The sequence below is a fragment of the Cricetulus griseus genome, chromosome 2, assembly GCF_003668045.3.
Source record: "Cricetulus griseus strain 17A/GY chromosome 2, alternate assembly CriGri-PICRH-1.0, whole genome shotgun sequence".
In the NCBI taxonomy this organism is placed as follows: Eukaryota; Metazoa; Chordata; class Mammalia; order Rodentia; family Cricetidae; genus Cricetulus; species Cricetulus griseus.
In genome coordinates, this window is record NC_048595.1 from 440591958 (window position 1) to 440703973 (window position 112016).

General features: G+C 48.5%; 1 protein-coding gene across 2 annotated transcripts; it reads left to right on the forward strand.

The window, feature by feature from the left end:
* Positions 1-30475: 30475 nt before the first annotated feature.
* On the forward strand, positions 30476-109095 carry Sh3bp4 (SH3 domain binding protein 4). Of its 2 annotated transcripts, XM_027397504.2 has the most exons (6): positions 30476-30739; positions 61654-61732; positions 91115-91363; positions 97441-99794; positions 106412-106600; positions 107271-109095. In XM_027397504.2, exons 3-6 carry the CDS (start codon positions 91246-91248, stop codon positions 107493-107495), a joined length of 2886 nt encoding a protein of 961 aa, XP_027253305.1. In that variant the 5' UTR covers positions 30476-30739; positions 61654-61732; positions 91115-91245; the 3' UTR covers positions 107496-109095. The 2 variants fall into 2 exon arrangements, with proteins under 2 accessions (XP_027253305.1, XP_027253306.1); XM_027397505.2 differs by lacking the exon at positions 61654-61732.
* The last annotated feature ends 2921 nt before the right edge of the window (positions 109096-112016 follow it).

The window sequence follows — 112016 nt, forward strand, 5'->3', positions numbered from 1 at the left end:
AATTGATAGGATCTAGAATCACCATGGAAACAAGTATCCGGACACGTCTGTGAAGGATTTTCTAGATTAGGCTCAGGGAGGTGGGTAACACCATCTTAAGTGTGGGTAACACCATCCCTTAGTCTGGGGTCCTGGATGGAATAAAATGAGGGAAGTGAGCTGTGCACCTGTATTCATTCTGCTTCTCGGTTGCAGAGGCAATGTGACCAGCTGCCTCACACTCCTGCCACCATGCCTTCCTTGCAATGGTAGATGAACTGTCAAACTATGGGCCAATTATTCTATCCCTAAGTTGCTCTTAACAAGTATTTTCCACAGCAATTAGAAAAGTGACCATTTATGGTCCAAAGAAACATCCGGGACCACCGGTCTGCCCTAGTGGGCACACCTGTGAGAGCTGCTGCCATCCTCCCCTGATCTCCAACTTCAGCTTCTTCAGCTTCCCCATGGGGTTTGAATGACAGCAGTTCTCCCACCGCCAGGTTTGCAGCACTGGATTGGGACTTCTGAGGCATCTCCAGCATGTTGGGCTCCCCAACCCATATCAGGTCAACATCCTTTTATCAAATACACACATTACATACATTCTGCCGGTTCTGCAGCGTGGGTGTGCCGTGGGGTGCTGTTGACTCCTACTTTCAGGTGAGTCCCTAAGTTGACAAGGAGGAGTCACTTGGGTCCTCCCATTGCAGGGGCCACTGCCCAGAAAGCCAGCTAAGCACTCAGAAGTGGCTGCACACAGATGAGTCCCAGCCATCTTCAAATACACTTTCACCCTGGCTTCACTCTGTCTTCCGTTTCTGTTTCCCTGGAGGACAGTGTTTAACCATTTACATAGTCATTATTCAAACTCCGTGTTTCTTATTACTTTCACTTCACACATGAGTCACCATGAACTATGCTTTGAAACAACTCCTTTCTGGAGGCGACATTTTCTGCATCTCCCCTAACCAAAGAAAGATCACATTTTATCTAGGAAAGTTCAGACATCGTTTAAGTTGTTCCTGGAGCCATTAAACCCCTGGTCCTAGAAGCTCTATATATTTTATGACCCACTGCCTGCTAACAGGCCCTAAATCCTCTGTGAAAGGGTGGTCATTAACCAGAGGAATGCTTTGCAGCCAATGGGGCCCTTTCTCACAGTCTTGCAGAGCTCACGTCTCTCCTGGGATTGACACATTCAGCTCCCTGTTCCAGCTGTCAACAGGAGTTTCCAACCGAGGCCAGGAGAACCTGTCCTCAACTTTATTTCCTCCCTACTTCTTCAGTGTGAGATCGTTCTGTAATTCAGATGTCACCTATAATAGCACGTCTCACATTCAAAACGCATGTTGAAAACCAAAGGACAGCTTCCTAGGACGTGTTCCTTTCAACCTGCATGAGATATGAACAGAGTTTTGTACCCAGAAATCCTTCTGCTGGGAGAAGGTAGATAGATAATGATGGTGATGAGGATGATAGATAGATAATAATGATGATAGCAGGTGACAAATAATATGCAGATGATAGGTGTGTAGCAGACAGGTGATAAATAAGACAGGCGACTGATAAATGATAGATAATAGATGATTGATAAAATGTTAGAAAAATAGATGATAGATTGTCTTTGTATCTTTGTAACGGAATATCATTCAATCTTTACAGAAGAGACCTTGCATCCAACATAGATGAAAATAGTAGACAGTATGTTAAGTAAAATAAGACAGAAAAAAAAGAAAAATAGCACATATTCTCACTTACGTGTACTAGTAAGCAAAATCTAGTATGTAAAGAGTAAGGCTATGGTTATCTGGGTTCAGTGAAAAGGCATTTGTCACCAAGACTCACAACTGAGTTTGATCCCTGGAAGGAGAGAACCAACTCCTACAAGGTAGTCTCTGGACTCCACCCACAAAAATAAATAGACAAACAAACAATAAATTGTTTAAAATGTGACTACCAGGAGCAAGGAAAGGAAAGACTGAAAGAGGGAGATATGGGGTAGAACTGACTATAGTAGCAGGAATTAGTATGGGCATCCCAGGTTCAGCTCAAGGACCATGTTACAGTCATATATGGATACTGGAAATCCACTGAGAGACCTGAACCTAAATGCTCTTACAATATATGTGAGCAAAGTCCTTTACACATGGAGAAAGCATGTTAACCTGCCTGGCAACAGTAACCATTTCTCTGAATATATCCAACATTGTGCTATTTGTTTTGTAGATATCTGACCCAAAACACCAATAATAAAGAGGAAAACACTTTGCTTTTAAGAACTGTACATGGCAAAGCTTGTAACGCTTAAGAACTGTAGAGGGAATGGTTTGGATGGTCTCGCTCTGGAAATGAAACTATGAGCATGGTAGTGCTTCACTGATCTCTTTGTTTTGCTGTGACCACCATCTGCAAGAGAGCAAGCTTCCTCCCACACTCCTTGTCCCCAGCCACAGCTGGGAATTCCCCAGGGAAGCCAGTGAGATCATGTACAGTTTCCAGCTTCCTGTGGTGATTTGGGATTTAGTGTCCAGACAGGATGGACAAAGCTCAAATCCCAGCTGAGACTCCACCCTTGCCCCCTTCCAAGTAAAACCGTGAAGGCTTCCTGTACTTCTTTCTCCTCTAGATCTCGGCTCTGGGAGCAAAGAACCTCAACCTTGGAGTAGGTTGTATCAAACTCGAGTGGCCAGTAGGTCTGAGACTCCCTGGAAGGGGACTAAGCTTCAGGAAGATTGGGAGATTTGGACCTCCATTTGCGTCTGCACACAGTGTGAGCCGCTTGTCCTGATTTGTCTGTGATGTGTTTGAAAACCAACTTGTACCTAAGAGAACTAGAATACTGGTTACATTTCTGGGTTGGGCACTCTGTCCATATGTTCTCTGTCCTTTGTTCTCAGCCCCCAAGAGCTCTGAGTTGAGGGTGAGAGATGTCACTACGTCTTCTCCCAAAGACATCTGAGTAGTCCAGGGAGGAAACACTTCCTTCTTAAAACAGCCCCACTCCTCCATTCAGAAATCTGTGTGGAGCTGGTGTCATAGTTCAGTGGTAGAGCATGAATGCCACATGAATGACCCTGGGTTCGGCTCCCAGCAGCAAAATATGAAGGAAAATTTAAATCAGCATGGACATGTCTACCACCATGAAAGACTTTTAACCAGCCACTGGATCTTCCTCCTTCTGACTGTTTTGAGAGTCTGCAGTAACCAAGCCATGCCACCCCTTGGTGGGAGAACTCTTCGAGTTGAGTATAGCCAATGATCTATATCCCCAAAGCCCATCTCCAAATACAGGCCAATGGAACAAGGCAACATCTGTCCAAACACTATAAGGAAAATCAGACTTACTTCCTGGTTCCTCCACCTGACTAGGCAATACCCCCCAACACACCCGTGTCCCCTGCAGCAGCTGTGTTCTGTCTGAAGTGGTTTCTCACCCTTCAAATGTTTACATTGTTCCTAAAGGGGGAGCTCCCTAGAGAGAGCATCTTCCTCGAGGGATGCGTTGAAAGGACCCATCTCCATTGCTCCCCAGCCCCATTCTGATACATTTTAGCTTTATTATTAGAATCTCTACTTCATACAATGGGGAGGGCGGTGTCCTTTTAACATGTTAGTAGATGCTCCACAAAAGAGGAGACAGGAGCAAAGAAATGTATAAAACACTGCTCTAGGTCATGAGTCACCACTCCACACCTAGTACAAAGACTGGAGATAGCGCTGTTGGGGAGGAAGTGAAGCCCTGGAAGAATTGTGAGGCCATCTTATTTCCTTGACAAGTTGTTTAGGAGTTTCTTTCTTAGTAGTTTAGGTCTACTCCTAGCTAAGTCTACCCACGGTAAACAGAAGAATCATATTCACAAAAGGACACATAGAAAAGCGTTCATAACACCTTCATCATATCAGCCCAAACAGGAAAATAGAAAACAAGTCAACTATCCATTATTGGAAGGCTTGAGAGAAGAAAAAAAATCAGCAATGTCGCCATACAGTGACTGGAAGTGTTGAGGCAATTCCTATGGAAACTGCCTAAACCTCGGAGCTTGGGGCTGGAGGGGTGGCTCAAAGGCTAAAAGCAGTTATGCTTGCAGAAGACTTTGTCTCCATTCCCAGCAACCACATAGCAATTCATAACTATCCATAACTTCAGTTCCAGAGGATCCAAGACCCTCTTCTGACCTCTGTGGGCACCAGGCACACATGTGGTGCACAGACATACATGCAAGTAAAACACCCATATGCACATAAACATAAAAATAGAATAAATACATTGAAAATAAAAAAAAAATCTCTGGACATATCATAAGCCAAGTCAATAAGGGGTTCTACACTATATAGTTTCTTCTGACCCAACCAGGGAGATGACCATGTGATATTCACACGCTGCTCGCCCACTCAGGGCATAGCTGCCCATCTCTAACTTCTGTTTCAGTAGCTGCTGACATTAACTATCTGCTGGCTATTAACCCTGACCAGGATCTGCTCTCCAGCCTTGCAAGTAAGTGTTGCTGACTCCAACTCTCTCTAATGGATGTCTTTCTGGAAAGGCTCTCTGTGTGGCCAGTCTGTAATCTCTACTGTGGGTCTGTCCCATTACCACATACAGGAAGATAACTCCTACTCAGCATCAGTCTATAGTTGCCCTGTCTCCTCAGGTATCAGAAGAGTCATTGCAAGATTAACCCACTGCAGTTAGACAATGGCAGACAATTCCAAAGTTACAGAAGTCAGAGCTGCGCTAATGTCCATCTGGAGGAGACTGACCAAAGGAAGGTGAGAAGGAACATTCAGGAATGATTGAGATATTTTACATAGTCATAGGGTGATAGATTTCTATTTGTCAAAACCCACCAAACTGAATGTTAATTATTTGAGCTTATATACGCAAAAATATTTCTAGGGACAGTGAGGTAGCTCAGCATGACCACCTGAGTTTGATGGTCAGGACAGTGTGAAAAGAGAGAAATGACTCCCGAAAGTGCAATGACCTGAACAAGTGCACTGTGGTTCACACTCCCCAAGTTGTAAGTAAATAACATGATAAAGACTAGAGAGAGAGCTAAGTGGTTAAGAGCACTTGGCTGCTCTTATAGAGAACCTGGGTGTAGTTCCCAGCACCCACATCAAATGGCTCACAGCACTGTAACTCCAGTTCTAAGGGATCCAACACCTTGTTCTGGCCTCCAGAGGTACCAGCACACACATGGTGCCCACAGTCAAGTCCACACAGATACACATAAAATAAAATAAGAAGTCTGTTTTTAAATTAAGTAATAAAATATTTAAAGAAAAGAAAGAACCTTTGCTTTAACAACATTCTATAAGATTCTACACTATGGTTTTAAAAAGTAATAGTCAAAACAACCAGAATAACTTCTATAAAATAAGGACAATCGCATGTTACAAAGGGGGTAGATTTGTGACTGGAAAATGACACACGTGTGCTTCCAGCCCGGAACACTCTCAGCAAGACTGCTGGTTCAGATTTACTTCTTAAAATATGCATTCACGCTTCTATGCACATCAGTGTCAACATGTAAAAATAAATTTTAAGAGCCAGGCGGTGGTAACACACACTTTTAATCTCAGCACTCAGGAGGCAGAGGCAGGAGGATCTCTGTGAGTTTGAGGTCAACGTTGTCTAAAAAGCAAGTTCCAGGGCAGCCAGGGTTACGCAGAGAAACCCTGTCTTGAAAAAAAAAAAAGTAATAATAATAGTAGTAATAGTAATTGTTATTATTATTATTATTATTATTATTAAAATACAGCAACAGCATCCCACACTAAGAAGGCCTTCTGCTTGACTCCAGAACACGGCTCCACACCCCATCTTCCTCATTCTTTTCACCTGTTTCCCCATGAGTTTATTTGCAATGAAGCAGATGAGTTCTCTTTTCGGGTTTCTTTTTTGTATTCCCTTCCAATAGCCTTAAGGTTTTAGGTTTTATCAAATAACTTATTACAGTATTTTCAAATGTATGCTTTCTTATTTATATAGAAGATAAGCTGAGAGTAGATAATAGGTAGAAAGACTGGCAGATATTAGATGATTGGTAGACAGATGAGATGGGTAGGTGATTGATAGATGACTGATGGACAGCTATGTGCGTTAGAGATGATAGATGACAGACAGACAGACAGACAGACAGACAGACAGACAGACAGACAGATTTCTGTGAACACTTTATTTTCAGGATTCTGGGATATGGGATAATAGGATCCTAATTATTTTACTTTCTGTGGTTCAGAGGCTTCCAGTTTCAATGGTAATGTACCACTCCCAGCCACACCTGATGTTCTGAGATCCCTCATAATTGGACTGTGACATTCAATTTCAAATCCCCAGTACGAAGCTGAGTGAACGTCTCATCGTTTTGACAGTGCGTTTCACGGTGAAGCGCAAACAGCTATGCATTCGGACTGCACGCCAAGCACGTTTGGAGTATGCTAAGCATTCTGAAAGGTGTGGCAGTGCTATCATCTGGCAGAGCCACCCACGGCATGAGTGAGTGGGTATGGGTAGCATCTATCTGCAAGTCCACACAGAGGGCAGCAACCTGGAAATACCAGAGGGACTCACATTTAAAACCGGCTTTTAAGCATGATCTCTGACCATCATACAGAACAGCGGGACTCCAGTGGGTGAACATAGCTGCACACTCAGCCTGTTTTGAGAAACAGGGAATGAGGAATCACAAGTACTTCGTAATTTGCTCTTGATTTGCCTTCTGTGTCTCCAGGGAATGTGCTTGTCTGAGATTTTTTTTTTTTTTTTTTTTTTTTTTTTTGCCACCAGAAGACTGAAAAGAAGAAAAAGAAACACAGATTGTCCCACCCGTCTGAAGCACCACCAAGAAGCCTCTCCAGTTCTCAGGCTAGTCCTCCAGGGCAGAGCCGAAGAGATAGAAGAATGTGATCAGAAGCCCCAACCAGACCAGGGAAGCCAATGGCGCAAAAGACCTGCCCAGGATTCCCTGCTGTTCTGCAGAATTTCTCTGTAGCTATTTCCCATAGAAGCATCCCCTCCTGAAGATTCTCAGAGTCAACATATACACAGGAAACATGCAAGACCCACCAGGCCACCACATGAGGTCTGTAGCAGTGAACAATTACTAACGAGGAGGTTGGGGAAAGAGCCTGCAGGGACCTCTGGGGTGTGGTTTGTATGAGTTTTCACTTGTCCTGGGGTGAGCTTCTTTCAGAGCTGCAACTGCCTCAGTGAACCATGCTTCTGGAAGCCATCCCCCGAAAGCTCTTTGCATCACCAAGCTGGACTTGTGGGCAATCTCTCCTTAGCCTGGGTGAAGAGGAGTTTCTGTGCAGTTTCCCAAGATAGGTAACACAGCAATAAGAACCAGCTTCAGAGATGCCAGCCTTCCCATTGGCATCTGCCCCAGGCACCTGAATGAATAGTCCATTTCAAGTCCTAGACACACAGTGTATTCGCTGCTTTTCTGTTGTGATAAAACACTATGACCAAGGCAACTTATGGAAAGAAGAGTTTTACTTTGGCTCCTAGTCCCTGAGGGATAAGAGTCCATTGTAGCAGGCATAACAGGGGGATCAGGGGATTAAAAGTTCCCATCATCAAATACAAGCACAAAGCAGAGAAAGAAAACATGCAGACTGAAGTAGATCCAGGATTTAAGCTCTCAAGGCCTGATTCCAGGGACACAAGCCCTCCAAAAGGTCACCCCTCCTGATCCTCCCCCAAACAGTGCTACCCCACTGGGAGCTGAACGCTGGAATACTGGAGCCTACAGAGAAATACTCCTCATTCAAATGGCACACACAACCATCTTTTCGGTAACACATTTGACAATGAAGACTCGACGGCCCCATTATGTTCAGCAATGGCTCCACAGAGGACACTATGCTACCTCACCTCACTCTTCGTGACAAGCCAATGAGGAACCAAGCTTGAGGACAAAGCAAAGGAGGGCAGCCACGCTAGTGTCCATCCTTCCACTATGGGTGAGATCCGGCCCACTAACACAAACGTGCTTATGTAATGGCATCAAGGAAACAAACGACAATCACATCAACACATTCCCACCACCCAGGCACAGCCCTGCAGCCATGATAAGGCACATGGAAGACACTTACCACAACCTTTTCCCCAGGACCGAGTCTGACCTATATCGAGAATAGCGACAACGCTTAAGCTGACTGGAGGCTTCAGTGTGCCAGATACAGCATCGTGCTCTCCATTTGTTGTGACATTTGCTATGAATGAAATTTTTGTCCCCTGAAAATTCCTAGCTTCCAGTTCTTTAGAACAATATAACTGTGTTGGGAGACAGGCCCTTTAAAATTGTCAATGAGTCAAATGAAGTCCTCTGACTCTAAACCAATAGAATCAAAGACCTTGCAAGACAAGATTAGAGGAAGGACGCAGGGAAGGGAATGGAGAAGACCAAGGCAGGAAAAATACCTGAAAGCCTTTCAGAAACACCTAAACATAAACCAGGCCTGCCAGCATCTTGATTTCAGATTCCCAGCCTCAAAAATTGTAACAATACAAATCTCTGTTGTATAATCCACCTGTGCCCTGGTCATTTGTTAAGACATTCCAAACAAATACAAGATATAATTGTTGAACAAACTGACTTAGGTAATGGAAATTTCTATGGAGCCAGGACCACCCTGTGATGCTGTTTTCCAGAAAGGCAGCTGATAGCTGAGGTCACATAGGTGAAGAGCTAGGAGATGAGACATCTCAAAATCTGATGAATGCCCAAATTAAGCTTTAAAGCAAAATGCCTATGCATGCACTATGCTGTGTATCACCAGCCAAATTCTTGGCCACCACCAACAGAAGCTGTCTTCGCTTGCTTTAAGCGGAACAGACATTTGAGATGCAGTGTGCAGAACCACTGAGAGAGATGTGGAAGCAAGGCTGGTGGCCACACACCTGGGATGGATGAGAAGGCTGCCATCACCCCTTGTCCTAGGTCTCTCCTACCTGCAATGATCCCTATTCTCACTGCTGAGAGGATCTTCCAGTTGGTCCTCAGGTAGATCTCAGCTCAGCACCCAGACTGGTCCAGCTGGAGAAGGAGCTGCCATCACGTGCCCAGGCACTGTTGCAGGGAGGAGAGAAGGTAGGATAGAGAGTGAGCATCTGCTTAGGTGGTTGGGAGCTGCCCCATTGGTCTGGATACAACTTCTGGAGTGGGATATGGGCTGATCCTCCCAACACGCTCAGAAGATGTAATAGTCCCTGAATACCAGGCAGCGATTCCAGTGCCAATTTCTTTATTTCCAGTTAATGGAAATAAAAATTCCCATTAACTAAGTCAATTTGCTAAATAATTGTATCTTGTATTTGTTTCTTTGCTTGAAATGGCTTAACAAAGAGGAAACCATCTTTGGAAATTCTCCTGCACGATGTAGCCATAGAGCACATGGGATTGATGCAGGAATTTTGGGTGCTGTGGCATCTTTCACAGCCCAGTTCTGCATGATCCGAGGACCCAGGACTTGCAGACATTGTCCTAGTTCACCATCTATTTCTGTAATAAAGACCATGCCTGAAAGCAGCTTGGGAAGAAAAGGTTTCTTTCATCTTTTAACTTATAGTCCATCATAAAGGAAACTGGGGGCAGGAACTCAAGGTAGGAACCTAGAGGCAGAAATTGAACCAGAGGCCATGAAGAAGTGCTGTTTACTGGTTTGTTCTCTATGGCTCACTTAACCCTTTTTCTTATAGAACCCAGGATTGATTACTTAGGGGTGGCAATGCCCACTGTGGGCTGGACCCTCCTGCATCAATTATTAATCAAGAAAATGTCCCACAGTCTTGCCTACATGGCAATCTGATGGACGCATTTTCTCAATTGAAGTTCTTTGTTCCCAGATGACATTAGCTTATGTCAAGTTGAAAAACAAACACAAAAACAAAACAAAAAACTACCCAGCACAGTCACCAAAGGTCATGCCAGAACAATGACTTGGAGTTTACACCTCATGCCAGTAGACTAAGAACGCAGACTCTTTCGGGAGTGAGCAAAGCAGAATCAGGCTTTCTTGGGAATAATTAGAGAAAAATGAGAAATTAGGGGAAAGCATGAGAAACTCTGGAGTGTGGGAGGGGTTTCCAAGCCATCGCCATCCTTGTATAGAGTTTTTATGGGGGTAATGGCAGGACCTGGACAAAGGATAAGGTTATTGTTGTGGTACTGGTTGGTTCCCTGGAGCTACCATGGGAGAGAGAGTAACTCATACACCACGAATCTACCGTTTTAACCCCAGCTTCAGTTCTCACTGCCATAAGTGAGCATCTTGTAGTTTTCACCACAACCCCCTTCTCTTACTACCTACAGAGAGCTTGTAGCAGCCTGATCTTAAACAGGGTGGGAAAGAAGATGTGGTCTCTGGTGAGCCCAAGACACAGATGACTTGGAGAAGGAATGAGTGCTCCCTTTGAATCTAAAAGGCCCTCCCTTCAAGGCAGCAGAGAACCAAAGCCTCCTCCACTCTGCCAAGGCCTTCCAAGGAGCCCATGCACCTTCAGTGAGGAAGAACCGGTCTGGGAGGAAGGAAAAGGGACTTTGTGCCAGATGACATTGACTCTGGGATGACCTTGACATTTCTCTGAACGTGTGACCCTACAATTTATTTTGTGGCTCTTTTGGAAAGAAATGCAGCGAATCGAGCTTTCTTCTGTCTACTCCACTTTTGGCGCACCAGAAAAATTCTAGTAGTGAAAGGGCCCATCCCTATAATTGAAAATATGTGTGCCAAAAGACATGAATAATGAAACTTCTCAATAACCATTGAAAGGTGACAATTGGGTAGGTGGATACCAGATGGCCACTTAAGAATAATTGCTAGGCGAGTTTTAAAGGTGCAAATTGCTATTCCAAGAAGCCTGGATTTTAGACAAACTCCCACAGACATCTTGAGAACATAGCCTCCAGCTGGATGAGTAATGAGGGCCAATTCGTCAGAGGTCAGTCTATGTGGTAGGGGAGCATCCCTCATTATTAGTCGCTTAATGGCTTTTGTGTTCTAAGTGGCTGTGTTGGTTCTTTGCTTTTCATTCTTGACCAGCACTTAATGAAGGGCATGTAGATTATCCAAGTCATAGCCTTCAACAATAAATATCAAGGGCCAGGCTTTCTTCTCAGGAACTTGGGAATACATCCAGTGATGGGCTGAGGCTTGCTAGCCATATACAAGGCATGTGTGCTGGCTGTAATTACATCAAGTAGCTAATATGGGCAGGGCAGGTGGTTAGAGACAGAGAGATCCACTCTACGGCTTAAAGTGAAGGCCATCGGGTTTTGGTCCATTAGCACAAATCAGTCAGTTTTATGAAGTTCAATGAGAATATTATGTATACAGGCATCACATAAGAAAAAACTTTTCTTCAGGTCTGCCAAGCTTGACACATGTTCAGGCCTTGCCCAGAACTGCCTTACAGAGAAGAAAAGAGCAGAAAGCTTTTCTGGAAAACAAGTGACGTAAGGCAGGTAGAGTTGAGTTGGATTCCCTGGAGTCACTTGTGACCAGAGGACATCCACAGGTGCGCCAGTCCCTGGGGGTTCACCAGGGCCTGGGAGCAAACTGTGCCTACTGGGTGTCACTCCATCCCCAAATTGCTTTCTGTGCTATGTATTGCAACTGAAAATAATTGGCCTATAGCATCTAAGAAAATAACCTCATGACTTTTAAGTACTAGGCTTACCAGATACAATAATAATAAAATAACAAATGGCATTTGTTTTGCTCACCAACAATATAACCAAAATTTAAGTCCTAACTCTCCAAAGAAATTTGTGCGAAGCTCACTCCAGCAAATCCATTTTCCCCTGGCAAAGGAAGTGCTGGATGATACCCAGTTATGTTGGATCTCAGTTTTTCAGTGGAAACTGGTTTAAGTTAGCTATCTGAAGTCAAAAACGGGCTGCATATTTAAATTCTAGACGAATTGCCTAGTGGAAGTAAAAGGGTGGGGCTACACTTGCAGTGCACAGGTTGTATGTTCTTCAGCCAAACTGGGGACCAGAGTAGACAATAGGAATAGACAAACCTCTCAGACACCAGGAAGGCGCCCATGGGGTTGTCTGATGAAGCGTGAGTGCATGGTTGTGTATCCCAGTGTCAGTTACGTGTGCGCTGGGTGTGCCCATCATCTCTCGCTTGCTATGAACCAAGAAATAAGAACTCTCACTTCGTATCCTCGAGTCTCAAACTTCTGTCTTGGGCTCTTCTAGCTGGATCCCCTCTTGCAGATAATCTGTGTGGATCTATTCTTAAATAACTACTGTACTCATCAGAGCCACACAAGACACGACAGAACCGAATCCATCATTTTGCAGGAAAGCCCAAACCCAAATAACCTTGCACCACTGCTCTTAAAATCACTCCAGTCCTATGAGGTCAGAGTAGCTCTCATTTTCTCTGAGTGGTTTTATAAACAAAACTTTATAAGAGGATGTCTATGAAGTAAATGTTTAAAGGCATATCTGGCTATAAAAATAGTCCATTAATAAATATTTAGGGAAAGTAAAATGTTTCTGAATATAGCATCACAATGAGTGAGGCCCAGAGTAAGGGAGAAAAGGAGGGTTCGGGTTGGGGCTCAGCTGTGGGGTGCTTGCTTGGCATGTGTGAGTCCTGAGCCCATCCCCCAAAGTTCAAAACAAACAAACAAAATCTCTCTGATTAGCATGGCATTGGTGGCTCACGCCTTTAATCCCAGCACTAGGGAGGCAGAGGCAGGCCGATCTCTGTGAGTTCGAGGCCAGCCTGGTCTCCAGAGCAAGTGCCAGGTTGGGTTCCAAAGCTATCCAGAGAAACCCTGTCTCGAAAAACCAAAAAACCAAAAAAAAAAAAAAAAAAAGCTCTGATTATGAATGTTGAATAAACATTTATCAACAAGGGTAGTAATAAGCTATCAACAGCTGAATCTATTTTAATCTGATGTTTCAACGTGATAGCTGCTAATCAAGGTTGTCAATCTGACTCCATCTGGAATCAACTAAAACCCAAACTGCTGGGCACTCCTTTGAGGGAGTTTCTTGATCAGATTATGTGCAGCAGGAAGCCCCACCCTAAACGTGTATGGTGTCTTCTGCTGACAGTCCACAGAAAGGACGTGGACGAAGGGAACTCTGCTTTCTGCCTGCTTGCCCTCACTCTCGCTGGCAAGTTCATCTATCCTGCTGCTGCAGCATCCCTTCAGACGTCAGAATCAACTTCTTCAGGATTCCAATGCAGACTGAAGATCAGCAACTCTCCAGGAATCCTTCCAGCCTCCAGGGCCAGACTGGGACTGCTGAGATATCCAGCCTTGTGGACTGACAATTAGATTCCCAGCCTCTCCAGTGAGAGACGGCCATTGCTGAACTGTGTAGACCACATTCTGTGAGCCAATCTAACAAATGCCCTCTAAATATAGATTCATCCTATCAGTCCTGTTCCTTTAGAGAACTTTGCCTAATATATTCAGGAATCTAAACTTATTCAAAGAAGGTGAGGGAATTCTAAACTCCTAGAAAACTGAAACGTACTGCAACTAAAACGGATGGAAATAGGCAACTGAAAGGTAAAGGGAGGGGTGTGAGGAGGTGAGGGCATTTTTGAGTCAGGATAGAAAGAGAAATTTCCAGCACCTGGGAAGGAAAAGTAGCTCCTTACCCTAGAGTCTAATTGAAGCCTCTTGCCAGCTGATGAGCAATCCCAACGCTCTTAACATTTGCTATGATGGTTGCAAGCATAGCGTAAGTACTCCTTTCATATAAGATACTTATGCTAAAAAAACAAACAACAACAAAAAGTGGCCCAGGCTTATGGCCTGGATATATATGGCCTGGGATATTGTCTCGTTCTTTCTTCAAGACATCTGGAAATCTCAAACACAGTGTTAAGGTGAAAAGAGCCTTCCTTGCTGTGCCTCTGGCAGCTAATCCATCCAGGACTTCATTCGCGCTTTCTTAGCAACTTTTTGATGACAGTAGCTACAAACCCCATGACTATTGCAAAAACAAAACAGCAACATGCTGTGAGCTGTGACTTCCTGGAGAGTTTGTACCCACACTTGGGAATGACTCACTTTCTGGGACTCTTCTTTGAGAAGCCGGCAGCCACCCTCTCAGGTGTGTCCTCTGAGCGCCTTCTCTCTGGCCTCATGCTTAAGCCTATATTCCATTATCTTCTTCAAATCCCAATTCCACTTCACTCCACCTAGTCCTGAAATTCCTTTCTGCATCCAAGTCACAAATAGGGACTGGCCTGAGCTGAGGTCCCTAAAACTCGAAGGGCAGCTGAGGGTGACGGGAGGGCGCTGTGCCTGTACCCCGATAAGCTGTTGTTCCATTACAACTGACTGTTATAGAAAGAATGACCTGATTGAAAAACACAATGGCATTTGTGAGTTGTTATTTTAAGTTGCTTTTGAAAAAATATGTTTAAACGAATCAAATACTTGGAAGTTGCTTTACATACATCGAGCCACAGGCAGGTGCCAGACACACCGGAAGTGCAGAGGTAGAGGGCCCCCAAGCCCCGGTTTTCTCTCCTTGTGCTCTGAAGCAGAGGTCACTGAGGTGGGGTGAAATTCCAGTCTGTGCTGTATGGATGTTCTCTTGTCTCAGACACTGGAGCTCATGCTAAGATTACTGGTTTTCCTGGAACTGTCTCGATTATCCCTGGGATCCCCGGGATCCCCGGGATCCCCACTTACCTCAAAACACCTCAGTCTTGGGCCAATAGGAACAGCTTGAAGGGAGGGGTGACTAACAGATAGTGGTAACAAGGATCTAGTAAAGGCAGACTTCGTCTGGCCTGATGTGTAAACAGGAGTTCATTAGCATAAAGATGGTAAGGATAAGCAGGGGGATCCCCACTGAGAAGGCGCTGATAGCCTCCATGTCAGTCAAAGTGGGCGGGACCTCCTTTCCAGGTGGCATTTCACCTAAATCCCCAAGGCTCAGGTAGTCTCCCTCACTTCCGGTGACCTTTCCCTTGCTGGTCACCCAGGAGGTCTGACTTGTGGGCTATCTGATTTTGATTTTGTTAACTCAACCTTTCTCCTTTGTCTTCTCCACCCTCATCCCCTGCTCTATTTTCTATTCCAGCAGTATTCTCACCCCCTTTTTTCTTTCCTTGTCTGGACTTCAGTCTTTTAATGCTAATAGTGGCTACAGGGAAGATTTAAAGGGCCATCCTTAAAGGAGATTTACCATCGTAGTCAACAAGAAATACACTTAGTGATAAATCGCCTTCTGTAAGGAAAGGAGTGCATTTGGAGAGTCCTTCTCTGCCTCCCATGTGCTCAAGATAATCTAATCTACAGCCACCAGCATGTGTGTGCGACCATGAGACTGATCCTTCCAGCACTACATATTTTCTTTTTATTTAATCCAGCACCCCAGTTAGGATAGGTCTTCCTACCTCAGTCAACCCCAACCTGAAATTCCCTCACAGACATGCCCAGGGGCTTAAACAATTGACAGACTGTACACTCTAAGCCCGAGACACAGCAAGAAGGAGCTGACAGCCTGCAGCAGTGGACATGAGCCTAAGAAGCTGCGGTGAGCAGGGGAGATGGTTTTCAGAATATAAATGCCATAGGTTAGCCAAACCTGTGAGTACTGGGGAGTGAAATATGTGCATAGGTCCTGAAGCACCAAAGCAGATGACTGTAATCAAGGGGCATTTTCAAGGTGGTGGGAGAGGACACATAGAACAAGGCGAAAGCCAAGGTGCCCAGGGACAAATGACGGCTTTCTTCTGTCCTGAATGATGCAAGCCTATAAATTCAACCCAGGCTACTCTTTTTAAGAATCAGATCCTGAAAGGGTCATGATGGCCTTGCATCACAGCATGAAGAGACAGGTGTGTGTCTCTGAGTTCCAGGCCAGTGTGGTGTACGGAACAAGTTCCAGGCCAGCCAAGGCTACATGAGACCCTACCTTGAAAAGAATCAAGACTCTGTAGGGAGCACACTGGCTTTGGCTAGTGTCTGAGATAGGGTCTTATTGCTCTGAAGAGACAACATGACCATGGCAAAAGGAAAATGTTTGAGTGGGGATGGATTACATGGTAGAAAGCATGGCAGCATGCAGGCAGACATGGTGCTGGACAGGTAGCTGAGAGTCCTACAGCTGGATCTTCAGGAGGCAGAAACTGACTGTCACACAGGGCCTGGCTTGAGCATTTGAGATCTCAAAGCCCACCCCAGTGATGTTCTTCCTCTAACAAAGCCCCACTACTCCTAGGGGGCCATTGTCTTTCAAATCACAGCAGCTAGATATCACACAAATATTTCAGACTCAAGTGTCTAGACTTGACCTTATTGTTCTTATTGTGTGGCAAAACTTTTCCTGGGGAGACCCTACTCACCCCAGAGAAGGATCCTGCAACAGACCAAAATGTGGATACTACCAAATGTGATGAACCAATGAGTTTTTTTGGGGGGTGACTTACAGGAGCAAAAATGACTCAAAGACAGCTGAATCACCAAAGCCCACCCCAGAATGGGTGGCAGCTCACAAAGCTGGGAATTTGGAGCACATTGCACATCATAAAGGCAGCTCAACAGGTTGAGGCTGTCCTTTCCAAGTATCTGACTTGGCCTAAACCTCTTCTAGGCAGTTTGTTGGTCCCAGAGTCGTCTTTTTTTGTTTGTTTGTTTGTTTGTTTGTTTTTTCGAGACAGGGTTTCCCTGTGGCTTTGGAGGCTGTCCTGGAACTCGCTCTTGTAGACCAGGCTGGTCTCGAACTCACAGAGATCCGCCTGCCTCTGCCTCCCAAGTGTTGGGATTAAAGGCGTGCTCCACCACCGCCCGGCTCAGAGTCATCTTTCCAAGTTGTTTTTTTCTGAATCTTTTTTGAAACTTTTATTGCTTACTCTGGCAAGGAGAGGCCAGCGATCAGGGACTTCCTGAAGCTGTTCTGAGCTGTCTACCTTCAAGTTATAGGAACTTCCCTGCTGGATGGAATCTTGGAGGAAACTGCTGCACAGCGTTTCCCTGGTTCTGGTTCCATCCTGAGAAGGAGCCGTCATCACCCCTTAGTTCATCCACAGCCAAGCTGGAGCCTTGTTATAGACTTCTCACTTGTCCCCTCACAGACTCCAAAATGGGCAGTTTCTGCCTCAGTGAAATTAACATTGCTAAATGTGTCCTTTGCTTGAACCCATGGCCACAGGCCTCATCTTGCGCCTGTGTCAGCAAGAAGCACCTCAATGTCCCCTGGTACGTCTTGGCTCCTTCTGGCCTTAAGGGACTTTTGAATGATAGATCTTGCTGTATTTTGTTTTCTTTCTGTTCTTTAAGTCTAGAGACTCAAGGCCACAAACATAGGAACAAAGAAATTTCTAAGAACACAAAGAGAAAGGTATTATCTCCACAAGATGGACTCTGTCCTCTGGATGAAGTGAATAAATTCATATTCCTACACAGGATTCATAATTCCTACTGATCCTACTGATTCATAATTCACCATGCATCTTTTTGTCTGGAATTGCCAGTGATCTCAAGGTAAAAAAGAGTGGACATTCTTCTCAGTGAGATATTGTTGGGATACAAATCACACTTTGTTATTTCAAGGTTTTTAAAGATTTGAGCTTTTTAAAATGGCTTTATGACCTAGTGTTAATAGTGGATAACCAAACACATGCACCTAAAATGAGTTAAAGGGATAATTTTTTTCCTTCTTTTTAAAAAAGGCTTAGTGGCTAATAGCACCTGGTACCTTTTCTGATGACCAGGGTTGTACATCTGTATCCACAGGGTAGAAGGAGAGAATGGATTCCTGAAACTTGTCCTCTGACCTCCACCCCAGTGCTGTGGCACACACACACACACACACACACACACACACACACACACACACACACAAATAAACTAATGTAATAAAAGAATTTAATGAGCTGAAAGAAGAGTGTCCCTTCATTCTACCCTCACATCCAGCTGTGTGCAGCACTGAGCCCTGTGCAGTGAGTGTCACAGAGGCAGGGCAGCCACCCAGGGCAATCTCTGGAAAATTGAGAATGATGTGGTCAATGTATGTGCACAACCACAGCTCATTAGAAGTCCCATGGAGCTGAGGGTGAGACTGGCCATGAGGTTTGCAGAGAACGTGCAGTTATGTGGCGCTAGTGGCCTCGCAAAGCTTTCAATTCCCCAGAGATTTGTTCTTGGTGAGAAAACACTTTTGTCCAAGATCACAATAGCTAGGAAGTGCTATTCTGAAAAGTCCTAAAGACAATGGAGTGGGGGCTGGAGAGTTGGCTCCTGCAGAGAATTGGAGTTTGATTCCCAGTTGCCTCAGTAGGCAGCTCATGACCATCTGTAACTCCAGCTCCAGGGGATCTGAGGCCTCCAGTCTCCCCAGGCATCAGCACCCAAGTGCACACACTCTCTCTCTCTCACAGAGATACATTTAACAAAAAGAATAAAATAAATCTTTTTAAAAGTCATTTTTTAAAAAAATGGGGACAGCCTGCACATAATGATTATAATGACTGCCCACAGGGGCCAGAGAAACTAGATCCAGAGTAAACAAACAGCCAGGTAGCTCAGGCTGAGTGGCCCAGCCTCAAGGTACTGGGTATAGTGTCAGGAAGAGGTTTCTGTGGGAACCACAAATGAAGACTTGGAATGCAGAGGTACCAAGCATTTGAAACAAGAGACTAAACAGAGTAACTGCCTGTCAGCGGGACCATGTGAGCTCTCAGCTGAGAGATGCAGGTTACCCAAGAGAAGGTGCCCAGAAACTAGCTTTCTACAGTTCCACCCCACTGCCTCTGCCATGGGGAGAGGCAGACATTTAACCTTTTGCTAGGCATAGTAATACATGCTTGTAATCTCATCTCTGAAATGCCAAAACAAGAGAATGGTGAATTTGAGGCAAGCCTGAACTTCGTAGCAAGTTCGATGCCAGCTCATGCTACATTGAAACTGCCAAAAAGAAGGCAAGAAAGATTAACATTTAAAAATACTCGGTTTGCCAGGCGGTGGTGGCGCACGCCTTTAGTCCCAGCACTCTGGAAGCAGAGGCAGGCAGAGCTCTGTGAATTTGAGAGCAGCCTGGTCTACAAGAGCTAGTTCCAGGACAGCCTCCAAAGCTACAGAAAAACCCGGTCTTGAAAAACAAAACAAAACAAAAAGAAAACAACAACAGCAACAACAATGCAGTATGTAATTACATGCTTTTAATTCAGTCATTGTTCATACTTTGGAAATACAGATTTCTATAGGTGTCTAAAGGATCCTCTCACGTGTTAGCTGCACCCACCCCTACACTATGCAAGTCTAAGTTTTGGAATGTCTATCCCCTTGCCTAGAGCTTGGGTGCTGTCAACCTCTCAGAAGCACACCCACCAGAGTGCTTAATGGTAATGGGAGTAATAACATTAAAAAAAAAAAAAGGTTTCTATCAAGGGTGGGACACCCATACACATCAGAAACTAGGAGTGCACAGCACCCTTAACATTTTAGATGTGAAAAACCACACGAGGAGCCGTTTGTGTGATGGCTATAATCCTAACACTTGGGAAACGGAGGCAGGAGGGTCATTAATTCAAGGCCCTCTTTGGATGCATAGAGTTGGAGACCTGTCTCAAATACACAGATTTCTAAACATTTGCTAGCAGGCACGCACTCACACATGCACACATGCACACATGCACACATGCACACACACACACACACACACACACACATCAAACCAAAGCAACAACAACCACTTCCACCTGTGGTCCAGAATCACCATCAAGAAATGGTCCATTTAACACTAATCTCAAGTCTGTCTCTCTGGGGCTCCACCCAGAATGGGCAATGAAAATATAAATGAGGTTTAGGTGGCTGAAAGGTAGAGAGAGCAGAGAGCAAAAGAGGAAGGGAGGCAGGACTGAAGACAGCGGGAAGGAGAGAGGGAGCCAGGAATTATGAATATGCCCTTTACAGCATTTTGAGCAGCACGCTCGGAGAGAAGAGCTCCGCCCACCAGGAGGTGGAACAGCAAAACAGAAGAAAAACCTACAGATGGTGTTGTGCAGCTATTTCCTCTGAATTGAAGCATTCTCTCCTGGGGGAGGAGGGAGGTTCTTAAGACTGGAGAAGTAAAGGAAATGCAAGGCTAGGGAAGCCTACAAAGCCTCAAAGTTCCCAGGCTCCTCTGGGAATGTGAGCAACCAACAGTGGCTGCGAGCACACATCTTCGGTGCAGCTGTCTGAAGCTGGGCAGGGAGCTCGAGGGACGAAGCTTTTGGGAGGGGTCACTCCTACTGGGGGGCTTTTCAGTGATGAGCTGCCTTTGCGTCGCCCGTGCTCCTGGATATAATCCGTAAATTCTTTGGTTCACCAAGCTAGACTTCATTGAATCATTTCTTTGGCCTGTAACTGATGCTCTATCGAGGGTGAGCAAACATTTATTTCCCCTTGGGAAAAGTAATTCAACGAGTGAGGGCTGGAGAGATGGCTCAGTGATTATGAGCGCTCCTGCAGAAGACTGAAGTTCAATTCCCAGCACCCACATTGGAAAGTTCACAACCACATGTAACTTCCAAGGGATCTAACGCCCTCCACTGGTCTCTGCAGGTACTGCATCCACATTAATATACCCACACATAGATACACACATACATACGTACACTTTTTTTTTTTTTTTAATTTGCAGGGGGAAAAAATAATGCACCAAGTGAATTTCCTAAAGAAATTGCATCCATAGATAGTACTTAAAAATACAAATTGGTTGTCTTCTAGTTATAGATAATTACCATTTTAATATAAATTGACAAATTAATTATATGTATTGCTGGTGTGATATATGAATACATATGTAATTAAATCAAGCTAGTTATCATGTCCATCCCAAATGCTCCTCTAGTGTGTGTGTGTGTGTGTGTGTGTGTGTGTGTGGTGAGAATATTTGAAATTTGAATATACCTAGTGATTTTGAAATGTATTATACGGTGTTATTTACCATCTCTTAGTCACTTTTCCTGTCGCATTAATGAAATACCTGGCAAAGGCAACTCAAGGGAGGAAGGGTTTTTATTGGCTCACACTTTCAGGTACAGTCCAGCATGGTGGGAAAATCCTGGAGGCAGGAGCTTGAGGAGGCAGCTGGTCCACATGAAACCTACACTAAGGAAACAAAGAGAATCAAACACTTCCTGTTCAGCTAATTTTCTCCTCTTTTCACAGAACAAGATCCCAGGCTAGGGAATGGTGCTGTCTACTTTTAGAGTGTGTCTTTTCACCTCTAACTTAATGAAGATAAATCCAAAAGGGCATGGCCAGAGGCTAACCTAATTAAGAGGATAATTAATTAATTATCTCCTGGGTAAGATTCAGGACCCTTCTGAGTTGACCATCAGCACTAGCCATCACGGAGCGGGGGGCGCTATATTTGCCACACTGTGCAACAGAGCTTGGGAAAGAAAAGCAGCTCAATGTATCCCTCCAGTCTGAGGAGAGGTTTTCTGTCCTGGGATCCACATCTCCCCACCCCTACTCCAATTCCCTAACTTCCATTTTCATCTCAATGTCTGTCGTTTGAAATTCCATAGATGAGTGAGCACATGTGGTATTTGTCTTTCTGTGCCTGCTTTCTTTCAGTTAGCATAATCGCTCTCCAGTTTCATCCAGACTGCCAGAAATAACAGAATTTCCTTCTCTGCTACCTGCCAATGAGAACGTAGGCTTCCAGCACATTGCTTGGCACATAGTAAGTGCTTCAGACACAGTCATTGCATTGGTAGGTGAATAAAGGAGAGATGCAATGAATATTTAAAGTCATTTCCGGAACCCTCCTTAAAGCCTTCATCTTTAAGGCTGCAAGGACCTTCTGGATTGTTTGTTTCCATGCCTGAGTGTGGGGGTGGGGGGTGGGAGGGATGTGGTGTGGTGTGTTTGTGTGGTGTGTGTCATATGTGTCATATGTGCTTGTATGTGTGATCTGTGTGTGTGTGTGTGTGTGTCATATGTGTCATATGTGCTTGTATGTGTGATCTCTGTGTGTGTGTGTGTGTGTGTGTGTGTATGTGTGATCGTGTGTGTGTGTGTGTGTGTGTGTGTGTGTGTGTGTGTGTGTGTGTGTTTAAGGACAGCCACCAGGAAGGATGGGATAAACATTTCCCAGAATGGCAAACAGGTCACCCATTGTTTTCTGACTAAATCAGGTGTTCCTTCCTATAGGAGTATCCTATTACATTCTTGGTGAAACAGTGTTCTCTGAGCTTGTAAGGAAATGACAAAGAATAAAATAGTGTCTGGAGGCCCCGGGACTCTTGGTTCCCTACATGGTCCCCTTAGACCCTCTCCAACTTCACCTCATCCACTCCCTCCTGGCTGGTTTCTTGTTAGCTCTATAACATGCACAGGTCAAGTTCTTGCCAGCCTCTGGGGCTCTGCACTTGCCGCCCTTGGCCGCCACCTCTCCCCTTACCCACTGTATCTGACCTCACTTCTCTAGGACCTGCTCCAGCCCCAATGCCCAGAGCAGTCTCTGTTCTTGACAGGTCCTTGGGTTTTCTTTAAGGCACCCATCATGGGCTTGTGGCTCTTTCCTAAAACCCCAGTGGCATGAGCAGGCCTATCTGTCTCTCTGGGGCTTGTCCTCTCTCAGGGCCATGACCAGTGGTCAGCATGGTAGGGGATAAATAAATACTTCCTCAGTAGCCCTTGGTGCTCTTTGGAGGGTAGTATTCTGTAGCCCAAGTAGACATTTCTGGTTTTGTGGAATTTTTTTAGAAAGGAAGATATATTTACTTGATTCTAAAATACACATTTTCCCCTTGCATACCTGGGATGAAATGTAAATGAGGAAATGCTAAAATCTAAATTATGGATCAGTGTCTCACCGTTTAATATGACAGTGAATGTACAAAGAAGAGTTCTGGACATAGCTCAGTGGTAGAGGGATTTCTTAGCATATTAGAGGTCACGGGTTTGATCCCCAGCACACACACATAAAGTGACAGTGAGAGATTTAAGAAATAAACATGTAGTCATCACAGCTTACTGCAAACAGTATGTCCTAGTCTTTCATCCCATGACAATAAAATAGGTAGCATTTTAAGCTGAATTTCATATTGGATTCATGCTTAAAATATTTATAGAATTTGTTTTCAAAGCAAGAAAGGTTAAAGAGTGTGGGGTGGTTCAGCCTCAGTTCTGAATTCTGAGACCTCAGCTGTGTCCCTTGGAGTCACATGTACAGTTAACCTTACTGCCATGGCTAGTGCTTTTTCAGGATTACAGCTGACTTTCATTGTTGTATTTTTGGAAGTGAAGTTGGAGTTTATTAAGAAAAAGTTTAACACAGATTTAAGTGTGGGTGTTCAGAGAGAGAACTGCTTTATAAAGGTTTTTCTTTTTTTTCTTTTTGTTCTTTGAGATAGGATTTCTCTGTGTATGTGTATGTAGCCCTGTCTATCCTGGACCTTGTTCTGTAAACCAGGCTGGCCTCAGAGATTCTCCTGCCTCTGCGTCATGAGTGCTGCAATTAAAAGCAGAAGTTACTATGCCCAGCTTAAAATAGTAACGTTTTAATTTTGCCATTCACTTATCCCTGCCTGAGATTGCAGGCACCTAGTTTATGTGGTACTGGGAATTGAACCTATGGCTTTGGGCGTGCCAGTACTTTACCAGCTGAGCTATGTCACCTAGTGTGTTTACTTGCTTATTTTGCTGTTGAACTTTTGTTTTTATTTTTTTGAAGATTTCTTTATTTATTATGTATGTGGTGTTCTATGTGCACATATGCCTGCAGACCAGAAGAGGGCATAGGATCCTACTAGGGATGGTTGTGAGCTGCCATGTGGTTGCTGGGAATTGAACTCAGGACCTCTGGAAGAGCAGTCAGTGCTCTTAACCCCTGAGCCATCTCTCCAGCCCTTGCTGTTGATTTTTTTTTTCCCCAGACAGGGTTTCTTTCTCTGTGTAGCTTTGGAGCCTATCCTGGCACTCGCTCTGGAGACCAGGCTGGCCTCAAACTCACAGAGATCCGCCTGCCTCTGCCTCCCGAGTGCTGGGATTAAAGGCGTGCGCCACCAATGCCTGGCTGCTGTTGAATTTTTAAGGCAAGGGCTTGCTTTGTAGCCCAGGCTAGCCTCAAACTTGAGGTTCTCCTGCCTCAGCCCCTGAGTGTTAGGATTATATATGCGCTCCAACACACCTAGCTCACAGCTGGCTCTTTAAACAGTAACTAATAAAGGATAAACTATAATATTAGGCTGTTATTAATCTAACTTTCTACTTAAAATATTAGCCTAAGAATTATGTAGATACATTTTCAGTTTAAAACTAACAGTTTTAAATAGACAGTCTCTTAATGTGGATTTTAGGCAGAGGGCTATTTGTTACCGAAGGAAAGCCGGAGTTTTTAAGAAGAAAACAACTTTGTCTTCAGTCTTCTTTCCCCATGCTGGCTGGGGAACGGATGTAGGGCTGTGCCTGGCATTCTGGGAGTTTGAGGGCAGACAATCTCTCTTAACACTTGAAGCTGTAAATTTCTTTCTTTAAAATAAATAAATAAAAACATTTCTTTTTGTTTTTAATTGTGTGTGTTTGTGCGCACGCACACACGCGTGAGTGTTTGTGGAGGCGCCTGTGGAGGCCACAGGTGTTATATCCCTTTGGAGCTGGAGTTACAGAAGTTGTGATCTGCCTGATGTGGGTACTGGGACCTGAACTCTAGTCTTCTGGGAGAGCAGTACATGCTCATAACTGTTGAGCTCTCTCTCCAGCCTCCAATTTGCAGTTCTTTTCATTCACTGGGTGAAGCAATTTCTTTTATATAATGGATAACAACTGTAGGCTGTTATACGTATAACTTTCTCCCTAGATATTATTCTATGACTCGTTTTTTCCTGCTGGAAATGTATCAGATCTTATATGCCTTCAGACCTTCTTTAGCTAGGCTACATATGCATTGTTATTTATTCTTTGAGAACCTAATACATGCATACAAGGAAATATGATCATATCCATATTCCATCCCCCTGTTAACTCTCCCCAGGTCTCCCTCCTCACTCAATATCCTCTGCTTTAGCGCTTTCACTAACTCACTAAACCAGTGAGCATTGTCTATCTATCTGTTCATGGGTGGGGACCATCCAGTGAGAAAGGGGCAACCCACCAGCGGTGAGGTAACACCCCCAAAGAAGAATGGCTCTTCCTTCCTAGCAGCTCTTAACCTACCCTGTTTTGCCCTCCGCACCACTGTTTTGGTCCTTATTGATTTCATTCCTGTAGAGAAATATTATCCTTTTTATTTCATGGCTGAGCACATCTTCTAGTAGATGGAGAGATGCTTTATTGATGGGCTGCTTCTGATTCCTGAGTAGTCATTCCCTTGTGTGAAGTGTGTTTTTCAGGGGGCCGGAGTGTGATGGCATAGCAGAGAGTATCTGCAGAGCTCAGGACAGTTAAGAGCCACTTGGCATTGCTCTTGTCTGAGCTGACGTTCCTGGGAGTGCATTAGTTAGTGGCTCAGCTGATGGCTGAGTACTCATCATGGACCACAGGCAGCAGTGTTTGGAGCAGATGGGACACTACTGTGTTAGTAATAGGCATTCTATGTTGAGTGTTCTTTTTTCTGCATCTCACTTTCCTGGACCCAAAAGTCAGAAGCCAGTTACTTCCGCATCCATGTAACAAACTACATAATGGGGGCGGGGGCTGGAGAGATGGCTCGGTGGTTAAGAGCAATGGCTGTTCTTCCAGAGGTCCTGAGTTCAATTCCCATCAACCACATGGTGGCTCACAACCATCTATACAGTGGGATCTGATGCCCTCTGGCATAAAGTCATACACGCAACATAAAATAAATACATAAATCTTAGAAAAACAAAGACAAAAACCAAAAATACCTACTAGGGTACTTTGAGTAGAAGGGGAGAGGTTAATTTTGACTCACTGTTTCAGATCAGAAAGCTGGTGCAGCTTAGCTCCTGGTGCAGGGAATGCAGGAGAGGCTGGTTAACATTGTGGGTGGTCAGGAAGCAGAGCAGAAGTCAAGAACCTGGGGCCAGGCTCTCACAGGGAAAGCCCTATCCTTACTGACCAACTTCTGCCAGCTAGGCCGTATTCTCAAAGGTTCCGTAGCTTTCCAAAAAACAGCACCACTAAGCTGGAGAACAAGGGTTCAAAATGTGATTCTTTGGTGTTAAATTTCAGACTCGAGATGTAACAACATATGAGGCATCCCCCAAGGGCAGATTCGCAGCACACAGAGTGTGCTACGCAGAGCTCACTCACTGTCTTGGACAGTGTCGCTAACTTGTTTCCTAAAAGCAAAATAGACCTCCCTTTGAAAAGGAGATTTCTACTTGGAGTTTATTGGAGAACCCAACTCATTCACTTAGATTTAATGTGAACCAAAGTATCATTTGTCAGAATATGTGCATGCAAACGATAGGTTGCATCTGAAAGTGGTGTGCTGTGTGCCCAGCACTCCGCTAAGCGATATCCACACATTATCTCAATTAATCCTTGCAAGCGTGACATCTATCTCTATTTTTTTACATTTACTTATTTATGGGAAGAGGGCTATGCCTGTGTCATAGCATAGGTATAGAGGTCAGAGGTCAACTCCTTCCACTATGTGGGTTCCTGGGATTGAACTCATGCTGTCAGTGCTTTTACCTACTGAGCCATTTCACACTTGCCCAACGGCGGCGCCTATCCTAAGATGAGAAAACAGGCACAGGATGGCATGGCTTCATGTTACCCAGCCACCAGGTGCTAAGTTGGCATTTGAGCCAGGACAATCAAACTTTCCAGCCCACCACTCTTTCATTACATGTTTTATGTGTACATCTGTGGAATATTCTTTTACACTGCGTGAATATATGTCACCGATTGGTTTAATATAGAAACTGACTGGCCAATAACTAGACAGGATACAGTTAGGTAGAAGAAGCAGACTGAGGACACTGGGAAGAAGAGGGCAGAGTCAGAAGAGTCACCAGCAAGACACAGAGAGGAAACAGGAAGTGTGAGATAAAAGAGAGGTAATGCCTTGTAGCAAAATGTAGATCAATTAGATAGGTTAATTCAAGTTGTAAGAGCTAGCTAGTAACAAGCCTAAGCTATCAGTCAAGCACTTATAATTAATGTTAAGTCTATGTTCATTTATTTTGGAGCCAGTGGTTCTGACAAAAACTATGCCTACATAATATATATATATATATATATATATATATATAATCAAATTAATATATGTGTATGTATTTGAGTCTACATAGCCTTACAACGAGTTTCTACAGATAAGCAATCCACCGTCATCATGAGACTTTAAGAGAAGGTTTCATGTAGGATCAATGTTTACATTTACACCACACTTCTCTCTAATGTTTTTGTTTTTGTTTGTGTTTTAAGACAAGGTCTCATGGATCTAGGCTGGCCTGGAGCACACTCTTTAAGAGAAGCTGACCTTGACCTCCTGATCCTCCTGCCTCTATCTCCCAACTGATGGGATTACAGGTCTTGGAATTCTTTAGTCCTTCAGACAAATGCACTATTCTTAAACTGAGAAACCCAAGTTTTGACTTTTGCTGTCATATTTGCACCAGTAACATTCAAAGAATACTTGAACATAGTAACTGCTTGGGTAGCTCATTTTCCTCTTCCTTGTTTCTTAAAGAGTTTTAAAATAAGGGCAAGTCAGAAAAGCTGGCGGATTCACAAAGCACGAGTTCAGCAGGAAGCATATCTAGAGACTTCATTCCTTCCAGAACACACAATGCTTCACAGATGGCTTAACCTAAACACGGTGTTCTCTCTCCCTGGTTTAGTTCTCCCGAAGTCAAATCTGACTTAAGGCAGAAAGAAGCTGACTTCTCTTCCTCTTCCTTTTGCTTCAAGACCCTGGATTTGGACCATTCCTCGCCCAGGAGGCCGGCAGAGGAATGTACCACATACTTGGTTTGGCCAGCTGGATACCACAGCCCATGTGCCTCTACAGTGTTTAGTTCATTCATGTTGCTGTCTGAATTTCTGCCCAGCTCCAGCCTCTGATTTGTGGTGTGTCTCCGACCTTTGCTTCCCAGCAGCCAGGGCAGTGCCTAGATCACACTTGGGCTTTCTTCCTTCACAGCTCTTTTGTATCCCCTGAGCTTTTCATCAGTGCAGCTGAGGAGCTTTTCATGTGCTGGCCCATTCGCAGTGTTTCAGGACTCCATCTTTTTGTTCTTTTGATCATTTACAACTCGCCTGTGGTTTTCAATGTTTCATACGTATTTCTTCTTCCCAAACAGAATCAGTCTTGCTGTAGATACTAAACTGTCCTTGAATTCACAATCCTCCTGCCTTATGTTATCAAATACTGGGATTACCGTATGTGACACCTAACCCAAAAGGTCTCTCCCCACCCCACCCCCTAGACAGTATCTTTTTTTAGGTGGTGGTAGCACACGCCTTTAATCCCAGCACATGGGAGGCAGAGGCAGGCAGATCTCTGTGAGTTCAAGGCCAGTCTGGTCTACAGAACTAGTTCCAGGATAGCTAGAGCTGTTACACAAAGAAACCCTGTCTCTAAAAAAACAATTTTTTAAAAAAAGTTTTATTCATTTTATGTAAATGAGTGTTTTGCCTGAGTGTATGTCTGTGTACCACTCCTATGCCTGGTGCCCATGGGAACCAGAAGAGGGCATCAGATCCCCTGGAACTCCAGTTAGATATAAGGTTGTAAGCTGCCAAGAGGGAGCTGGGAATTGAAGCTCAGCCCTCTGGAGGAGCAACCCATGCTCTTAAACCACTGATCTATCTTTCCAGTCCCCAAGACAGGGACTGACCTGAGTTTACTATGCTGTGGAGCATGACCTCAAACTTTTGACCATCCTGCCTCCACCTACCTTCCTTGACTTCAACCTTGAGTGAAGACTTCTTCCACCACATCGTCCCATTTGTTTAGTGCTGAGGATGAACGCAGGCTTTATGCATGTTGGGCAAGCACTGGAACTGAGCTTTGTCCCAAGCCCACACTCATTTCTATTTTCCCTCTCTCTGCTAGATGCTAGTCTTTTGGAGCAGCAGTAATACAACTGGCTAATATTTAGTGACGGCTGCTTTGTGCTAGGCACTCTGCTGAGACTTATGCTCTGCGTTTAATTTTCATACTCATATAGGTTAGCCAGTCACAGAGAGGCCAAGCCTTTCCAGTACAGTAGGCTGGTTCCTGACGTACCCTCCAGTCTGGATGCTTTTGTCCCCTCCCCTTCCACTCAGGCTAAGCAAGGCTTTACCTGAACCTTCAGGACACTGCTTCCTTTCCGGTTTACAGCTACATTTTAGGAGTAATTGTAATCATTTCCATGTTCTAAGAGAATATTAAATCCCTAGATTGACCCGTTTGTCTACCCAAATCCACCAGGATTGTACCTGGAGTGGAAAATATATAATTCCTCTCAAGAGAGGCTCCCAGATCCGAGTGTAAGGGTTGTCAAGAGGAGGATATGGAACATGGATAAGACTCAAAACTACTGGCTGGAATATCAACGGCAATGCACCCCATGTGATCTTGACAGATACGACAATCTGTGTTAACGTCTGAAGTCACTTTGAAAATAAAAACGGTATCTGTCTCCGGCGGTGACAGTGAGGATGGACTCAATGGGTTGCTGGATTTGGATCTGTGACATTAAAGATGCGCTTGTTCTGGTCTCCAAGTTGCAGCTTCCATTCCCTGCCACTCATCACCGCGGCCAAAGGCTGGTTCGACCTCTCTGAGGCAATCAACCCTACAAAACCTCTGTCCACTCCGGTGAGATGACTCAAGAGAGCAGCCAAGCGTGGGCTTTTTGCTCCATTGCCTCGCAGTGCGTTCATTCACTGAGCTCGCACCGTGCGTCTACTTCTGTGCCAGTGGAGCCTGGGCAGAGGAAGTGTAAAAATGCTGACACGAATTGAGTTTCCAGTCTGCCTAGCGGGCAGCTCTGCTTCCTTTGTAGTTGTTCCCTAGCAGAGTTTTTTCTCCGTCTAACTGCTTAACCACTGCCTTCAATAAGCATGATTCTGGGCGGGAGAACTGGAGGCTCCCCCAAAACCTAGCATAGGACTCTCCATTAGACAGTCGTTGGCGCATCCTCTGGGTCCAGGGGCAAAGTCCCGAAAGGCCCCAACCCTGCTTCCTCAGCCGGCGTGGTTAAGGAGGAAGACAAGGAAGAGCGTTGGCGGGAATCGCACCCGGCGATCTCAAAGATCAGCGGCTCGCTTGGCTCCGCCCCACCAGGACGCCCCACTCCCTGCAGCCAGGCCCCGCCTTTGCTAAGCACTGCCCTCCCGCAGCTCCAGGCTCAGCCCCTACTGGCTCCAGCCTCTCATTGACCACGCCCCTCCGAGCACGCCCCGCCCACGTTAGCCCCGGCCTCACCTAGACCCCGCCTCTCCGCCCGAGACTCGCCCCTAGCGTGAAGTTCCGCCCCGGGTCTTCTGCGCCCCAGCCTGGGCTTGACCCCGCCTCTCGCTCCCGCTCCGCCCCAGCCTTGGCCCCGACCCGCCCGCGGTGTCGGCTTGCGCTCCGCCCTCCTCGCGCCCGCTGTCTGAGCCCGGGACCCGCCCTCACTCGCGTCCTGCCCGGGCCCAGACCACCTCTGTGCCCGCGGGCAGGGACCAAGCGCTCCGGGCTGTCGCGGCGTCCGGGCGCCTCACCACCTCCGCCCCTCGATCTCCGCCGCCGCCCCGCCGCCGCCGCCGCCGCCGCCGCCCGCCGTGGTTCCCGGAGGTGCGCGCGCCCCGGCCGGGCGAGACCCGCACGACGAGGGAGCCTCAGGACCGGCTGGGCGCCATGCGAACCAGGTAGGCGCGGCGAGAAGCCCGGGGCCGGACGGCTCACCCTACCCCCGCGCGCGGTGTGGCTTCGGGCTGCATCCCAGGCGCAGGGGCGCGGCCAGCTCGGAGCAGCTCCGAACCCCTAGCGCTCCGTGTGCCCTGCCCTCTGTGGTCCTGGCGCGGCCCGGGCTGCCGATCGTGGTCTCTAGGGCCTGGGGCGCAGGGAAGGCTGAGAGGGGTCGCGGCGCCGCCCGCTCTCAGTTCTGGGGTGGAGCAAAGGGCGCGCGGCTCGGTTAAACTTGGTGACAATGCACATTTCAACTTCTTCGGAAAGCCATCCCGGAGGATGAAATTGAAAACTCCGGTTTCTGTCTTGGAGATCGAGTGACCAAGCACCCTCGAGGTGACAGCGCCAGGGTGCGCGGGTGGGAGCGGCTGGGATAGAGGAGCGTTGTTCTGCAAGTACTGTTTACCAGGAAGCCGCCCTGAGCCCCCGAATTTGTCTTGTTAGAGGGTCCCAGTTTGGGGGGCGGGAGGCTCCTAGCTGGGATCTGGAGGTGCAGTGTGCAGGTTTGGGGGTCTTCGCGGTGCGGACTAGGAGCTGGCTGCCTGGCGCTGGTCCTTCCCGGGTATGGGATGCAGCACGGGAGGAACAGTGGAGAGCTGCCTGGCCGCTCTGCCTAAACAGAAGGTTGTGGAGCCTCGTGGATCAATGAGATTTGAAAGGGAATAGCGTGCTGGGTTTTATTCATGTTTATTCTTCTCTTGTTAGCTCGGCTAGCTGATTGGTGTTCTGTGGTGTTCTGTAATTTAGCAGCAGAAATAAGTTCGCATAACTTTTGCTCTGATTATAAAAGCAATGAGTGTCCAGAGCAGAAATAAACAATACAAGAGACCCACGCTGATCCCACAATTGTCGGGGCGGGAGGGGGGCGTCACAGCCTTGTAGATTTAATCGTTGAATTATACCTGGCACCTTTTTGCATAATTCCGAAAAAAACCTTTGCATGAAACCATCCCCTCCCCACTCCTCTGGTTGTCTCCAGTGTCCAAAGTTTGTTTTTTGGGTTTTTGTTTGTTTGTTTGTTTGTTTGTTTGGCGTTCCTTACCACAAAGGCTGTTTCTGATACTCACGAGTGCTGGGGTTTTCCATGAGATGGTGGGTCCAGATGGAGAGGAGAGACCCTGTACCTCAGCCCTGTCGGTGGTTTTGCCCGAGCCTTGTAAAAATGACAGTAATGATTCTCAATCTGCTTCCTAGGCCACCATAAAAAAATAATGGGTGGTTTGTGGAGCGTTTTGGCATCCTTGGATGGACAGCGGCTGTATTTCAGTGTGCTGGGGAGCATTTAGCTGTTCTACTGTGTCATTCAGTAAAACAGGCTACCTGGAGCTTTGTTTGCTACCCTGTCCTGGAAGCAAGATCCAGGCAGGCCCCAGGGATCCCAGAACACACTCCTATTTCCCTGTTGGTGCAGGCCAAGTCCTTCAAAGCTTGGGAGTAGCTGAGGTTCTCAAGGCTGCTTCCTTCCAGCACCTTCTGGACTTGGGTGGGGGTGTCATGGGGCATTGGTGCCTGGTACATGCAAAGCTGTAGGATGTCCTGTAAAATGCTGCCCGGAACATCCTCCAAGAGAGAACAGTTGGTTCTGGGAGGACGAATGAAGTGAACAACCTGGTTTCCCAGAGATTTGTTTTATGTCTCACGTGTTTACCAACTGAACAATGACTGTCTCCGAAGCCGGCCGCAGCAACGCCAGCAAGGTCTCTGTGGACTTTCCTTTCTTTCCTGTTGTCCCCAGGTCCTGGCACCAGGCTTTAATGTTCTTAAAGAACAATTAACAGGGACCCAGACAGAGAGGTGAGGCCCACAGGCTGCCTTTTGTCCTCATCCTGTCTCCCCGCCAAGAGCAAGGCTGGAAGATTCTCTTCATGTCACTGGTGACCCTCTGATAGTTTCGTTTTTACTAGTACTTTGATGTGGCCTGGGTCTGGTTGCAGATGTGAGCACAGGCGCAGGGGCTTGGAAGGGTCCAGAAATCTGCCTGGATAAATTGTTGATAAGGGATCCTTCATTCCTGCCATTGTTAATAGAAGTTATGCTGCTAATTTTCTGGGTGGAGGTAGAAGTGTGGTGGGGTTGTCTTCCTGAAATTTCTCCTTTGCTGTTTTCTAATCCAGCAGCAGGCTGGAATTATTCCCCTCTGGGCTGTTTGCATAGACTTTCTTTTTATTCTCGTGTTGGTTTCTAGTCTGATAATGAGATAGGAGAATGAATGATGAATGGGGTTTACGCCCTCGAATCCTGGGAGGCCTCCTGGGTTTGAGTCCTCTGTTCCCAGCCAATTAAGAGCCCTTGGCTCTCTGAAACCTTGTGGGAGGGGTGTGTGTGTGTGTGTGTGGTGTGTGTGTGTGTGTGTGTGTGTGTGTGTGTGTGTGTGTGTGTGTGTGCACACCTCCTGGAGGATAAGGCCATTGGTGTTTCTCTGACCAGAAGGAGGTCAGAGCCATTGTGTTCCTAACTTTCAGTCCTGGCTCAGGGCACAGCATCGTAACTCACTGTTGGAATCAGCAAGTGGATGGCCTTCCCATTGCTTTGTTATTTTCAGGTTTGACACCTGTATGGGGTTGTATTACCATCTTTCTCCTGAGACTTGGAATCAGATCCATGGGACATTTCCCAGGGCCCTAGAGATAAGCACCAAATTTTCTTTGTCCCAAGGTTACAATCTGACAACCACGGATGGGGATAACCAGCAGATAGCCATGCTCACCACACATGCACTGGCTCCCGCAGCCCTGGGCTAACCCCATTTCCAACACAGCTTCTAGTGGCTTCACATAGGTCCTGGCTCCATAGAAACTTGCACAACACAAGCTCTACAGCTGCCCCTCTTTGAGCAGTGACAGGAAAATTATTGGCCAAACCCCAAGACACCCAGGGAACAATGCATGTACATTCCATGTCCTCCAAGAAGCCTTGGCCAGCTATTTAGCAGGCCCCAGGGCATGTGTGTTGCATAACTCCACACCCCAGGCATGGAAGCCAGCTCCCGGGAGGAGATGTGAGCCTCTAGAGGGCAGAGATTGCCCAGTATTTCAGAAATGGAGCATTTGGGGTTGAGTTTAAGAAGGGAGAGGTGACATCCTGTATAGACAGACCATCTAGTCTCTTGCCCACTTGCCAGGTACTCTACACTTTCAACTGTCAGCAAGCTATGACGCCACTCACAAGAACTAGACATCTGTTGTGTAACAGTTTCACCTCTCTTGCATCCTGTAGGGAAGCTTCTTAAACAGGAAGGTAAGAAACTCAAAGTAGCTTCAGGAAGTCCCTGAAACTGACCAGATTCACTAGGCCCTTTTCCAGAGTAAGCAATAAAGCCTAGGGTCCCTCTGCCCAGAGTCGCTGTCAGACAAGCCCAGCTGCAAAGAAGACTCTGCAATCAGAACAGCTGCCTGGAAGAAGCAGAAGCCATCCTTGCTGCCTGGAAGAGGTTTAGACCAACTGATTTACTTAGAAAGGACTCCCTTCAACATGTTGAGCTGCCTGCAGGCTGTGCAGTGTCCTCCAGATCCCCAGCTTTTGTGAGCTGCCACCCATGCTGGGGTGGCCCTTGGTGTTGCAGCTGTCTTTGAGTCATTTCTGCTCACCCATGCTCCTGTAAGTAACCCCAATGAGACTCATTGGCTCACCAAGATGGGCTTTGGTGGTATTTATACTTTGTTCTGTCATGGGCTCCCTATCTGGGGTGAGTAGACATATGTAGTGTCTCCCTAGGAAAAGCCTTGCACAACAACATCACACTGAGGTCTCCAGTGATGCTTTCTGTCTTTTGGAGTCTTCCTGTATGCACTTTGGGGAGTTCACAGTATTAACTGTTGTTGACAGGAAGGCTGGCAGAATCTTGCTAACGCTTCCAGGATGCCTCAGCTGGGATTTGAACCGGGATCCGTGTATTCCAGAGGCCTCCATCACTCCTCACAGAGTACTGAAATTAAATTAGCAAAGCGCTCCCAGTCATGCATTTGGGGGGTGTTAGGAAACAGGCATGGAAATAGCTGGATGCCGTCTTTCTTACAGTTATAAACTAGCTCACACGCTGAAGGTGACGAAACCTCAGCCTTGTGGAAGACAGCCAGTGTGCACCTTCACTCCTGCAGTGTCCTTACCCTGCCTGCCTGCAGGGCAGAGTGGAAGATGTGAGGTTCTGCAGTGGGGAAAAGTCAGGCAGAGTCAACCAGAAGCCTGCCCTTGTACCACTGAGAGAGGTGTTCTGGGCTGATGACATCACAAGAATTAAGATTATAGGAAGGCTGTTAAGTACACGTAAGATAAGGATTCCACCTTCCTTTTTACAGCCAAGTAAATGACACACTAATGAGATTATTCTTATCTACTCAGTGGAGACTTGTCCCAGGAGAACTTGGTGGATGCCTGTTAGCCCAGCTCTTCTGAGCACATTGAAAAAAAATTTTTTTTATGCCTCAAAATTCTTTCAGTCTCCTGGCCACCGTGAAGATCTTAGATCTCAGGACCCTCCTGAAATCTGAGGGCCTGTTTACCCAGCCTCTGGTGTAGAGGCTAGGAGCCAGGTGTGTGCTGGGAACCTGCTTCAGGGGAGAACAAAGAGCCTGGTTGGCACCATCTGCCAATTTCTGTGGTGTAAACACTCCCACCCTGGCTGATTTTAAGCTCCCAGCGTGGGCTGGCAAAATTCCTGCACGTTTAACCATATGTGGGAGCCAGTGGGGCTGGGGGGGGAGCGGGGGTGGGGGGAGAAAAACCTGATTCCAGCTTACCTGGCATGTGCTGAGCCTCTCCACTAACCCTTTCAGTGAGTGACATAGTTGCCTACCTTGGGCAGGGTCTGCCTGGAAGCAAATGTTGCAAAGGGTTTTGGGGATACTGTGCAACCTAATTTGACCAGCAAGGGGTCTTCAAAACCCAGACTGCTTTAAAGTCACTAGGGAGCTTAAAATGTGCTTTCCACTCCCACAGCTAAATCCATTAGTAATCTCTCTGGGTGTGGGCCTCCAGGTCTACAGTGTGTGTGTGTGTGTGTGTGTGTGTGTGTGTGTGTGTGTGTGTGTGTTTATAATCTAAGAAGTTACTCACTTAAAAAAAAAAATCTATTTATTTATTTTGTCTGCATGTATGTGTGTGCACCACATGTGTGCCTGCTCCCAAGGGTGTCAGAAGAGGGTGACCAGTTGGTCCTTTTAAGATTGGAACTACAGGTGGTACCACCATGTCTGTTCTGGGAACCCAGGCCCTGTGCAAGAGCAACAAGTGTAAACACTGAGCCATCTCTCCAGTTCTCTGCCTTACCTTTTAAGACCTGGGCTGGTTGGCCAGTGAGCCTCCCTGGCCTTGGAATTCCAAGCATGCACTACCATGATGAGCTTTTTTAGTGGGTTGTGGCCATTGAATTCAGGTCCTCCTGTTTTCCCAGGCAAGCACTTTACCTACTGAGTGGTCTCCCCAGCCCATCTGGAACTTTCAAAAGTGCCCAGGTGATGTTCACATGAACCCAGGCTGTATACCACTGATATATACAATGAGGAATTTGCATGAGAAAAGAATTGAGCAGGCAGCTTGGGGTGAGACAAGGCCAAAATCCTGAATTTGTATTGTGTGTGTGTGTGTGTGGGGGGGGGCATTGATGTTTTCCCTGGTGAAATTGATTATTCAGGGACGTGCTACGTTCTTGGGGGAGGCAGGCAGAGATCAGTTTTCCCAGCTGCCTCTTGACGTCTTGTGTGGCCCTGATCCTCCTGCCTCTACCTCCCCAACACAGGGATTATAGCTAAGATTATAACTACACCTGGCTGTAGTTAACAGTGTTTGATCACAGGGTAATGGTTCAGTTTTGGTTGCTTTTTCTGGTTTGGATCTTGCATGATAAAGCAGAGGAAGGGAGGCCCAGCAGCCTTCCTGGGGCCCATGTTGGTCAGGAAGACATCTTCAGCCCCAACCAGTTGTGGTTAGCAAGACATTGTTAGCTCCAGCCAGCTATGGTTAACAAGACTTCTTCAGCCCCAGCCAACTATGGTTAGCAGGTCGGGTTGGGAAGAGGCATTGGAGTCCCCTGGGTATAGTAGTGAAGGAGACACCAGGTCACAGGCGGGGGAGAGAAGGACCACAGGAGAGGGGACAGACCTGGGTTCTTCTCTGCTTTGGGGGAGGAAGGGCTCAGGAGACTTACTGTAAGTCACTGGTGACTTGGGTCACAGATGAAGGTAAACAGGCTAAGCGTGTGCCAATGCAGAAGCAGGTAGGGATCAGGTGCTGTGTGGGAAAAGGGGACTGAGAGCCCCAGGACGAAGGCCTGGAAGCATCTGGGTTAGGCCTGAAGGAGCTGTGCTAGTGAGATAGAGGGGAAAGTTCTAGGACAAAGGAGAACAATCACTGGTAATAAAATAAGCAGGGCCGGGCAGTGGTGGCACACGTCTTTAAAATTCCATTACTTGGGAGGCAGAGGCAGGTGGATCTCTGTGAGTTCAAGGCCAGTCTGGTCTACAAAGCAAGTTCCAGGGCAGCTAAGACTGTCTGTTACACAGAGAAACCTTGTCTTGAAAAATTTAAAGAGAGAGAGAGAGAGAGAGAGAGAGAGAGAGAGAGAGAGAGAGAGAGAGAGAGGACCATCACTTGAGGGTGAGTGGAAGGACAGAATGGCAGGAGCCAGGTGTGGGCCAAAGGACTCTCAGAAGTTCTGGCATCACAGGGGCAATAGGATTGAGGGTCCTGGGGAAGGAGTGAGAGAGGCTCTTCAGGACCAGTGGGCTAAGAACAACTCCCAGGCACCTAACCAGGTATTTTACATTTGTAGGTTTTTGTGTAACTTTTGGGGAGACCTGGCGGGGACTCTTGTTTGAAGGACATCATTCATGGATACCTTTGTCCCCCAGGTCTAATCAAGCCTCTCTGAACAGAGCTCCCCTAGCTTTCCAGGGTCAAGAGCTGCCCTGTAGCCTTTATCTGTCTATCCAGTGTCCTTTGCCTTTATGTGTATGTGTGTGGTGGGGGGAGGAGTAACATACCTATGTGTGGACGCACATATCTGTACAGGTGACCATGCACTGTATGTGCATGTATTTGTGGAAGCCAGAGGACAGCCTTGGGTATTATTCCTCAACATCATCTCCTTGGTTTTAGTTTTCCGAGACATTACCTCTCTGTCTCTGACTGCCTAGTACTTCAATTTTAAGTGTGTGTTGAGCTTTTAAGTCTTATTGGGAATCGAACTTAGGTTGTTTACTGACTGAGCTTCTTCCCTGCCATCCTTATACTTTACAATCCATGCATCTTCCATGTACAGTAGGCTTTCAGCCACAGCATGCTAGATGTGTGTGTGTGTGTGTGTGTGTGTGTGTGTGTGTGTGTGTGTGTGTGTGTGGTGTATACCAGCCAAGTAAAACACAGTAGTGATTTTGTCCCACCATAAAGTGATAAGCCTAATTTTCTCTTCTTAGGCATCTTGGCACTCTAACAAACACTTAGAATATATGACCAGAGTGATTTCTGACTTTAGTATTCTAGCTTATGAATAATAGTCAGCTTACTTGTAAATGCTGTCAAGTAGCCATCCCAGAGTTGTATGCAATTTAATTTTTAATCCAGACAGACATACCCTGCCTTTGTTTACCCGTGTTAGGTTATTGTTCTTTGTAAAGTGGCTTGACTATTCAGTCAGTCGCTTTAGGATACCAAGTGGTCCATGGAATACCTTAAAAAAAATTCAAGTGCATTTGAGCATTTGAAATTCACCTAGAATTATGGCTCTGACAGGCAGCAATGTCAAGAGTTTACCTGTGGCCCATGCATAAATAGAGTCAAGGTACCATGTAACGGTTGAGCAGGAAGCAATTGGTGGGTGCCGATGTAGAACATATAAAAATTTCATGTATTGTGCTGGCCCACAGCGTGCCTGTGTGCTCAGAGGGCGAGCAGAGCACAGCCCATAGTCCTGGCTGCTACAGCTTGCCCTTAGCCTCATTTCCCTCAGGGCATCCTCTCACAAAACTAGTGTTTTCTGGTTGTCGTGTTTCTTTTCAGAGATCTGTCCCTAAGGCCTTTGCAAGACCAGTTCTATTCCTAGCAGGTACTGGGGAGTCATACCTTTATGGGGGTGGTGCCAAGAAATGGCATTTGAATTTCGTCCATAGTGGAGGCAAAACTGTGGGCCACATCAGGACCTGACAGCCACCAGTCACTTCAGATCATTGATGCTTACAACTGCACACCTAGTTTCTCTCATGTTTCTAGCAGAATTGTTTGGATAAAGACAGAGGATATGCCACTGTTTGGCAACACCCATGACACCCACTTGAAATAACTGTGTGTTTTAACATAAGAGTTTTTATGTGGTTTCAGATTCTTCTGAATTTATTGGGTTTTTCCCTCTAGCAGGCATTGCGACATATCAGTCAGTAGCTGTTTCCCTGTGGTCAGTCAAATCTGAAACAGGCTAGTTTGCACAACCCGGAGTCATCCAGGAAGATCCTGACTGGGAATTAAATAACTGGCTAGCTATCAGTTTCCGTATGCACACTGCATTTGCACCAGGCCGTTGTGGCAAACAATAGCTGAAAGGAGACATTGGTGAGCTAGAATTTGAGAAGTTCCCTTTCCCGAGGGGCCTCTCCAGTGGCCTTTTGCTGGGCCTGTTTCATTTTGAAGAGAGGAGTGTCACGGTGCAGAAGAACCTGGGCTTCACTGGTCACAAACCTGCAGGCTTCTTTTTGGATGTTGGGTCTGTAAGTGGTGACCTCAGTGCTGACCTCCTGCTGTTGGGATTTTCAAATGAGATCATGAGAAATGTCACACCCTGTCTGTCTGAGGTGGCTTTGGGGTTCCTTCTGGCTTGGGGGGGGCGGTCTCTCATGAGTCTTGTGTGCACACCGGAATGTGTTCATAGTATTTGAGTGAATAGAGCGTTTTTATGGCCTGAGAAGTGACCTGGTCCAGGGATGACTTGGGGATGTCTCAACATCAGAACAGAGTGCTGGGTTTTGATTCTTTGGACATTCCACTGACCTTTAAAGAGCAAGTGAGTTTACCTTGCCCTTTGTTCAGTGTTCTGAGAGGAGGAGGAAGAGGAGGAGCATGGTGGAGGTAGCAGAGGTGGCTAAGAAGAGGGATGAGATACTGCAGTTTGCTCTCCAGGCCCCAGACATAGGTTGCTCTGCTCTGTATAGAAACAACCTGGGAAGATGGAAGCGTGTTGCTATTGTCTTCTGTGCCTTGCTTGGCTGGGGGGTTGGGAAGCCTCCCTTGGCCACTGTGAATATAGATGCAGGAGTTGTTGACAAAATAGATGCTTTTCTTTTCTAAAAATTATCACAAAAAGCCAAAACCTGTTTCTGCATTGAATTTACGTGCTCCTTTTAGACTAAAGGAAAAGTGTTAAAGGGGAGGAAGTTCACGCCAGCAGAGGTCCACACACCCCAAGAGGGGATTTAAAAAAAAACAAAAACAAAAACAAAACAAAACAAAAACCCAAATACATTAAAAAAAAAAAAAAAAAGAGGGCTGGAGAGATGGCTCAGTGGTTAAGAGCACTGCTTGTTCTTCCAAAGGTCCTGAGTTCAATTCTCAGCAACCACATGGTGGTTCACAACCATCTGTAATGAGATCTGGTGCCCTCCTCTGGCCTGCAGGCAACATGCAGACAGAACACTGTACACATAATAAATAAATGAATCATAAATCTTTAAGAAAAAAAGAAGAACTGCTTGTTCGAAGTTGCTGTTTTCAAGTTGATAAACAGGATTTGTGTTCCTGCTTTTGACATCAGGTTTGTGTTGGGGTTTACCATGTACATTTTATTTTATTTTACTTTATTGAGACAGGGCTAGCCCAAATTTTGCTGAATAGACGAAGTTGGTCTTGAATTCATGGGAGATCCTCTTGCCACTGTCTCTAGAGTGCTGAGTGCTGGTATTAAAGGCATGTTTCCCATGTGACCACACAGTTCATAGTTGGCCTGATTTGTAAGCTGCATTTCAGGGAACATCTCATAAACACAAGCATGTGTCTTTCAGTATAAAGTTCTCTTAGGACGAATTTTCCTTTTATGTTGTTCAAAATCTATAAAGCACTGCTCAATCATATTGACTATTAGTGACCGTCACCCCTGTACAGTTAAGCTCTTCAGCAGGCAAGGCCACTGGGGGCAGTTTCTGGTTGCTCTAAAAGCAGCCTCCCTTCCTCACCCCTCTTAGGGACTAATTCCCCAAGGTGCATTGCTCTGAATGCTGTGCTTCAGGTGGGACCCTTGGGATGGACTGTACCTAGGAAGGGGACAGGTGGTGACTTTCATGTGTTCAGCTTCAAGAGCTGAGGCCCTGAGCTCTTCAGATCATGCCATGGTGAATGGGGTTGACATGGCTTTGGGAACCTCTGAGTTCACTGAGACAAGTTCCTAGTCTAGGCCGCTGATGGTCAAACCACAGTTCTGCCTCCAGACTGCAGTCTGGTGTCACAGGATTGCTCCAGTCTGGCAAGAGAGGAAAACCAATTTATAGGTGGAATATTTTTTTGGCCTGTCTCCGGAGAGCGGTTTTGGCACTGCCTGCCTGTGTGACTCATCTACCCATTGGTAACATGAAGCAGCATTTTGGGGGCCTTGTAAAACCCTAAGGAGGGTCACGGACTGACTTGGCTGGCAGTCCGGAACGCTCAGGGCTCATTAGCTTTGTTATTTGGTTCGGAGTGCCAGGTGCCACCACCCCTGCTGGGTTTGACATTAACTCACTCACTGCCTGACTATGTAGGTAGAGGAGATGTTCGGACCCCAGAGACAGCTCTTACTGGGTGTCCACCCATCACTGGAGAGATGTTAAAGTATACAGGGGAGGATGGTAGGGGTCACAGGTTAAAGTTGGGGTAGGAGAAGATTTCCAAAGAACATTTATGACATGAAGGAATGAATAGGCCAGGAGGGTATAGTAGGAGTTTGGGGGGACGGGCAGTGGATAGTCAGTTTCCAGATTTGGGGAATCTAAAGAACCAAAAGGGATACAGTGGTGACAGAATTTGGGGTGGGGGTGTCCCCATCTACAATACCTAGGAAGGATGCCAGAGGAAAGTACCTGGTCGTACAGGCCCTTTTGGGCTTCCATCCACTTTGAACTTCAGGACACAGGGGACATTTAATTAGATGTGTGAGCATGATTTGAAAGGCCAGAGGGCAAAGTGCCCAGGGGGTGAGCAGTCCAGGGGGTGACATAGCTTGGGAGGTGACCTAGCAAAGGACTGAACCCCTGGGTCCCTTCATCATAGTGTCAGTGTACAGAGGATTTTGGCTCCCTGCCTGCAACCTCTCATGGACGCCACACAAATGGTACATTTCCCCTCAGTCCTGTTGTTCAATTTTCATAAAATTACCCTCTGTTGAAGGGCCTTTCCCTACAGTTCTACATTTTATAGCCTGATTGCCTCTGCTGATGGGAATAACTGTGTTGAGTCTGCATGCATACTGGCTTATCTGAAGTTGATCAGGTGGGTGGCCATCCTTTCTGCACCCAATATTCCTTGTAGTTCACCAACCACCAGAGCAATGTCTGTTTAACATACATACATACACCTAGATACTCTTGAGTCTTGTTTGGGAATCTTGAATACAGCCTGCTCCAAGAAGAAAGCTGTGGTCCTAAGCATCCCTGGGGTAAGATCGTAACGTCCCTAGGGTTCTGAGATGCGGTCATGAAACAGAAGAAAGATGTCATAAATGCCTTTTTAAGAACTTATCTGGAAATTGACTGCTTGCTAAGTGTGAGTTTGATTCTTACAATGGAGAGAAGAAATGATTTCCTCTGAGCTGGAAGAGAGAGAATGGCAGCGATTATTTCTACAGTCAATGCTATGCCTGGAGGCCTAGTAACAGGTGGCTTACACATAGCAAAATACCTTTCTACTGCTTAGCAGATGATGGGAAGCTAGGCATCATGGGAGAATCTTGGGTGCCTGAGACTTTGAAATTGTTCATTTGTTTGTGGTTGTCTTTTGCCTTCAGTTGGTGCTGCTTAAATCATTCCACTGATCTTGCAAATATGACCTGGAAAGGAACATGCTTTGACATGGAGACACTGGGCCATTCCTGCTATTTAAGGAAACAAAGCCAAGTGTGCCTTTGAAATGGGAGCAAAGAGGGTGAGAGAAGTGGTCAGAGAAGCGGTGGCTGGTATTTGCAAGGTCTTCCCAGGCAGTTACTACAGCAGGATCTTTTGATTTATTCAGTCTCCAGGGACACTCACAGGGTTAACCGGTCCTGACCCTGGTTTATTGAGAAAAAACTGAAGCTAGACGATGATGCAGGATCCTAGAGCACTGTGCCTGAAAACACCAGGCAGACATAGCTAACCTAGGCGCCTGCGTCTTGTCCCTAATGCCCTGCGGCTCTCTGCCTCTCACACCCTGCTGCTACTGTTCGAGTTTCTTGTCTTCCTTTGAATTTCAAGGTTCAATAGAAAGCTCAGAAGTTAAGTCATTCTTATGGATGGCAGATTCTTTGATACCGTCCAATGTGAGTCCTGCCCATCCAGCAAAGAATAGGAAGCTTTGCTTCATTAAGGTTTGCTTCATTGCTTTATACTTGAGAGTGGAACCATTGGAAACTGTGCTCCCAATGTGCCGAGAGGCCAAGTTTGTATATTTTCTCCTCCCAATTCTTGGATGCCCTACCCATCTCTATTGTGTCAGGACAACTGTAGTGATAGACAGGGCTTCTAACATTTCTGACAGGCTGTCCAGTGTCTTCAGTATTTTGCCTGGAAACTATTTTTTTCTGACCCAGTTGAGGGAGTGGGGACTCTGTGCATTTGTGTAACAGAGAAAGTAAGTGATGGGGTTGAGGGCTGCAGAAGCCAGCCCTGAAGCCTGTCTTCATCTTGTTGTTCTGCCCAGTCTGGGCACCAGCCCTCCATGTTCCAGGGTGAACAGGCCAATGTTGGAACCAATCTGAGAAGCACTGTTTCAGTTAGGGTTACTATTGCTATGAAGAGACACCATGACCACAGTAACTCTTTATACAGGAAACCTTTAATTGCGGTGGCTCACTTACAGTTCAAAGGTTCCGTCCATTACCATCAAATGGAGGAGAGCATGGCTGCATGCAGAAAGGCTTGTTGTTGGAGCAATAGCCAAGTGTCCTTCATCTTGTAGGCAACAGAAAGCCAACTGGCTGTCACACTGAATGAAGCTTGAGAAAAAGAGACCTGAAAGCCTACCCCCACAGTGACATACTTCCTCCAACAAGACCACACCTCCTAATAGTGCTACTCCTTTTGGGGGTCATTTTCTTTCAAACCACTACAAACACTGTGGGAGGCAGGAAACTAGGGTCTCATGTGAGATGTGAGTGACCAGAAAAATGTCATCCTGTGTGATCTGAGGATCATAGTCCAAAGGCAGGAGGGAAGGCTTGACTGGGTGAGAGATCCTGATGCTGAGAGGGTATGGAGGTATTAGAGGGACCTCCATCTTCACCTTGGTGCTTGGCTTTGTCATTTCTCACCTCTCTGCTGCCCCCCAGGCTACCTGTGTTCTTGGCCTCTTGGGCGGTCTGTGTACAGCAGTTACCACCCTCCACTCTGCTCAGTGTCCGTCTCTGCATCGGAAGATTAGGGCAGTGGCATTGACCTTGTAGGGACAGTCTTCAAACTCTGCTCAGAGAGGGCACTTGGGTTGGCAATGTTTGTGGTTATTCTTGGGCACATGCAAAGCAGTTGTGTTTCCTCTGTGATGGGGAACTTGGCGTAGAGCGCTTCATGTTGTGTGCTGGGAATCCTTATCAGCCTTCGCCCCCCAGTATTTACCGAGGGGTCTGTATGTGGCCGGTGGCTATATTTCACACCTTGGTGGTAGCTTCCTCCCTTTATTCTTTTGAAAGGTAGACCAGCTGCCTTGGATCTAGTCTGTGTAGTCCAGGAATACTGTTGTTGTGTTGCTGTGGTAAACACTGTGACCAAATGCAACACAGGAGAAGAAAGAGCTATTTCTTTTTCTATTTTCAGATCACAGTCCATCTTTGAGGGAAGCTAGGACAGGAGCTCAAAGTAGGAACCTGAAGCAGAGACTGTGGAAGATGATGTTTGTTGGCTTGCTCTCTGCCTTATGCTCAGCCAGTTTTCTTATATAGCCCAGACCTCCTCTTCATAGGGATTGTGATGCTCACAGTGGGCTGGGCCTTCCCATGTCAATCAATCATCAAGACAATCTCTCCCAAACAAGGCCACAGTCCTATCCGATCTGAGTAATTGAGGTTTCATCTTGCCAGGTGACCCTAGGTTGTATCAGACTGACAATAAAAACAACCAAGACAGGCCGTGAAGATTATTTGCAGCCCAGGGTTACACCCTGGACCCTTTCTTCTTTTCCCAGTGGCCCCTGAGGGTAGTTTTCCTTTGATATTATTGTGTCTGCTAGTGTTGTGAGGTGTTTTCTTGTTTCTAATACCTCGTTTGTTGGTGTTTACAGTGTTTTGTAAGTTGTTTTCATTTTGTGTGTCTCATCTTGATCTGTGAGTGGCTTTGGAGTATGACAGGGCTCTCTACTCCAATGCGCACCTCTGTCTTCACTGAAGCTTGGAGCTGGTGTGTTAGCACGAATCTGATGTGTTTCCTGAGGCTTTGCAGCCCTGCTACAACCTGTGAGCCACAGTGTGGCCAGTGAGTTAGTCGGGCGTCTTTGAGCCTCACCTCCAGCTGTTCTTCCTGCTTTTACTTCCTGGATTCACCCAGCAGACACACTCGGTACCCTCACATGTGGACACTCCATTGCAGTCTTGGCCCTTTTCAAGAACCCAGAATATGGATCTCATACCTCCTCCTCCCAGCCTGAGGGCAGCTGAGGACCTCTTAGTGACCCAGACTTCTAAGACGGCGTGCAGAGTCTACAGCTGGCTTTTCAGCATTTCGCCTCTAGCCTGCCTTCCCGCAGCCTCCACAGAGACACGACCTTCCTTTCACCATTGCTGCCTGAAGCCACCTGGAACCCTTGCAATTTGGGCTTTTGTTGTTTGTTTTTGCTTGTTTGTTGACACAGGATCGCATGTAGCCCAACTCACCATGTAGCCGAGGATGTCTTTGAACTCTTGGTCCTTCTGCATCTACTTCCCAAGTGGTGGGATTTCAGGCCTGAGCCATTGTTTAGGGCCAACATGAATGATGTGATGGTGGACAGTGTGTAGACCATGTAGACATGGACTCAGACCTGAGATGAGAACATAAGGCCCTCAGTGGTGTGAAGCACAGAGAGACTGCTGTGTTTGTTTGAGTGATCTATAGAAGATTCAGAAAACGTAAGTTGGCAGAAGAAATTGAAAATCTATAACTATTGCTGCAAGATAAGTCACACAGGCATTATTTTCAAATGGAGTCCTTTGTGGTCAGTTTTACAACCTGCTATTTTTTTCTGGCCAGAGTACAAGGACAACATCCACTAGTGGACACTCGGGTCACCTGCAGGCCATCCAGCTGTGCAGCTGTTCTGGGGGACTCATTTTCTGAGCATCTGCAAAACTCTTCATTGACTTAGAACACGGGGTTGCCTGCCCCTGTGCACTCTGTGTAGTGACAGCCTCAACCCATCCTCCCTCTTCAAGGTTGGAATAGCCACAGGGCTGCACCATCCACTCTGCCTGGCCATTTTCACAGAGTCAGAACCATGGCCTAAGCCATTGCATTTCTAGGGAAGATGGACAACCCCTGCCCTTGACAAGGCTCTTCATACCTTCTTGCTGCCTTGCCCTCCTTTCTCCAGCCTGGGGTCTGGGTACCATATTGCAGACAGGGACTGCATCCCTGAGTGGTTTCCCAGGCCAGCTGGGGCTTCACATTTCATCAGCTTCTCATCAGCCCCAGAACATAGCCATAGGATGAAGAAGAGCATTCAAGGTCCTATCCCCGGTTGTGTGGGACCCTTGTGGAAGCCTAGGGAACTATGTGGGAGATTTAGCTTCTACCTTAGAGATGGGCTAGTGCAGCCCCACAGGGGGTGATCTGGGGTGAGGGTGGGGGGCTCTATTCCTTGCTGTATTTTAGTGTTACTTAACTACTGCCCACAGACCTGTCAGGTGGCAAGCTTCATGACATGGGGTCATTCCTTCCTTAGACTGTTCTCTGGCTAGTACTGAGGAGAGGGAAGAATCTGAATCTGTCTACATCTCACACTGAGGTTGAGTTTTATGACTACAGGCCCTGCCTTTTCATGACATAGGGCAATTTGTAATGGGGATGGTGATTTGTAATGGGGATCATAAGAAAACACCCTGATTAGAAGCGGTGTGGAGTATGCCTGGCACGCGCCGTGGTCCTGCCCTTGGAGCCGGCTGTGCCCAGTCCTGCAAACAGCTGCCTCTTTTTCAGGGGGTTCAGGAAACTGGCAAGAGAAGGTGGTGGGCAGTGAGCCTTAGGAGTCATTCATGTGCGGGAATGGAGTATTCCTGAAGGTGAGTGTGTGCACTCGAGAGCTCCTTCCTTGGAAGGCAGGTGTTACCGTGGGTTGGATTGTTATCACAAAATGGAATTGGCTCCTTGCCTTGAAGGTCTCTGGACTCTGCCTCACTGCTGCTATCCCCCTTCTGCAAGTCCCAGGGCCTTTCAGCCCTCACTGAGGTCACAGCAGTGGGACATGAGCCCAGAACCTTGGCTGCAACTGAGTGTGGTGTCCTTTACCTCCCCACCTGGAAACTGTTGTCACTGGTCTTTCATTGACTGCCTGGGGACTCGCCTAATTCTAACATCTGACCTGCAAGGCAGTCGAGTCACTCAGCATGTGGAGAAACTGAGACACTGGGCAGTTTGCCCAAGCCTTGAAAGTCAGCCGCTGGGCACAGGTAGTTTCCCCTGGAGCTGGGAGAGCCTGCTTCCTCGGTTTTCCTAGCTTCTGTGTGTGAGAGAGCGTGCGGGTTTCTTCTGCTTCTTCACCTTGTCATCTTCATCTCCAGCACACAGTCCATCCCCAGAGAAGCTGGTCTCTGAACCCTGAGCCTTGTTCCTGCGGCCCAGGAGCCTACAGTAGAGTCCAGGCCCTGAGATGCTCTGTGTCTTCTAGTGGTTAGGGTCCCAGTCTATCCCTGTATGGATACCCACAGACTTAAAGCACCACTGGGGATGAGTGTCCCAGGCTGAGCATACATACAGCAGGGAATGGCTGGTTTTCATTGTCAGTGTGCTACACAGTCATCAGAGAAGAGAATCTCAGTGAGGACTCCTCTAGATCTGTTGGCCTCTGGGCATGTCTGTGGGTGATGTCTCCATTGCCTTAGCTGACATGGGAAGGCCAGCCCAGTTTGGGACTCCAGACTATAATAGAGTCGAGAAAGCTAGGCAATCCCTAAGCAGGCATGCCTTGCTTGCCCTCCGCTCTTGGTTGTGGGTGTGATGTGACTTGATGCTTCAAATTCCTGCTGCTTCCACCTCACTGCTAGGGTGGACTGTAACCTGGAACTGAGAGTTAAACAACCCCCTTCGACCATAAGCTACTACTTGTCAGGGCATTGTTATCACAGCAACAGGAACGAAATGAGAACACACTGGGTTAGGTTGGTGTACAGGGTCTGTGGAAGGCCGTGGTATTCACCTTCTTCCAGAAGTTGTCTTGTGATAAGAACAGGTCAGATCACCACTCTTAGCCATTTTCCCACCATTCCCACTGAGGCGGCAGTGAGCTTACAGCGCACTCCCTACTACCGAGTAGCTACCTCAAGTGCATCCAGATGTCGGCAGGTGCGAGGTAATTGAAGGTCTCACATATGTTACTCCCTGAAGTTAAGCCAGGGCTTCCATCCCCTTTATTTGTGTTTCCTGTTGCATAATCCATATGGGAGCTGGGTCTTGGACCCCTCTGGCTGGCAGTGGCGTAGGAACATCTGTGAGCAAAAAGGAGTAGGAGCCAGAGAGGGGACAGGAGCTTGGAGACAAAAGGGGTGAGAGATGCTGGACAGGTTCCGTCTAGCAGTGCTAAACCCTGCTGACAGCCTACTGTAATGGCAATGGACGTGTGTCGTGCACACACACACACACACACACACACACACACACACACACACACACACACACACACACACACACACACACCCCGTGCTTGATCTCCTGCCAATGACACATAACCCCATAGGACAAGTCCCCAGCTGCAAAGCGGCTTCTAAAGCACCCGGCTGGTCCTCAGACCTGTCAGGGTCACCTAACAGCAATCTGTGGGGAAATTACAGAGTCAAGAGGAGCCTAAAAAGATAACAGTAAGATGATGTGTGGTATCCCGGCTGAGACCCTGGACCAGACAAAAAGACAGTGGGGAGGACTCTGCAGAGCTGTGCTCAGTCATTCTGGGCCTCTCCTTGCTGCGCCTCGGTCCTCTTCGCATTGGTGGCAGCTTTTTTGTTCTGCCCTGGCCTGAACATTTAGAGGTGAGCACTCCTCTCTGCAGTGATGGAGCCTCTAAAGCAATGCACCGTTTATCTCTTTGCAAAGTGAACTTGAGAAAGAGAGAGGAGTGGTGAAGACAATGGTCCATTAATAAACTGCTCGGAAGTTCAGAGCCCAGGGCACCCTGGCCTTGGAGTGAATTGGGTGGATGTTTTGGGAATCTGTCAAGGTTCTCACTAATCCTGCTAACGATTTAGGGGTAGGATTAGCTCTCCTGCAAAGTCGACTGGCTAAACTTTACCCAAATACTGAGTCACATCAAGACACCTGTTGAGTTAAATGGGGTTAGTCTGTGTATAGAGTGAGCCCAAGCCTTGGGAGTATTTGTGAGCGTGTGTGTGCGCGCGCGTGTGTGTGTGTCTGTGTGTGTCTGTGTGTATGTGTGTGTGTGTGTGTGTCTCTCTGTCTGTGTCTGTGTGTGTCTGTGTGTGTGTGTGTGTGTGTGTCTGTGTGTCTGTGTGTGTCTGTGTGTGTGTCTGTGTGTGTGTGTGTCTGTGTGTGTGTGTGTGTGTGTGTGTCTGTGTGTGTGTGTTTGTGTCTCTGTGTCTGTGTGTGTGTGTGTGTGTCACAGAGGACCTTGCACTTCAGGTCCTGGTCTTAGGAAGACTGCTTTCTTACCAGGACCCAGCAGCTCACACATGCTGGAATCCTCTAGCCCAGTACTTCTCACATCTTTCTTGCCTGCCCAGAAATGACCTAGTAATATTGTAAAAGTGCAGCATCTAGCCCAGCAGGTCTGGGATAGGGGACAGCAAAAACACTTAGATGCACTGACTGTGGACTGTGCAGTTCTGAGTACCTCTCAGGCGTCCCCGTCCACTGTAACCTTCCCAGGTGAGACAGTATCTGCGCTTTTAGGAGCTGAAGTATTGATGGGCAGGCCTGTGGCTTGTGGGAGGTTTCCTGGGGAGGGAGAGGTGGTACTGGGTTCCAATCCGGGACATGTCTGTTCTGACCTCCACACCTGAAGCTTCTCAGGTGGGACACCTGGCACATACATAGCCCATAGTTTCCACGTTCACACTGACATCTTTGCTGGCGAGGACAAGTCAAGGTGGTTAGCCACCTGTCTTAGGCCTCTCAGATGTTGCGGTTGGGGGTGGGATCAGTGGATAGACACCCCAGTGGCCTCCCTGTGACACCTCCGTGTACACTGGTGTTGGCCTTGTTAGAGGATAGCCACAGACTAGAACGCCACACAAAGGGGAGCTGACAACAGTCTGTCCTTGTGTTCCTCAGAGGCGCTGTGACAGATTTGCAGCCAGACTTGTCAGCCCCTGGTCCACCTTCTTTTCCAGGCTGGGGCCCTGGGCATTGTCGTCCTGGGACCACCCTGTTTTGCTGGCTGCATCCTAACTTCACATTCACTCTCCACCCCAGGCTTGCTTCAGAGCCCTGACATCACGTTTCTCATTCCTCATGCTGACTCATTGCTCTCTGAGTTTAAATTTGCAGTTGAGGACCCATCAGTTAGATACCTGGTATACCCTCCAGGAAGGGCCTGGAGGCTCGTGGAACACTTTTTAGAGAAGGCTGGAGTGCTGGGATGGGGTCTTGAAGGGATTTTCACTCCCTGAGTTTCTATGCATCATGGTCACACAAGTTTGGTGTTCCAGCTACCGGCAGCAGTTCCTCCTCTGGCCTGTGAATACATCACCCTTCTTCAGCCACACAGAGAAGGGCCACATCTCTTTGTTAGCTCAGCAATATCTGATGATGCTGAGGTGTGAGGGGCAGGCACAAATGCCCTCACTTCAGGGACCAGACCTCTGTCCTTTCACTGTGGAGTCCACGCCTGGTTCACAGGGCACTGACTGGTGAAGCCTCCTGCTCTCATTCCTGGTTCTCCTCAAGCCTGTTTTGGGAGGCAGCACTGGAGTGATCCATTCCATACTCTTCCAAACACAATGCAGCTTTGTGTGACCCCTGCTTCCTACAGTTAACAACTGGTGTTTTTAGTTGCCAGGGAGGTACGGACACCCCAGCAGTAGGATGCTTCAGGGGAGCCCTGACCTAATGAAAAGCTGAGTTTTATAGCCATGGCACCCGCATTGAGTAGAAGGTCAAGAGCTGGGGTGCTTTTTGAGTACCCTAATCCTGCCTGGGAGGAGCAGCCTCACCTCGGAGTCGAATCTGAGGCCACTGTTGAGGTTTGGCAAAGAGGGCAAAGAGGATTCCCATGCAAAATACGGGCATGGTCATTGAAGAATCACAACAAAGAACTCGTATGCAGCCACTGCCAGGCCAGACAGAGAGCTTCAGCCCTAACTTTGATGGGCCCCATTGTCCTTCCTGTCTTAGCTGTTTTACTTATTTTTAAAAAGATTTAAAGTAAAAAAAAAAAAAAAGCCTATGAGTGGTGGATAAGACCTGGGTTCCACCTTCAGCCCCAATAGGCCAGGTTTGGTGGTGCATGCCTGTAATCCCAGCACTCTGGGCAACAGTCGGAAGAGTAGAAGTTCAAGGCCATTCTAAGCTATATAGGGAGTTTTTCAGGCCAGCCTGGGCTATATGAAACTCTGTCTCAAATCAAAACAAAGTACAATAAAAGGTCAGTGTCTCTTCTGTGATTGAGTAAGAATGCTTGATAACTTGTTGGTTTCGTTCACAAACTGCCCAGTGGTTGGGATGAGGGTGGCCTCACATGGGGTCAGCAGGGAAGCCACAAGCCTCTGTCCACTCCAGCCAGGTGATCTGGGAAGTTAATTCCTCCCTGTTGAGCCATGAGACTTTAGCTTTGATTGAGAGGCCGAGACCCCAAATGAAAAGGGTCTCTTCACTCATCTAAACCAACCCCAATTCCTGAACCATTGAAATAGATGATCAGCCTTTGCTGCCTGTGGTCATTTGCTGTGTTAGGTTCCTTCTGGCCCACCAGCCTGCGGTTGGGTTCACCTGTGAGGTGCATAACTGAATTTCCCCCACCTTCACTGTGGGGTGGGATTTTCTGTGGCATGCCCGTTCCCTGATTGACTACTCGGATGATAGACCATTACAGGGGAGGGCTTTGTTCTGTCTTCTGCTGCAGTGTGCAAACTACCATTAGAAATCAGACCCTCTGCGCCCCACCCCTAGCCCCCAGGCGGCCCTCTGCCCTCAGCTCCACACTGACTACCTTGTGATACTAGAGCTGGTCTGCCCAGGGCCATGTGTAGCTGATAGGCTTTCCATGCAGGTATACCTGCCACCCCTCCCCCAAACTCTTGTTATCGTTCGTGTTTGTTCCAATCGTAAGATTCTTTGCATGTTTTCTGGTTCCCTTTTCTCATTGAACCCTACAAAGTCTTTGAGTTTTCTAGAACGTGGCAAATATTAACTCTTCATCTGTCTTTCACTGCAGGGACCCTCCCCATCCTCTCCCCCCCTCCATGGAGGGGGTTAAAACAGAGGCTCATTGGAATCCTTCTGTCCTAGACGGTGGTTGGCAGGATTGTTTTCCAGGCTTTCCCAGCTGTGACCTGAGTGCTCAGGCCCCAGGCTCTGCTCTGAGCATTGATTGCTCTGTCGAGGTAGAGTGAGTGGGTTTGTGGCACCCCCCATCCCCCACCCGGAGAAAGCTCTGCTTTTCCTCTGGGCTCCCTGGAGGTGGCTGCAAAGGGATGTGGGCCTCTGGCTGAGTGTTCAGAACACACACATTCCTGGAGCGAGTTAAAATTAGAAAAAAACTGCCACATTTCCTGCCATTCAGGCAGTCACTGGTGTTTGTTTGCACAAAGGTTCTTCGGTAACAATCTGGAGTGGGTTTGGGAGGGATGAGAGGTGAAGTCATGATTTTCAGGAGGGTGGTGAGCGGTTACCATGGAGACCTTTGTTGTGGGCGTCACCCGATTTGAGGCCTCTCAGGGTGATGCTGGAATGGAAAAAATGCTGTCAAACAACTCCTTTTGATAGGTCACAAGAAAAATTTAATTCATTTTTTTTAGAAGGCTGTAAAGGGGAGTAAGTGTAGCAGAACACCTCTCTTTTTAAGTTTGACTGCTGACCTCTGCTTTCTGCCTACTCCAGAGGGGATCACCCCCAACACACCCATCAGGAGTCCTCCCACACCAGGTGGAGTGGAGGACTTCTCAGTCTGTGTCCCTGCATGTACATTGTGAATCCTCTAAAACCGTCCCTGTAACACAGAGTTACCGAGTGCCTGCCAGGACCCGGGGGCTTCCCTGTGCTCAATCCAACAGGACAAAGTTCTTGTCTTCATAGAGCATTCTGGAGAAGGGGGGTGGAGCTGTGTGGGGGTTGGGCAAGTAAAGTATGCAGTGTTTGACCGAGTTTGTGTGTCCCTAAAGACACCCAAACCCTGGTGTACACAATTGTTACCTGAGGGCCCTTTGTAGATTGAAGGAGCCTGAGGAGTCAGGATTTCTTGGTGTTTTACTTGGTAAAGAAGAGATTTAAGAGCCTCCCGCCAGCATTCCCAGTACACCGTTTGGGGCATGGCACAGTGGTAAGGACCTTGTGGGGTGGTGAGATCACCGGGAGAGAAAGGAAACCGGGAGTCTAGGATAGGACGAGGCTCGTTCTTTTTATGATTCACTCAGAGGGAGGGCTATATGAATTCTTTTTAGGGATGCCACTCCCCCTTGAAGACCTGCTGTCAGGCCCTCGCTCTTCAAGTTTTCACCATTTCTCAGCAGCCCCAGTCTGGGAGACTAAGGTTTCAGGACCCAAACTGTCCACACCATAGCATATGGGATTCCTACCTCTGTCTTAAATGCAAACACACACATGCATGTCTTTCTTTGTAAGAGGTGGTACAGATAGACATGACTGACTGGCCTGCGACCAGGGCACCTGCATTAGTACACAGCTGAGAGTCCCAACCCATGACTTCTGGTGATCCTCAGCCTGGAAGTGACCCATTGTGATTTTATGTATTATCGATGAAAACCCATCTATCCAAGTATAAATGCCCCTTGCTCTCCCCTTCAGAGTTAGCCGGGTATAAATGCATCATAATAATGGAACAAAATATTTGCTTGGCTTTCTAAATTGGGCTTTTTCTGTACCAGCAATACAAAGTCACCCTCCAGCTTTGACCAGAACCAACCAGGAGTAGCGTGGCCCTTTCTGTCATTCAGCCTCATGTTCGTATCTAGGCAAAAAGCCAACCCAGTGACCTAGAGCCAGCTGTACATTTCCCATCTGTTGTGGGCTGTGACCTGCCCCCCGAAGGCAGAATCTTTACTTTAGATGGTGACTGCTCTCAGGAGCAGCATTTGGGGTGCCAGGAGAATGAGATGAGATAGAAAACCAGCAAAGGATGAACTGTCAAAAGAATGGCATTTTGGACTACTGAGACTGCATAGTGTTGGGACTTCTTGAGGAGCTATGAGAGTATGTATTAGAATTGTCTGTGGGGGCAGGAAGCATGGATGCTGGGGTTGCCTTGAGGTATCTACCAAGACCTGATGTGCCGCAATGAGGAGTACCTTCTATAGGGAGCTCCCAGCATCTGGAATTAACCTGGCAGGGCCCTGAAAGGGGTCTGTCTGTTATGGTGTGATATCCATTATGGGATGGTGTCTCTTGTAGTGTGGACTTCTGTAAGGCTGTCTTGTGACCCCTGAGAGTTATAAGAAAGGGAAGTGTAATAGGAGAAACAGAATATATATATATATATGTATATATATATATGTGTATATATATATGGATTTATTAGAGGACCTTATAGGCTGTAGTCTGACTCTTCCAACAATGGCTGTCTCCCGGTGGAAATTCCAAGAATCCAGTAAGTATTCATTCCATGAGGCTGGATGTCTCAGCTGGTCTTCTGTATACTCTGGACTCCCAAAGAAGCAGGCTCTAATGCCAGTGAAGGAATGGACTTGCTGTCCTGAGAGAGTGAGGGCAAGCAAACAAAGAGTCTTCCTTCTTCCATGTTCTTTCTCTATGCGGCCAGCAGAAGGTGTGGTCCAGATTAAGCATCAAAGGATCCAGTTTTGGGGTGAGTCTTCCCACTTCAAACAGTTCAGTCCGGAAGAATCCCTCACAGGTGTGGCCAGGTGCTTAGGTCTCACAGGAAATATTTCTGCTCCATCCTGTAGGCTTGGAGACAGATGACTCCAAAGTGACAATGCTGAGAAGAGCATGGGGAGATTTAAAGTGTGCCGATGCTCTTGGGAGTCTGTCCTTCCTGCCAGCCACACAGTCCTTGTCATGCGAGGCTCGGGTGCCATTCCGTCTTGTGCTAAAGCATGCGGGCACATCTTCTGTGTGCAACCTCATCTCCCTCTGATTTCTAGCTTGTTAATCTTGCCAAATTGCTGCTTCACAGAGGCAAGAAGGAAAGCGAGCTGATGAGGACCAGGAGGTGACACAGCGAGCTGATGACATCCTGTAACTTCATATCCCTAGGAGCCAAATGAGCCTTAGCCATGTAGGGCGGGGACTGGCTTTATAGCTTGCTAACCTTTCATGCCTAATTAATGCAGCTTGTGAGGAAGGAAGGCGGGAATGAACAGATAGGGAGAAAAGTCATAGGATAGAGAGACTAAAGCAGAACCCAGCCTTCATGTCTACACTGCCTATCTGGATCTCAGCCCTGTCTGTGGTTGCTTCAGCTTCACCAAAGCCAGGAGGCTGTGGGATCAAGGCAAAAGGAGCTAGCTGGCAGGTTGGGTGGTCACTCAGCCCCATGTCGCAGATCAGAAGGCCTCCTCCCAAAATGCATTGCAGTCTGACAGAGTGACAAGCATATTGCCTGTTTTTCAAGTTAGCATTATTTTTAATTTAAAAATGTGTGTTTAAAAGTAAGACATTGCCTGGTGTGGTGGCACACACCTCTAATCATCCCAACACTCCAGAGGCTGAGGTAAGGAAAATTTCAAATATGAGGTTTTAAAAAGATGCAAATGAAAACAAGGTATTTCCCACAGACTGAAGAGATAGTTTAGTCTGTAAAATGCTTATACTATACGCCTAAGAACCTGAGTTTACTCCACAGCACCCATGTTTAAAATGGGTAGTGTGTGATTGTAATCCCAGTGCTGGAGAGGTGGAGATAGGTAGGTTTCTTGGGGTCACTGGCCAGTTGGCCTGGCCTCATTGGTGGGTCTCAGGTTCCAGTAAGAAACCCTATCTCTAAAGCCAGGGTAGCTCCTATGGATGATAAGTTGACCTCTGGCCTCCACATGAACACGCAAAAGTGCAGGCATGAATGCACATGGCCTTCACACACACACACACACACACACACACACACACACACACACACACACACACACACACGCACTCATATATACATTCACATACTAAATAAAACAAATAAAGGTATTTTCTTTGCGATGGAGGCGTTGCTTCGTGATCAGGATAACGCTATGGTCATCTCTGAGGGATTTAGACACTGAATCGTCATTCTGGTGAAATGTTGAAAACTCAGACTGGTGCTGTAACCTGATGTAGGTTTGGGGCTGCAGCAAACAGTCTCCCTCCCCCCACCACACACACTGGTTTTCCTCTCTCAGCTTCCATATCTGTTCGGGGACATGGTGTATTTGAAAGGAAAGGTCTGAGATAACCTATCACATCAGTGAACCACAAGTCCTTATATAGTAAGCCCCACCCCCCCTTCCCACTTTGCTCCTGTCTGGCTGAGCTTTCTCTACTGTGATTGTCACCCCTGCCCCCTGCCCCCTGCCCCCTTGCAATGCTGAAGAGGGAAGAGGGCTCTTGGTCCACAATGAGTCAAGCATGACAAGAATCTGGGTCTCGTTGAAAGGCTCAGGCCTCTGGCTGCATTTCTCTCTCCTTTGCCTCTTACACTGTTGCCAAGGTGAGAGGTTGCCAAGGAGTAGATTTGACCTCTAGGAAGGAGCACTTGGGAGGTCAGCTGGCAGCCCCATTCTGGTGGTCCTTGGTCAGCAGGGGACGGCTCTCCCGGCTGCCCTGCTATGCTGCTGGAGGGAGAGTTGACTGGTAAGGGTTGCTAAAAGTGGGATCAGAGCTCTGTGAAAACTGGCAACTACAGGGAGCACGAGTGTTATCTTATTACCCTGCCCAGCATCCGGGAGGGAGGGTTTCACTGTATTCCATGGCAGATCCGGAATTTGAGTCCCTGCTCATGGAAAACCCATGTCTGTAGCACCTTTACCTTTTCTTGGTCTCTGCTGCAGCCCCCTCCATGTTGTGTGGAGACAGGAACTCTCTCAAGACTCAGCCATGGCTGTCTTCATCTGCTTTAGGCAGGATATTTAACTTTATCCAACTTTTAGACTTGGGAGGTTTTGTCACCTGTGAGGGACAGAAGGAAGGAAGTGTAACATGGGACTGCATTATGTCCCTGCTTGCAGACATCCGGTCTCTGCAGCCTGCTTTGTCTAAGGCTGTTGCCTTTACCTTTGCGCTCCTCTAATTATCGAGGTTACAGATGCTTGCTGTGTACTGCCTTGGGTGGCCATTCCAGCTCTGCCCTCCCCCATCCTCCACACGAGAGGATGAGGTCAGTGAAGCCCTCCCTGGTCTGCCTCGGGTCCTTTTCTGCTCCGTATGCTGGAGACACCTGTCAAGCCGGCTCTCAGACTTGCAGTGGACAGTAACTGAGATGACAGATGGGAAAACACATTTTGGGTTCACTATACCAGTGATTTCCAAAGTGTTGGCTGGGACCCTGTGAGTAGCGTTCATTCTCAGGCCGCCCTAGTCTTCAGAGTCAGGGGACAGGCACTGGTCTGGGGTAACCAGTTCTCTGATACAGTCCAATGTTTGGGAACCCCAGCCTTACCCAGATCTAAGCAATTGGGCAAGTTTCTGCTGTGTACTTGGTGCTAAGTGTTGGGTGTCTTCTGTTTCAAAGACATAAAGGACAAGGTCCATTCTCCCAAATTGTCCTTATGGGCTTGTTGGAAAGACGGAAGGGAGGAAACTCACATTGAAGTTCTTTACTTGCTATGGAGAGCCTTGTTTTAACAGGCAGGGAAATGGGGGTTCAGAGAGTGAGGTGGGCTTATCTGAATGTACACATACATGTGTGACTGCCAGTCACCAGTCCTCTGTTCCAGGCTGTACACACACACACACACACACACACACACACACACACACACACACACACACACACACACACTCCTGCAGATGAACTGCTCATTCCCATGGTCCCCATGGGTGGTCCTTCTTCACGGGTTTCTCAGGAAGGTTCCTGGGTCATCATCAGAGCTCAGGCTGTACCCTGCCCGAGGAAGTGGCTTCCTCAGTAGCTTTTAGATGGTGGTCACAAATATAGCAGGTTACAGACTTCAGCCCCAAGGGAAGGCAGGAAGATCGGGGGTTCAAAGACCATCCTTGGCAACATAACAAATGTAAAACCATGCCGGTCTTCAGGGCTACAGGAGACCCTGTCTCAAGAAACCAAAAATTAATAAGAACTCTTCTGTTGGGAGCGTCCAGAAGTATGAAGTGGGTTGGACTGTGAGGGCTCTGAGGGAACTGACCAGTGAGGTGAAGAAGGTAGTCAAAACCTGGATGAACAGCTTTTCAAGCACAAGTAGTTCACTCACTCCCAGCACAGGCCTTCCCGAGAGTGGGCCAGGGGTTAAATGCACAGCCAGGCTGAAATTTCAGGTCACTGTTGGACGTCACGGGACTGATGGAGCTGACTTGCCCTTGGAAGGCTTTGGGAGGCACCATGCCACTGAAGGGACCAGGACTGCCCCTCTCCTTTGTGAAGGAACCCTGGAGTGCTTTTGCCCTTTCCAGGTTAGAACTTTGAAGTTGGGTTGGGACAGTTCTTGTTTCCCTTTGTGGGCGCTTCTCCTGCCCTCACCGCGCTGGCTGCCCTTGGCACCATTCCTGGCCTCTAGCCCGCACCTGTGGGTGGGGCCCCACTTGCCTCTAACTTGAGCCCGCAGCTGCCTGGCCCTGTGCCCGTTGCGTAAGTAGCCTGGCATGGAACAGGGGCTTGTAAACATCTCTGGAAAGCCAGGAAACAGGTCTTTCAGCTTTGTGGGCCAGAAGGTCTCTGAAGCTGCCTCCTGGTTTAGCACAGAAGTGCTACAGGAGACAGTAGCTGACACGTTGGCTCATTCAGTAAGACATCAGTGTAAGGACATTAAGATTTAAATTTCACATAATGGCCACTTCGTGAAATACTCATCTTTTGATCCACTCCACCCATCCCCCAACTATTTAAAGACACATAAGCATCTGTTATATGGGTGGGTTCGCCGGCCTCTGGTCGAGGGCAAGGATTCACCTGTTTCTGCCCAGGGGAGGGCTGGGGATGCAGGCATGAGACTTACTTGGATCTTAGATGTCTGCTGGAGCACTGTCTCAGGGTGTTGAGACAGAGTGCAGACCTTGAGATGTTGGCTGGAATAGAGAGCCATGCGGGGCCTGCCCTGAAGATTTGTAACAGGGAGGTGGGTGAGGACGTTAGCTGTCTCAAGTTCGTGACCCTCAGCAGCATGCAGGATGGCAGACCCTGAGACCCTCTCTCCTTGTTTTTCAGATGACTGTGTGGGATGTGGTGGGTTATTTGATAGGTGGTTTTAACACAGAACTACAGTTACATTTCTTGCGGTTCCGATACCTGGAGTCCAGCATGAGTGTTGAGTGGGTGCAGAGGAGGTTCCCTCAGGGGCCACATTAAGGGATTGCCCCCGGGCCCAGCCCCAGCTCTGGTGGCAACTGGAGGCCTTTGGCCATTGCCAGCATCACGTCCATGTGTTATGCCCATCTCCACATTTTCCATTTTAGCAAATCACCTGGTTTTTCTTGATTAGAGTCTTAATCTCATTTTTTTACCTTCTTAGAGATTCTCTCTCCAGATGAAATCATATTCTGAGTTACCGCTGCCTATGAATGAATTTGTTGGGAGGTCCTCTGAGAATGTGGAAACAGAGGCTCACTAACCATCCTGGAATGGGGTGTGGACAGCCTTGGTCTCTAGTTTGCTGTTTGAATTGGGTGGGATGGTGGCCATGAGCCCTTACCCAGCCTTGTAGCACTCAGCTAGGGTCAACCTCTGAAATTTCATGTCCTCCATGACCATGAGAGATGACCAAGGTGGCCGGGCACCCTCTTGCTGGGCAGCATGAAAAGATACTGGTGTTTTGAGACTCCTGAAAACAAGGCAATGTTGTCATCTCAGCACTGGGCTTCTAGGGAGTTCCCCAAATTCCTTCCTGTGACGACAATGGTGTTTCTTGGAGCAACTGGAGACGTGGCCATCTTCTAGACTTTATGATGACTGCTGATGGGCCCTGGCTTCCTAGTCATGCCTTTCATTATGCAGAGACCTTGGGTTTCCAGAGAGTTAGAGAAGGAGGAAGAGAGGTGGACAGGGGTAGATGGGCATTCCAGCACAGCAACCCCCAGCCACCTTCTCCCTCCTGTTTCTCAACACTGCAAGAGCAGGTGGTTAGTGGGCTACCTCAGCTGGCCTGGTTTTGCTGTGCTCCAGGTCTTTCCTCTTTGAACATGAGCTTCCTGATCCTGGGGTCTTGTAAGTACTCTGACAGGGATTCCCCAGTTCTGAGGACTTGTTTGACCCAAGAACGGCATGGCTGGCTATTCTTTAGCAAGCCTGATGGCTGGACTCTGGTGCCTGCTTGGTCTCTCCTTTGGGAATGAGGTCTCTCTTGTTTATGAACACTTCTTACATCGTCCAAGCTTTTTTGGCGGTATAAGTCATGTTGAGTGACATTTTTCTGGTGCCCGTGATGTCAAACACTGCCTGTGTGTTTACAAGACCCATCTGTTTTCCCACGTGGCATTTTTTCTGGGGTCCTCTGGTCCTCACCTTTTGGTACATCTGAGGTTTGTGTTTCCTTTGAAGCTCTCATGTGTGAGGACTGGGCTCTGAAATCTCAGCATGTGCCCTGGCTACACAGGGAAGGGTTGTGTGTTACATGGATGTGGATCACAAATGCTGGTCTGTGAAGGTGTCTGAGCATGAGCGCTGTTGCAGGCGGAGTGGCTTCCCACCCTGCCCAGGACAGCACTCCTATTAATGCCCACAGCAGGACAACCACCCCAGGTCGTAGATGGCACCAGGGACTCAAACCTTGAGCCCCACCATATCCTGTGTGGTAGTCGAGTCTACCCTTGCTGGTGTTGTTCTGTGGCTGTCTCACTGTGTCACCAAGACGACAGCAGATCCTTCACTGTGGGCATTCCAGAGCCTGTCAGAGTACTTACAGACCCCAGGATCAGGAAGCTCATGTTCAAAGAGGAAAGACCTGGAGCACAGCAAAACCAGACCAGCTGAGGTACCCCACTCCTCCCCAGTATGTCAGGAGGGGACCACACTGCTCCATTGGGTTGGAATCTGCCTGGGTTCAACTGCTGCTCTGATAACAAATAGCCAGTGGCTAGAGCAGAAGCAAGAGCAGGCTAGCCTAGGGCAGGCTAGCCCAGAGGGGACTGCTGTGCTCCTTCTAGCAGGGCAGCTCTGGAATGCCCACAGTGAAGGATCTGCTGTCGTCTAGTGTCTATCCCCCATCTCACCCCTGAAAGGACCCTTAGAACAGAGCCCATTCTCAGAATCTTCTCACACTGCCCTCTCTGTCTCCTAGGGCATCCCTCTTCTCCTGGATGGAAGGCCAGGTCTTGGAGTTCTTCCTCTGACAGCGGGAGGCCAACATCCCCCAGCAGGTAAGCGGGCCTCGATGAAGCCGCTGCCCTTACCCACTGCCCAGCAGCAGCGACTGACGCTTGAGATGCACAGAACGGTGAAGTGTGTGTCCAGGGTAGAGAGGAGGGAAGGCTCCCAGCACACAGAGCCCCACTAGAGCAGGGAGCAGTAACTCGCATAAGTTGCCATCAGCATCTCCCTTATTACCCCCCCCCATGCCCTCCAGCTCACAGTGTGCCCAGCTGGGGAAGGCAGTTGTCTGAAGCTGGCACCTGTGTATTTCCAGGATGGCCACATCCCCGTTTACTTTCTGTGAATTCCCATTCATGTCCTGTGGACAAACCAGTGCAACAGCTTATTCTCTGGTGACAGCATGGGGCAGCGCCAGTCGCCTGTCCTGCATTTGCACAAAGAGACTGTTATTGTAACATGAGTTTCCCAACTCCAGTGTTGAGTGGTTGGTTCCATTGGCCCTGAGGTTACAGATCACCCCCCCCTTCCAATTGGGGAGGTGTGTGTGTCAGGAGGAAGAGGATTAGTGGGTGCTCCGATTAGTTCCTGTTTGTCCTGACCTTTCCCTTCTGGCTGTCAGTAGGACCACTGTAGAGTCAGTGGGAGAGGAATTACCACACGGTATGGAGGTACCTATCTTTTTCCCTGCCCAGTGGAAAACATTGGCTATACCCCTGAGTGCAAGGCTCTTCCTGCTCTGGGGGTGAAAGGGGAGTTTGAAGAACGGCTGCAGGGTCATGCCATCTTCCATTCTGGAGCTTGTATGAGTTTAAATAAAGCCTATCGCTGGCCACACGGCTTTATTAGGGGTTTTCTTTAAGCCCCACGGAGCCTTCTGTGAAGCCAAGTAAGCTGCTTGTTTGTTTCTATGTCATTCCCCATCTTCTTTGTCTTATCTGTGTTCCAGTGCACACGTGTGCTAGGGTAGGGAGAATGCCTGGGTGTCCTGGGATACCTCGAAGTATTCAAGCGCTGTCAGTCCTGGGGTCAGTGCTCAGGTTCCCGAGGTCTGAGGTTTTAACGCCCAGGAAGTGGCCAGCAGCAAGGCTTTTCCTTATAAGTGCAGTTCCTTGCCCTGTAGGCGCTGATCTGTTTGGGTTGTGGAAACAAGCTGAGAGCCATCCACATTCCTCACGTTCTTTTGGCTTGGCATTGGCGAGAGGGGGGCCGGGGCTTGAAATTACTATCAGTCGCTGTGCGGTGATTCTTTCTGGATGAATTCAGGGGATTCCAGAGGGTTGTGCAGCAGGAAATGGGGGAAGGGGCTGCTTCTCCCCTCCTCCACTTCAGGCTTACCTCCCCCACCTCAGACTTGTAAGTCTTGGCTATAGGGTAGAGCTTGGTTGAGCAGGCCCCATCCTGACCTGTGTTAGAGAAAACTAAAGAGACTGCTTTGTGGCCCCTGTGTTAAAGACTGATACCATAACACACAGCACTTCCCTGGGTGGCATTTGTGTGGTTTGCTTTTTCTGGCACTCTGCCAGATTCACTGGGCCAGCAAAATGTCAGTCAGGGAAGAGGAAATAGGAGGAGAGGTGCCCTAGGGTGGCTTTGCATCTCAGATGAGCGAGCCGGACTTGGTGTCTCCCACCTGGGAACTCAGTGAGGTGAGACAGGTGCACCCTGAGGTCACAGATCTTTGAGTGAAGTTTGGGGACTAGATGCCAGTGGTCACAGCACTCAAAGAGCCCAGTTCCCATGATACCTTGGGGTCTGTTCCTGTGATTTTTAATTCCAGGAAAACAAATGTTCTTGGTCTTTAAATTTGCAGCTTGATTGGCCTGGAGATCACTGAGATGGAGAGCTTCCCAGGGTTTCTATGCCCAGAGTTCTGCTGGTGGCCATTTCTGTGGTTTGAGTGGAGCACCTGCAATATAGGTTCTCCTGGAAATATTTTGCCCTATGCCCATGCATGTTGCCATTCAAAGTGATGGACCATATGAGGGTGTGATCTGGTCATCTTGGAGACTAGTGTGACCAGCCCATGTTGTAAAGACTCAGGCATTATTCTGTCCTGCCCCTGTCACCAGACAGAATGTACTCAGGCAGTACCCTGGTTAGCCCAGGGTTCCATGATTGTGCTGTCTGCAAGTAGGTGCAAAGGACCTAAAAGACAGACCCTGCCCACTTAGGCTGTCTTTCCAGCTCTCTTCCTGCCTCCTCTCTTTCCCGCTGTTCCCTTGGGGCAGACTAAGACTTTTCCTGTCCCCCTCTTCTTTTCTGTCTTCTCTCTGTGTCTCTTTACCTCTTTTCTCCTTTCTTCCCCCACCCTCCCCCTTCTAATGAAACGTCTCACTTAAGCTCTGTCTGCCTGGCATGTTTGTCCCTCTGCCTCCGTCAACCTTGCCTGCCATGGAATTGGCCAAGGTTCCTCACACATTCATAACATATGTACCTGTGGTTCAGTCTAGGGGTCTGGCTTGATAGGTTCTCTGCCATTTAAAGAATTAAAAGACAGGAAAAATCTTGTACCATAGGCTGCATGGGCGAAATCTCCAACACTGAAAACAGGAGCAGACAGAACTAACAGTTGAAGAAAGGCTTAAACATGGGCATGCTTCAGGCACACAGAGAAAGGGGCCCTCTGCAAAGCTGAGGCAGAAATCAGTCTCTTTAGGGCTGGGTTTTTTTTTTTTTTTTTTTTTTTTTTTTTTTTTTTTTTTTTTGTTGTTGTTGCTGTTGTTTTCCTCCCCTAATTTCGGGTTAGTCAGTTTGAAGAAAGATAGCCTAGTTGACAGACTCACAACTGATCCAGCCTTGAACTTGTTGAGCCAGTCCATCAGCAGGGGACTGGCTGGTGGGAGACAAAGGCTGACAAGGCAAGGTGTTTGTTTTAAGCTGCCAGGTTTTTGTCTCAAGTCCGGAGGGTGAGGAAGAAGCAGGAGACTCCCACCTTTATTACCTAACCATGGCCCCCTCCCTGTCTGTCTACCAGGGAGTCTAACTCCTAGTCTCTCACCTGAGACAGTTAAGGTAAACAGGGAGCCTGAGGTCGTGGAGCGCCTGAGCCCTTTGTTATCCTTCCCCACAAGCTCCAAGCCTGAGTGTGAGCTCCAGAGCCTGCAGCTTCTACCATCACCAGCTGTTGCCACTTTGTCTCAGGCCAGGAGCACGCTGTATGTGCTACCCATTTTACAGAGAGAAAAGTCACCTCTGAGAGGGCCCATCCAGCTTTAGCCCAGAGGCTTATTATGGGATAGCAAAGCCCAGGCCTACAATTCCACCAGGTGTGTGTGCCTTCCAAGCCACCTCCTGCTGACTCACTCCTTAGCTGGTACCTGGGAGGCCACGTGAGCCATTGGGCATGTGCCATGTCCCTGATCCCTTCACTGACTTTTAGGGAGAACCCTGACATGAGCTGCAAAGTAGAAATTAATGGGCGAAACTTCATGCTAGGATGGTGTTTTTAAAAGTCAAATATACTATTAAGAAATTAAATGGTCTAAAAGGCTCAACTTTTTCTTTAGGGGGCCAGGTGAAGCCACTCTGTGCAGCTACCTCCTGCCTGGACATTGTGGAGAGTCGCTAACACATTTTGATTGTGTGTTTACTTCAGATCTCGAATGTCCCTCAGAGGTCCATATGTTGAAGGCTCAGCCATCAGCCCGTGATGCCACCTGAAGGCCACAGAACCGTTAGTGGGTGTGGCTTTATGGGAGGAAGTCACGGGCTCACTATTGAGCTGTGAATTTAGGATCGAGTCACACACTAGACAGGAGACACTGGCTTTCAGACTGAGTCATAGTAACTGATACCCACTGCCTGACTAGCCTGGGTGCCTGTGGGCCTGTTTGGGGTCAAGTGTGATCTCATAGTTTCTGGCAGGTGATTAAGTAGTCGCCTGGTCCATAGCGACTACAGGAGGCTGTTCTTGGTATCTTCCAAAACCCCTGGCTTGAAATAGCCACAAAGTCTGTGCGTCCTCATTCAAGAAAGGGCTTCAGCTGAAGGCGGGCGAGAGCAGCAGTGAAGGCGTCTGGGGAGCCAGGACAGCAGAAGGAACCTAAGCATGCTGGTGGCTTTTAAGTGGCTCCGATGGTCTCTTCACCTTCCTTTAAACAGGTGTGGTCCCAGGGACAGATAAGAAAGACATTCTCATCGTACTTGAGGCTTGGGGGCGGGGTAAAGTAAGCAAAATTCCAGTGTTGTTTATATTGAGGGCTTTAGAATGTCTTGATGAAATACTCTTGCATTTGGAAGACCCTTCCAGTCCAATCAGAGAAACTCACTCACTCCCAGCCCCATGCCTAGAGTGCCCGAACAGACTGCCATTTAGGAAAAGCATATAGACAATACGCACAGCTCCCCTGGTAGTCACGGGGTGGGGAATGAGACCGGGGACCCCCTCAGGCTATCTACTCCTGTACCACAGCGCCATATTTACTGTCACCTTCCTGCTTCTTCCTACACACTCCACTGCAGCCATACGTGGCTCTTAGTGCCTGCTAAGTGAGTGCTGTCTACTTTACTCAGTGTATTCTTGAGGGAGTAACAGTGAAGAAAAAGTCTACATGTTGGTACAGACATAATTTTTTAAAAAGATGTATTTTAGTTTTAATTATGTGTATATGTAGATATACACAAGTGTGAGTACTGGTGCCTTTGGAATCCACAAGCGGGTGCTCGGTCCCCTTGGACCACCACTACGACATTCTCTTTCTAACTTCATGTCTTCTTTTTTTATAACCTACTGAATCCAGTTAGTGCTTCCTATGTGCACATGAGTGTGATACCAGCTTCTGGGGCATGTCCAACCTGCCAGTAGAGGTACCACAACTTCTGTGAATCCATGGGTGCACTAAATGATGCTCTGAAGACAGTACCCCTCCCCATTCTCCTGCTTGTACATTCTTTCTGCCCCTCTCTTCAGTGCTATTCCCTGGACCTTAGAGAAGACTGATAAAAATTGCTGAGTTCTCACAGCCAGTTCTCAGCACATTGACCAGTCATGAGTCTCTGAATTTTTTGTCTAAACATTTTTACCTGTGGTTGTTGGGATTCATAGATGCAGGGGTTCTGGTAAGAAAGACAAACTGTATTTATTTATTTATTTATTTATTTATTTAGGGCCTCACATAGTCCAGGTTAGCCCTGAACTGGTTTTGTAGCCAAGGATGACTTTGGACTCTCCTGCCTCCACCTCCAGAGCACTGTTTGTCGTCATACACACCACCATGACAGGTTTATGCAGAACTTGGGATCAGTGATTGAACCCAGGGCTTTGTGCATGCTAGGCAAACACCTTTATCACCGGAGCTACATACTCCGTCCTGTCTTTCATTCTTGAATTCTTAAAATTATTGGTGTAAAGGGTTTATAACTGATCTTCTCAAAGCTGGGTGTGATGGCACATACCTATATTCTCACCACTTATTAGACAGGCAGGAGGATCTCTGCAAGTTCGGGCCAGGGAGGGTTACAGAGTAAGACTCTGTCTCAAAAACAAAACAAACAACTGCCCTCTAAGCACAGACATTTTTTCTTGGTTCTAGCCACCATAGTATTTGCATAAATTAGTGTGGATTTACATAGATTAATTGAGCATTTGCATAGACTAGTTTCCTTGGACAGTTGTTTCCTTATCGGTAGACATGAATGAAGCCAGGGTCTCAGAAGATTCTCAAGGACTACAGGGGAACAGAACATGTGCTCAGACTTGATGGAGAAGAAAGGGACTAGGCAATTGGTAAGATCCAGAGCCTTAACACAGCCTGGTTCCCAGGCCCTGACAAGTGAGGTCGTCCTTCAGGAATTGCAGAATCACACGTTCACCCTTGCATGTGCATCCTGCCTTGTCACCAGGTCTCTGCCACTCACTCAAGGAGCACCTGACCCAGGCATGGCTGCCAGCCCTTGCACAGCAATTCTTTGTGGGACATGGCCCTGGCCACTGGGGATTTCTCAGTTCCCCCAGGAAGCTGCTGGGGCTTATAAGTAAGGGACAAACTTGGACCTCCTGCTCCTGCAGTGTGGCCTGCTGTCTTGGTGTGTGGCACCTAGCTGTGACTGTCATTTTCCCTTGGGCAGAGACTGGTCCTGGGGCCTAGTGTGAGATGTGCTGAAAAGGCCACAGAGCCACACTGCACTTGGCAGTGGAAGGAGCAGAGATTTGAAGATTGGTGACTTGTTCAAAGTCTCATTGAGGAGTCACCTCTCCTGTCCCTGTCTAATGTCCTGTGAGTGTTGCCAGCAGCTCTCAGTATACTCTCAGTGAATACATCTTATGTCTGTTCCCTCTCCCTGAGAACGTGTGGTGTTTCCTAGGCTCAGGACACTCTAGGGGGGTTCACAGAGGCTTCGAAACTCCTGCTGTTCCTGCAAGTCTTCACAGGTACAGTGATTTCCTTCACACCATTATTACCAGATTCTTTTAAAAACAATAGTTAAAATTTTTATTTTATTTTATTTATTTTTGTGTATGTGGCTGTTTTGCCTTCGTGTGTGTCTGTGCAGAATGTAAGTGCAGTGCCCCCATGGCCAAAAGACGATGTCAAACAGATCTCCTCAGACTGGAGTTGCAGGTGATTGTGAGCTGCCATGTGGTACTGGAAGCTAAACCCGGGTGCCCCGCTTTACAGAATTCTCGAAGGATTGGCTGCCAAAGTAGCTAAGAGCCTGGTCTTAGAAGAAGGCTTCCCAGACAGGCCTGTGCAACTTAGCTGAGCATGATCCAGCCCCTGAGAAGGGATTGAATGCCTCCCAGAAGCCATCGAGAGAAGCCATCATCAAGCTTGTGTCCTTGATAGATTTTGTGTCTTTTGGCATTTTAAAGCCCGTATGTTAATTTGTTCACTTTGGGAACCACCTGCCTTGTGAATCCCTATAGATAGCTGTTGAACTTGGTTGTGCTAGAATGTGGTGGTGATTTCCAGTGGTGAATGCAAGCCCAGGAAGCAGGTCTGGGCTATGTACTAGAAGGTGGCTCCTGGACAGGTGACAGGCTCCCCTGAGCTGACTGAACTCTTGGTGCTAGGGTGTCATTTGAGGAGCTGTGAGGGGCCTTGCCAAGGAAGAGGGCTTTAACTGATGCTTGACAAAGGGAACAGGGAAAGACAGCCCGGGTTTTGTTGAGTATTGGGAAACTCCTCTGTCTCGGGTTTATGATTAAGCTTGCCACTTGCTTTCCAGTAGGTTTGTCTCCCTTGATCTTCTCAAGGCCAGGTGGCTTGGGCCAAGCATTCATTTGAGCTGCATTTTACATAGGAAGAACTTGTACCTTCAGGTTGAACAGCAGTTAAACCAAGGTGAGCAGCTGGGAGAGATCCATCCAGACTGAGTCATCAGAGCTCAGCAACATTACCCAGGATCCCTAGATATCCATGAGCTCAGATGTTGCAGAGCCAAAGAAGGTTCTAGAATGGCCCAGTGCACGAAGAAATTGTCTGGCAGTAGCAGAATGCAGAGAGGGTGTGCATGAGCCTCAGGCTCTGTTGGGATGCTGAGCACCTCACTCCTCTGTGACTCTGATCTCTTGGTTTCAGGGGAGTTTGGTGTTCTCTGGAGGTAGTCTGCATACAAGTCACTGTGGGATCCTTGATCCAGCCTGGGCACTAAGTTTCAGTGGATTGTTGAACTTAGCCTCAGTCCAGATAACACTGGTCTGCTGACCTCATCTCGTCATGTTTGCCCTGGGATTTCTCAGGTCCAGGATATGTTTATCGGGTGCACTCCATTGTAAGCTGTTAAAAGTGTATAGAGTTAGAATGGTTCACGCGTGTTCCCAGTTTACACTGGGTGTTTCAGGATGGCCTAAGTCAAAGAACATTGGAGACTATGTTCTGCAGCAGTCTGCAGCTTTCAGTGAGTGGATTCTTCCACTTGGCATGACTTCTCCCAGTTTGGTTATACTGTGGTGTGCATGAGCATTCCGTTTCTTTCTGTGACTGTATAATAGAGTTTGATTGGTCTGTTCATTCTTCCGTGGTCATCGGGTTGTCGTTTTACCTCTAGGCAGTTGTGAATGATGTGGAATAGTTCTTTTCATTTTATTTTTGAAGAGCTGACTTCTCACGTCCAAGTTCTCCGAGATCCTTAGCCATTGACCCTTGCTCCCATTCCCATGCCTCACCCTAGTCACTCAAGAGTCCCCAAGCCCTAAGGCTTGGTCTGCTGTTGAACTCCAGCTGTGCTGTGACCCATGGGGGTCAGTCACATATCCTTTGCTCTTGTCCCCAGTGTTCTTTGTGCGTCACAGTAGCGTCCAGCAGCTATCTCCGAGTGAGCCTCAGGGGTGTCACCCCCGAGACCAGGTATGCAGTCAAGGTGAATTACACAGGAAGCTGTGAGGAATAACTTCCTGGACATCCTTTGAGCTGTGACATGTGAGTCTACCCTGGTATCCTCACAGCTCCTGCTGTGGGTCCTTTTGACAGGACTTCCCAGGCTGCTGGGCATCTGCTCAGTAGGTAGAAGCAGGAAGTGGGGAAGGAAGGAACCATGGTGGCTTCCCTTCAACCATACCCAAGTTCTCTTCTGGGGATCCCTGTCTTCTGTGTCTAATTTCCCTTCTCTCTGTCCCCTCCATCAACACCCTCCCCATCCCCACAGTGCCTTCCACCCCACCTACAGCTTGTAAATCATTCCTTCCCTGCTGGGCCTTGATGATGGCTGTTCTTGTCCTTACTGGGTGAAGTCCTCCAAGGTGGGGCTGAGAGCTGCATTCTGAGTCTGTCTGTCATCCCATCTCCTCAGCAGGCTAGGCCAGCCTTCTGCCTAAGTGTTGAGGCTTCAAAGGTTGACACACAACTTCTTGCAGGGATGAAGAAAAGAGGACGAGTGTGTTATGAAGGGAAAGGTGAGTCCATCTCTGACACTAGTCAGCATAGGACATCTAGGACCCCCGACAGGGTCCTCTCATGCCTGGCACCCCACTTCTTTGTAGATTCCATTGTTGGGATCCCACTGTCTGTCCACTGTGTACTCCTGGTCATAGATGTGCTTCCAGTGGGTGAGAGGCAGGCTTTAGCCTTTGCAGCTGTTTAGCTCCAGGCCTCCTGGCTCCATTGCTAATCCTGACTGTAGCCACCTGTCCTGGCCCTGGCCCTAAGAGGGCTGGTACATAGGGAATCTGAATGCGTTGCTGTTTTTATGCCCAGAGCATGTGCTGGCCTCATCCTATCCTGTTTATGGTGCAAAAGAGAAAAAGGACACCTTGGACAGACAGGTGTGGAGCCAACTGGTGTCCTGCCTAACCTCCTGCAGGGCAAGTGCCTGTATTCAGAAAATCTTAGGGCTGCTTGCCTCCCAACTGTAATCCATTCCCCAGTGAGGAGACAAATGGGCCAGGATGGACATGGAACTTGGAACTCTTGAAGGCAAGCCAGAGAGGGAAGTCACCAAAGGAAGATGAGGCATCCCCAGCCAGGGTGCTAGGAGACACTTGTGAGATGAATTCTTAAACAACAGTGGGAGGGAGCTGAGGGCAGCCACTGTATGGCTTGGAGGTCATATGGGCCCCAGGAAGTGTACTGGGAAGATGTCCTTGAACCTCCAAATGTCCCCTGACCCTCCTCTCCAGTCCCATGAGGCTTAAGGTGGACACTTGGTTCAGAAAGGCAGGAAAGAGGATGTTTGTGAGCCTGGAGGAAGGGGATATCCAGTCAGTCTGCTAGACTGCAGGCTTGAGCCAGCCAACCTGTGAGGGAGGCCCTGCTGCTGCAGGAGCTGCAGGAGCTGCAGGAGCTGCAGGAGCTGCAGGAGCTGAGGAGCTTCCAGCTACCCTGAGGGCCCAAGGGAAGGGTCTGGAGGAGCCAGCCAGAGGTCTGAGAGGACCACGTGGACCTAAAACAAAGGACCACGGAGCAGCTGGCAGAGGTGGAGCCGCTCTTAAGTGTTGTTCCTTTGGTGGATGCATCTCTGCTGGGCCCATCGCCACACTGTTGTGTATAGCCCTGTTCCTCAGGCACTTTAAAGCCATAGGCAGAGGGGCATCGAGAAACTGCCCTGGGACCTCTGGCTCTAGATCATCCAGGCCCTAGTCCTGGGAACCTCTCCCCTTGTTCCTTTCCATAAGAGTTGTAAGAAAACAAGTCAGGGTTCCCAGAAAGCCCCAGGCCTGGCTGGGCCCATTGTCCCAGGCAAACCTGTCTGATAGGTTCCCCTTCACTTAACCTCTGTTGGGTTCCAGCCTGTGGCAGAGGTTCCCCTGAAAAGGCAGCCAGGTTCCCACAGGGATCACTTTGTGCCTTGACTCCAAGGAGAGAAGATACAGCACGAAGGTGCTTGTGTGCTTACCAAGTGTCCTGTTAGCGCCACTGTACCAACACAACCCCAGCCCAGGGACCCAGTCCTGGTTGCCACAAGCCCTTCACCCAATGAGGTAGGTTCAAGGGATCAGGGACCACTGGAGGGGCCAGCTTGAATTTTATCTTCCAAGACTGGAAGCCAGCTGATTTGCATGAGATTTGTATTAACCTAGCTGAGAGCTCAAGTCTTTACAACTGACATTTTGCTGCATTTGTTTAAACAGAAATGGTTCCTTTAGAATCCACCAATCTCCAGAGCATTTTAAGACCTGAGCACTTTAAGGCCTGTTGCTTGGGGGGAGGGGGATGCGTCGGGGTAGACGGACCCTAGAGGGTTGCCTGGCTCTTCAGCCATGTACACATGTACAGCCCACAGAGTGAGGATTTGGACCTATTGGTGAGGGGGTACAGTTCAGCTCACGAGCCTGGCTTTGCTCCTTGGTGTCATTGTATTGTGGCTTCTGCCAAGTGGGGAGAAGCCATATGCTTTTCTCTCTGTCTGGTAGAGGCCCAGTCCAGCTGCTGTGGCTTCAGTGAGCCTCCGCTTCTGACAGCCTTTGCATCTTTAGAGCAGGAACCTGTACCACACAGGAGTCAGTCAGCTGGGCACACAAGCACTCCTGATGTGGGGAAGTGTTATTTATGGTTACCCACAGCCCATAGACTTGCATGCACTGTTTGCTGGGTGATTGGTGCTGAGTCCCAGATGCTATGGTGGGTGCTGGAGACTGAAGAGCAGACATAGCTCCTGCTGTGGCCAGAGAGACATGGAGTGAAATCAGCAGTGCCAATGAGGTCCTTTACAGTAAAGCACGGGGCACTGGGGCAGGTGACCACAACCTCAGTGTCAACCCAGAGCAGCTCGAAAGATCTTCCATGAACCTCTCTGCTGCAGTGAGAGTGTCCCCACTCAGAGCACCCTGGGGACAGCTGGCGGAGAGGAGATATGAATGGCCCTGAACCTTCTTGGACAGCTTCCCAGGATTCCTCTTCTAGTCAGCGTTGGTCAGTGGTAGACAGTGATGCTGAGCAGGCTCTGCGTGCACCATGGAGACTGCGGGGATAACTAGCTATTCCACGAAGTGCTTTGAGCAGGAGCAGAGCCACCCTCGACTTTCCCCCCTTGTGCTCGTTTTCTCACGCACTCATGTCTACCAAAAGAAAGCCTGGGAGAATACATACCTCAGTGTGTGAGAGAGACCTTGTCCTGAGCATGTTGAGGGGGAACCTGAGTCCACAGCCCTTTCCATCCACCTGGCTCATATGAGTGTGATCACACTCAAGGCGACTCCAAATCCCATGTTTCTTTTTCTTGCCATGCCACCTCCCCAGCTGAGTCCCCACTATAGCCTCAGGAAGACCCTAGTGGTAGTTTAATATTTTACTGACACTCAGGTGAAGAAGCCAAGGACCATGCACAAAGACGGTGCTGGCTTTGGAACAGAGTGGACCCTGCTGGGTCTGGGCCATGATGCTGGGGGTCGGGCTGGGTGTGTAGGGTCTTGCCTTTTTCTTAGAGCGGTGGTGACACATCGCTTGTCACACAGGCTTCAGAGACAAGCAGCCTATTACAAGACAAGAGGTGTGTATATTTGTAGCCAGCTCTCCAATTCTCTGCTCTCCCAGGATTTCTGTCTCTCGAATAGTGTTGAGATTCCGTTTGTACCAGAAGACATATGTTAAGACCCTGAATGTCCATTGCAGAACACGACCAGCCAGTATGGGAAAAGAGTTTCTCATGGCTCTTTGTCCATGTGGCTTTTTCTCCAGCCTATGCCATTGGTTCCTTTTGTGGGTCTGTACATGCTCCAGTGCAGTAACTATGTGGGTATCCCTTTGCGTTGCTTTGTTGGTCAATGTCTACCCTGCTACAGCTGGCTGGGCCCAATAGGACTTTGGGTATAAGAACACCCTCTAGCTATGCCTGCAGGGCTTTGGGGGCCTCATTCTCTGGTCTTGTTTCTCCACCCACAGCCCATTCTAATTTCCAGTAGAGTAGTGTGTCCAGCATCTTCCCATAGCCATCCTCAGAGGCCCGGTTACTTGCTTACCATCAAATGCCTCTCTCTAACTCTTAAGGTAACATAGCAAGATATTTTAAATCCCTCTCCAGGTCTAGAAGTGTAATTACTGGATTCCTTCCAGTAGCCGACTCATCCCTCAAGAATGTGCCAAGCAGCACCAGGCAGCGGCTGGTGGTTTCAGAAAATACACTCAGAACTCCGAAAGTATGGGCAAGAAGTTTTATCCTCCATGTGGGGTTCTGTGTCTGGGAGACACTGTTGAATTAGTTGTGACAGATGGAGAGAGGCTTGCTGGGGAGCTGGGCCACCCAGGGTCCCAGAAATGGAATGTAGTTCTGCAGACAAATTATAGTTTTAGCCTCTGAGCAGGCTGTGTCGGTTCCCTGGGCTGCACAGGGCATAGCCAGGCACAGCTATGTGTTGCTTAACACGGATGCTGGTTATGTGAAGTGTGACATGTTATGTTGTAGAATGCAGGTTCATAAGTTAGGCCATCTACGTATGGGTTATTGTGCTTTTTCGTTCTTCTATGAAAATTTTCTTAGGTGTAAGCACTCTGTGTGCACCTGTATACCGGAACAGCCCATCAGATGCCATTACAGAGGGTTGTGAGCAACCATGTGTTTACTGGGAATTGAACTCAGGACCTGTGGAAGGGCAGTCAGTGCTCTTAACCGCTGAGCCATCTCACCAGCCCTTATGAAATCGTATGTGCAGTCCTTCATTGACCCCAAAATGTTGCGTGAGGTGTGACCATAGCACAGGATGGCTTTTAACCAGTACAAGATGTTCTCTGAATTCCGGAGACCTGAGACGTTCAAAGCCTAGGGCCAGCAAAGTTGGTTGCCTGGCAGCCTTGGAAGGAAGCCTTCCCACCTCTCCAGCTCAGGTGTCTTGGCATCACTGGCAAATGGAGGAAGGTTTCCTGACTCAGCTGGATTTTTCTCTCTTCCTCCATGGCTGTGTCCACAGCTGTCTCTGTTTTGTAAACAAGGATTGCCCATCGTACTGGGTTAGGGCCACCCTAATGTCATCGTCACTTGGTCATCCACCAGGAAGGTTGTAGTTTGCCTCAGAACAATGTGCAGTTGCCAGCCTCTCCACACTTTCTCTGGAGTTGAAGTTTTAGCCAGAGCACTGTTCATGCCATCATGCTGCATGCCTCTTGAATCAGAGCCCTCTGGCCAGTTCTTAAACTTCTCAAACAACTGAGGAGAGGGCGGGCACACTGGGTATCTTTAAACCATGAGTGCACATGGCCCGCCTTGGCAGAAAGGCCAAAGGAGGTCCCACTTAGAAAGTGACTAATGCTTGATGAAGTCAGACTGCCTGTTTAATGAAACACCCAGAAACCTTATTCAGTTTAAACCCTTTGTGTTCAAACCATGGTGGGGTGGGGCTGTTGGGAGGTAACGGGACCCTTCAAAGCAGTCTACAGCATCTGGGGTACCCTGTAAAGTAGTTCACAGCACCTGGGGATACCCCGTAAAGCAGTTTACAAGCACCTGGATGTGGGAAAAAGCAGAAGGCCCATGAATTAGCTTTGCCACACTGAACGGCACAGCCCCTGCCTTCTATAGAGCTTCACTGTCCTGGCCTGAGCTTAACACCAGGCTGCGTTTTCAGGTGTTGTGCTCTGTCTTCTCTTGTTCCACCTATGGCTCATATGAGATAATGCGACACTGGGGTCAGCCTGCCTCTCAGGCCACACAGCTAAGAGTTAATGAACATGAACTTAGCCAGAGTGCATAGTAAACATCCCAGAGGTCCTCTTCAGGGTACTGTTGCCAGGAGGGTGCAAGGGTGGTTTGAAGTGCATCTCAAGCTGCAGGACTTTCCGTAAGCCTCTCTGAGTCCCTGGGCCCAGGCAGCCCTCCTGAATGGTGCTGCAAGCAGAGGCCATTCCCAGGGCACCTCAAGGTGTCATTTTGGCACAGCTCAGGGCTGTGGGAGATGCAGACGGCAGCTTCATGGGCTTTTCACACTGGACACTTGTCAGTCTTGGAGTTTACTTTTGCAACACTGGCGTTGTCACACCGAGAGGTGAGGGAAGAAGGTTGCTGGCATCTAGAGGGCGGGGAGGGAAGGTGCGGCTGGATCGCCCTAGATGCTGAGCATAGCTCCTGGCCCAGAATCCCCAAGTGTGGGGGTACGTCTAAGGTGGGGCAGCCTGGACGCTAGAGGTGGCAGGGCTGGGAGGAAGCGGGTAAGGAAGAACGCACATGCCCTGACATGCCTTGAGAATTGGAAATAAGATATGCCCTGTATGTTGCTTTGTGTCCTAGAAGGCAAGGTCTTCCCATGAGGATAAAACCGTTTTTGTGCTAAGAGCAGGAACAACTTGTTCTGACCCAAGGTTCCAGGAGTTGCAGACAGGGTTTGAGGCCAAGGCTGACCCGTCCTCAGCCCCTCCATCAGCCATCCCCACTTCCGAAAGACAACAAAAAGCCCTCGTGATTCTGGGGAGGGCCACATGTGACCTCTTCCTAGAGTAGAGCTCAGGGATATGGATTTGGGGGACACAACAAAAATGACAAGTCCCTGAATCACCCTGAGCCTGCTTCTGTGGTCGTTTCTGTCTTCCTTAGGATAAAATGATGTTTCTTTCCATCCCATGCACAAGAAAGAAATACAGACCATCTTAGAATATTGAGACACCTGACATCTAAGTTCTTAGCATATCTCATGTGGGAAAAAAACGGGGAGAGAGAACTCAGGATCCTGGCCCTGGGGCCACCTACATCTAGCTGTCTAGGTGCTTTGGTACCAAACCCTATAGGTAAGGATGGGAGTGCATAAAGGATGATGGTGCAGTGTGTTCTACAAGAAGCCTTTGGGCTTTCATGACCAAGGCATGTATCTAGGGGTGAAGCTCGGGAATGCAGAACTGACAGCGTGCAGTCCCGTGCCCTCCTGATGTTATCAAAGAACAAGCTGTAACCTCCCAAGTTCCTCCTCGGGGCTGATGGGAACACTTCCAGAGCCTGTTGCTAGCCCTGAATCATCATGTGACAGGAATTTCCTCCTCCAACCCCTCATGGTCATGGCAAGGAAAAGCTATTGGGGTTTGTGAGCTATGTTCTTAATGTGAGTGGCTTGGGGTACCTTTTACATTTCTACCACACAAGCTCTGGAGTCCCCAGGTTGGGGAGAGGGTGCTGTCTTCAGGTGGAAGAACCTGGGAATGCATAGCTTGTACTTCACTAAATTAGGGAAAACACAGGACAACATGTTGTCAGTTCTCCCCTCCCCACCCTCATTCACCTTCTTTAGCTTATTCTCTTGTGTGGCAGAGTTTGCACCAAGCACTCTGAGGGAACAAGGAAGGGAACAAGCCAGACCTGAAGAAAGCGACAGACAGGAGGTAGAAAGAAAACCCCAAAGTAGAGTGAACTCAGCTGCCTTGGTGAGAGGTTGAGATTTTCCTAGATGGACACTGAATTGAGGTTCAAACATAGAAACTGAGGCAAATTAGGTTGTGTAGGACAGAGCTTGCCCGCCAGAGGAAACGGCCAATGCCTAGTTCCTGGGCAGAAATAAGTTAAGCAAATAAACACGGAGTAGTGTGGTGGGGTGGGGGAGGGGTATCGGTCTCCTTTATAGAGGCAAGCATTCATTAAAAGCACTGCGAGGTGCCCCTGTGCTCACAGGAGAATGGTTCGTCCGGGGGCAGGGGATTGGCTGAGAGAGAGCAGATGAGAGGGGCCTACTGTGAGCCCCAGGTAGTATTGGTACTTTGTCAGGATCAGGGACCAATAGAAAAAAGGCCAGGTGGAGGTTCCAGCCTGACAAGGACTATCTCTGAGGCCCAGGACAGGGAGGAAAGTGGGGAATTGTTGAAACACGTGGCACTGCTGGCAGATGAGGCAGAACTTATTGTCCCTGTCCTACTGTTGCCACCTCTTCAGGAAGAGGCTGGTCCCCAAAGTGTGCCAGGAATCACACCCTCCAGTCTTGTGTTCCAGGTGTGCAGTCTGAGGCCGGAGTTCCCCGGGCTGCATTTCTTCTCTTGAGGGGGCTGCACTGATTCTAAAGATGTATTGTTTAAAAGAGAAAAGCCCTGCCCGCCACTCATACACAGTGCTCATGTGGAGATCACAAGACAAGGTACAGGAGTTGGCTCTGTCCTTCACCATATGAGCCCAGGATCAATCTCGGGTTGTCCACTGAGACATCTCACTGGCCTAAGAGGAGAGTTGCAAGTTTTGAGTTTTGCTGTTTTAATATGTAAGTGTGGGCCTGTGTGTGCATATGTGCACCATGTGTGTACACTGTCCATGGCGGCCAGAGAGGGCAACACATCCTTTTAAACTAGAGTCACAGTGATTGTGAGCTGCCATGTGGGTGCTGGGAGCCAAGGACACCCAAACCCATGTCCTCTGGAAGAGCAGAGAGCAGTAAGTCATTTCTGCAGCTCTAAGTCATTTCTGCAGCAAACGAGTAGAATTTTAAAAGAACGGAAAATTGAAATTTCTGTTTGGAACTGTGCAGCATGTTATACGTACATGCATATATTTTGTTTGCTTGGGTTGGGTTTTGAGACGGGGTAACTAGAACCCGCTGTATAGCCCATGCTGGGATCAGACTTGCCCAGCCTGGCCTCCCAAGGCTTCGACTCGACATTCACGAGTCGCCATACCCAGCTTCAGGTGTAATATTTTAAATCAGTTATTTGACTAGACCATAAGAGAGCAAGCTAGGGTGAGTCAGTGTGCCAGTAAAGAGGCTGACTTGTGGTGGATGAGGAAATAAAGGATGATGGCCATGTGGGGTAGGCTAGCAGGCCAGGGCACAAGCCTGGGTCTGCACAACTTGTTACTGTTCATCGGTTTCTCTAGAGCAGGGATTCGGCTAATGAATTTAAAGTGGGCATAGAAGTCAGAAATCCTTCTTCAGAAATCCTACCCTGAAAATGCAAGAGAAAAACTCAACAGTGGCATGTTGAGTTAAACTGTTCATGAATGGTTTCTGAGCAGGAAGTGAGTTGGCCTTTGGAGACAGGTCTCATGTAGCCCAGACTGGCCCCAGACTTGCTGTTTAGTTCAGGCTGGCCTTGATTTCTGGATCCTTTAACACACCCAGCAGGGGACTGATGTTTGGTGAGTACCAGGCTCTTAAGCTTGGCATTGGGAGAGAGCAAACCATGGCCCGCCATTTACGTTTTACTAATAAGCCTTTATTGGAACATTGTCATAGATGTTTGCTTTGTATTATTTGTGATTCTTTTTGGACCCAAAGAACAAAATTGCATCTTTGTTACAATATTTGGTCCCCAAAGTTCAATTTATTCCCTGCCCCTTTACAGGAAATTAAATAAATGGAGACCCACCACACCTTTATATGAAAAAGCATAAAGATGTCAGTTCTCATCAATGTAATGTCAAGAAAATTCTAGTGGGGTTACTCTTTTGGAGAGAATTAAGTGGTGAGGGAACATTTTATTAAATTATTCTAAAGTTCACGAGAGGAAAAAATAGGTTAAAAAAAAAAAACGGATGTAGGATTTTGCAGGAGGGTGACCCATGGAAGTACTGTCACAATTACACAAGAGAGTATTATCACAAAAATTGGCAGGCTGCTGACACAGAATAGCTCCAGTGCAGACCCTTATGTCTGTATGCATTAAAGTGTGTGTCGGTGACATTGAATTAGTCAGTAGGGGACATGTTGTTCAGGAACACCATGCAGAAGTAATTACTCAGTTCTTTGCTAATTAATTTTGTGACATTCCTCACCAAGAAGCAAAATAAATTCTTTGTACATTAATGTCAGTACACAAACCAATTTTTTAAGTAAAAGGAAATAGATGGAGATGCTCATGAAATTTTTCATTAAGAGGGGCTGTGCTGTGCATCGAGGGAAAGCCAGACAGGAAAGATTGATATGTTTGCATAATTCAGACTTCAAGCCAGCCAATGGCTGAAGCTCAAGCAGTAGGGTGGGAAAGATATTGGCAACTGACTGAGCAAAGGACTCAGTGAGAGAGGCCTTGGTGGGAAATAGAGCCAGAGAGATAGCTCACAGGCTAAGAGCATTGGCTGCTCTTGAAAAGGACTTGGGTTCAGTTCTCAGCACCAATGTGGCAGCTCAAGATCATCTGTAATTCCAGTTCTGGGGATCTGACACCCTCTTCTGGACCTCTCAGATACTGCATGCATGGGATACACATACATACATACATACATACATACATACATACATACATACATAGAGGGGGCCTGCTATGTTACAAGGTGTGTTCTGAGACACATAATACAAGGCCATCTTGTTACTGTTCAAACAGAAACCTGATGCTATAGTGTCACCAAATGCCACTGTCACAGGCCATGACAGTGAGTTCTGAGTAGTGGTGGAGGATATGACTCAGACTTGAATATTTTTTTCCCAAGTGGTAAGTGGAGCTTTTCTGCAACTGCTCCAGAAGGGTGGGAAATGAACTCCTACTGCCCTTAAGAGGCTGAATTTCTAGAACCTTCAAGCAAATCATTTGGCAAGTTTTCATTGTTCTCATCTAGAAAATTGTCCTAAGAAAGTAATTTAAAAGCCAGGCTTGGTGGCCCATGACTGTCATCCTGGCAATTGGGAAGTAGAGGTAGGAGGACTGCCCTGTGTTCAAGGACAGCCTGGGCTATAGAAGGAGATCCTGCCCCCACCCCCATACACACACAAAAAGGAAAAAATAATTCAGAATGCAGTAAGATTAGGTATCAGGGTCATTGAAAGAATTGGAAGTGGGCAGAAGGCTCCAGGCCATGGCCGCCAGGCCTCTGAAGATCTGAAAATGAGGTTGTTGGCTTGGTCAGCCTGGCTCATGTTTTTTTCGGGGTTCACTCGGGGAGCTCCGTCTTCTAAGCACTGGGATTGCAAGCAAAGGGAGTGTAAATAAAACGTTATACTGACTCACCCTGGGTCACAGCACCAGAATTGAGTACCTCAGGTTCCACTCACTGAGGTCAGTTCCCTCCACAGGTGTCATGGGAGAGTTTGAAATGCTGGGAGCCCACTCACTGGTCAGACAGCCTGCCTCTGTGCAGCAAAGTGGCTTCTCCCAGGTACAGAGGACCTATAGAAGCCAGGGCTTGATACCGGGGCTGGGAAAGGGACTTAATAAAGAGCACCTTTAAATGATCAAAAGTAAGAAAACAAGAACATTTAACAGTGTAAAAGAAAAACGTCCATCCCGCTAAAGGTCAATATTTTCCTTTTCTGTCAAATGCACACCTCTGAAAACGAAGGAGATTAGGATCTTACTGCTAAATGTACTGATTTAGTTTATTTCCGTGTTCTTTGAGCAGTCCTAAGGAGATGCATGTCCCCCACCCCCCACCACCCCGATCATGCCGGGCGCTTAGGGGATTCCATTTCCATAGCATCATGGACATTTTATCCCCGTCCTTAATTTCCTGAGGACAAATAGTCAGGAGGGACAGTAGAATGGCTGGAGGGACAAGAGCTCTGTGTTCCTCCGTCTCCCCACATAAGCCTTGGCAAAGCTCAGGTTTCTAATTGGTTCATTGCTCTAGATATCTGGTCAGTGATTCATGGACACTTGTTCTCCGGCAAAGAAATATGCCTTCATCCCGGGAATTTTATCAGTTGCTCACAGTGCTAAATGGTCCTTCTCTTCTCTCCTCTCCTCTCCTCTCCTCTCCTCTCCTCTCCTCTCCTCTCTCTCCTCTCCTCTCCTCTCCTCTCCTCTTCTCTTCCCCTCCCTCCCTCCCTCTTTCTTTCTTTCTTTCTTTCTTTCTTTCTTTCTTTCTTTCTTTCTTTCTTTCTTTCTTTCTGAGACAGGGTCTTATTCCCAGACTGACCTCTGCACTTGGTAATTCTCCTGCCTCAGCCTCACTGGTGCTGTGAATACAGGCATATACCACATATGCCACTTAGACCTAGCTCCATGTTAGCTACTTAATAGAGCTGGTAGGTGACATGTTGGTGGAAGGCTTTTGGCCGGGAGGCAGACACTTGAGTAATAAGTGAGGCTAAGGAGGGAGCCCTTGGGCACCCTGTCTCACCTTGCCAGAGCAACCCCTTAGTGTGCACCCTGCTAAGCACTGGGCAGTGTTGTGCATGTTGGCTTTTTTCTCATGTTCCTTTTGGTGGGCACAACTCTGCCCTCTGCCCTGGCTTTTTGTTTGTTTGTTTGTTTTTGTTTTGTTTTGTTTTTGTTTTTGTTTTTCAAGACAGGGTTTCTCTGTGAAGCTTTGGAGCCTATCCTGGCACTTGCTCTGTAGACCAGGCTGGCCTCGAACTCATAGAGATCCGCCTGCCTCCGCCTCCCGAGTGCTGGGGTTAAAGGCGTGTACCACTAATACCCCGCCTGCATGGCTTTTTGCGGAGACTTCTGCTTTGTGCCCCTGGAATTAAATGTCTGTCCTGAACCGGAGTCTCCAGAATGGCACATGTGGACCGCTCTGGAGACAAACATGGCACATGTGGACCGCTCTGGAGGCAAACATGGCGCATGTGAGCTTCTCTGGAGGACGTGCAAGAGACTCGGGCCTGCATAAGGTAGCTGTCTCCCTGTTAGCTGCAGGGGCATCCTTTCCAATATGGCCAAGCCTGGGCTCCCTCACTTGTGAGGTGAACAGACTGGTCCTCACAGAGCTTCCCAGAGGAAAACCTAACATCATCCTAAGAATCCTGTGAGTGGCGGGCGGTAGACGAGATGCTTTCAATCTGCCTGGTAGACTCAGAAAGCGCCCTAAAACAACTCCAGCTGTCCGGTGGGCTGCTTTGTTTTTGTTTTTGTTTTAAGAATTTTAACAGTTTTTATTCGTGTGTATGTGTATACTCTGTGAGAGAATACCACATGCGTGTGGTTGCCTGCGGAGGCCTGAAGAGGGCGCTGTGGGCTGAAACTGGCGTTACAGGTGTTTATAGGCCATCCAGCTCAGATGATGTGAACCGAACCTGGGTCCTCTGCAACAGCAGCAAGCCCTCTTAAGCACTGAGCCACTCCTCCAGCCCAAGTGGGTTGATGTATTTAAAGAGTGCTACTAAATTATACATATTTGGTGGGGTATCTGGGCTTTGTTTATTGAGACAGGGTCTCACTACGTAGCTGAGGTTGGCCTTGAACTTGGAATTCTGCCTCAGCCTCCCAGTTTCTTCAGTTGTTTAAGCATGTGTCACCACATCTAGCTATTTTGCTTAATTGGTTGGTTGATTGGTTGGCTTCTTGTTTATTTTCAATATGGAAATCAGTGACTAGTGTTGGAAATCATACATCCTGCTGGCTTGTGGTCTTCAGTAACGAGTCAGATGGACGAGTCTGGACTCAAAGTTAGATGAATGAACCTTTCCCTTTCTTGATGCTGTAACCACGTTTCAGAGATAACTGTGCCCACTTTTCCTGGTCACTAAATGGAGAGCAGAGCCTGGAAGTCTATGCAGTCTGAGCCAGTCACAAGACCTTCCTCATGCCGTCTGCCATCAGCTGCACCACACACCGGCTTGGTCTCCCCCATGGAACAGTGGAGCAGACCACAGACTTGGCTATGATGAGTGGCTCTAAGATGCTAGGATAGAGGCAACTCCGAGCTCTCATTGGCTGCCCTCCAAACTTCTTGAGGTTTTCAGCACCCCTTGGAGCACAGGGGGTGCTTTGTCCACGCCGGCACAATCAATGCCACTAGAAAGCGCTCTTGATCCCCACCACAGCCCTGTGCTCTCCACACTCAATTTTCTATATTTTTGTCCCTGACCCAGCTCATTCTTGCCTTCTTCGTGTCCATCGCTGCCAGTGAGCCAGGCTTCCCAGCTGTCACTGGCCCCTGGGTTCCCCTTTGAGTCTCTGGTGAATTCTACAGCATTGCAGGGAGGGTCCTTTGTTGTGAAATATTATTTTAAGGTGTGTTACATTTATTTATGCTGTGGAACGTTTGTTTTAATGATGCAAAGATGTGTTATTTTTTTGTTTGTTTGTTGTTTCTCTGTGTAGCTTTGGAGCCAATCCTGGCACTCGCTCTGCAGACCAGGCTGGCCTGGAACTCACAGAGATCCGCCTGCCTCTGCCTCTGCCTCCCGAGTGCTTAAAAGTGCGCCACCAACGCCCTGCCAGATGTGTTATTCTTTTACATTGTATTTGTTTAACTCTGAAGCTGTGTTACTTTGTCTGCTTAAAACACCTGATGGTCTAATAAAGAGCTGAACAGCCAATAGCAAGGCAGGAGAAAGGATAGGAGGGCTTGGCAGGCAGAGAGAATAAATAGAAGGAGAAACCTGGGAAGAAAAGGAACAAGAAAAGGAGAGGAGGGAGGACTCCAGGGGCCAGCCACACAGCCAGCAAAGGAGTAAAAAAGGAATACAGAAAGGTAACAGCCCAGAGGCAAAAGATAGATGGAGTAAGTTACAAGAAAAGCTGGCAAAAAGCAAGCCAAGTTAGGCTGGCATTTATATATAAGTAAGAATTAAGTCTCCATATGTGAATATTTGGGAGCTGGGTGGGGGACCCCCCAAAGAGCCAAAAGAGTAAAAACAACCAACTACAGTCCTTGAGTGTGGGCGAGTTACTGCCTCATCCCCAGGGGACACAGTTCTTCTCCTCTGAGTCTTGGGTCGTCCCTTTTTTTCTAGAAGTTGATGCTGAGTCGTGTCTGCTATGGGGACTTGATGCAGTGGTTGAGGTGGACACCAGAGGGACATCCCTTCTTTAGATCTTGAGACGGGGTCTGTTCGGCATATGTGCTTTGCTCTTTTGTCCCGTCCCCACTCCCTCAGTGGTGGAGCACAGGCTTCCTGTAGCTGCAAACCACTACTGCCTACCTCACTGACTCACGTGTTCCTGAAACACAACACACAGGCGCTGCCACAGAAGTCTAGTACTCAGATCCCCTTTGAAAGCCACAGGGCAGCACTCTGCTTATCTGTAGGTGGCAGGTGGGAACAGAAGCTTGTCTGCCAAGCTGTGGACAGGGTTTCTGTCCTCCTGGGCAGAGTTGACCCCTCAAGAGGAAACATGTGAGCATGGTCTCCTCACTTGCTTCTCTGGGAAGCATTGCCTTGGAGCTATGCTGTCTCCACTTGGGACAGTGCATAGGCCAGTCTGGTTGAGGCTTGGGGGCAAATTCCTATAGCTTTATCTTCCTTGTGAGAACAGACCCCAGGGTACTAAGGCCATGGTAGTTTTCTAGTCTCAGAGGGATTCCTGGGAAACCAAGCCGCCCCCCAGTACAACTGTTTCTTGGGGAGCCAAAAAGGGGCCAATAATGAGAGTTTTGTATAGAGGCTGGGGATGTCACAGCAGTCACAGGAACAGGTAAAAACTCATACTTTTGTTGTTGCTTAAACCTGGAAGAAACCTGATGGAATCAGCTCAGGACTCCACAGACTGCAGGTGGGTCACCTTAATCCAACCGGAATCGGTGAGGGAGGTGCCGCTAGCTAGCTTCATGCCCTGGTCTCCTCCCGCCTTGGCTCTTTCTCCAACTCCTGGTTTCTGCCCAAGTCACACACAGTCCTGTGAGCCCAGGACACTCCCCATCTTGGTGCCTTTTCTGGATTGGGTTGTTTCATTGTTCCTGGAGCCAGGGTGTTGGCAGAAAAAGCACCACATGCAAATCCCGTGACTGGGAGGTGCAGGAAAGCAAGCCGGCAGCAGCAGGGAGGGCATGGAGCACCCGAGGCTGCCAGCAGGATCTGTCAGCAGTCTGTCTGTGGAGAGTGCTTGCCAACCTCCCAGCTCCCGGGGTCTTGTCTCTAAACAAGCCAGCCTTGACACACAGAAAAGGAAAACTCAGTAGTTAGGAGTGAGACTCACAGAGGGTTGCCTCCATACCCAGGCACCGCCTGGAAGGCTGGAGTGGAGCTATTGCCTGCCCTACCTCTAGTGTTCTGAGACTGACCTAGAGAGTAAGCAGCCATAGACTGCCCTGGAGAAGGATGTCTGGAGCTTGAGAAACGGAGGCGTCTTTCTTTGGATAGATGCAGGTATCATCTTTTGCTCAGCCTGTTTGAGGTGCCCACCCAGACAGGCTGTCAGTGTTTAGGGGGAAAGTCAACAGGCTGGGTTCCCCAAGGCCAATATGCCGTGTGTCATCAAGTCACTTCAGCCTCTGTAAAGATCATTCAGGATACCTACAAAATGCCCCTGCCCCATTGTCTCGGAAGTTCCTCGCTTCCTGCCTTTGGGCTTGCATGGTAGGAGCAGAAAGAGACTGAGTGTAAGCTTACATTTCACGGGCATCTTGCTGTGGGAGAGTAGGACTTTAGTGGTGTGGTAATGAGAAAAGTACAGGAAGAGTGTGGGGTGAATTTGTTCCTCTTGCTACATGGATGGATGGACAGACAGATGGATGGATGAGGGATAGTGTCTAGTGAATGCCTGGGGAGAACCTTCCAGGCCTCCAGAACAGCACATGCTGGCATGCTGGGCCCTGCTGTGGGGAGGGGACTTTGGCAAGACTGTGGAGGCGGGCAGGTGGGAGGAAGGTAAGACATATAGGAAACTGGCCGAGAGACAGCAGGGCAGGTTTTGCAGTACCTGGAGGTGGTGTAAGCACTCCTGAGAATGCAGAAGGGTGGGTGGAGAGGCCTGGCAGCCTCCCACTGCTGACTGAGGTGTGGACTACAGGATGCAGGCAGCCTGGCGGGAAGGAGCCAGTTTCAGTAATTGAGCTGAGCTAAGGTGGCATGCCTGTGCTGAGAAAGGTCAGGTGGAGGTTACTCCCTGACAGTGGAGGTGTGTGTGTGTGTGTGTGTGTGTGTGTGTGTGTAACTGAGGGCTCATGGGGGTTCTCTGGCTGTTTGACTGGTGGAATGGAGCTGCCAATGGCCGGTAAGAACTGGGGAAGGTGTGAGGCCAGCTTCAGGGTGGATTTAGACGGAGGAAACCCTAGCCGCCTTTGTGGTCCTATATCCAAGGTTGAATGGGAGCCTAGCCATGTTCACTTGAGCCTTGAGGGGCCCAGGGGTCAAAAACATAGCAATAACTGGGGATGAGAGGCCTGGGGACATCGGTTAATAGTTGATCTGATGAGAGCTAGTGCCCATGAGTCACCTAGAACTTGCCGAACCCTGGGGAAGTAGGTGGAGCCAAGAGGGAGGGGATGCAGAGAATCCTGGCTTCTCGGAAGCCCAGGTAAGCCATCATGGTTTTCACTTGGGCCTGGAATGAAAAATGCAAACGCAGCTACTAGGCAGGCCTGAGAAACAGCAGGTCTAAAGCAGTCGGGATGAGTGTGCAGTAAGAGTCAGGCAGACCACAAGCCTGGAGGCAAAGGTGAAGCCAAGCCAGGGGAGCTCAGCATGCTGGGCTGGGGAAGCTGACTTGGCCTCCTTAGAGACCAGAAATAACCCCCAGAGGGTTTGGAGAATGAGATGGTGTGACCTTGAAAAAAATGAGATGCCCACAAGAACAGATGGTAGAAGAATTGGGAAGCCCACAACACTTGCTGTGAGGCCAAGGAAGAAGTGGCTAGCCAGGCCATAGCTTCTAAGTAACTTCTTGTCTGGAGGGCTGTTTGGCTCGCTTACCAGCCTGGAGACTGTCACAAGGCCTCCTGAGATCAGTTGCTTCTGCAAGGTGAGTGAGAGATGGGATGGAGGGTTGGTACCCATGCCTTGTCAGCACAGTTGGAGGGAGGGTCAGGCCAGGACAGTGAGAGGCCCAGGTAGAGGAAATCAGTAGTGATGGGAGCAAGGACCCATCTTGTGGGCGGTGGTGCTGAGTACAGGGCAACTGGGTGCCGCTAGCTGCCGTTCTGTCTGTGTGCCTGGCACAGAGCGATGGAGTTGGTAGCAAAGGTCTTCACATTCCACCTGCCTGGACTGCACCTCGAGCAGGGAGCTGGGAACTCTCCAGGCAGGTCCAGAAGGACCAACTGCCCTCTCTTAGCTGGAAGGAAATGTCCTCAAAGGATAGGGTCGTCAGTGTCCGTTCCTGTTTGCAGTCAGTGTGGTATTGACAGTGTTAGGATCCAATTCAAGGATGGGCTGTCACTGGAGGGGAAAAACAAACTGCGAGTCTTAGGATTTTTTACCACAGGACAAAAGTCCTCTACTCCATGGCAGGGGTGGGGGCTGAGTGTTAGTAAGCGCATTGGTGCCCAATTTGAATACAAGACATGTCAGGATGCTAGTGGTCACACCAGAGCTTGTTCACTCTGTCTGATGGGGCATTTATAAGTGGTGACTTATCTGTCTCTTGAATGTCACCTCTGAGGGTGTCATTCTTTTTCTATATCCTGCTCCTACACCTTTTGTCCCTCCCCTGGATCAGGGCACTAGCCGTGTCTCCTCCATAGATGGCAATTCATCTTCTTGGAATACCGTGCCCACTCCCGAGGCCTGGATCTGACCCCAGGTCTCATGGTCATGAGAGGGTCTGGGACCACTTCTTTTGTATTGATTGCTGTGTTTTCCACTGACCTCTGAGTCCTCTGTGGTGATTGTGGGAAACTGCAGAGCTTCAGCCTTGCAGATGCAACACACTGGTGTCCAGCCCCAGCCCGCCCCAATAAAGCTGCCCACTCAGAAATATGCCGGTACCTCTCTGTAAGCTGGCCCTCTGTTCAAGATTTTAGGGTTTGGTGAGGCCATCCAATGGATCCCTCAATATTGTCATCTGCCCCTGCACCTGGCCAGCAGCATTCAGCTTTCCTAAAACAGCAGCCACCATTCTCAAAGGAAAGTGTTTTCTCAACTATGTAACACAACAGTTCCCAGCCAGGAGTGTTAGTTACTTTTCCAGGCTGTGATAAAACACCACAGCCAAAAGCAACGTATGGAAGAAATGGTGTATTTTGACTTACAGTTCCAGAGGGATAAGAGTTCATCATGGCAGGGAGGCAGGACAGCAAGCAAGCATCAGAGACATAGTGGCAGGCACAGGAAGCTGAGAGCTCACATACTGAACAACAAGCACAAAAGCAGAGAGTGAACTGGAGGTATCATGAGCCTTTTAATATGAAAACCCACCCTTGGTGATGTACTTTGTCCAGCAAAGCTAAAACTCCCCAAACAGGGGACCAGCTGGGAAGCAAGTATCCAAATACTGGAGCCTATTGGAGACATTTCTCATTCAAACTCCAAAAGTTCTCAGGGAAAGATGTAACTGACCCATCCAGCCCTGTCCCCACTCACGTTGGCACTCCAGGATCTAGCCCTGTTCCAGTACCAGGCTCAGGTACCTTTGAGCAGGGCTACATTGAACTCTAGCTCCTATGACCCATCACATCCCAAGCTGTTTACATGGGAACCCAGACAAGGTTCTGCCCAGAGCTTTCCAAAGCCAAGAGTTTGCCTCAGAGCTCAGCACTAACGCCCCCTTTTCATGCCGTCTGGACTTTAGTTCTTTATCCCTCTATAAAATCGGTTCTCGTGGCTAAGAATGGGACAGTTCATAAGACCCCCCTTCTTTATAGAAGTAAGGGAGGAGGGATAGCAAAGGTGACCGATTCATTTCTGGGAGACATGTTAGACACAGAGGACAGCAGGCAACTGTGTCCCTAGACCAGCTAAGAGCCAGAGCATACCCTCTTTTGCATGGAGTCCTCAGAGCAGCTCTGGGCTGCACCAGCATCTATAGGACAAACCAAGTCTGCCATCAGCTGTCACAGCCAGTAGACATCACTGATCTCACTTTCCCTTCCTCATTGGCTGCACAGTCTGCTGCCTCTCCTTAGAGCCTCTCCTCAGCCTTAGAGTCTCACTTGGCATTGTGCAGTTGGAAAGTTCTCCCACCCTCCTGCACAAGCTCAGGTTATGCATAGGCTCTGTGCCTGAAGTGACATTTCCCCCTCCCACTCTCAAGCCTCAGTTTCCTCTGTTGTGGTTTTCCCAGTGTCCGTAAATGGCACTGAGTCTTTGGCATAGAGATCCTGCAAGCAGGAGTCTTAAGGTGGGCGGGAAGCCGGAAGCCTTTCTTGAACCTCTGCCCACTGGTCACTGGAGCCAGGACTGGCCTCTGATGCTTGGTGGTGGTAACTGGTGTTCATTGAGACCTTGCTTTGTGGTCTACGTCATTTCATGTGAGCATCGGGTATATCCCTTTAGAAAAAAAAGGTGTCTAGTTAATGGGGTTTTAGCCCCAGGTGACAGACACGAACACTGGGGCTGTATAGGAGTAAGGCTGTCTACAAGTCGCCCTGTCAGCAGGAGATGGGTGAGGAGCCTGCTCATTTACTGCGCGTGGCCTTTGAGCTGGGTTTGCAGAGTCTGGGGCTGGTAAGCATGAAGTGTCACTTTGTCATAGAGTGCGGTGTGAGGACCAGCCATGTTCTAGGTGGAGTATTGAGCCATAAGGAACCTAGGCCGTGTCATAAGAGCCAGTTGTTTGGGGATGAAATTTGTCTGTCTCCTCTTCCAGTGTGGTGGGCCAGCTGGCTATGGCTGAGGGTGGCCAGCTAAGGCTGAATCTATTGGTTTCTGTTAGAGAAGCTGCAAAACTGACACACTGAAATCAGCTCTTCTCTGTTTCTATTTCTTGCCCATCAGTCCTGAGTTAGGGTCTGCTCCAAACCAATGAGACACAGGTGATAAAGCCCTGTCTTTGTCTCTTCTCCACTGAGAGCAAACCTCACTCATAGCAATGTCCTCCACACCTACCCAGTCATAACAGTTCAATGGTGGGCCCAATTTCACATGTATTAACTACACATCAAATATCTGGTGGCCCCCAAGGACTGGGCTTATGATGTCTGTTCGTGGTCCAGTGTGGACTGTGGGTACGCACAGGCAGGGAGCAACCCCCTAAACCACCGTGGCAAGGCCTCAAGAGCAAATGGTGCCACTGGCTCACTATTGCCTGTGCCAGGCCTCCCATGGTTGTTCCTCCAACAGGACCCACTGCTTTGGGCAGACAAAGGCTGTTTTCTTCCTGAGTTCGGGAAGTGGTAGTGTACTACCCAGACCCAGGCTGTCCTCGCTGACTGCAGTGAATAGCCATCCAGGTGCTGGAACACATTTCACAGACCCCATTGTGCCCTAGGAAGAGTGTCTCTGAGTGCTCACTGGGCACCGAGTCTGGACAGCATGCCATCTCTGCTCCCAGGCCAGAGCAATGAATTGCTCCTCTCTTCACTGGAATGATCTGGAAGGAAGAGGGTTCCCTCCTCCTGTACGATTAGCCTCAAAGCCATGCTCCACTTGCTAGAGGAAATTATTTCTTCTTTCCCTTCAGGAAGAAGCACACTGCCAAGTTGACTCTGCCGTGCAGCGTGACTGTTATATGAAGACAGCAGCTGCTGTCCCTGCTGGCACTGGGGGAGAAGACATGAGACCATAACGCCTCCTTCACCCAAGAGTTTCAACATGGCAGCCCAGCGCATCCGGGCGGCCAACTCCAGTGGCCTCCCTCGGTGCAAGTCAGAGGGGACTCTGATTGACCTGAGCGAGGGCTTCTCAGAGACAAGCTTTAATGATGTCAAAGGTAAGAACCTAGCCAACCCCTGGCTGAAGGGACACTGGGATATTGATGGCTCCCTAACCCTGAAGCGTCTTGGGTGTTCAGGCAGCCAGTTTTGTATTCGGCCCTCTAACCCTTACCATGCTCTCAGTTCCTCCCTGAAACATGGTGTGTGTAGGGAGAAGGTTGTGTGCACACAGATGCACTTACTATTATGTGGGCAGGGGTGCAAACAGGTGGGGTGCACATGGACACAAGTTCACTTGGAGCCACATGTCACTCACATGCCGTCACCCACTTTGGTTTTTGAGACAGGGCATCTTACTGAACCTGGAACTTACCAAGTGCAGCAGGCTAGCTGGCTAGCTTAAGAATCAGTCTGTTGAGCAACCCTATTCAGATACACATATGGATTGCAGGATGTCATTTGATTCCTGAAAGTCTGTTCTTGCCTTGCTGGACCATGTCTAGTCACTTGTGCCTTGGGGTACACTGGTAGCATCATGGCCACCTGTGTCACTGTGGTCAGCCTTCTTACAGCATTGGCAGTTCATTACTGATGACACACAGACACCACACACACCCTCGCCCTCCTTGGAGAGAGACAGTAACGATGGCAGTTTACTCTGAAGTCACTCCTTGTCCTCTCTCACACACTGGGCACTCAGAACTATATCTCTGTTCCTTCTTCCTTGGCAGACTCAGAACTAAGTGATGCTGGACTGAAACCACAGCCCTTGTGTCTTCAGCTTTGTGTCTGTTACTGCTCCCCTGCCCTGGCTTACTCGTGCAGTCCTGAGCCACTACTGCATGTGTTCTTTGAAAGAAAGGGAACGAACTGGAAAGTGTTATAGCAACAGAGTTAGTGGGCGTTGCTATAAATAACGGAACATTTGTTTTTTGCAGTAATGGGCAATGGGTTATGGGCAACATGTTCTTATTTCTAGCTTTGGGGATGGGGCCTTGAAAAGTGAGCAGAACCTGCATGGTTTGTGCTCAAACCACAGACACGAGGCCTGAGTGCTTAAGAATAATGGTAATGACCTGAAAGCAAACAACCTTGAGCAAATGTGCAGAGCCAGTGGTTCAGAAAGGGCATCTGAGAATCCAAGGTCACTCAGGACTGAGGAGCCTTAATCTGGTCAGTGCAGATGATCCCTGAGCCTCCATGCTGGCCTACCCCAGCCAGCAGCATGGTGTTCATTTTCGTGTGTGTGTGTGTGTGTGTGTGTGTGTGTGTGTGTGTGTGTGTGTGTGTTCTACCTGCAGATATGCCTGCACACCAGGAGAGGGCGCCAAATTTCATTACAGATGGCTGTAAGCCACCATGTGGTTGCTGGGAATGGAACTCAAGACCTCTGAAAGAGCAGTCAGTGCTCTTAACCTCTGAGCCACCTCTCCAGCCCCATGTTTTTGTTTTCTTATGTGTCTTATGTGACAAGCAGATCCTTGTCACAGTACCCACTGCAGACTCTTCTACCCTGATCCATGGTTTGCTTGCATAAAAACTTGGGCCAGGGGATAGAAAAATGTCTTATTCAGAACCCTGAAGTTGCAAACACCCAGGGAATGTTTTTCTAATCTAACCAAGGTGGTTGTCGGTCTGGGCAGTACTTCTTATATCTCATTAGGATGAGATTTGATGAAGATTGGTGAGGTAGATAGACCCTCTGTCCCTGTATCCTCTTGTTGCCAGGGCTTGGGGTCAGCACTTGATGGAGGTGATATAGACTTGTCCTCCAGAAGGGAATTGATGACACAGTCCACCACAATGGGTCCCCAAGGGATGGAAGACTGTTGTCCCCTGGGGGAGCCAGGTCTTCAAGTGAAATATACTTGCATGTCTCCTAGAAGGAGAGTGCTAAGAATCTTAAGTAAAACCTTCCTTATTCTTCGGTCTGGTAAACCTAAAATGATAATTGGTCCTGATGTGTTTGAGACTGTGTGCAAAGTGTGCTTTGGTGCATTGGTCTCTTTTTGTAATTTTGAAAATATTGCTGTAAGGAAATTAATTATTTGAAGGGAGCAGAACAGGAAATAACTTTGGAGGGATTCTGACAAGGTTTTTATGGCTGGCATGCTCTGTTTAATTATCACTTGTGGGCTTTTTTTTTTTTGGTTATTTGATTTTTGTCTCTTATTTCTAGTATAGTATCAGGGAAGACAGTGAGTGTGAGTGTTCTATGACTACAGGACATGACTGGCCACAGATGTGGGAGGGAAGGGCTTCTGTGACCTCTAACCTTGTCTGGCTCACTTTCCTTTCCCCTACTTTTCTTCCAGAGCTTCTTGGGGTTCAGAATGAGGCCTCAGAAGCACATTGTAACCTGCCCTCCTGTTTCTACCCCTTCTTGACATTCAAGGAAAGAATCCCTCCCAGATGGTCAGGGAAAGCTCTGAGCCAGCCAGCCCAGCCAACAGTCCCACCTAACTATCCCAAGCCTACAGTTACAGTCAGTGAGGAAGTCAAGACGCCTATTCCAGAGGAGCCTTACTCCACACCTCAGGGAGAGGTTAAACAGCCAGACATTAAGAATAGGAGTAGACAGGCCTTGCTAGGGCCTAGCCCTCTCAGGCTCTCCATGGCTCACACCCTTCTCACCCAGAGGCATCTCTCCACGTGGCCACCCAGGGTTATGCAGTTATTGTCTCCCTGGGGTGGGGGCTCTTCAGCCTGAAGGCTCTGTGTGATTGTGCGTCTTTGCTTAGACTGGCTGTGCCCTTGTCCTGTTTGCCTGCAGCAGTCACACAGCACCCTTCCAGAAAGGAAGCTGGCCCACCCCTGCAGCGTCTGTATTTATTCCCATCCTTTCAGAGGCAGGCTTTGTGTGGTGGGTGACATTTTCAGCTTGACAGAATTGACACTCAACCTAGGAGACAAATGCAGCCCGTGAGTCAGTTCCCAGGCTGGGTTAACTGAGATGTGAAGGCCCAGCTTCAATGTGAGCAGCACCATCCCATGGACTGTATAAAAAAGGAGAAACTGGGGAAGCCAGCTGAACCCCAAAATTCATCTCTCTCTGCTTCCTGATTGTAGCCCAGGCACCTGACACTCTGCTAACCAGGCCTTCTCTGCCATGATACCCTCAAACTGTGAGCCAAAAGAAGCCCTTCCTTTGTTTTAGGTACCTTTGCCAGGTGTTTTGTCATGGCATCAGGAAAAAGGAATCAATCCAGTTTGTCACTGTTTTGGTTTGGTGGCAGAAAGGCACAGGCCAGGGATATTGTGACTTGTTTGTCAGCCAGCACCGTGACTCAATGGTTCTGGTCCTAATGTTTGACTGTCAACTCATGAATATTCCCTGCCTACCAACTATGTGCCAGGCTCCTGTGTCACTTACAGACCTCTGAGAGATGAAGACTTCCACCCTTTCAGACATGGCCTCCTTAACAAAGACAGACTGATTACATGTATGCTAGCTTGATTCCTTCTGAAGGAATCAAGGCCCCAAATTCGAGGCTAAGCTTGACTGCTTCTAGGCAGATTTGATGGTGCATGAGGAGTGGTAGGGAAAGGCGACAACCAGACAGAAGCTATGAGCTAAGTGTGCTGAAGCCCAACTGCTCGGAGCGTGAGTCCCATGTCTTGGGCCACGTTTGCCTCAGGTACAAGGAGGATACTCCCTCCTTGCATTCCCACAGCAGAAATTACTCTGGATGCGGCTTTGAGTTGTTGGTTCCTAAATCCCATCAAGTCTGCAGTGAAGGAACCTGAGGCCTGGCACCCCCTGTGCTGATTAACCTGGGGCACTGGGGGCTTGGGAATTGGGGGATGGGATATACAGGGAGAGGTTGCCTTCTGCTGGAAGTCCAGGAAGATTGCCTCCTCTCCCTTCCCCGGTTGCCATGGCTAAGCTCATACTGCGGGAGGGATGTGTGTCCGCGCACTTGGACAGACTTTGTCATTCCTCCTTGACCTGTGCTGTCATCTTAAAGAGTCATTTATGAGCCCTTGTCCCAGGCACAGCATGTTCTCCAGGGACACTGGTTTCCCCTAAAAGTCACGCACTACTTTCCTCAAAAGTTTCTGACTCCTCTTTGCCCCACCTTCCTTTAGAAAGGTGGGAATTCCTTGACTCCCTTTTTGCACACTAATGACTTTTATATCTTTGCTTCAATTTAATATCAACCCGTTTGTTCCACCGAACTTCGAGAGTAAAGGAGAAATCTCCCCTTACCCATTAGAAGGGAGTGAATGGGTTTCTGGTAGATTATGTATGACGCTGACTTCAGGCTGTACACTACCAGGCCACACCACAGCCTAAGAAAAATGTCTTTTCTCCATTGGGGGAAAAACAGGGGGGCCCGTGGTTACATGGCTCCATAAGGTGATTCAGGGTAGGTCTGGTGAGCCGGCAGCAGCAGGGCACCGAAACAGGGCTTTGTGTCCTTTTAAATGAGTGGGAGGGCAGGTGCCAGGGCCCAGTCACCTCTGCCAGCTGTGAATGTAAGTGGAAGTGACTTTTTGTCCGCTTCTCAAGCCTGGCCAAGGAGACAGAATTTGATTTGTCGTGTCCCCTTTCAAAGAGAAAAGAGCCTGGCAGGAAATGGTGTCTGGGCAGCCAGTGTGATAGACGATGACCCAGTGACCATGGACTTCATCCTGTATCGAGCAGCTGTCAGGTTGGTTTAGCTGGGACTTTTTCAGTCCCTTGCTTGTTTCTGCATACAGTGGGTTCTAGAGAAAGTTTTGTTTGAACTGGTGAGATGGGTCAGTAGATAGGAGAGCTTGTTGTTGCTTAAGCCTGGGGACACAAAATCAATTTCTGGGTCTCACAATGGAAGGAGAGAACCTAGTCCTAAAAGTCACTCCTCTGTTCTCCACACCTGTGCTGTGTGCACCAGTGTGTATGTGTGTGTGCACTCATGCGGGCATACACAATTTAATTTTGAAAGGAAAGAATGTTTCTTTCTATTTGCTACAGAGACCAGATGTCTCTAGATTGAATCAGGCCCTGATGGAAGGCTTGCCCTGGGGGTGCTCCAGCTAAGTAAGGACATGATGGAGGGCTTTCCCGGGGGAGGGGGTGCTCCAGGTCCACTTCCATCAGAAAGAGCTTTCTCTGTTCCCTGAAAATGGTGTCTTCTGGGGCTGGCACATGTGGGAGTTGAACACATCAGTTATTTTCCCAAATACATGCTCCGCTTAGGTGGCTTGCTTTGTCTGTTCCAGGTGTTGTCTGTGGCACTCACTGACATGGTGTAATGGGGAGGGCCATGCATTAAAGTGATGGCTTTTCAGGCTGTGCTCAAATGGTTGTTAGTGCATGGCAAGACAAACCTCTGATTATCAGGGTGTGGGGGTTTGATGCTTCAGTCATTTAAAATGGTTCAAAAAAACCCCATAAGAATCATTGTCACCTGAAGGAAGAGTGAGGAATGGGCTGGACTTTGAAACCGAACTGGTCCTGGTTGTCAGGGAGCTGCCCCTCCTTTTCTGTCTTCCATACCAAAAGAGAACAAGGACTCAATGACCTGTGGCTGGAAGCTGAGGGCTCCTCATTCCAAGACCATACTTGCAGCTTGCCACTGCCTAGCCCATAGCATCACTGGGACACTGCCTAGTCTATAGCATCGCTGGACCACTGCCTAGTCTATAGCATCGCTGGACCACTGCCTAGCCCATAGCATCACTGGGGTACTGCCTAGTCTATAGTGTCAGTGTGCTCTCCAGCATCACATTAGTCCCCCCCTTTCATAATAGTGACAATCCTGGTTAGAAATTAGATAAATTTTTATCAAAATGAGGTGTTCAGAACATAGGGACATGTCCACTGCCTATCATGTGATCTGTCTTTCTAGGGTGGTTGAGGGACATTCTTCTGGGTCCTCTGCCTCAATTAGAAGGTTGAATCGGAAAGTGGCTGAGTGGCAGAGCACCAGAGCACTCCTGAGTTACATTACCTGGGCCACGTGGGGCTTACATGAATCTTTACCCTGGATGGTTTCTATTGTTTCCTGGCAGGGCTGGTGACAATATCATGGCACCATCCATTTCTAGTCTACTGCACCTCTTATCCACCCGCCCTACCCCCACTTTGGAAGTGTCTCTTGTGCCTGTAGGCCTGACCTCACTCTCTCTCTCTCTCTGTTTTGTGCAGTGCCTTCTCCCAGTGCCTTGCTAGCAGACAACCCCACGCCTTTTGGAAACGCAAAAGAAGTGATTGCAATCAAAGACTATTGCCCAAACAACTTCACCACCCTCAAGTTCTCCAAAGGCGACCACCTCTACGTCTTGGACACGTCTGGTGGGGAGTGGTGGTATGCCCACAACACCACCGAGATGGGCTACATCCCTTCCTCCTATGTGCAGCCACTGAACTACCGGAACTCCACCCTGAGTGACAGTGGCATGATTGACAATCTCCCAGATAGCCCCGATGAAGTCGCCAAGGAGCTAGATCTGCTAGGGGGCTGGACAGATGACCAGAAAGAATCTGGCAGACCCTATAGTAACAACCCTTTCTGGAACGGAGTCCGAACGAACCCTTTTCTAAATGGGAATGCCCAGCCCAGTGTGGATGAGCTAAACCCCAAGAGTACTGTGGATTTGCTCCTCTTTGATACGGGCACATCTTCCTTCACTGAATCCAGCTCAGCAACCACCAACAGCACCGGCAACATCTTTGATGAACTCCCAGCCACCAATGGACTCCACGTGGAGCAGCCGGTCAGGCGGGACAATCCCTTCTTCAGAAGTAAGCGTTCCTACAGCCTCTCGGAACTCTCCGTCCTACAAGCCAAATCGGATGCTCCTGAGACATCCAGTTTCTTCACAGGCTTGAAGTCACCTGCCCCAGAACAGTTTCAAAGCCGAGAAGATTTCCGAACCGCCTGGCTGAATCACCGGAAGCTGGCCCGATCCTGCCATGACTTGGACCTGCTCGGTCAAAGCCCAGGTTGGGGACAGACCCAAGCAGTGGAAACAAATATCGTGTGCAAGCTGGATAGTTCTGGGGGCTCCGTGCAGCTTCCTGACACCAACATCAGCATCCATGTGCCCGAGGGCCATGTAGCCCCTGGGGAGACCCAGCAGATCTCCATGAAAGCCCTGCTGGACCCTCCGTTGGAGCTCAACAGCGACAGATCCAGCAGCGTCAGCCCCGTGGTGGAGGTGAAGCTGAGTAACCTGGAGGTGAGCACTTTGATCATCTTAGAGATGAAAGTCTCCGCAGAGGTGAAGGGCGACATCTTCAGCAAAAGTTCAGTGGTCCTACAGTGCCTGAGAAGTGACTCCAAGGAGGGGCCCTATGTGCCCATCCCCCTCACCTACAGCTATGGGGACACGGTACAGGTACAACTGGACAACCTGGAGCCTTGCATGTACCTCGCTATTGTCGCCCAGGGCGCCAACATCCTCTACCCCTCCACCGTATGGGATTTCATCAATAAGAGAGTCACTGTGGGTCTTTATGGTCCCAAACACATCCATCCGTCCTTCAAGACCGTGGTGACCATTTTTGGACATGATTGTGCCCCCAAGACCCTCCTGGTCACTGAGGTTACTCGGCAGGCTCCTGGTCCTGCCCCGGTAGCCCTACAGCTGTGGGGCAAGCACCAGTTCATCTTGTCCAGACCCCAGGATCTCAAAGTGTGTATGTTCTCCAATATGACCAACTATGAGGTCAAGGCCATCGAGCAAGCCAAAGTGGTGAGAGGGTTCCAGATGAAACTGGGTAAGGTTAGCCGTCTGATCTACTCCATCATCTCCCAGAACCCCAACGAGCTGTCTGACTTCACCCTGAGGGTGCAGGTCAGGGACGATCAGGACACCATCCTCACCCAGTTTTGTGTCCAGACTCCGCAGCCACCCCCCAAAAGTGCCATTAAACCATCCGGGCAGAGGAGGTTCCTGAAGAAGAACGAGGTTGGGAAGGTCATCTTGTCCCCGTTCGTTGTCACCACCAAGTACCCAACGTTTCAGGACCGCCCCGTGTCTAGCCTCAAGTTCGGCAAGCTACTAAAGACGGTGGTGAGGCAGAACAAGAGCCACTACCTGCTAGAGTACAAGAAGGGTGACGCAGTGGCCCTGCTCAGCGAGGAACGCATCCGCCTCAAGGGACAACTGTGGACCAAGGAGTGGTACATCGGCTACTATCAGGGCAAGGTGGGCCTGGTGCACACCAAGAACGTGTTGGTAGTGGGCAAAGCCCGGCCCAGCCTGTTCTCGGGGCCTGAGCTGAGCACCTCCGTGCTGCTGGAGCAGATCCTCCGGCCCTGCAAGTTCCTCACTTACATCTATGCGTCCGTGCGGACCTTGCTCATGGAGAACATCAGCAGCTGGCGAGCCTTCGCGGACGCCCTGGGTTACGGGAACCTGCCTCTCACCTTCTTCTGCCGGGCGGAGCTGGACAGCGAGGCGGAGCGGGTGGCGTCTGTTCTGGAAAAGCTGAAGGAAGACTGTAACAACCCTGACAACAAGGACCGGAAGTCCTTCCAGAAGGAGCTGGTGATGGTGAGTGTCCCGCAGGTGTCCAGACCTTGGGGTGTCCAGACCTTGGGGTGAGCTTCCAGAGGCAGACAAGCATGGGCCATATTGGGCCACTCACAGGGTTGGAAGTGTAGCTACAGGATCTTTAAAGACCCCCCAGGAAGGTGTCTTCTCCCCTCTTTATCAGCTTCTCTGTGGTCTTGGGTGGACTTGTGTTCGCTGGTTAGTGTTTTCCACTTCTCACAAAACTATAGAGTCCCCCAGGAAGAGGGAGCCTCCATTGAGAAATTGCCTCCATCAGATTGGCTTACCGGCAAGTCTGTGGGGATATTTCCTTGATTGATGATTAATGTGGGAGGGCCCAGCCCGCTGCGGGGAGTGCTACTCCTGACCGTTTGTCCTGAACAAGCCGTGGGAAGCAAGCCAATAAGCAGCACCCATGGTTCCCACCTCTGCTCCTGCCCTGACTTCCTTCAGTGAGCGACTGTGATCAGGATGTGTGAGCCAAATAAACCCCTTCTCCCCCCAGGTTGCTTTTGTCATGATGTTTATCACAGCAAAGAAAACTAAGTAGGACACCATAAAGAAGGGCTGTGATCCAGGAACCTCAGTTTGGATCTTTGGAGGGTATCTGTGTGTCATTAGGTCTGCAGCAGGCTCTGTGACTTACTAGCAAAAGCCTTGGCCCCAAAGCCTGGCCTTGCCTTGATGTGTATTCTTGCTTTGCTTTGTATTACCTGGTGCCTCCAACATCTGTCTCTACTGTAGTACCTTCTCCCTGCCTGGGATTCATTTGAGCTCATGGGGGACAGGCTCTTGGCCGGTATAAAACGAATAGGCACTCTAAGAAATGTGTGGGAAAGAGAAGTTCCATGTTTGGTCTGAGGCACACTGACATCAGGCCAGCTAGGAACATTTTCTGCAGCCTTTCCAGGGCTTCCAGCAACCTGGCAGTGGAACAGCCCCATGGTTTCACACAGTCAGCACACCCCAGTTGTGTAGTTCTGATGGTCACTGTTGTCAGTAGACACCCTTGGTGACCTCCTCTTGACCCTTCCTGCTTCTACTGTTCCCAGCTTTTTGGCTGCTCACCTACTCCACATCCCATCCCCACTGCCCCGCTCCCCATGACATTGTCAGACATCTCTCTGAGGAATAGCAAGGCATGAGACCCTTTGAATGTGACCCATGGTAACATACTGTGCCACAGCATGGGACAAACAGGCCTGAGACTCCTAAGAAAGAGAGTTGGCAGTGTGAATTGCAGTCATGAGTGCCCTTGACAGGCCCCAGTAGGCCTTGATGGCTGTTTCACTGGGCAAGAAGCCAGAAGTGAATGGGGACAAGTGGACCCTGGTCGTCATACAGGTCTTTCCCTTCAAATGCTGCCATGTGAAACGAATCCCCTGAAGGTCATGGAGAGCCCCCTTGCCTTGGCCTCCCAGGCTGACTGGAGCTCCCAGGGCAGGAGTGTGTGCTCCCTGGGAGTCCTCTGCCAGCATCCTTCGTTGACTGAAGAACCAGGTGCTTCTGTGGATCATAAACAGCACTGATTGTCCCTCCTACAGCGGAAGGACACTTACCTGGAATAGGCCCAGCTCCTTCCTCTGTGGGCAGACATCTTGGGGATGGGGGCTTTATGGCATTTCCTGTTTATTTTTCATGGTCAGGTTCTTACTCAGCATGGCAAGTTTATAGAGGAGGGTCCTGTGTGCTTCTGAGTCCCCTCCGCCTTCCTGCCTGGAGGAGAGGCAACTGGACCTTGGCTGAGACCTGGCCCTGGGGCAAGGGCAGTTTGAAAAGAAAAAAGAAAACAGGCTCCTCCATGTTCTGTTCTCCCCAGCTATCTTGGGCATTGCTTCCTGAATAGCTGAATCTTAATGGTTGGCATAACTTAAAAAAGCCCACAGCTGGCTAACCCCAACATCTGCAGCCTGCAACCCAGGGTCAGTTGAGTTTCCAGTAGCCTTGGCCCCAGCTTTCCCCTGCACCACCTAGCAGACCAGCCCACAGCTAGACCAGCGCCCCCTTCTGTTTTTGAGCTGCCTCTGCAGCATCAGCATCCCTGCTCTGACAACTGTAACTACAGGAAGTGGGAAGTTTGGGGAGGTAGAAAGCAGGAAGGTTTGAGGTGGTTACTGTGCAGGCTGGAAGGGAAAGTTCTCACTAAGGTCTGGAGGCTCCTGTCATGGCAACAGGCTCCTCCGCACCTCAGGCCTGTGGCAGCCCATGCCCCTCCTGCCTGGAGCTCCTGGTGATGTACACTCTCAGATGTCCACCCCAATGTCACTTGTGCTTCACAGTGCTTGCTCGAGTCAGGATTGGTGTATACTTGTTTCTTGTCACTGCCCTCCAGTAGACAGACCTACACTCCATGGAGGAAGGAGGGCGTGACCCTGGAAGAGAGAGGGAGGGAGAGAGGGAAGGTGAATGAATGAATGAGTGGGTGTGTGAACAATGGCCTGAGCTCAAAAATGTCTGCGCCTTCTGTGCTCTTGTGGGTTACACTACACTTTCTTCCTCTCCTGCCATCCTCTCCCTGTGTGTAGCAAGGGCTAGCAGCCTATCCCACTCAGGGTCTCTTGTAGGATGTTATGGTGGATGTTTCATAGTTGGCTTCTCTGGGGCAGCCTGCACTTGGGTACCTTTGCATATTTGATTGGAGGCACTGATGGTTTTGATGATGGTTCGAGACCCTCGATGAAACCCGTCTGTCATATTCTAAGTCACAGGCTCCTTCCAGAGAGCAAAACGCACCCTTGAATACATAGATAGCCAGTGTCACTTGGGGGTTAGCTGACTGCAGAGTGACAGGAGACACATGACAAGTTATTGACCCAGTGCCTGAAAGGGGTGGAGGACTTGACTTTGTAGCCTGGGGTTTGGTGTATGTATATGATGGGGGAAGGGGTCCTGAAGGTGAGAAAATGCAGAATATGTTCTCTGTTTAAGGGGTTGGGATCCTGGCGTATCTTCTGTTATACTATGTGGGCCTTGGGAAGGAGAATTTTCTGAGTGTGTTTGAAAACTCAGGTGGAAACACACGTTCCTTTATATTCTGTGAATTACATAAACACTGAGTGAGGGGAGCAATTTGGCTGCATATGTACCTTCTAGATCTGAGGTACTGTCCTCTCATGAGCACAAGTTTGACGTGGCCTGGGGAGGAAAGGGTCATAGATAGGACCGACCCCAAGGAACTATCTGTTTAGGGACTGTGATGGGTTTTACCCAGTTATACACTTTTTAATTTAAGATCAAAAAAAGAAAAAAAAAAAAAGGTTTGTGTGTGTGCTCGAATGTGTGCATGCATGCCTGTTCACACACACTCTCTGATACCCTGGGAGGCCAAAGGAGGGCCTCCAATCATTGGAGATGGAGTGACAGGTGTTTGTGAGCTACCTGATGTAGGTGCTGGGATCTGAACTCTGGTCTTCATGACAGAGCAGCGATGCTCTCAGCTACTGAGGCATCTCTTCAGTCCTGGACAGTATACCTTTGGTGCAAGACACTGTTTCCCATTTTCAGGACACCACCCTGAATTGGCCCTGTGGTCTCTGTTCTTGTGGGGAGGGAGAAGCCATTGGCTAGAAATGAAAGACGAAAAGAGATTTTAGAAACAACCCATGGTGGCCTCACTAAAACCCTGGGAGGACTGTGAAATCCCAACCCCCAGGGGGCCCAGGGTCACTTGTCTCTTCTGATCCTGGAGCCACCACCAAGAACAAAGCCTCCAGTGGGACTTACAGAGAGAGGGCTAAAGTGGGCCCTTTAGAGGATTTGTGTGAGAAGGAAGGGAGTGAGTTTATAGGGTGCAAGCCAGGAAGGCAGTTGTCTTCAGGAGGAGAGCAGATTGAGGTGCTCCAAGACACCAAGGTGGGCAGCTAGCAAGAAAACAAGAGTCTAGGCTGGAAGGGCAGCAAGGGGCTTCCGAATGGATCAGGAGAAAACCCACCTTATCCCACAGATCAGGAGACTGCAGAGATGGAGCTGCTGGCTGTGTGGTTAACTGGGTGAAGAGGGTAACCCCATCAGCCATGTCCCTTGTGTTGCATAGGCGAGCTTTTCTATCCAGACCAGGGCCTCTTGGGAACAAACACAACAGCAAAATCCCAAATACTAGCTTACTGTATTTTCCTAAGAGCTTGCAAAAACAGGTTAGCAGACACACAGCCTGTGGCCAACTGTTACTGTAAATAACATCTTACAGTGACACAGCCATGTCCCTTCACCTCCTGGTTGTCTACCGTTGCCATGATGGTTAATTTTAAAGTCAGCTTACCACAACCTAAAAGTGCCTATAAAGAAAATTTCAACTAAAGAATTGTTTAGATCAGGTTGGCCTGTGGTCCTGTCTGGAGGGGAACATCTTGATTGATAATTGATGTAGGAAAACCCAGTCCACTGTGGGTGGTGCCATTCTCTAGGCTTGGGACCCCAAATTGTGTAAAACAGTAGGAAGCAATAAACAGACAGGATGGGCACAATTGTTTCTCTCTGCTCTTGACTGTCAGTGTGATGTGACAGGCCAGTTGAGTTCCTCCCTTGATTTACCAACACAGTGATGGACTATAACCTGGAATTGTAAGCCAGATAAACCCTGTCCTCCCATGTTGCTTGTGGTCAGGTGTTTATCACAGCAACAGAAATAAAACCAGAAGAGCTGCCTTTAGGCAATGTCTTTCTGCTCCCTGTGAAGTTGGGACAGAGACCGTGTGACTTACAAGCCACAATTTAAATCTGTCCCTTCACTCATATTAGCAAAATTCTATCTGAAATCTGTATTGTGTTTTAATTCCTTTGGCGTTTTCCAGTACGCCTGTGTATATCTGAGTAAGCTACATGAGGGTTGGGAATCCCTTGAGCTGGAATCCTGAGGTGCACTTCCCATTGCTAGAACTAACGTGTTTCCAAAGTTCACCCTTTTGGAGACACTTTCGTCCCTGACATTATCACTAGCTTTTCAGTCATCAGCTACTCCCAGAAATGGAGACTCAGCTGCCCTGGACCTGGCCATGTGCTCTCCTGGTCAGCAGTAACCCCTCAGAGACCAGAGAATGGCCAGAATTTCCCAGGACCTTTGTATTCTATGCCTGGAGCCCCTGGGGAGAGAGCCGGTTTGCTGACTCCTGCCAAGAGTGACTTGAATCCAAAGCAGGAGATTTTGACGCACTCTGTTACCTGGAACATGAGGCCACCTCCAGAGCCGGGCAGCCAAGTGTACAGACACACGGGTTTGTTGGGTATGATTGAGTGACTTGCTGCTAAGCCCTGTGTTCATTTGCATTTTCTTCCAGGACAACACAGAGCTGAGGGGACCCTTCCTGCCCCAGTTTATCCCTACGCTCACAGCACATCAAACACAACTTAAGCCTGATACCTGACCACCAGTGTGTCTCACCCCCTCACACACACACACACACACACACACACACACACACACACACACACACACACACGACTATATACATGATCATGCCTTTTCCTTCTGGAACATAAACAATTTAGTTTTCTTAAAAATAATGTATTTCCAGGTATCAAAATCCAAATTATAATCAGCCACTGTGTGAATTACCCAAGTAGTTGAAATGGGGTAAAACCCTTCCACTCTGACACCATACTTGGTTCAACTCCTGGTGCCATGTGCCCAGCAACATGGAAAGAGCCTCCAGAAACTGGGGCCTGCCTTGCCTCTGTCATCCCTAGCCGAGGGGCTCTGCACTCAGCTTCTTAGTGTCTGCCAGAGTGTCTTGTTGTCTGTGCAACAGATGTGCTTGAACAACTTGAACCAGACTTTCTGGTGCCTGGGAGCACCACTTGCTTTCCCGTGGCTGGCAGTGTCAGCCCAGCCCTGCTTCATTAGTTGGGGGCTCTTGTAAGGACATTAGCCATGATGGCCTGCCCTCTATGGTCTTATTTGTCATGTTATATCTGAAAAGGCCTCTTTCCCAAGCTAGGTCACTTTCTGGGGTCCTGGACTGTGGGAAGCTGTCTTTGCAGGGCTATAGTCAGAGCCAGATGGGCAGCCCACAGTTCGTACCTGAGAGGGGGAGTCTGAACTAAAGAAAGGCTAGCTAAAGACGTTAAGAGAAAGATAGAGACATAGGCTAGAGTCAGAATGGCAATTCAGTGAATACTGAACGCTCCAGGTTTATTTTTCACCTTAAATACCTTAACCAAAAGGGAGAACAAGGTATCATGCATAGGGAGCAAACAGACTTTTCTTCCTTATTTCTCCAAGGATTCAGTAATACCACACCTTAGATTCAGCTTCTCGTTACCTGGCCTGAGGGTCAGGAGTAACCACACACTGTTGTTGTTTAAATAAGACAGCCTAGGCCAAGATCAAACATCCCACTGTAGCCACACCTTTGACCTTTAGGTCGTATGGCTTACTGAGGACAGTTTTGAACTCTCTGCCCTTGAGACAAGATGGAATAGAGCCATCTTTATGGGCACCAACACTGGACGTGAGTTTTGGGGACAATGCCATACACACTGTGAGCCATCTCTCCTCTATTGTATGGATGGTACTAGGGTGCTAGCTAGGCCTTGAACTCTTGGGGTAAAGGGCATCATCTGCAGGTTGACCTTCCCCCAAAGCCAAGCTTACCCTGGCCTCACACTGTACTTCTTCCCAGGCTTTGCTGAAAATGGACTGTCAGGGCCTGGTGGTCAGACTCATCCAGGACTTTGTGCTCCTGACCACAGCCGTTGAGGTGGCACCGCGCTGGAGGGAACTGGCCGAGAAGCTGGCTAAGGTCTCCAGGCAACAGATGGATGCCTATGAGTCTCCCCACCGGGACAGGAACGGGGTGGTGGACAGTGAGGTGAGTGGGGCTCCGACCCTTTGGTTACTTAATTACCAGTCTCTAGGACTCGTGGGGTGCGCTCTAGGATCATAAGATGAGGTGAAGTGAGTGTGTCCTGGGTAGGGGGGAGCCATCGACCTGTCCTGAGAACCTGGTGTAGAAGACATCAGGGCTGCTCTGCCACAAGCCAGGAAGGATGGCTGCCCTCCTTGCTAAGTGAAGTGTGTGTGTGTGTGTGGGGGGGGGGGTTGGTCCCACTGTACTGGGTAAATGTCTGCTATGTTACCTAACTCAGGCAAAGGTGGGTATGGTGGAGTCGTGCCCAAAGACTGGCTGCTTATTTGTGGAGGGTGACCCTGGTGAGTTCCTGGAAGCTGATTCAGACTCACAAGACAGGGAAGCAGGAAGTCCCAACCCTAAGGGTGTTCTTTCTTTGCACGATCAATTTCTAATACACGGCACAGGTGAAAGGGGGTACTGTAAGGAAGGAGAGACTCTCTCCAGTGACTCAGATATACAGGGACACCACCATTTCCCCACTGTAAGCTGACCGGCACGGCTGTGTCCACCTGCTGCTGTGGCCGTAACACACAGTGAGTGTCATAGGAGTGACTAACTGAATGTAGCCCACTATCTTCTGACCTTGCCTTCTCTCCTTTTTTACATTTTTGGTAATTCCATCACGCAGGCCATGTGGAAACCTGCCTATGACTTCTTACTCACCTGGAGCCACCAGATTGGGGACAGCTACCGAGATGTCATCCAGGAGCTGCACATAGGCCTGGACAAGATGAAGAACCCCATCACCAGGCGCTGGAAGCACCTCACGGGGACTCTGATCCTGGTGAATTCGCTGGACATCTTGAGGGCAGCAGCCTTCAGCCCCGCAGATCATGATGACTTTGTGATCTGAGTGGGGGCCCTGCCCTGCTGCTCACTAGAGCTGGAACCCTCTGACCATCATCTGTCCACAATGGGGGCCTTGCCAGCCACACCCAGGAGGGACTGAGGACCTTTGACTCTCTGCCCCTCCCCTCTGTCCAGGGGCAGGTCCCAGGGGCTTTCTACTTCCCATTGTTGCCAATCGTGTTGCTTTCTATTTGTTGAAATGTATGTTTAAATTTAAAAATCCCTTTTTTAACAAAAGACTAGAGAGGACATAAGAAAGGTGGTATCTAATTTTTTAATGGACTGTAAAAGTTATTTAAAAAAAAATCACCTTAGTAAAGGCGATCGCTGTTGAGGTTTTTATGTTCTTCAAAGGCCTTTGTAAATTATGTTCCAGGTGTATATAGATATTTAAAGGCCATGGGTGTTTCTGAGTCCCAGGCGTACTTTGAATTTCAACACTCAGAGTGGAAAGGAGTTTGCTCCATGCAGACATTTTCCACTCATCACCTGTGAGAAGGTGAGTCCATGGGCCTGGTGGCTTTCAGTAGATGGGCCCTGAGGATGCTCACAGCCCTACCCTTCCTTTCTTCTCCAACCCTGCTGTCCTCGGTGGCCATCCACAGGACATGCTGGTCTGTGTGCTTTGGTGAACAGCAAAGCCCCCATGTGGCAGTTCAGTGCCATTGAGATTCTGCTAACAAATAAGAAATCAGCTGGAATTGGGGTCCCTGTCGGCCCTGTGTATATGCAGTTTTCCTTCAGAGGAACAATGCCCCCTTGAGAACAAGGTGGTCCCTGCCACTGGGCATTGAATGCTGTCTCCCTCATGGTGGCTCTGCCTCTGTTCTAGGTGGGAGGAAAGTCCCAGCACCCAGCCAGAGTCTGGTGGCCCATCACGGTCACCTTTCAGGCGATGTCACATGCTGGCGTGCAGAGGTGCCATCTGCCATTGCCAAACTCCACACTTCGTCTCCCACACTTAATCTCTCCTTCCTGGTGCAATCGTATCTCCTTAGGAATAATACATGCAAGTTAGCACAGGGGACGTTTTCCCTAAGCGATGTTCTGTGGCAAGTTGGAGGCATGCAGAGGATTATAGTCAACTTCAGAGTGACGGGTCACACAGTAGCTGTGGCATTTGGGGAGGAAACAGGAAACATACCAGAAAGCTCAGCATTAAGTGACCTGGCAATGGACAGGACTCCGGCTGTCTGTCTCCAGGGACAGGTCCAGACCCTGGGGACTGCCCTCCAACTGCTCTCCGGGCACAGTTAATGACTTCATTTGACCAGTGTGCAACCCCAAGTTGAGTTGAAATGTTCTGTAGCTTCTGATTCAGACACTTCATACCAACAGGCTTAAAAGTAAACAGTAGGTATTAATGCTGCAAGAACCAAACCACAAGAATCCCCCATTGCCACAGACATGTGCGCCATTCTGCAGCTTTGTTTACCCAGAGAACATCTCTTTACCTTTTTCCCCAAAGAAGAAAGAAAACCAGTTGCACCTTAAACCACCGATACTTTTCCTCAGGGGCTTTGAATAGTTTCCTATGCAATTTAATTTGTAGCACACAAATTAAATTCTACAAAAGTTGCAGTAAATTTATTTGGATATTTTAACTGGTTTGTGTGTGTGTGTGTGTGTGTGTGTGTGTGTCTTTCTGTGCCTATCCAGACTTTAACTAAAACCCAGCATAGAGATCAGTGAATAGGTTCCTGTCAGTCATTCTGAGTGACAGTGTGGCACCTGGTTTTCTCTTGTTGTTAATTTAATTGCTCCTGAGTGAGTAGATCATTCATTACAACCAGTGTCACCCATAGCACCCAAGCGAAGCAGGCAGGTGCCTATATCTCTCCTATCTGGAACTAGTATCCACCATCCCTTAGCACCGAGTTCAGGACCCAGCAGTTTTTTGTGCTAGGCATCTTCCTGGGCCTATTGGTGGCAGCCAGCAGTGGAGGCCTCCTCTGGGTGTCCCCTTCCTATTGTCAGGAAGCAAGAAGTTTCAGCTCTGGGACCAACCCCAGCTGAAGGTGATGAGGGGGAGCAGGGCTCATGGCTAGCCCCCTTGAGAGAGGGTAATCAATAGACAGGCTGAATAGGAGCCAGCTGGACCAAAGGCCGGCCAGACCTGGGAACAGCGTCTATAGCATTGACACATGGGCAGCACAGACAAGATGGGAGGCCGGGTCTGCACAGCCTGGGCTTGTCGAATGGGCCAGAGCCCCCTGTGAGCTCAGCCCCCTCCACCTTCTAGACCTATGTTAATTCTGACTACACTATGCTGGATCTTAAGTGTCCCCCACAGGCCCTGGAATTAAAGGCTTGGTCCCCAACAGGGCACTGTTGAGGGTGGAAATGGGGCATTCTAAGAGGTAGGGCCTGATGGGAGGAGGCTAGGTTCCTGGGGAATAGACTCTTCCTCTTGTTTTTGTACCTGGCTATGCCTTCCGCTACTGTATATGTGGGCTTAAACAGGCTCCATAGCAGCAGGGCCAGTCAGTCCTGGACATCAACGCCTAATTTGTGAGCTCAGACAAACCTGTTCCTATTTTAGTGTGGTTTGCTGACTACTCACTTACTTTGTAGTTGAAGACATAGTCCCATATGGCCCCATAACTTACCTGTTACACGTGGCCAATAGGAAAATGGATTTTTCCTCCCAGTGCTAAGCATGGAAATTACCAGGGCCAGGCAAGCGCTGTGCCACATAACCTCCCACTCCCCCCAGCCCAGAGGCAAGGATTTACCCCAGAGCAGCCCTAACAAACAGCTGAACTTGAAAAGTGCATCTTCTCACTGTTGTGGAGACCAGAAGTCTAAAATGAGGGTATGGAATGACCTAATTAGTTCATTTGCTCATTATGAGGACACTGATCTCTGGATTTAGGTCCCATCATAATCTCATGTAACAGTTTCACCTGTACTAACTCTAATTCAAATAACTCACAGGTCGCAGGACTCCAACTCAGTTTAGCTTTTGGACACCACACAAGCCAGCATGCCATCTCCCTCCTTCCAAGCTGCTTTGAGAAAAGTGGTGTTTTAGTTCAGCTGTTGACATGCAGTTTGGGAATCAGTGCCCTTTGGGACCAAACACTAAGCAGAGAAGAGGTAAAAACTAGGCACCAGGCATGATGGCACAGGCCTTTAATTACAGCACTTGGGAGGTAGAGACAGGTGGAGCTTGAGTTCAAGGCCAGTCTGGTCTACATGTTAAGAACCTGTTTCAAAAAACTAACAACAAAAAAAGCAGTGGGGGGGGTGGTTTACTGGAGAGATGGCTGGGTGCTAAAAAGTGCATCTGTTCTTACACAAGAGCACCCAAATTAGGCAGCTCACAACAGCCTGAAACTACAGCTGTAGGGGAGCTAACACTTCTCATTCTCTCTCATTCTCTCTCTCTCTCATTCTCTCTCTCTCTCTCTCTCTCTCTCTCTCTCTCTCTCTCTCTCTCTCACACACACACACACACACACACACACACACACACACATACACACACGCACATGCACATGCACAATTACAAATAAAAATAAAGCTTTTATTTATTTATTCCAAGGGGGTGAGTTTTACCCATGGTAAATTCTTTTTTTTTTTTTTTTTTTTTTTTTGGTGGCAGGCAGAGTGTGGAAGTGTTTCAAGACAGGATTTCTCTGTGTAGCAACTCTGGCTGTCCTAGAACTCACTCTGTAGACTAGGCTGGCCTCGAACTCAGAGGTCTACCTGCCTCTGCCTCCTGAGTGCTGGGAATGCTGGGATTAAATGAGTGTGCCACCATGGACTCCTGGTAAATTCTTACTTTGACCTCCACCTGACTGCCACTCTGTCACCTCCAGTGGGATGTACACTGAGTAATTTCTTTTGTAATTCTTTTCTCAACACCCGAACTAAAATTTGGTCAAAGAACCTCCCTGGCCAGTTCTCACCAGGTCTCACCAGCCAAGCAGTGTGGCTAGAAGTAAGATCTTTGCTCTCACCACTGTCCCCATTTCCCCTCTCCTCCAGATGCTTGAAATCCTGCTTCCTGTACAATTCCTACTCCCTCTGTTCTCCCCAGATGGAACAGGAGTCTTCCTTGTTTGGGGGGAGTTACTGGATATCAAACCTAGACCCTTACCCAAGCTAGGCAAGCACTCTACCACTGACCTATCATCTCAGCTCTCTGTCCTTTCACTTTTTAAGATAGAGTCAGACTAACCTGCCCAGGTCATCCTCCAATTCCCTGTGGAGCCAAGGCATTGCACTTCCTGCATTCCCCTGCCTCAGCCTCCCAAGCAGCTGGAATTCCAGGAGTCTTGACTACCCAGTCTTCACCTTCCCTTCCACCTGGCCAGATTGCACACTCAACTCTTGATGGAAGCAGACCTGTCTGTTTCTAAACCCCAAGATGTTTCCTGCATGGTGGAGTCATTCCAATCTAAAATAGAAATGCATTTTAAACTGTGAGATGGATGTGGCTATTGGAGTGGGTTATAGGGGCTTCATGGTAAGTTTACCACCAACATAAAAGCAAGTGGAAACTTGAATCATGAATGCA

Bases quoted from the DNA above. Each gene is read 5' to 3' on its own strand.
- Sh3bp4 (XM_027397504.2), top strand. From the start codon at position 91,246: ATGGCAGCCCAGCGCATCCGGGCGGCCAACTCCAGTGGCCTCCCTCGG. The intron at 91,364-97,440 runs GTAAGAACCTAG...TGTTTTGTGCAG, and splicing joins AAGCTTTAATGATGTCAAAG to TGCCTTCTCCCAGTGCCTTG. The intron at 106,601-107,270 runs GTGAGTGGGGCT...TCCATCACGCAG, and splicing joins ACGGGGTGGTGGACAGTGAG to GCCATGTGGAAACCTGCCTA.